Source organism: Buteo buteo, chromosome 2 (assembly GCF_964188355.1).
Source record: "Buteo buteo chromosome 2, bButBut1.hap1.1, whole genome shotgun sequence".
NCBI lineage: Eukaryota > Metazoa > Chordata > Aves > Accipitriformes > Accipitridae > Buteo > Buteo buteo.
Genome location: NC_134172.1, coordinates 10,205,470 through 10,347,735, shown reverse-complemented (window position 1 = coordinate 10,347,735; position 142,266 = coordinate 10,205,470). Strand labels below are relative to the sequence as shown.

At 38.0% G+C, this 142,266-nt stretch overlaps 2 protein-coding genes across 4 annotated transcripts; one reads left to right on the top strand and one right to left on the bottom strand.

Moving 5' to 3' along the window:
- Positions 1-21,956: 21,956 nt before the first annotated feature.
- LMBR1 (limb development membrane protein 1) lies at positions 21,957-100,101 on the top strand. 3 transcript variants are annotated; one of them, XM_075045405.1, is made up of 17 exons: positions 21,957-22,209; positions 37,221-37,293; positions 39,788-39,827; positions 42,287-42,426; positions 48,690-48,793; positions 69,728-69,854; positions 70,290-70,358; positions 72,796-72,860; positions 74,000-74,072; positions 80,115-80,180; positions 81,207-81,283; positions 81,524-81,601; positions 82,503-82,576; positions 82,810-82,900; positions 84,409-84,475; positions 88,863-89,024; positions 92,315-100,101. In XM_075045405.1, the coding sequence occupies exons 1-17, from the start codon at positions 22,147-22,149 to the stop codon at positions 92,395-92,397; spliced, it is 1,452 nt and encodes a 483-aa protein (XP_074901506.1). In that variant the 5' UTR covers positions 21,957-22,146; the 3' UTR covers positions 92,398-100,101. The 3 variants fall into 3 exon arrangements, with proteins under 3 accessions (XP_074901506.1, XP_074901495.1, XP_074901514.1); XM_075045394.1 differs by having other exon boundaries at positions 80,100-80,180; XM_075045413.1 differs by lacking the exons at positions 21,957-22,209; positions 37,221-37,293; positions 42,287-42,426 and having other exon boundaries at positions 39,817-39,827; positions 80,100-80,180.
- A 3,561-nt stretch (positions 100,102-103,662) lies between these two features.
- On the bottom strand, positions 103,663-118,851 carry RNF32 (ring finger protein 32). Its single transcript, XM_075022445.1, has 8 exons — positions 118,828-118,851; positions 118,029-118,299; positions 113,185-113,327; positions 111,434-111,466; positions 110,860-110,984; positions 110,528-110,636; positions 104,287-104,451; positions 103,663-103,902 (listed from the first exon to the last, which is right to left on the bottom strand). Exons 1-8 carry the CDS (start codon positions 118,849-118,851, stop codon positions 103,663-103,665), a joined length of 1,110 nt encoding a protein of 369 aa, XP_074878546.1.
- Between the last annotated feature and the right edge of the window lie 23,415 nt (positions 118,852-142,266).

The window sequence follows — 142,266 nt, the reverse complement described above, 5'->3', positions numbered from 1 at the left end:
ATACGTCCTAGATGACCCATGTTTCAGAAATCCAGCTTTCTCAAGGCTGATGTGTAATGAATCTTTCACCCTCAGTGACAAAATATGTTGCATTGATTTGTCAAGGCATTCCTTTTGCTTCATTTTAAACTATATATTATGCTCTAATTTATTGCTGGGCTGCTCTTTATTCATGCACAGACAGCTCACATGCCTTTTGCATTCTGTTTGTAGATTTATTGATAACAGTAATCCAGCAGCGTGCCAGAATGCTAGATAAATACAGCTGAATATAATTTGAGAAAATATTAGATGCTTTTAAAACTCGAAGATTTGCATCTTCCTTCTGTCTCATCGTGTAATTTGTCATTCAGGGCAACAGAGCTTTCCAATCTCACATTTCTTCAAAGAGAGAAAATGTCAATATTTGCCTTCTTCAATATTTCATGTCACAAAGCAAAATGGGGAGCGCATGTATTTTGCTGAACTCTATAATCCCAAATTTGGGTGAAAACCAGTATGCTACTTTTGCAAAAAATACACGAATAGAATTATCATGTATCTGTGAAGTAAAAATACTTTCTAAGAATTAAAGCAATATTTCAGTCAAAATATAATCATCAAGAAAATGTAATATTGAAATAAATACGAATCTGCTTAATAGACTAATTCAGCATTCAAATCTAGTGATGCCATAGCCAAATAAATACATTACAACAAATATTTCAGATAGTATCCTAGAATATTGTGGTTTATTATTTTACATGCACCAGTTTGGCTTCAAGTACCTGGTAAATACAGTCTTCTTAAAATCTGAATAATTAGAAACCCCTGTCAACTCCTCTTCCAACTTTCCTGTGTTGTCTAAATAGCAGAAAAGGGGAGAAATCCAGTTTCCATTTTACAAATTTCACATTTAGATCTCTGCGTCATATGGGTGTCACTTACCAAATAGGAATTCTGAATTGAGGGAACATTTTGTAATTGTTCTTTGTTTTGACAGTGGTCCTGCAGCAGAGAACAAGCTGCAAGGGCAGGTTTCGTGTTTAGAATGAAATTGAACATACTGGCATGATTCACTGGAAATGAAAGTTCATATAGAATTGTTGCTTCAGTAAATTTTTGCTTCCTGCTGAGATAATCTTTGTTAACAGATTTCCTTTCCTATTAAATTATGTTCATGGATTATTCTTCCCCCCCAGCAGAATGAGCGGAATACAATTCCTTTAGCTGTCTGTCTGCTATTGTCTTCTGGTCACCTCCCACATGCCATGAAAATGTGATTTAGTGACTACATAATACACATAGGTAGATTCTGGCTCTTTTGTAATTTGCAGCTATTAAGAATATTGTGCTATTTATCACCACAGGAAATACCAAAGCAGCACCAGAAAGACTTTTAGACTGAGCTCATAGGGTCATTCTTTGTTCTTATCAATGGAGAAAATAGCCTGATTGATGTAAGAATATCGCTTTACATCCAAAGCCTTTTTTGACTATGCAGACTGAAAGCTTTGTGCCAGAATGAATTTATTCTAAGCAGTGAGAGCCTCAGAACAGTGCAAGTTACTTGAAGACTCTGCTGTAAGTCTCTAGCACGGCATCCATCTACTTGAGGTGTTGTTTCCCCCCCATGTCATACTGTCACTGCTGGGATCAGCAGAATTGAAGTTTGGTCTGCTGGGAGAGATCATCTGTGGAAGGATACGTTTCCTCTGGAAAACATTTTCCAAAGTCTCAAGGCAGTACAAAGTTGTTGGCTCTTCAAATGTGCTTCAGTTCCATCTATTTGAGAAGGTATTGGTAGGTAAAGCAAGTGATTTCCTTAGTATTTTAAAGATACATCCCTGTTGCTCAGAAACTTGTAGGTATGGGGTTTTTTTGTTTTGGTTTGGGGTTTTTTTTTTCCCAGAGGGTATGTGCTAAGCGATTTCTGAAAGCTTCGTCCTTATACAGCTTAAGTCAAGCATGATGAAAACAGAACTACACAAATACTCTAGAAAAATCTTTGTCCTGGCACTCACTCCCACAATTTCCACAATCTTCGTACCTGACCTTGGGCTGGCCATTTATCTTCTCCATGCTGCTGTTGTACAAAATGAGTTATCTTCCATCATCCTGAGACAAAGGCCATGCAAATATATCCTCCTGTATCTCCAGGTTTGCCTGCTGAAGAAGCTACCATCCACAGCACCTTTCCTTGAGGGGGCTTATTACTGCCTTTTTTCTGGGGATGTCCCAACAGATTTGCTGACTGAAAGCTGTTTACTGAGTTTTTCATATAATTGCTTTCTTTTAGCTGCTGAGATCAATGTCCTTTCAGTCTGACTGGTGATACTTATTAAAAGAGATCTACAGTTAGTTTAAGCTAACTTAGGCTGTTTTGGTTGAGACAAATTAGGAAGTAACCATATGAGTAGTTCTGCAAGGGGATGTCTGTAGCTCCCCACTCCCCCCAAAAAGCAGCTGCTGAAAGTGGTAACCTCAACTGGCAAAACAAGAGTAGGGAGAAGATATGTATTCACTGACTTTAATATCTTTTAGTTCATTGGAAGGAAGGAGTGGGTACTAAAGGTTATTATTTAGATAAATGATTCAAAAGACAAGCATAAAAAAGACAGATATGCTGGGTGAAAGCAGAAACCCATTTCCCCAATCCATTAGCATTTTTAGTTTTAAACTATAAGGAGATTATCTAATACGTGACACAAGGATGACTGAAAAAATGTAGTCAGATTACTTTCTTGTTATTAAAAGGAAGAGGTAGGTTGCAACTAAAATGAGCTTTTAAATTAGTGCTTTGTGCACATCACAGTTAAAAAAAAAACCCAATTATAAATCAGGATAGCATCATTGATCAAAGTCCCACATTATGGCACTTTGCATTTCCTATATGAAATTTATATAATCAAAGTTTCTGTGCCAAGAAATATAAGTCTCTATGGGAGACTTTATGCAGAACACTGACCTTATATAAGGAACACTAGTATTATATTGTCATTTATAAGGCAGTTTTCACCAAAAAAAGTAAGCATTTAACAAGGGACATTTCCTTTTCCCTCTGTTCTTTCTCCTTTGTTGTTAACTGCTTAGCTTTAACATACCAATTGTAATTCTATTCCCTGAAGATCAGTCTTTATTTTTATTAGCTATTTCTTTAATTCTGACAAGGCAACTTCAAAAAAAGAATACTTGGATGTAGGAGTGACACTCCAGAATAAATATCTACGAATGCTTGAATTCAACAAACAAATCCCCTAAAATTAACAGTTACTGTTACTTTGTTAAAATCACCTTTTACCTGTTTATTTATAGAAAGTGAAAACACTGGCAAGAATGAGTATTGTGCCATTGTTTGCCAAACACAAGCAATTGCGCAGGTAGTAGTGTGCAGCGCTCCTGTTTGTCCCACTGCTAACACTGTCTTTTTTATATACAGTGTAAGGTAATTGTTTTCAGGGACAATTAATTTCCAGCAGCTTTTTCTAGCTCAGTGGGGTGCTCCTAGCTATTAACAAAAGTCTTACTGCAAGTTTCCTGAGGCTTTGTTAAACATGCAAAATATGATACGTATCTGAGCCAAATACAATGAAGTATTTGGAGGTCTTCTGGGATGACAGCAATCTTTGGATCTGGTAACTTGCACTGTAAGAATGATACCAATTTATACCTGTTGGTTGCCATTCTACATCTTGATCTCAGTTCCTGTAATGCATTATGTTATTGCTTGTAATATAGTATTAATTTAATATACAGTTCCTGTTCAGGAACTCTACTTACCCGACCATAGCGAGAACCAGACTGCAGCAGCGGACTGTGCATACCACACCTCTAGTTAAAGACCATTCTCTCAAAGTACTTTGAAATAGCAACACTGATTTAACCCTGACAGACAAGATAGAGTTCTTCTCCCTCAGTTTAGACAGACATCTACAGCAAAGCCAGTCACCCTGCTCTCTGTTTATAGTGAAATGGAGAGAAATAGTCACTTTTAGAGAAAAATCTTATCTAATCCATTTTAGGCTTCTGCTTCACGACAAGATGGACAGTGCCTTAGACTCCATTCACCCAATGGTTAGATGTCCACTGATTTAAAAGGGAGCATTGCATGACTGGCTTAGATGCAGGCAACTGCATTGTAGATACCTAGTTAGGTGTCTCATACGCAAAGGACAAGGCAGTAAAACAAAACCATACACACATGAGCTTGAATAACCTCACGTTTACACAGTTTGTGTCTGGCACATATATGACACCAGAAACCACCCTAACCTACTCCTACACCTGCTAACATCCCTTTCAAGCAATCACCATCTTTCAAGACTGCAGTTTTGCAGCTACTTCAGGACAACCTCAACCACTCATCCAGGTAATACATTTCCTTATCCTTTTTCACATTGACATTAGGACTTGTGGCATAATCCACCAAATCTAAGATTTGATCCAAATGAAACTAGTAAACTTTTCAATTGGGCTGGATTAATTTTCTGATTCAGCTTCAGAAAGAGGTAGTTAGCAAAGGGAAGAGAACTGCTCCTTCCAATAGCAGCACAGACTAAGATCACCCTAAATCAGTTATGAAACTACACCATTAGCAGATTACAAAAATTACTGCGTCAGAGTAGCCTGCTGGTAGGACAGCTATTTCCCATGCTGCTTTAAAGGAGAATTCATTACTCTAACAACTACAGCTGGTCCTTCTGTTGCCCAATCTGTAAGCATTTGCACCTGTGCCCAGTATGAAATTTGTTTTGAAACACAGGTGAAAACAAGAACAATTACAAAAGCCCTTTTTGTGTAATTACATTCTTCATCATGAAAAGGTTTGTCTTTTTTTTTCCTCTTGAATAATTCTGCAAAAAATAGCATACTAACAAGTAAGCTAGCATTAAGAACAAAGCTCTGTACAACTGGATATGTATGTGTATGCCTATAGAGCTGGCTGGTTCTGTGCAGCTTGAATTTTCTTTTTCTCAGTGGAAATCTCCTTCTTGCTTACTGGTGGCAAAGGTAAGATATCAATTTTTAGGACAATCCATGTTTTTCTGGATGTGCTTTTAGAGTGGCAGTGTTAAGCTTACTGCAGTCCATCCTGTACCTAATCATGGGAAAACACACACTTAAAATGAGGTATGTGTTAGTATAATTTAGAATATTATGATTACAGAAATCAACTGAAGAGACAGTTTTATTCTTCATCTTATAATTGTAGTTGTAAATTCTTAACTGCAGGTGTCATATTTTCAGTAAGTGTTTAAATAAATCCTCACAATATGGGGCCCTGATCCCTGATGGGGGACTCCTGCAGCGCCAAGATGAAAAAGAAAGAAGAAGAAGAATAAATAATTGCGCCCTTACTTATAAGCCATGCCAAGATGTTTGTTTTAATTTCTAGCTCTTTAATTAATCCTGAGTTCTGCATGTGAGTGGTTCCAGTTCTAAGACCTATTGCTACTGCCTGGTTTTGAGGTCTGCAGATGAAAGAGTAAGCTTGAAATGAAAAGAAGCATACTGGCAATTTGACCTTCTATATATTTTTTTTCCCATTAGAGAGGATAATTAAATGTATAGTAATACATGGCAATAATGATGATGTTACTTGTCTGCAGATGAGCTGCCTATATGCAGGACTCATTTCGTTCTTTAACATTCACAGTAGTAGAACAACACAGGCTATATGATCCTAATGCTGCTTTGTAAATCGATCGCGGCTTCTTTCCATTTCAATTTCAGTATTGAAAGAAACTTAGTTAATGTGTTTGAACACATGACCAAAGACTAGATGCAACTGAGTTCCAATCCTGATGTAGTAATGTCTTCTTTGTAGCCTTGGGCAAGTCACTTAATCTTTGAATTTTGAAGCTTTGAATTTTGTTATGCAAAATAATTATAAAGATATTATGGTGTTAACCTGAGCCACATTAGTAGTGGGAGAACTGTTTAGATGTTCTTTGGAAAGGATGGTGAAAAGGAAGGGTGCTAGGCAAGAAGTGTTGTTAGAGATACATACGAGAAGCAAAATTCAGATTCTAAACCTAACCTGGGTGTCCCTAAAGATGAAAGAGCACTGGGATTTAGGGTTCAATATGACCTCGATTATTTTTTTTTATTCACAGAAGCAAGCAGTTGACTTGTTTTGTTAGAGATTCAGAATTTCTTCTTCTTCCATAACTTTCACATGCCCAAGTTCAATTGCTTTTTCCCATCAGCAGAAAAGGTCATTCTCATTAGGAGACAAATAACGCAAATTGGATGCATCCAATTTGCACATTCAAATATGCAAATGAACACACTTCTCATTTTTCTTCCCAAGTACTGACCTCTGAGTCAAATGGAATTTATTCCACTCTAAGCTGAAAGTGAACTTCTATACAATAAAGATGATTGGGTGTCACAGGGCATCTGCCATATTTTATCTAATTGTGATTCAAGATATTTGATGGCAGACAGAAAGCCTGTGGCTGGATTTCACAAGAATGAAAAATTAGAAGTCAGCCTAGATTCCAGTTTTTGTGTAGAAACAGAGGTGATTAAGCAAAATTATTAGACCTGTTCAAGGCCAACATCAAAAATTGTTTTAAAGACCAGTGTTTAAGATTGATGTTACCAGCAGCGCCTTGATGCAGACTGGGAATGTAGCCATGGAACAATCCCAACCTCCAGCAATAAGGAAACAGAGATTCAAGGTCGCTTGCAAGCTGAGATGCTTTATATAGCACATTTCAATGCTTGCTTACAATCTGGACTGACCATAGGTTCTTATAGTACCAAGGACTGTCCTTTTATTAGGTAATAGCTATGAGTGATTATCAGATGAGAAAAATCTTGCCATCATTATTTGTGATGGAAAAGGCACTATTATTCTGAAATAGAATTTAAAAGCTTTGTTGCATTTTATTCTTTAATAACTAGGTTAACTAAGGGTGTGATCCAGTGTTACTCTCCAGTTCCTTAAAAAATAATTACACACTAAAAATTGTAATACATCAAAAATTTAATTACATTAAAAGTGCTTGCTAATGTTTTGTTATTACTGTGTTTAATCTTGGCATCTGCATGCTATCCATTAATTTATTTCATTAAAAACTGTATGTCACATTGTGAAGTTCTTATATTTCTGTGTAGTCAAAGCTCCCCCCCCCTTTTTTTTCCCAGAGTGTAGCTTCAGTGAAGACGTTGGTTTGGGGTATATGGCTTTGTGCATGCAGTGATGCATCTAAGAGAGGAAGATAACTAAGATAATGCTTTAGTTTATGTCTATTTCAGATTTATATATAATCATATTTTTCAGTTTATAATACTTAAACTTACTAGTTCTTGTCTTTAATTCAAGCAGCCATTGAAATATTTCTTCTATCTTAAAATAAAGAGTTTATTTGGGGCACAGGCTTCGATGCTCTTCTTAAGTAAATAACATATAAACTGCAGAATAAAATGATAAACTGAAGAGACGCTCCAACAGTAATTAAACTATATTTTTCTTTCTTTCATATACATACTCACACAAACTCATATGAAAGAATACTATAAGCTGCTGCTTCTTTATAAAGGCAGAACCACCATTTTCAGAAAAGTCAATAGAGAGTGATTTTGTAAAAAAAAAAAAAAAAAAAAAAAAAAAAAAGTAATACCAGTATCTTGACTCAAATTAACTCTGCATACAAATTAGTATATTCTGGCTCTTGTAAAGAAATTCTGTAGAGGACACTATGCAATGCTGTCTTCTGCACCAGCTTATTTTAATACTATGGCAGGGTAACTCTATTTCAGAGAACTTTATTTATATGTGTGTGTGCTTATTTTTATTTATATTTAGATGTATAAATACACAGACAGACGTTATGTGTAAGTATTCATACAATATATAAATTCATTTAATGATTTGAAAACGTACACTTTAAAATCTATCGTATAAGTGAATCTTTAAACAAATTCTTCCAAAAAATGCAATAAACTTGTCCTGCTGACATTGTGCATAAGTATTTTTTATTCTGTAACATAGCGCAGGAAGAACTATCTGAAAATGATGGTCTGTAGTTATTTCTTGACTCATGAATCCTTTATGAGGATCGTGCGTGTGCAGAGCAAGAGGACAATATAGTTTCTCACATTTTCTATTACTCTCAGTACTAAAAATGGCATCGGCCAGACAGAAGAACATATTTGTGATTGCTTTGAGTGTACAGTGTAGCTCACAAGCATTTCTCTCTGTAACAGTGGTGGCTGGAGTAGTTCCCTCTGCTCAGTTATATCATTCCTTCTGCTGTGTGAACACAGAATGAACTGGCTCAGAGAATTAATTCTGATCAAATTTTTTATTTTGGCTAGATTATTTTCCTCAATTCTGTCTGGCCATGTATTGCTGTGTCGATAGTGATGAAGGAGTAGTGGGAACAAACTGAACAAGAAGAAAGCTGGACAGGATGAGCGCTACAGCCCAAGAGGTACTTGTTTGGGTACTTTTACGAAGTGCTAAAATGAAATCCTCACTTGGGTTTTTCAGAAGCTCTATGGAGATTATTAGCCTGCAGTAATACAAAAATCAATTAGATGTAGGGAACTTGGATTTGTACAGTGTCTGCCACAGGATTGCTTCCTAAGTGCCAAATTATATGATAAATTTTATAACACAAACAGGCAAAATAGTTTTTGATTCAGTTATTCTGTAAGGTTCTTTAGGCCATAGAGAAGGAATTTGTGGCTTCCTTCAGAGCTATTTGACAGGAAATCTGATGTTCCCTCAAACCTGTCACGACTCAAGGTATGACCAGAAAATAGGAAGGGTAGAAGGATGTACCAGCAGATCCTGCTGTGTGGTGATGGTGCTGAAGGTGGGAGTCAGTGGTGGGGATGTAAGACAAAAGAAGGGAAGGAGTATGGCTGGCATTTTAGCCATTAAAAAAATTATATCTCACTAAGGTGCTGCTAGTGTTTTACCATGATGTGTGGGGTGAAGAGAACTTGGGAAAGTTACGAGTTCACTGCTGTGCTACCTCTACCACTATGACAGAAAATCCAAACATATGCCATAGCATATAGTGTTATTTAGGACAACAGCAATGTTCAACAATGATTTCCCTCGCAGATTTGTTTGGTAACAGAGTTGAAGTGTGACGACCTGTCTGAGAGAGGTTTGTTGTTTTCTTACTTTGTTGATGATATCCAGGTGTAAATACACAATGAGACACAAATAGTCTGAAATTATATTCCAATTATGCTAATTCTGGGAGCATGTGACTGTAAATGGACCAAAGCATGCTGCGGGCTAGGTTTTAAAACAGGCAATGGTATCAGGTCAGTGTATGCCCAGAGTAATGGCATTTGGATACCCACAATGATAACAGGACAGAGCATGGTGTAGGGAGGTGGGCTGTCAGGCTACAGAAACAGTGTTCAATGCACACATGACTACGTAAAGAGTAAAACTCTGCCAAATGCTATGCAGCGTTACTGGTACTTCAAAGAAAACTACATCCTATGCAATACTTTACCAGTGGCTATGAACTGCAGAGTTATTTCCTATGGTTTGTTGTTTTTACTCTTCAGGATGAAGCGACCCCTTTGTATCCAGGTTTCCCAGTGTGCCTTATAATGACTTTTAATGTAGACTTTTAACGTATGTTTAGCTTTTCGCAAATTAACCAACAATACAAAAAATATTGTTCTGTAAAAGCACATAAGTTTTGAGGTATCAATGCACAAGATGCAAAACAATGTGAATGTATCCTATGAAACCTTGGTAACTTTGTACTATCCCCACAATTTAAATAAGTGATTACTCACAGAATAACATGATTTAGAAACAAAAGACCATCTGTCTTGAACAGATGACATCTTTGTAACCTTAGCAGTACTGAAAATAGAGAAACTAGATTCTGCAAGTTTATCAGTAACCAGTTTGTAGGAAATATGCTTCAAAGAAGAATGAATGGTGTACCTGCTTTTACATTGAAGAAACTCCTTGTCTCTGTGCTTCTCTAAAAACTCTGCAGCCTTCTGTCCTCTCATGTACGATACAGAGGCAGCATATTGTGGTGAGCTAAGCTCATCAACAGCTCTGAACCTGTCACATGATGGGCCATACGGAGCTCTATGCTTTTTTTTCTCAATAAGGTGGGACCAGAATTTTGGGAAAGCCTGACTGCAACAGCCATATCAATGTGGAACATGTGGAAAATAGGGGGAATTGGTTAGAGGTAATAAAGCTGAAGGACACCTATAGCAAGGCCAAAGGTATGATTATCTCCTTGGGCCAGGGAGAAGATGCAGTCCTATGTCAGGTAGTAGTTATTACAGGTTGAGCCATACATGACCACATCTTTGATGAGAAATGGGGTCAGTGACCATTATCACACACCGATGGAGATGAAAGGATGAATATTGATACTTTCAACCTTGTGTGGATAAGGCTAGGAGTTGTCCCGCTCCTCTCATATCAGCCATTAGCAGCATGTAAGAGAGCAGGGCGCACCTGGTCAGGCAGAGAACACATCTTACACAGTTCAACAAGTTCAAGATGCAACTTGAAAGCCAGTAATGTAGGCAGACCTTCCCCTCTGCTGCTCTTCAGTTGAAAGACCAGAAGACAGATGCCTTTTCTATGTGTAGGATTCATCTGACAGTAAGAGGGCTTGGGATGGCTTCATCCAGGTCATGGGTGAAATTTACTGAGGCAATGGCAAACAGACAGGCCAGAGAGTAGTGGCATTGCCATGAAGAAGTTTTGATCCTGCCTGCACACCTCTGGAGCATAGGAAAACCTGAGACAGAGTAAGACGGTGGCATCGCATATCCGTGGTGGCATATGCTAAACCCATGTCACTGGGGGGAATTGACAGGGTCTGCTTCTGTAGTTGACCTGTCTTGGATTCAGGTGCCTCCATGAATTCTCCAGTCTAGGAAGCAGCCTCAGATATTAGGCTGTTAAGAGGCTTTCAGGTATCAAAGCAATTTGACTAGACAATCCAGGCAGAAGATGGGGCAGAGAGAGCATCTGCAATGTTTCTAACATAGTTGGTGGCATTCCCAGCTTTATGAGATCAGGGGAAAGAGATATGCTAGGACATCATAGCAACTTACTGATGCCCATACTCCACCACTCTTAAACCGTTATATTGGACTTTTTTTTTAAATGAGAATGTAGACTGGTATGTCCCTCATTTAGAATTACAGTTCCTATAGAGCTCTATGCACAGGAACTTTCCCACAGGGTTGCCCATAGCTCCAGGTGAAATTTAGAATCCTGGTGGATACTAAGCCCTGCCACAGAGGCAGATCACAGCCCTGAAGGCTTCTGCAACACCCCCATACGCAGAGTAATTCCTGTTCCCCAGCACCTTCAGTGGGGACCAGGCAGGGTGAGGGTTTTTTTCAGTTGGATGTGGTTAATGTCTGCCACTTAACCAGAGGTCAGTGCGTAGATGTGGCATAGGTGGAGGTTCCCAGTGGAGCTGGTCAGGGACCTATTGGGACATTCAGGGCCCTGACAGCCTGCCCCAGGGAACAGGCTAAGTATGGTCTCTGCTTGTACTTAGTCTGAATGTACTTTGAGAGATTCCAGGTGTCACAAGGAACACAAGAGGATAGAACTATGTCTTTCAGTGTCTGATAAGTGTCTGCCTAGTTTGAGCTGGCTTCAGGAAGAAGGCCTGACCTTTATGAGATATTTTCTCTTGTGGTTTTTTTCAGGCTTCTTTTTAAGTGTGGCCTGGCATTCGAGGCACACTCCTTGGCAACAACCTCTATGCGAGTCAGAATAGGTAGGAGTGAAGAAAGCAGTTGACAGATGAGAAGTGTGTGGACAGTAGTCTCTAGACAAACCTTGGATTTGGAGGGTTTGTAGGACAGCTGCATGCTTTACTGTATGTTGTGTAGATTGACCTTTCCCAGGCCAAGGGCTACAGCTCAATAAAATGGAAAAAATCCTAAGCAGGCGCAGTGTGATAGTGACTTTCAAAGGGGTGCTTTATGGAATGGTATGAAGCTGTGTCACGGGGAAGTTCAGACTGGACATTAGGAAAAGGTTCTTCACTGAGAGGGTGGGCGGTCACTGGAACAGGCTGCCCAGGGAACTGGTCACAGCACCAAGCCTGTCAGAGTTCAAGGAGCATCTGGACAATGCTCTTAGTCATCTGATTTGGTGTTAGGTAGTCCTGCGAGGAGCAGGGAGTTGGACTCGATGATCCTCTTGGGTCCTTTCCAACCTGAGATATTCTGTGATTTTATGTGACATACGACATGTAAAATATGGTCAAATATCATATGTGTGCCTTGTGGCATATACATATATGGAACATTCAGCATGGGGTATCTCTGCAGTTGCAATCACTGGCAGGGTGGGTACAATTTGAATCAAATGTATGGCTTACAGGACCTAAAATTAGGAAGATGAAAATATTTTAAAGAGTTGGATGAATCATGACTTACTCCTTGTTCTATCCTCCCACCTTCAAGACAGTATGAAATCTCTGGAGTCCTCCATTCAAATACTTAAGACATACCCAAATGTTTAAAGTCACCTGAGATGGCTTTTGCTTTTATATGAGGGCCAGAGGACTATATATCATGTCAGGGGTTGAGGATACTGCCATATTTTTGTTACTTGGAGGTGTAATTACTGTAATGTAATATCTACTTGAGATAGGAAGTTAAACTCAGGAAGTAAAACTCTCAAGAACAAATTAGCTAATTTCACATTACTGGCATGATTTTTGTTGAAAGGCTTGCTAGATCTGAGTCCAGCTTCTGAAAATAAGTATTGTCTTATGTTATACAATAATCTGTTCTCATGATGTCAGCATTTTCTGATAGACCACTGGTAGAATGGATAAGCGCTATATGTTCTGTGGGTCAAATAATGATCATTGGAGCTCTACTTAGAGTGTAGTCTTCGATGTAGTCTTCCAAGTGGAGACCAGTGATGAGTGGCATTCCTCAGGAGTTGGTATTGGGACTGGTGCTGTTTACCATCTGTGTCGGCAACATGGACAGCGGGACCCTCAGCAAGTTTGCCAGTGACACCAAGCTGTGTGGTGTGGTCGACATACTGGAGGGAAGGGATGCCATCCAGAGGGACCTGGACAGGCTTGAGAGGTGGGCCAGTGCGAACCTCCTGAAGTTCAACAGGGCCAAGTACAAGGTCCTGCACATGGGTCAGGGCAATCCCAAGCACAAATACAGGCTGGGCCATGAGTGGATTGAGAGCAGCCCTGAGGAGAAGGACTTGGGGGTGTTGGTTGGCGAGAAGCTCAACATGACCCTGCAATGTGCGTCTGCAGCCCAGAAAGCCAACCGTATCCTGGGCTGCATCAAGAGAAGCATGACTAGCAGGTCAAGGGAGGTGATTCTGTCCCTCTACCCCGCTCCCACGAGACCTCATCTGGAGTACTGCTTTCAGCTCTGGGGCCCCCAACATAAGAAGGACATGAACCTGTCAGACTGAGTCCAGAGGAAGGCCACGAAGATGATCAGAAGGCTGGAGCACCTCTCCTATGAAGACAGGCTGAGAGAGTTGGGGTTGTTCAGCCTGAAGACGAGAAGGCTCTGGGGTGACCTTATAGCAGCCTTCCAGTACCTAAAGGGGGCCTACAAGAAAGCTGGGGAGGGACTTTTTCCAAGGGCATGTAGTGATAGGACAAGGGGTAATGGCTTTAAACTGAAAGAGGGTAGATTTAGGTTAGCTATAAGGAAGAAGTTCTTCACTGTGAGGGTAGTGAGGCACTGGAAGAGGTTGCCCAGAGAGGTTGTGGATGCCCCATCCCTGGCAGTGTTCAAGGTCAGGTTGGATGGGGCTTTGAGCAACCTGGTCTAGTGGAAGGTGTCCCTGCCCATGGCAGGGGGGTTGGAACTAGATGATCTTTAAGGTCCCTTCCAACCCAAACCATTCTATGATTCTATCGTTCTATGATTCTATGATGGGATAACTGCATAAAGTTCTTCTGGTCAAGAGATCAGAGTTGACAGTTGTAGTGGCCCCTTTTGGCCTTCCAGCCTTTGATGCTAATAATAAGCTTATACAGCAAAGAGAAACTTTAGCATGGCAACTGGCAGATATTATAAAAGTGCATTTTATATATGACTGTCGCATGAAGGAATACCTGCTGAAATTTATTTGCAGTGTCCTTGAACAACATTGAATTCTCCAGATTAGGTGGTGCCTGTGGAGCAAACCTATTCATTTTGCTAATGAGACAGAGGAGGAAGATAAAGATTTAAAAAAATGCCTGGCATCATATTTTATTAGTCACCCAATATAATTATTGACAGGGATCGAGGATGTTATATTCCAGAAAAGGACTACTTATTATCTTAACACTCTTGAGATGCATTAAACACATTTGAATTTAATTAGAAAGGAGTACCCATGATTTAAGAATAAATCTTGCACCTATTAATTTTAGAAATTAAGATGATTTATTTCCTTTAAAATTTCTAGCATTTTGGATAAAAGTCCTTCATAAAAGGTGCATGGCTTACTTTCAAAGACTAAATTTATACAATGTGATTTTGTCAAGCAGAGGAAAACGGTTATAGTTTAATACTGGATAGATTTTTGAAATGTCTTCCGTGTGGTATTTAACAGCACAGTCATCTTAGTCATGATGAGTCAGATACTGAATTTAAGAGAGAAAAATAAAATTAATTAATACCAAAAGTGGTTTTTTTATTGTTTAAGGATTTGGCAGTGCAGCCTATCTTCTCCAAAAATTGTAAAATTTCATTTCTCAAAACTGCGTAACTAACAAAAAATAACTTGAGGATAGTTCAGAATGAGCACAGATGGTCCAGCAGATTAATGATTATTTTATTTATTTATTTATTTATTTTAAAAGGACAATGAGTACAGCCATGTTAAGTAGTCAGGAACTGATATGGGTGGATATTTGCACTTTCATCATTTTAATACAGTTAATGCATGGTCACATGTTTTAGAATCAATAGTAAATTAGCAGACTAAGATGTCTAATGAAAGATGTTGAATGGCCCACAAATCAAAGGAGAACACTCAAAAAGGACAGAGAAGCAGTGAAAGGTAAACAATCTGCAAAACTTGCAGAGAAAGCACAGACGTAGTGATGGGTGAGACTTTACAGCCTGTGCAGCACATTGTGTAGATGTAATGCTATCATGCTATGTATGCAACACACTAAAGTGGAGCAGGGGCTGGAGTAATTTTAAATGGTACTGTGTAAGCACTTCAGGAATGGGAACTAGACATAGACTGAAGAGAAAGCACAGGAGTGAAGAAAGCATCTGTTCTCTAAGAACAGAAAAATTATTCATGACGCTTTGGTTTCAGAGACATGCTGGTGCTTTTATTCAACCAGTGGTAAAACAACATTAAAGCTTCTAATGATTATTTGCTAACACAAAAAATATTGGCTTCACTCTCAAATAACTCCTTTGGATTCCATTATGATGTTGCCATGGAACCAACCCATGATATTGGCAAGCTCATATTCCATATGGGCAAACATAACACTCGCAACCAGTATAATATGTACTTAGTATGTCAGGAAGTTTCCAAAGATGAGGAAAATTATAAGAAAAATTGATTTGAGGGATGGAAATGATTTTTTTTTTTTTTTTTAAAGGATGTATGCTGGTCAACAAATCACTGCTAATACTAGTGGTACATGACACAAAAAAGTTGGCAAATACTGGAAATGACAGAGTGGTGAATTACAAAGATGAGCTAATCATACAGAACAATCTGAAATGTTTGGGAAGCAGAAAACAAGAGGCTTGAATTCAGTCAAGTGTCCGTGGATGCACCAGGAACAAGGAATTGAGGTCCTATCTACAGAACCAGGGCTGTATCTGGAGAACAATGATTTAGAATAGAAATTATGGATTCCTGCTGGTTGATATGAGCAAAGTTCAGAGCTAGCCACTATTTTCTACCTCAGGGAAATGATTGCTATAGCATTTGGATTAAAATGTCCCTAAAACTAGTTTTACTCTGTATAAGCAAATAAGTGGACATGGCAACCCAAAACAAAGATAAAGAGCCGTTAATCTTACTTTAGGTCTGCCACAAGGAAGCCTGTTACTTACAGCCAGACTTCTGATAGCGGGAAGACAGGAATAAATACAAGTTTCTTCAATTGGACATCCCATTTACCTCTGGGAATTAATCATGTTTTTCACCTCTGCAGCTGTGTGCTGTTTTCCTCTGTAATGATTAAAGTGGTCTGTAACAGAAAGTATAACATAAGGAGGTGATTTTACACCTGTTCATAGAATTGCTGAAACCATGCCTAGATTACTGCTTTCAGTTCTTTTGCCTGCATTGTAATAAGTATGTTAAGAGTTTGGAGAGAATTCAGGGAAGAAAGAAAAAAATTGAGTTCATGGTTGATAAAAATCTTTAAAGAGTAAATTTACTTGGAGTAAATCTTCTTAACTGACTGAAAAGGAGATTTTGAGGTGAATTGTTGTTAGCAGGAAATACAAAGTATTAAAGTTCTTAGCTGTAGCTGGGAAGGACAGAATAAGAACCACAGTTAAAAGCTGAAGGCACTAAAATTCAAATCAGAAATAAGGCATGATTTTTAATACAGATGGTAATTAAATATTGAACACACCATAAAGAGAAGTAGAGAGTTTTCACTCTTGATCCATCCACTCTAGTGGAACACTTTTCAGAGACTGATTGAATAAAACACTAATCTCTGGGCTCAAAACAGACATAGACTGGTGAAAGTGAAGGGCTTTTTTTGTTTGTTTGTTTGTTTTTTCTTTGTTTGGTTTGTTTTTTGATTCTTCAACTCTGTAACAAAGTTGACCTGGTAGGAGTTTAGGAGTTCTACCAATAAAATACGTACTTGAAGATTCAGCCAAATCAGCCATGGACAGACAGCATGGAGCAGATGTCCCTGGGCTTGTTCATATCTGTATAGCAGGTGAACTTTGACTTTTATATGCAGCCACATATCCTTGAATATCTCCTTTTATCTCATTCCTAACCAAGTTTAAGCTGCAATGTGGTGGGGATTTTTTGTTGTTGTTTTATTTTGTTGTTTTTTTTTGTTTTACTTTGAGGAGGGTTTGGAGTCCTCACAGTGAGACGTGAAAGACACAGTAAAGGTCAATGGAAGCAAAATGAGCTTTCAGTCACTTCATGTGGCCTAGATATGGAACTGAAACTGTTCTAGCTTCATGACAGGACTTATGCTTCCTTAACTGAAGAAAACAAAACTGCTGCAGAGTTTATGCCTCTGACTATAAAGTCTGCAGAGGTCTTCTGACTCTAGACTCCAATGAGTGAAGCAAACCTAAGGACTAGAAGGGGGTTTATTCATCACTGAATCCAGTTCCTTGGTTATTGAAAACAATCTCACTCTCTCCTTATAAATGGACCAAACTCCAAGTTAAAAGTAGTGGAGATATTTTAGTCAAATGTTCATTTCAAAAGCTTGTTCAAAACTGTATTACTTTGATGCATTTTTTTTCTTCTATTTTTGGGGGTGAATATATATATAAAATCCAGCACATACCTATGCAAGTCTATACTGAACTAGTTTATATCCATTTTTGTGTGCCAGCATTCTCATTTTTAATTTATATGTCTTTCCCTTGGCTATTAAAAAAATATATATATATATAATGCCATAATGTAGCATTTAGCTGGTGAGTTAGTGTTACTGTGTTGACACAACGAAGATAAAGGCTGGAAGTATTTGGAACAAAAAAATCATGCTTTTATATTTAAAAAAGCAAACAAATACAAAATAGAAAGAAGGTATGAATAGAAATGAAATGCCAGTCAGCAATATTTCAAGTTGAATCCAGATCCAAGACCGAATTATCTGGCTTTCTCAAGTTACAATGCAATTCTTGCTATGCTTAAGCTTCCCAAACAATCACCCATGAAATGATCACCCAATAAATAATCTTAATGTGTGTAATTATGATAGCATAATATTTCTTTATACCATGATCAAGTTATTTTAAATTTTCAATCTTTCTTTTTGTCTTCCATAACTGGCTTTTGAATATGTGAAGTGCTGGGTATCGTCTGTGGCGTGTTTACCCTAAATTCTCTTTAAAAACAATGGTAACTCCCAGCAACATACTAAATTGGGTTTCAATCTGGCTAATTCTTAGGCAATATCTTGAATGTAATCATGTAAGTAGTCATATTAACTGAGAGAACAACTTCCTATTTTCTGTTTAGTCCAAGCTGCATTTGGCTGAATGATGACTTGAAAAGAAGGCATCACCTATTCAAATGCTGCTAGATAAATTTAGATTTAAAGGCATGGTGCCATTTTTCACATTTACAGTTAAAGAGAGTGATCTAAAATCCATTGACAAATTCTGTGGGAACTGTTCCAGTGAAACAGTTCCTATTTTAGCAACTTCGATTTTAGCCAATTCAACTAATTTTATTAGCCTGAATATCCCAACGTTTTTTCTGGAGAATCTCAGAGTTAACCCAGCGCACATAAAACCCTCCTCGGGGATTCAGGATACCAAACACTTACTGGGTTAACCTGAAGCTGAAAAACTGTTCTTTTAAAACTCTGCTGAAAAGGAATAAATTGAGCAAAATCTATTAAATCCTCTCAACTTTTATGCTGAGGGGTTAGGCACCACTAAATTTAAGTGTAATAGAAGTCTGTTTTTCATTACTCTTTTTGTGTGTGTATATCTGTATGTTACCAGCTTAAGAAAATGTTTTATTTACACCTAAATCATGTATAGCTTATACATAGACCAAGCTCCTTGGGGTTACCGAGGCAGTCCTAAGAATTGCTGAGGACAGTCCCTCCAGCACTGTCTTTGTTTTGTCTGAGGTATGGATGAAAACCATCTAGAGGTCTTTTAACCACCCTCTGGTGCAAGGTACCTCAGGCTTAATTTTGGGGTTTAGTATTTTGAAGCATACCAAAAGAAACTTTTGTACTCCCATCAAAAATCAATGGATTCATCAGTCAGCCTTCTCATCAGTTTGCAAGAACTGCCTACTCTAGACTGCATTTCCTTCGATATAAATAGATTTTGCTGTGGTGGCTACCATGACCTTCCTTTGTGATGTACACACCTTGGAACTGAGCAATAACTTCTGCCCAAGAAAGGATCAAAGCTATTCCCGCCCCCCATCTTTTTAGCAAATATAAATGTGTATCATGTTTCTGATGATTCATCTGCTAGAAATGGAAGAAAGATCTTCTCCTCAGATATATTTCAAATTCAATAGATTAAAAGAAAACATACAGCCCAAGTGGCAGCGGAAGGTTCAGTTCTGCTAAATCTTAAACTTAATTTTATTTCTCTAACAGCTACAAAAGTACAGCTCGTTTTCCTTACAACCTTCTATTTCAGAGCAGTGTTTAATATGTCTGTATGTAAAGTTAAAAATGTATGAAATCCTTGGCGCCTAGATACAACTCTCAGATCTCCTTAATGAAATAAACTTAGCTTCAGATTCAATGAGCTGTTCCTTAGCAGTGGGTGAATCTTTTCTCAGATAGCTCAGGAACTAAATCTCACCTCAGGGCTAGATTCCTAACTAACTGGGAGTAGGTATTGGTATTTACTGGCAGAGATTCCCCAAGAGCCTCTAGATTGCCCGGCCTTAAGCTTAGCTCCTTCTCTTGACTCCTAACTGTGGATTTCATTATCTGTTCTTCCCCAAACTGCTTCACTCTTCCATCTTTTTGTCGGTCATTCTTGTTTCCTGGATCAACTTGCTGCTTGACTGTGGCCTGAACTCCAATGATGCTACTCCTTTGTCTTGGTATTAGTATGTATATTTTAACAACTGATTGTTGGCCTAATCTCTGATTGTTCCCGTTTTTCCCCTTTGACTGGACCTTCTGGTCTCCCCAGTTCTTAGATCTGGTTCATTCTGGCTACAACACTTCTGTCTTCATCGCAAATCTCGTGAGGGCCTAAATGCTAGGTTCCTAACACCCTGGTTATAATACCATTGCAATTTATTGTGTAGGTCTTTTATACAAGATGATGAAAGCTGGGAACCTATCTGTTCTGTACAAACATTAAGCATGACACTTTTAAGAGCAGGGTTCGTCTTTGAGTCCACTGACATAATTTCTATAGGCAGCTCTAAGAGAATTTGATTTCTCTGAGGACAGGTTATTGCACGCTGAACAGTGGTCTACTTTTTCCAGCTGTGTTTCTTGTTATAATAAAATATATTACTTCTACCTATAAACCTTGTCTTCAGTTATACTGTTCTCTCTGGACCAACTCCTGAGAGGGGAAGAGCACCAGCCGCTCTCACAAACCAAAGTCTCATATAAAGTTCCTCTTGGCAGCTACGGATGCTTTCACCACTTTCAGCATCTGAAGAAGACAAGATGATTGAAGTGGGAATAATTGAAGAAAAAAACAGATGAGTAATAATATTGTCTGTCAGACACAATCTACTGCTGCACAGGGAATAGCTGTAAAGTAGGATGGCTTTTCCCAAGAAGCATCTCAAGGACTGTGCTCTCTGCCCCTTCAGGTCTGCTTTTAATGGTCCTCTCCTGTTCCTACAGCCTCAGTGAATACCTAGAAAGTCACCCTCTGTGAGCAGAGGACTTCAGGAGGAGAGAGAGCGGGGACGTTTCTGACCTCTCACACCCATGGTATGACTCTGCCTGCAAATACCTTGTCTGTATCTTCACAAGTATCACAAGAACAAGGGTGAAACCGTGGCCATACTGAAGCTGAAGAAAGTTCTGCATCCATTCAGAAGTGTAAGAAATACATTAGACAGTCAAAGATTACTTTTGCTAACTCTAAAATTTAATAAACACCCCACCATCTGCTTTTAACCAAGAAAATGGGCCAGGGGCTGGGAAGTAAATATAATCTGAATTATAATTGGCATGGATATCATGTATAATGCATCAATAGATGTAAACAGGCAGAAAGTGATGATCCTTACTTTTGAAACTTCCTTGGCATGATGTTACGTATTTGGATAAAAATAATTCTTTGATTTGCTAGATCACCATCTATAATTTATAGTGTGCCCTAGATTAATAGTTTTCTGTGTATATTTAGACAATTGATCTGCTTGCAAACTCAGAAAGAAAATTGCCTGTGTGTATAGAGGGAATGGGACAACTGAATCCAGAACACCTGGGAGATCGTGCCTTCGTACTGCAGCCCTTGGCCAAAAACCAACACAGCAATTTGTCAACAGAAATGAAAGACAGAAAGCTGCTCCAGGCCAGCGGAAATACAAGTTTTAACTTAAGTACAGTCTTTCGAGCTATAAGTTCTGATGCGTTTACGGGGCAGACTGCGCCCCAGGAGGATCAGCTCGACCAGAACACCCTCAGACCCCCTCACGTTGTTGTCCAGTTGGGTGACTGACGCCCCTGGCCACCCTGCTCCCCGAGGGGGGAGGGCAACCCCTCTTCGCACCCATCTCCCGAGGGTCCTTCCCGGGTGGGGCCGCCTGAACCTCCCAGGCGACCCCCGGGGTCCGGACCGCTCCGGTGCCTTCTCTCAGGGGATGGGGGGCTGCCCGCCGGGCCCTGCGCCTGAAGGTCTCCCCTGCCAGCGCCTCAGGAGCCTCCTGTCCCTCTCCTCAGGGCAGCGCGGGTGCCTCCTCTTCCATCCCTCTCTGCTCCCAGTCCCGTCCCGTCCCGTCCCCACTCTCCAGACTGGCGCGAAGCCGCCCTTTCCAGGCAAAACCAGCAACCCCGCCCCTTTCGCCCCCGCCCACTTCCCCTGGCTCCGCCCCCGCCACGGCCACGCCCCTCCCCGCCTAACTCCCGCCTTCCTTTCAGCCACAGCCCCGCGCTTAAAGTTAAGCCCCGCCCTTCGTCCCTCCCCCGCCCCGGGGCGGCTTGACCACGCCTCCTACCCGTTAGCCCCGCCTCCCCCCCTCGGGGGGTTGGGGGCGGGGCCGTGGCGTGCGCGGGGACGCTGCGTGGTGACGCAGCAGGAGGAGTTGAGGCGGTGCTGCCCGCCCTTCCTCCTCCTCCTCCTCCTCCTCCTCCTCCGCGCCGCAGCCGGACGGTGACAGAGCGGCGGAGCCAGCCGCCAGCGCCGCCGCCAGGGCCCCTCATCCGCCGCCAGGGCCCGGGGGAGCAGCCGGCGCTGCCGCTGGCCATGGTGGCCCGCCTGCCGCCGGGAGGGCAGGAGCAGGCGCGGCGGCGGCGGCCGCCATTGCGCGCGGGGGCCGCGGGACTATGAAGGATGGAAGCGGACGAGGTGACGATCCGCGAGCAGAACTTCCACAGCCAAGTGCGGGAGTACACGGTAGGCGCCGCCGGCTCCCCCCCTTCCCCCCGCGGCCGCCTGCCCTGGCGGGTCCCCGGCTGCGCGGTCCCCCCCTCCCGCCTTCCTCCCTGACCTGTCATTGCGGTGCCGCGGAGGCCGCGCTGCCGTGGGACACCCCCCACCCCGCCCCCGCTCCTTGCCGTTCTCCCCCCCCCCAAAGCCCCCGTCGCCGGGCAGCCGCGGGGTTGTCCCGCTCCTTCCCTCGGCCGTTGCCTGCCCTTCGCTGCTTTGCCCCTCGCCCCAGCCCCCCCTCCCTCCGTGTCCAGGGTGACTCGGGTGGCGTGTCCCGGGTGGGCATAGCCGTGCGTGCATCCCTCCTCCCTCCGGGCTGGGTGCGAGGGGGCATGAGGGCCGGCTGGTGAGGATCCCAGCTCTTACCCGGTTGAGGGCTTCCCTCTCCCTGTGCCTTCAGCGAAAAGGCGAAGTACTGCGTGCAGGACAGAGGTGTGCTTCTGAATGCGCTCCTGTCCGCTGTGTTACGACGTGTTCAACACCCCAGCCCTCAAGTGTAGCCGTCTTACTGTAAGGCATGCATGGGATTTCACGTTATCGCTTCTGATGCTAAGATCCTCCTGTCTTTTGCTGCGCTGTTTGCAACGGATGTGTGTAACCTTCGTGTTTTCCCCAGCCCCTCGTGTCGTTCTCAGTGCTGCTGCGTGCCCCATGCTCTCCAAGTGGAGCCGTACAGAGCACATAAGCAGTGCCTGTGCTGTCCCATCTTCCTCAACCTTCTGTAGCCAAGTACAACACTATACCTTATGTGCAGATGGGGAGAGCTGTTGTGGTTTCCTCTCTGACTGCCTCATAATTGTTTTCAGGACTATTCAAAGCTGATAGAGTTGTTTTGATGGGGCTTGTTTCTCTTCTGCTTCAGTTCAAGGAAGGAAATACATGCTGCGCATAGGAGACACGCAGTGTTGTCTTCTGTGTACATGCTATCCTATCTCAGCTCGGCAATTGCATTCTCTTTTTGGTTACTGCTGTGTAAGAATGGATTTCTTGAGTTAAAATGATTTCATAATTTAGCTTTAAATATTTTTCAGCTGTGTTGGGAGACAGTATTAAATACCACTGTTAACTGATTTATGTAGGCCTATGGTTAGGTTATTTGATAACAGAGACTTGCTTGGATCCCTAGTGTGTTAATTTCTTTTCTATTTTTTTATGAATTCATATGTTAAGACCTTCTTTTTTCTGGTGAAGTGTTATATTTCTGGGATATTTTTTTCTGAAGAGTGCAGAACAAGTCTTTATGAAGAGAACTGTTACTTGAGAAGATTTTCTGGACCGTCTCTTTTCTGTGAGTGGATGTTGTGTATGCCATGAGAGCCATGACCAGTGGAGGGGCATGAAAAGAAAACTATGTTTTTGTAAAGAGGTCTCTAAGCATTACCTTAATCTCCTTTGTGCTACAAAAACACAAGTATATGCACAAACCATGCATCTCTCCTGGATGCTAGCATCCATCTTTTCCTCAGTAATCCTTTTTCCATTTGTATGTCATTGTTTGCTAATCATCTTCTACTTATATCCACCGGAGTCTTGTTCTGATACATCGTGTGCTACATATTGTGCTTTTGAACTTAGTAGGATGCACAAATTTTGAGTCCGAAGGAATGGCTGTGTGCAGCCTCTCCAGGAACTGTTGCAAATAGTGAAGGTCTATTAAATCTTAAAGAACTAACTCATCTATACTGCAGCTACCTCTCTAAAGCTTTTTCAGCCCCTCTAGAGCAATTGGTAACTCTTCTATTGGTGTAGTCACATACGAAATCACATAAGACAATAACTCATATTTTAGAGGTGCAGCATTACTTTATTTGGACAGTGGAGGCAGAATATTCTTGCTCTTGAAACTGTACTTTCATATTCAATATTGATGACAGGCTGTCTATGTTATGGTTTAATCAGTAGGGATAATAATAACAATTTTGCCTTTTAAATCATGCATTGGTACAGTTGTGATCTTGTCTTTAATTTCTGTTTTAAGACCACAGGGCTTCTTGAGTGCATAAACTGCTGCCATCCACAGCTGAGTCTACAACCTTCTTGTGGCTCTTGCATAGCTGTAGCAGCGTATTGCAAGTATGTTTACGCTTGTGGTTAGTTTAAGCATAACAAAGTATACAGAGTATGTGGCTTACATGTACCATTATGTTCACATCCCCTCCTAATCATTCCTGCCCTTGCTGGTCATGAAGTTACATGGTGAATACAATTTCTTAAATATGCAAATAGTTGTTGTGTGGGTAGTGGGTATAATCATCAGCCCCTCAGCTGGAGGAGGGAACATATTCCACTTTTTGACACATGCATGAGACTTTCATTCCAGCTGCAGGTGGGCTGGGGGTAGTGGAGCAGTTAACAGAAGGATTTGATGTTTGTTGCGTAATGTTACAGTGGAGGAGACCTCTATATGCCTGTAAGAACTAAGTAAAATTTATGGAATCTGGTAGTATTGTCTTTGGAGACCTACTTGTGTGGCACAATCTTTACTGGAAGCTAAAATGATACATTCATGGGAGGAGAGAAGAGAAATCAAAGTAAGTTGATGTAGTTGAAAAGAAAATCCTTTTCAATTTTTTTCATTTTCTTTGAATGGATAGAGAATTTCTAGATTGTGCTTTCTGGTAGAGTCCTAAGGGCACACTAAGCTTAACTTCAGCGTAATGCTTCATTTCTGTTTCATTTATTCTCTGAACTGCCAAGCTACAAAGTTTTCCTTAAAGTTGTATTACATAACAAAAATTAAAGGCTTGTTATGGTTCTGCTGGTGGTGCCTGTCTCTTTCTGTAGGTGCCAACTTCTGCTAATTCTGCCTTGAAAAGACAAATGTTTCTGACACGTTTATAGATTGAGCAAGGGTAGTAAAAGATTATTTTTTAAAATAAATCCTTCATCTGCTTTTGAGGTGACTGTCTCTGATTTAATGCTTAATTTAACTCAGGCCCTTTCACTCTTGACCTCGTTTGGAGTGTCTGTATGGCACCTGTTTTCTTCAAGAAAATAATCTGCCTTGTATTTTGTTGCTTCATGAGGATAATCTTTTACTAATAGGAGGTTAGCTCCCTAGTCTAGTTTTGGCGTGGCTCTTCAAATGCGAATCTGCTGTATTGAAGTTCTGTTGTTTGGAACAGTTATTGAAAACACCCAGACTCTTTCAGACTTGTACAAACTTTAAAATTCAGATTCAGTAAAGTAAGCATGGAGATTGGGGACTGATGACCCAGTATAAGAGACATGGCACAGCCATGAGTTTGCTCTAAGTCAATGAGAGCCTTGACTTCAATAAAGCCAGAGTCATACTCGGTTCTAACTAAAAGGGGCATCTCTCTGAAAAGCAGCTGTAGTTGGTTACAAAATATAGAAGAGCATCTGTGTTCTGTAGTTGATCAGCATTTGTATGAAAGAGTTGTAAAGGCCAGACAATGTTCTGTGCTGATCTGATACTATCTGTTATTTCTGTACACTTAATTAGCTTGCCTTTCTCTATTCTTTAGATTAATTTATAGTTTGCTGAAATCTTGCATGTCCATGAAGGATATTTAAGCTTTTAAGGAACTGCTTTTCCCTTGTGTCCTGTTATTATGTCTGTTTATACAACATAATTATAAAGTGTTGGGGTTTCCGCTAGTATTGTTGTGAACTCTCTATTTCAAACACAATTGAAGCAAGTGCAATGGTTCAGTCTCTATGTTCCCCTGGGTTTACTTCTTAGAATATTCTTACACTCCTTTTTTTCCAATTTGAGTCTTCTATTCTGCAATATTAGTTTGTATTTTTAAAATTTAGATCTACTTTGATATTATTTTTCCATTTACAAAATGTATTATTTTGAGTTTGGACAATACACACATACACTAGGTTATAATGTTTCCTTGGCAAAATAAATACACTGTGCTTGCATTTGTAGCGTGGGGAAAGCTGCAGAAGAAAACAATTTGGTGACCATAGAATTATTGCTTAGAAAGCTTAAGAACAAACTTGGTATATTTGGAAATGACCTAATTATATTTAATATGTTTATGAAAAAAATCAGTTCTGGTAGAATAAGTTCAAATACAAAAGTGCTATTATAATTCTAATTGCTTCATGCAAGTCCAGGCAGACACTGAAACTGGTGTAATATGTAGGTTTATGATTGATGTCAGATGCTTCCATTTGAAGGACTAAATGTTTTCAGGGGTGTAGGCTTCAGGTGCTAGATATTCGTAGAAACTTAGTTTTTCTACTTCTTAATACTATTCCCTCTACAATAAGGCTTTCATACCACTTTTAAATATTAAGGTGTGGGTTTTTTTGTTACAGGTGTTATGATGGTTACTTAGAGTGTATGTGTGTGTATAAATCTGAATCTAAAAATAATTTCCAGCAGTTTAGAAAGGTCTTTTTAGGTAGTTGCAACCTTGCCATGTCTTTGATTTTTGTTTGCAACTTCACACTAATACCACTGGCTTTGTTTTCTTCTCTGGTTTCTTTTTGTACCTTTTGTCCTCTTGTCTTCTTTTCAGGCAGAGGGGTGTTCAGGATTCTTCTATATGAACTACTGCACTGTGGTTACTGCTGGTACTGCTGGCATTTGTCCCCTATAGGGCTGTAAAATGAGAAGGCTGATTTGAGCACTGTACTCCTGTTGGTAGTGTGCTCTTGTTCCTGTCATGAGTTTTTCTTCCTTAAATTTATGCCCCAGACAAAAATTGTAATCTTCACAGACCCTATTTTATGCCAGAAGTGATGATATTCTGATAGTGGGCCAGGAAGAAAATGCTGAATAGAAGCGTGGGTGATCTTTAAGAACAAACTTACTACAAATACTGAAATGTTTTTGTTTGAATGTTTATGCAAGTTCATCTTTTATTGAGTAAAATTGGTGCCTTTCAATTTTTTTATCCATATTCTGAAAACTTGAGGAGTAACTTATATCTTAAATGGCTTCTTGTATGTCAAAAATAGCTTTGTCTAGGCTTCTCTATATTGCTGCTTTTTATTTTTTTAATGTTTTGGAAAAGAATTTTAACTGAATAAAGGAGTATTTGTGGTAGTGGCATGAGATATAAGGCTGAAAGTTTGGTGCACATTTACCATCATTACATATACAAAATGTTGGCATCTTCCTGTCACCTTAAAAATAAACCTTTACTTGTAAACATGGGTGCTCTACAGAACTTTAAGAAGTGATGAATCATCTTCTGGCTGCTGGTCCTGAGGATCAGCACTGGTGGATCCATCTGGAATGAATAGGCATCTCTAAACACTTGGCATGGACAAGTGAATAGAGAGATGCTTATTCCCAAAACAGGAACAGCTTTTGCAGAGTTCCACTCTCTCTGTTTACGTAAAATAAGCATGAAAGGCTGAAGTGTAAAAGGTTGCTATTAGTTACAGTTCAAAATAATTCATTTTGAATACCAGTGTGTTTCTTTGTGGTAGCAGTTGACCAGAAGGGCAACACACTTCATGGAAGGTACAGACACCTGTTTAAGAAAATTTAGATTAAGGTGTAAATTAGATTTGAGAAAGTCTAATGAAAAGAGAAAGAACTGACAGCAAACAAAACCAGCTGTTGATTACAAGACCACAGACAAGCACATCCATCTTGGGTTTTGTTTGGATAGCTGGTCATGTAGTAGAGGGACTGGATAAGGTGTCAGGATGTAACAGGGAGATCGTAGGGTTGTAATGAATGTCTCAGTCTTTGCTGTGATGTAGGGTTGCTGGGTGTGATTGAATTTATAAGCATAAGAGCCTCCAGAAAGAAGTGTTTTCAGATATGTTGAGGGGTGGGTGAAGTGGAGAGCAGAGCAGCAGAGGGGATGGTGTTAATGTCAGAGCAAAGAGAGAATCTGAAGCATGTTGCCAGTGAAGTTATAAGAAAGTGAGACTTCAGTTCTGGTGACACAGATGGAAATTTGGGTTAAGGAAGACTATCCAAAGAAAACATTTCATTCAGTATAAGCTTACTGCTTTTATTTGAAGGTTAAGTAAGTGATTTTGTTGTTGTTGTTTTTTAAACTGCAGTGCTTTCTCCTTTACTGTCTTTCACCCTCTCCTATTTAATTTGGTATTTATCCTTATTTAGGAGAGCAGTGATAACTCTTGCTGAGGAAGTCTTAACTTCTGTGATACTCTACTCTTTTCATGCCCTCCCCCTTACCTTGAAAACCGCTGAAGCTTTCCTGCAAACACGTACTGTCAAATGATTAGGGACGCTGACTTCTTGGTAACATGAACGTGCAAGAACTTACATAACTTATGATGCAAGAACAGGAGAGACTTTGAAAGTCATGATTGTAGTTTAAGTTTTTATGCATATAATAATTAACAGCCTGGGTTGTTGCATCACTTGAAAAGGTAAGTATACAACTAGGTAGAGATGACCTGGAATAAGTTACTGCTGTAAGCTCCTTATTAGTCATTCATGTGACAAGTGAAACTGCTTCATACAGCTTTCATCTGTTGCTCTTTGAGGCTCAATTTACTCTCATGAAGATGGTGACAAAACTCATGTTGACGTTTCATCAGCTTGGTGTTGAATATGTATTGTAGTGTTGCTGAGCTGCTTCCCACACAGAGGTTTCTAGTTTCTTGATTAACTGAATATATTAAAAGTTGTTTCTAACTACCATCAACATGGTTCCAAGAAAGAGCCCAGTGCTTTGTACTGTTTGAATATTTGAGCACTTTGATAATAACTTGGCTTTTAAAATTTTGATTAACTGGAAAATACTCTACAGAACTTTGTTTCAGTTCCTCTTTCCATACCATGTGTACTCTACACAGCACAGTATAGATGGCATTGCAGTCCGTGTGTGGCCGAGTTTAATATACAGAGGCTAGAAGCAGTACATGTGTGTGATTACCTCCCCCCCCCCCCCCCTTACCTTCTTGGCTTACAGTGGTGTGGTTTCCAGTGTTAGGCTTCACAATTGGCAGCAAAATGTGGTGCTTCACAGTTTTACTGTTGATTTTAGGTGCCTGTTTATGCCTTGAGTATCCCATTTTTTCCCATTACCTAACTATACTTTCTATTTTTAACATATTTAGCTGATGGTAAGAATTGATGCTGATGAGTTTGTGTTGAATGTGACAATAGCAACATGTCTAAAATATTTGCTGAGTTTAAGACTGTGATAACTTATGTCCAGTAGAGAGCCTGCATAATAGGTGAGAATTATGAAAGCATCCAAGTATTGCAGTTAAATATGTTTGTGTTTTGGGAGTGGGGGTGAAAAAAAAGATGTGCTACTTAAAAATTCTACAGTAAGTATGTGTGAGAAGACAAGGAGGAGGATTTTTATGGTCTAGGAGGAGAAAATTCATTAGCTCTGTCATCTTAGTTAAGCATCTTGCCCTGGAAATTAGTATTAGCCAAAGAAGCTGTCTTAAATTGTTTACTGAGTTTGTATTAATGAGACTTTTGAGGTATTTTTCAGAAAGGAATTTTTAATGGAATAACTCTGTGAAGTTTTAATATAACAGATTATTAATAGCTTGGCTGTAAAATGTTGAATAATACCTTTATTCAGTGGCAGATTGTTAGCATGATCTAGGTTGGTGCTATTGGTGTTAATTCTAGAGGGCATTTTTAAATATTGCACTAATGGTGAAAAATATTCTTGAATCTGGTTTTAATGGCATTGCTGTAGCCCATACAGGTCAAAGAAAAATGACTTGTAGTCATTTTTTGAGGGGTTTTGAGTGTATTACTGGGTACAGAATACAGTACCCTGAACAAAGGTATCTTGAGCCTATTACTAAGGGTCATGGAGGTATCACTTTTTTTTCCCTTTACCCAGCAACATAACTACATTCCCATTAAGTATATAAAAGGGAATGTAAAAGCTAACAAATTCATATATTGAATTCCTTCATTATTTTGAAGTGGGGCTCTGCTGCTGGTGAAGTTAATGTGAAGATAGTTTTAAATGAATGACATGAGGAAGCTGCCTTCTAAAGGGCTATAGAGGCTGTTTTTCATCTTCAGCTGAGCAGTATTTCTAGCACACAGAATATGTTTTTGGATGTTTCGTACTTTGTTAGATCCTGGAATTCTTTCCTAGATGAGCAAGTCTGGGTTCAGACTCTGAACCACTTATGATTTCTTTGTGATGTAGGAACCAACAAAAGAAAGTGGGTCAACTTCTTGCACATGTGTTAAGCCAGGGAGGAGTCCTGAGAGGAGACCATGCATGTGGGAGAAATCATAGGTGTGGAGGGCTGTGTTAATGAGTACAATTAATCTGTAGTCATAAGACGCATTTGACATTTTCTCATAAGCTTGAATTTAATGTGTCATGCTAAGTGTATAAGGCTGGCTGGATTAGAGTGAACTTAATGTAACCACAGAGCACAGAGTTTTTAAGAATAAATAGTTAATACCTCATTTTGAGAAAAATGAGATGTCCAAAGCAGATGATATTATGAATGCCAAGGTCAAAGTGAGACCATAGCTAAAATTTTCTTTAGTGTGCATAGTTTGCTATGGGTAACTTACTGTTGACACATCCAAAACAGGTGGAACACCTTGTTTGCCTTTTAGATGTCAATGGCATAATGGAGTTATTAGAAGTAGACTGAGCAGAACTGCTTGTCTCCACCTGTGTTTTCTTGCTGTTTATTCCTGCCATCCTTTCCAGGAGTAAACAAAAGTAGTTGCCAAGTGGGACAGTAGGAGGAAGCTTTTTAGTTGCCATGTGGCATTTTAATGCACATTAAAATACTTCAGCAGCATGAGAGCACTAAGAGGTAGGTGTACAATGCTATGCTTAGTTGTTTTCTGTTATAGAAATTAAAACCCAGAAGTGCAACACTAGTACTTTTCTGTAGGTAGTAATCAGTCAAGCAAAACACTGACAGTTCTGTTTTCAACTCTTAAACATGTTCTTATACATATTCTACAGGGTGGTGTCTCCCAGAGTGATCTCTGCCTCCTCTTTTCTCTATGCTGTTTTTTCTATTTAGGGGAAAGGACACGTTCTGTAAAGAAAGAGCAAGAAGGGGAGATACTCTTCATTATGTCTGTAGCTGCTCTTTTTTTGCATAGAAATGCTGGTAGATGTAATAGCAGTAACTTTTTTTGTTTTAATACTGATGCAGCCACTTTAAAATGAAGTTATTTCCTTCCTTCCCTTATTCCTTAGGTTTTTGGGGCTTCTTCATCTTTCATTTCATACATAGCATAGCAAAATGCTATTTACTTCTTGTCTGTTTTAGTCTCCCTATTCTAAAAGATAGTATGCAGTCAAGTGGGAGGAAATGATCACTTGTCTGCTTTGATGCTTTTAAGTGGAAATCTTGAAGCTTTGTTTCATGCTTGGAAGTGTGTTAAATCAAAGAACATTACTAAGGTCTCTGACTTCTTTTTGCAAAGGAGTTCTGTGGTGGTTCCTTACTGCTAAAAGTTGTTCTGCAATATGTCCAGCTTTTTCACAGTGGGAGGACATCCCTGACACAGCCCTACAGGGGCCTGTGCTTACACTAATGCTTTCAAATGTATTCCTAAGTGACCTGGAGAAGGGTGTAACTTACGACATGATGAAGTTTCTAATGGTGCTAATTTATTCAGGATGGTAGAAAAGAAGGCTGACTGGTCCCCAGCCTCCTGCTTAAAGGAGGGTCAGCTATGATGTCAGACTAGGTTACTTTGGGCTTCGAAACCTCCAGGGATGGAGACTGTACATACAACCTTGCTGGGCAACTGGTTCCACTGCTTGGCTCTCCTCGTGGAGGGGATTTCTCCTTACCTCCAGTCTCATCCTCCCACCGTGCACCACTGTCAGGAGCCCAGCTCTGCCTTCTTAATGACTTCCTCATAGGCACTGGCAAGCTGCTATCCGGTCCTCCTGAAGCCTTGTTGTCCTCAGGCTGAACAAGCTGAGGACCTTCAGCCTGTCTGCACCAGGCAAGTGTTCCACCCTCTTGACCATCTTGGTGGTCTTGCTGCGATTACTGATGTCTTTCCTATATTGGAGGCTCAAAACTGGATGCACTAGCTACATGTTTCCTGATGAATGCTGACTGGAGAAGGATAATTACTTCCCATGATTATTGGCTTTGCTTCTGGTAATATAGCCCAGGATGCTCTTTAGAGTGTTTACTGCCAGGGCACACTGATTGTCAGGTATTGAACAATTACTGGACAACACAACTCTATGCTTTTTTCCTAGTATAAACTATAGCTGTATTTCCTGCACAACAGTTGGAAGAATACCATGCTATGTAAATAGAAGCTGTCCATCTTTCTGTACACAAAAATGCAGCTTTTAATGCACATGCACACCCACATGAGTTACAATTGTGACAGGTGGTTGTACCTTGTGCATTTTGAGCATGTTCTTTCATAGCATGAAAGTGTAGCTCTAGTACTTGCAACTGAAGATGATGCTTTGCCAATCTGAGGCATGAATTTCAATGCCAAAGTTTTAAGGACCATCCACACAGACAAGTCAGTGTCAGCTGATCTTTAGTAACTGTCAGTGGGATAAGTACAATGTAATTTGCATTAGTTTAGACCTTTATTGCTTGTGTTTAATGCTAGACTCTTCAGTGCTAGCCCCTTAGATGCACATAGTTATGAACTGAAATGTGTGCAGTTTATCTCCAGCTCTGTTTCTGCAGGAGCTGGGAACTGTCTGGTACAGATCCAGAAGTATGACTTGGAGCATACTTGGATGACAGATCCAAAAGTATGACTCTATGGAAGAGCTGGATACAAGATACCTAAGAATGTAGTGCAGTGCATCTCCAGAAGTAGCCTCTCTTGGCATGTCTAGTGTGTAATCTAAGCAGGAGCATAAAGCACTTCCTTTCACAAATGAAGATTAAGAACTCCAGGAGAAGACAGGCTTCTTTTGCTTGTCCTACCAGAGGTTGTATTTAGTCCATGCAAAGCGATGTGAATGAATTATATGCTTGAGATTTGAAGACTTCTTAATGTGCCACCTATTAAAAGGGAGCCCCTAGATGTAGCATAGAATCCATGCGTTTTCAGTTACCGAGTGGTGTAGAGGGGGGAACACAAAAAAAGACATTACAAATTATTAAGAATTGCTTTGCTTGACTGTTTGGCTATAACCATATAAAATTTTCAGACTCCTATGCTTTTTAATAAGTGATTAGAAATGAAAGTTGACAGATGATTTAGGGTACTATGAACATATGAATATGTGAATTTGCCCTCTTCTAAGTTGTGGTTTGGTTTTGTTTTGTTTTTAAGAAAGTCAAATTAGGAGTTGTCAAGAACTGTATTTTCTGAAGCCACATGACTATTGGTAGAGCATTCCTTTTGCATTTGCCAAGGGCTGTATTCAGTAAATGCATTGGAAGGTATTTCTTAAACTAGGGTCAGTGCGTCTTAGTAGTGTAAAGTGAATAAGAATGGCTGTAATGTACATGACAGTAGGTGTTGCATTTGGGGGGGAAACTGCTACTCAGTTTCCTCAGCTATCAGTATTAAGAGTAGTCTTGCTCAACTTAGATGAAAATGAAGTAAAACGTTATGTTGTTAGCACAAAACCAATTCTTTAGGAGATGTAGTCAATACAAAGGAGGGTTAGAACTTGGTGCAGAAAGGACTCGATTATCCCAAAATAATAGCTGTAGTATGAAATTAAGGTGTGGTTTTAAAAGGAAAAAAAAAAAAGACAAGGTGATGAACTTGAACCCTGAAAACAAGTTTCTACTGTAACTTGAGAGCTGCTCTGCTGGAAGCAATTGAGGAGGACGGTGTGGATGGATTCAGCAATTGGAGGATAATGATAAGTTACTAGTGTGATTCTCAGGTGAAGATGTTGAAGTCTTTTCAGTACAGAAAGAAAGGCTTAATGCTGTTAGTACCTGGAGTACTGCATACAAGCCCAGTCATTCCTAATTGAGAAGCATGAACCAAAGCTAGAACAAGTACAAACAAGGACTGTATTTTTTTTCAGTACAAAAATATCCTCAAACAAAGAGCAGTATGAGGAGTAAGAACCCAGGACTGCAGTGTGACAGGACGGTGGAATCTATTCTTCGCTATCATGGGCAACACATTCCTTTTCCCCAACTTAATTGAGTTCCACTCTAAAAATAGTTAGGATGCTGGCTTTTGCTACTCCCTTTGGAAAGCTATTCAGAATGCATGGTTAGAAACACTTCAGGATCATAGGTTTCACTAAGTATAAATTGAGACTGAAGTAATATTTCTGAGTTTGCTTATTGAGTTGTTTTGGTCACTATGAAGGACTTAATTTGTGAACTCTCTTCTGTTAAGATGCTAAAGCTTTCACTGATTAGAATTTACTTATTTCTTTTCTTGCTGATCATTTTAAGATTATGTGCTTTTTCAGTAATAAACAACTTTGTAAATATTTGTTGTTCTCAATTCTGAGAGAAGTAGACGGGCAATTACACCAAGATATATAGTTACACCTTATTGCTGAGTTGCAAAGTAGCTGTCATCTAAAACTAGAAATACAACATTTGACAGTTCGTGTTACTGGACAGCTTTAATCTGCTGTGCCCTCAGAATACCTCAGTTATCTCAGGGGGACCTTATAAGTACAGACCTACATTTTCATTGTAACCTTGCTATCACAGATAGAATAAAGGTCATCTATTTTATTTGAAGATACAAACAAGATTGCAGTAATTTTTATTCTTCTCTTAATTAAAATTAAACCAAAACTGAGCCTAACTATATCTTTATCTTACACAGGGACAGTGTTATTTGGGTCTGACAGATTTTTGAAGAATTTTACTGACCTTGTATATGTGATACCTGATTTTCAAAAGTGGATGCCTAAAATTAGATGTCTCTAATCCGTAGCCTTGGTCTAGTTTTCAGAGGAACTGGAAACTTAGAGAAGGACTCTTTCAGCACTGGCATTGTGTTTTCCAATACTGACAAGACAAGCTGTGTCAGAGTACTCTGAAAACCCAAGGGTCATCTCAGTTTCTTTTTTTCTTCCTGATTCAAAAATATACAAGCATATTTTTTATTAAATTTTAATAAAATTATTTATTAATAGAATTATTTAAATAAATTCTTTATCAAAGCCTTTTCTTTTCTGAAGCATCCTCTGGAAAGTTGGTGAACTCATTCATGTTAGGTATTTGAATTCAGAGATCTAGTTATGAAATCTAATTTTCAGCATCTGTATTTCAGGTACCACTGCTGTGTATTGCCAGCACAGAGAATGAGCTCAGTTGCCACTTTTAGACCTATGGCACCATAATACTTCTGGGAGACCTGCAGGGCAGTTGCAGGCACCCAAATGCGAGGCTCAGATGCTTGGCTATGCTTTGTTTTTTTTTTATCTAAAATGTCTGACTACACAAAAGAAATAACTCTCCCAGTTTCTTTTTATTAGTGTTTCTTAAAAAGTCTGTCTTCCCTGATTGCGTGATACATTCTTTCCCCCTCTGATTCTGCTGATTTGGATGTAATATGCTTATTTAGATGTAAATTTTTAAGGGCTATGATTGCTATGTTCGCTTTCACTTTTTCCTTTCACTTAAGGTAGCTTTTCTGCCCCTGATTTTAAGACAGTGAGTTCTTAAAGGCAACAAATCTTTAAATGATTGATTAAAGAAATAGATCAGCTGCTGCCCAGTGAAGTAATTCTGCAATTTCAGATCACAAAGGAGATTAAAGCTCAGATTGAAGTAGAACACATTTAGGTTGTTAATATGAATTGCAGGGGCAATTAAAAAAAAAAAAAACAACAAAAAACCAACAAAACAAAACCAAAAATAACCCAACAAACAACCCTTGTACAGGTAATAGGAAGACTCACTTTAATAGTAGCAACTGCTACAACAGTTTTGCCTGATTGAGTTGGTTAACTGCTTTGCGTTAAGACTTATGAGGTGGCTATTAGTATTGTGCACAAGGAAAAGCAGCTTAACAGTTTGGGCTGCTTCAGGTAGCTTCTCAGCCTGTGGTGTGCAGGTATTCTGTTTCCTGCAAGCTGACATGAAGCAGAATACACTGCTGGTATATCGCACTGTTCACTGACTGCTCAGGCACTAGGGAAGGCTAAGGGATTCAGCATCATGGAATGGCATGCTTCGTTCTTGTTTCATTTCTGACTGAATCATGTTTTTAATGGGTATCAACAAACAAGATTAAGGAAGCAGCGTTGAGCCACTGATGCCTCATTCAGGAGCAAATAAAGTGTTGTTTTTCTCTTTTCTTTTTCTTTCCCACAAAGGCTTGGAGGGTTAAAACTGTCTTGCTGTTCGATTCCTTTCCTCCAAGATTTCCAACGTATTTGTAGGTGTTGTGGTCTTACCTTATTGTATTGATGTTCTAGTGCTAAATCTTAGAAACAACTTGATGCAAGTCATGCTGGGCTCAAGGTACCTCTGACCTAAATAAGCTACCTACCTTAGGAGGAGGGAAATTGTGCCCTTGGCTTCTGACTATAAGGGAAACATCATGTTAGACCAGCTCATGCTTGGACATCCACTGTAGGCCAATGAGTCTCTCTTATGTGTGTTGCTGCCTGGAATTTGTTTGATTCAAGACATCTTGGAAATAGTAAATGTACTGCTTGCTTCTTTCCACATATGTTGATAGCTTACTCCAAAATTGATCTTCAAGAGCCCATCGTATAAAATACAGTTACCCTTAGGTTACACGTGAAGGGGATAGGAAGTGTGATAGTTTTTACAACTCAAGTGGATTCAAACTTCAAAAAACAACCCACCCCACCCAGCCCTCCCTCAAACAAAAAATTGCACTGTACATAAGGCTTTTTTCTTAATTTTAGAGTAAAACTTGCTGGCCATAAAATTGATCCAATACCTGTTACTGTAATTAAACTGTTCTTACTGGTGTAACTTTCTATTAATAAGCTATAAACCAAAACATTGTTGACATTTACATTGAATACATTTTTGTTGACCTGAATTCAATTTTAGGTTGTTGATACTGGATTTTCTGTTTATTATTCTTATAATCCAGGCATTTCTTCACAACCTAATAAATACAATGTTTTTTCTTCCAGATCTGTTTTCTCCTGTTTGCTGTTCTCTACATAGTTTCCTACTTCATAATCACAAGATACAAAAGGAAAGCAGGTAAGCATAGACTTAATGTATTAAAAAATAATTTTGCTTTTCAAATGAATAGGTGATTCTTTTCCTCTCTGCCTTCACAAAGAAAGCAGAAGAACTAGATCTCTGACAAAAAGTGTTTCTCAGCTTCTGGTCTATGGCAGCCTGGACTGATCTAATTGTATATGCTGCTGTCTTGCCCTCTATCTGCTCCCTTTGTCCCTGAGCCACACGTTTCCATCACCTCTCTTGTGCCTGCTCTGGCACTTCTCAGACCCTTTAACATGCCTTCTAATATCACTAACCAAGGGAGAGAGTGCACTGAAGCATCTCAGAAAAGGATCAGTGAGTATTGTAGCTGGCACTGTGTAATTGAGTGAGAATGGGTGGCTGTTTTCAAGGTGGTGTGGATGGCCACAATCACTTGTTCTGTTGTGGCTCTGTGGCAGCCTAAATTTTTAACTGTTTTGAGAGGGAAGAAAGGGGAGAATGTCAAGTAGACTCTTCTGCCTCCCTTTCCTTCGGATCCTGTTGTTCTCCTTTCACGTCAGCTTTTCCAGAATAAGTATCTTCAGGCTGTGTTCTAGCACCAAAATCAAGTTCAGAGCTTTAGCTGGTAAAGTGAAAAGGTTGCTGGTAATACAGAAGGGAAGTAGCGGATTTCTTCAAAAAATCCTGCTTTGCTCAGGTAGAGTTATTTCAGTGTTCTTAACCTGTTCCTTATGACCTCACCACTGAAGTCTTATTCCTTGAGATAATTTTTTTTTTTCCCTTCAGAAACATTGTCTGTGTGAAACTAGTCTGTAGGAACCCCTGTAACTTTCTTCTATATTTCTTCTAAAGGCAGTAGCATAAAGATCTGTATAAAATGGCAGAATCTTTGACTCCTGTCAATTCATCTGGGACCTTGGTGCTTGGTAATGCTCAGTCAGTCATGCTGGAGAAGCATTCTTATGCATGATAATCTTGGCACTTCGAACTTTGATGGAAACTGTTTATTGAGCTATAGTGACCTGTGTTGTTACAGAGCTGCTTTTATAGGTGGGTTTGTGTTTAGAAAAGTAAACTCTTCAAGAAATGTAATTCCTTTAAAAAAAAAAAGTGCACCTCTGTAAACATAGGAAATAGTTTAAAAAGTAAGGTGGTTACTGTCTTCTGATCCTGATATGTATTTTGGAGACTACAAAGCTGCTACCATTTGGAGATAGGGAAGAACAGGGAAGGGAAACTGGTTTGGCAAACACTATTGGATGTAAAGACACGTTTACTACCTTTTTGGCAGCTGATCTCATCAGCTACTGAGAGGAACTGCTCTGCAGCTTTCCTGACTTTATGAAAGCTTTGTGAGCATTTAGTTAGGCAAACTTTGTAGCCTGCTAGGCTCTTCCTGATGAGACACGTTTGAAGAATTAACCCATCTGGAATTCTTTCAGGACAAATTGTTTGCTGTTTCTACAACAAGCTCTTTAGCCAAAACGATTCATAAGAGACCTTGACTTAGTCTCTCAAAACACCACGAGATTCTCATTAAAAAAAAAAAAAAGAGAGAGAAACAATAACCCAATGTACTTTCACAGAAGAATTTCAAAATAGCATGATGTTAGTGGCTACATGTTTATTTCAACTGTGTGCATAACATAAACTTGAAACACCTGGCTTTATTCTTAGATTTTAAAATAAATTTGAGTTACTTCTCACGGAAAACTTGGGAGACTTAAAAGAAGAAAGCTGACTTAAAATTATTTAAAATGTAGAAATGCATACATTTGTGTATAAATGTGTGTAGAGAAGGATGTAAAGAATAAATGGAGGATGTATTAGTGATTGACCTCTGAGTTAAATGTTGATAATATTTCAAAAAATTGGAATATTAATTGAAGAATAAGTGAACAAAAATGGTCTAAAATGTGAAATACCAGAAGGGAAGCCATGGTATCTTAAATCCAAAACAAACAACAACGACTACTCTCCTTCCCTGCCTCCCCCAAATCCCCAGGAGTAGGGAGGATGGATGAGTAAGGGGAAGCAACTGAGTGGTGGTCAGTACTGTTCTGGGTGTACTTTCTTGTTTTAAAAATACATTTATACTGAAAATGAAACATCTATTTAGCATTTTATAGTAGTAGTTAGTATGGACCCTAAGACTTCCCTGTAGCTTGCGTGCTCTCTGTGGTTTCAGAGGTCCCCAAAGGACAGTTCCTAGCAGCAGCCATGCTGGTAGTAGTCTGAAAGCTTGTTACCTGCAGAGCCTTCTGGAAGATGCTTCCAAGAAACTTTGATCTGTATATTTAAATAAAGTGGAATAACTTTGTAGTTACATTGATTGAAAAGAGTTTAAGGCAAGCAAAAAAAAAAAAAAATCATTTTTGTTACGAATGTTCTTAAAATATTGATGCTGACAAATTGTTTTAGTAATTCTAGATTTTAATTGTAAATTAATTATTCCTATGTATATACATTTTAGCCTGAGGAAAGATGACTAAGTATTGAATATAATCTGCTGTAATTTAATTTTCAGATGAGCAAGAGGATGAAGATGCCATTGTTAACAGAATATCGTATGTATAGCTCATTTTTGCAGAACTTTTGTTTCTTGGTATATTATTATGATATGAATCTTGTATGCTTCCAAATAACAGTCCATTTTAAGTATGACAGCAAATAGTTTGCTAGAGGACAGAGGAAAAAGATTTGATCAAGTGACACCTAGTATTATGAAAGGCATGACAAGAGGGAAGGCAGTTTGGTCTAGGGCTTTTTTCACCTATGGTTTTGCTGGTAGGCATAAAGTTGGCCAGAATATTGCATGAGGACCTGATGCAAGAGATGGAATTCAGTGCAAGACCTGCACCTAAATTTAGGTCTCTAAAATGTAGGTGTTTCTATGGGAGGTAGGTATTTTAAGTTCCCACTGCAGTCAATGGAAGCCCTATCAAGGGAGGCAATGGATCCTGGAAAGAAAGTTAGTTCACCCTGAAGTAGACAACTATATTTGATCATCTTAAAAAAAACTTAAAAAAGAATAACAAATGGAAGACAAGCATTTGCCAGACTTGCTGGTCTGCCAGCCACACTCTCTCCTTTTCCTGTTCCTTTGTAAAGCTAGATATTAATTTCTTCTATTTAAATATGTCTGAAGATTTGCAGAACATCTGTGAGCTGTTGCTGCCCTCAGTTACATGATTTACTAAACTGTGGGCTTGCTACTTGCTTATTACAATGTTCTTAGCTCTTCCATGGTGGTACTGTCATCCTCTTGGAAGGAGAGCTCATGAGTATTTTATTGATTTGTCTTGTACCCTCGGAAAGTGCCGAGTACATTGCAAGCTGTTCGCTTTCAGTTGTGCATTTGTGGCAAGCTTGAAAGATGTACAAAGGTGATGTAAATCTTACGCATGCTTCTCATAGTAGTGTCTGGTACCAGAATTTTTTTAATGAATTTGAACTTATTTGCCACAAGGTCTACTTCAGATCTATAGAAAAATACATACTTTTAAATGCTATGAAGCTCTTCCCTCTCAAGTAGAGAAGCATCTGCTGTGCTTTTAAGACTACAGTGAAGGCCCTTCTAGATAGAATGATTTTCATAGCAGCTGTGGTCTTAGCCTGGTTCTGAATTTTTCAATATTCAGAGAGTAAAATTTGTCTTGTTAACTGTTATCCCCCCTGCATCTATTTTCGAGTTTAACTTTAAAACACAGCAAGTATCAATTGTAAATACTGTGTTCTTCATGCAAAAACAGTGTAAGACAAGATTAGCACTTCCATCAGAGTAATAGCCTTTCATTAAAAGTAGTGTTATAAATATAAAATGCTTCTTGTTCTTTCAGCCTAAGCTTTCTTGTTCCTTAAGTGTGTATGTTATTTTCCAAAAAGCAATAACTGTCAAACATATGCAGATGGATATTTCTTTGCATAGCATAATTGTCAGGACTTAAGAGGTGGGTGGGAGGAGAAGGCAAAGCCAAACTGCTGTAGCACCTTGAAAGGCTGTAGTCTGTTAGATTTCACAATTCTGGCTTAGAATGCTTAACCTTAAATAAGAGAAAAAAATACCTCAGAAACCAACAACAAAAACACATACATATATATATATGTATATTATTTTTTTTTAAATAAGTCACCCAGACTTTCTTCTCTAAGTTAAGTATTGTGTGAATGAAAAATAGATTTGTAGACTGTTAAGGAAAAGTAAGATCTTTGTGAACAACTTACTGACATTTGTGTTGTAGGAATGACCTATTTAAGTTTATCTTTTTTGTCATGCAATTTTCAGAATTATTTCTAATTTTATTCTAGCATTGAGTTAGTTCTGTCAGAACATTTTTGTCGGTGTTATTTCTTTTTGAAGAACACAGTTGTTTTTTAGTGCCACAAGATGGCATTTGACATAAGTTGTATTTGGGATCTAAAAAGAATAAACGTAAATATTCTAAATAATTACGACAATTTCTCTGTATTGACTTTACAGCTATCAGAAAACCCCAAGCTATGAGATGATACTCGAGTAACTACATTGTGAAAGAAAAGCAATGTTGGTTTTTTTTTTTCAGTTTGGTGTTAAAATATCTGTTTATGTGTAATTGTACTCACTTTTTAGGCATTAAAAAGCTCTGCTTTTAAAAACTATAGTGAGAATATAGAAATAGAAGTTTTTTTCATTCTGAGTGTGTATGTGGGAAATGAAAACTAAAATAGGAGACTTATGAAGAGACACTCCATGAACTCCAATAATTTAACCTGTGTATGACATTGGAATTGAATGCATACAAGTCCCAAGAGAATAATTGTGGTAGATGGTAAAAATGAGCTATTTTTACTGGATTCTGTAACTTACTTGGTATTTGAAATTTGCATTTTGGAAGTGAAATATTGTGGAAATCACAGTTTCTCCTGCCCCTTTACGATCTAAGAATGTGTTGCCTTCAGACACTGATTAATAGGTAGGCTAACTACTTTTTTCCCCCCTGTTCAGAGCATGTTGGTGGTAACAGTGGTACATTTCTTTAAATTTCAGGCTGTTCTTGAGCACCTTCACTCTAGCAGTTTCAGCTGGTGCAGTCCTGCTTCTACCTTTCTCAATAATCAGCAATGAGATCCTGCTTTCTTTTCCACAAAACTACTATATTCAGTGGTTAAATGGCTCACTAATTCATGGTTAGTACTCAGCATAATGTAATTAAAATGGATGTCTTCATTATACATGCACAGATATGTTATTATTTTCAAAATAACTCCATTTTCATTTAAGATGCTAATTGATTTGTTAATATGTTATTGGTTAGTTGTTTTTGCTGTTGTGTGACATATCACAAAAGTCGGTCTTAACTGTTCTGGTGTTTGTTGTTTTGTTTTTTGTTTTTTTTTTTAAGAATTATGCAGACTTGATGGAATTAAACCAAATTTGCTTTGGTTTGAATATTAATGTAGAATAAGAGCTACTAGAAGCTAACTTGAAAACATAATGTTCAAACTTCTTCCTCATATGTTAATGCAAGATTCATAAGCCTGTCTCTTTATGATGATACAAGTAAATTTATTCTCAAAAATAAGAAATTTAAGAAACTTGCTAGCTATGAGAAGTTGGGATTAGATAGTTAAATTCAACTGTTAGTGATTGATTTGTAAACAAGGAAAATTATAGAATGTAAGTGTATCAAGTGTGGTAAAGAGGCACAATAAAAATAAGCTATTTCAAGGAAAGCAAGATGCAAGAAAAAAATATTACTTGTGCTTGCAGCGATGATGCCTTGATGTGTCTGCCAGAATGAGTTTCTTAGGCTTTCCAATATTGGTTAACATGCTTACGACTGGCATGTATAATGGATACTAATATTTGAAAATAATTTGGACACTTCTATGTGTCTAAGGGAAATAACTGGTGGAAACAGGACATTCTTTAGTAGATTTGGCTGGAGAAGGAAGATAAATTGTTTCACATAGTGAAGGTATTATTTAATCTAGAACACATAATTTACAAGTTAACTGTGCTGTCCTTTTTCTGTTCCTGTGAAGAGAGGGTAATTGGTCTTTGGAAGATTTTTCTCAGAAAAACGTACACTTTTTGCTAAATGTCTTATAAACTCACAGATAACAAATTCATTAATTTCCAGATCCCTAACTTGAAAGTTGTTTTGGCATGTGGTTGTTTTTTTTAAGATTAAAGTAGTTTACAACAAATTAAACATGAATAGGTGAAGACAGGAATTAATGTGTATTGTCTGTCATCTTTCTGAAACTAGTTGAGTATTTTTTGTGTTATCTGGACAGTAAAGGAATTTTTTTTAAACCCATGAAGGAGGAGTTGACTGTAGGTGTGGTAGTCAATGGTGACCCTGACTGTGGTGACAAAGTAGCTTAAGACCTGAGAAAAGTGAGGAGGGAAAATAGTAGAATAAAGACCTCACATTTTGAGAGAATAGACTTTGTCATCTTCAGGAAATGTGTATGTGGGACCTTACTGGAGAATGCCCTGAAGGCAAAGGAAGCCAGGAGAGATGCTTACTTTCAAGGATAACCTTTAAGCACTGTAATGTGCACCTCAGTGTGCAGGAAAATGAGCAGGTGTAATAGGAGGTTGACTTGGCTTAATGGGGAACTCCTGAGCTCAAAAGCAAAAAGGAAGCATACAGAAGGTAGAAGTAGGGATGAACTACCCAGGAGAGGTGTAGAAATATCACCTGGATTAATATCCTGGTGTGAAATTAGGAAAGCCAGGGCACAGCTGGATTTGCAACTGGTGAGGGGTTTGTGTAGGGCCAGCTTCTTCTCTGGAACGTGCAGTGAGAGGCAAGAAGCAATGTTTGCAGGATGTGAAGCAACAATTCTTCACAGTGGGGATGGTTGAACACTGGGAAAGGTTGTCCAGAGAGACTGGGAAATCTAAATCCTTGGAAGTTTTCCAAAACTCAGCTGGCTAAAGCCCTGAGCAACCTGATTGCATCTGCAGTTTAGCAGTTTTAAGCAGCAGATCAGACTACATGACTTTAGAGGTTCTTTCTAATTGAGTTCTTCTATGATATGTTTTGTCACGTCATGGGGGATTGCTAATTTGGTATGTCTCCTACATGGAAGGAAAAAAAACTCTAGCTAATTCTCATTTTTCACACAGATTTAGCTGCTCAGACAGATTTATATACTTTACTCCCAAACATGGAAAAAAAAGTATTTAGTGGAAAATAATCCTTCCTTCTGTGTCTGAATTGAATTTGGAAAAAGCTACAATAAAATATTACAGAGTGAAAATTATAATAACCAATTCAGAAATTTTCACTCTATCAGAGTTGCTACAGTACTTGAGAAAACATGAGTTAATTAGAAATCTGCTGGAGAAAGTAGTTGTCACATAGGAAGGCCTTTGAACTTTCCAGTGACCATGTTGTTTTGATTTTTAATGTGATAATCTTTTGAAATTACCACTTTATGCATGCCCAGGATAATTTATGTAAGTTCAGTAGTAATGGCTATCAAAGAAGTAAATTCAGCATCTTGGTGTTTCCAAGATGGTATATTGCAAAGCTTACGCTGGGGTAGACATGACTGAACGAACCCAAGATTTACCACAGTTGGTGTGAAGGCTTCAGAAACATCTGTAACTGCAACTTGACAAAAATCGAATGTACTTTATTTCGAAACATTACCTTGGGGAAGGGCTCCCTCTTGTGGTGTTCACTAGGTTTGCACAATAGCATTGCACTGCTCTGTAAAAACCTATTCCATGTAGTGGCAATACGTTTTTGTAGTTATGAAACTACAAGTGCAAGTTTTGAGAGCTGACAGTGCTATCACAAGCACTCGAGTTCAGAAAATGTTCATATCTCTATAATACTCTATCATAGCCTTCATGTGTGCTTTGCTAACTGCTTTGCAAATGTTACCAAATGGGAAAATTTGTATTGCTTTAAAACACTTCAGTTTTGCAGATATATCAATTACAGATATAGTCTGAGGTACTTGAAAATGACATTAAGGGTTTTTATACTGTACACTGTTGCATTAGTTGTAGCATATAGAAAAAGCGAAAATATATGCCTGGAATTTTTGACACTAGGCAGAAAGCCCCTACCTGGATCCAGTATAAACACTCTCATCTAATGCATGTTGAACTAAACCCAGAAGTACTTCTGACAGCTGGATGTTCATTTGTGCTGTTGTTGGATACAACCACCAGGTGGGGGTAAAAGTTAATGAAACTGCCATGAATAAGCAAGACAAAAAATTGCTCAGGGTCTAATATGTCTGCCAAAGACTGAGAGATTTTTAATTTTTATGTTTCATTAACTTTTTAATGGGGGATATTCTTAGGTCACTACGAATGCAAAAAAAAAAAAAATTAAAATATTCCAATAGACTGCTTAAAGTTTTTATATATGTTGATACCTGCAAGTGTGTCTCATGCAATTTTATGGTGCAGTCAACGTAATAGAAAATAATTATTTTTTTGGGTCTATTTTAAATTGATTCCTCTACTATTAAATTCAGATAAGAAATACAGTAGGGGAAGAAGAGGGCTGTGTATGTTCCTTGCTTTGAGGAAAGTGTATATGTATGTCAGCAGCAGTACAGCACTGTCTTTGCCTCTCATAACTTTACATGCATGTCATAGCTCTGTAGTTTAATATTCTTCTGTAAATGTGGTTCCTATCAGCTACTAATGTGTAAATTCAGTAACAGAATGCACTGTCTTCAGTTAGAGAAAACTGCTGAAATAAGACCCCCAGCCCCATCTGATAGTATTTCTACTCTAACACTGGTGTCTTAATTTTCTGAAAAAAAAGTGTGTGTGTGGGGAAGTACGCAGAGTGCTTGAGTTAATGTACCCCTAGTAAGGGCTGTTAATGACATTCTTGCTGATGTTGCTATGTGTGAATGTTTCTTGGATGGTAACAGGAGCTTCCTGGCTAAGCAAATTCAAAAGGAAAAATCCCCCTCTTTGTTAACTGGAGTTTAGCCACCTTTAGGCAGTTTGTTTTCTTTAGCAATTGAGTATTATATTTCACGCATCTCTTGGAATTTTCTTGTTTTGTTTTCTGTAGCTTATTTGGCTAAGTTTGGTTCCTGGTGTCCTGGTGCTATCCATTGCTGGAGAAGTAGATTTCTTGGCTCCCTGCCTCCCTCCTCCTCTGTTTTTATTTTTCCTTGAAATTTAAATAATTTCATTTAAGGAAAAAGGAAGTATATATGGTGAAAGCATTTTTTTAAAGCAGTGTAGGTGAAGATAACTGCTAACTCTTTTACATTTGGAACTAAATACAGGAATTTTTCTCAGTAGTGAATTTCCCAGACATCCAGTAAACGTCTCTTTCCTTCCCTATTCTTTCAAAATGGACAATTTCAAAGAAGAAAATGAACAAGCCTGTACATGAGAATAAAAAAATAAATAGAGCTGTTAGTTCAAATGTTCTTATCATGGGGAATGTTCTTTTTTGGATTTCAGGTGATATAATATAGTCCTGCAGAATTTTGGAATTTTGGGGAAGGTAGGGGACTAAGCTTGTTTTTCGCAACCACAAAATAAGTTGTGTTTTCAGGATGCAGAACATGTGACGCTTGTTAAACCTGTAGCTACTAAATTGTAGGTAAGCTGCTGCTTTCATAAAGAAGAAACACTGCATCCTGTACAACTTTTGATAGGATGATGATGGGTTCATGTTTAGGCACCAGAAACTGGCTGTTAAGAAAGTGTTCAGCTTAAGAAAATCTTACTAGAACAGATACCCTTAATGGAGATCAGTTATCACTTCAGGTTGTTTTCTAAACCTTTTCCCTTCCTGCAGATGTCACATGTGTCTTACAGATGTTCTAGTTTTAGTCAGTTGTTGATTTTTCACCTAGATCACAGAATGGTTGAGGTTGGAAGGGACCTCTGTAAATAGTCTAGTCTGACCCCCTGCTCAAAGCAGACTGCTGAAGGCAGTGCCCGCTCATGTTTTGAATATGTTGAAGGATGGAGATTACAAAACCTCTGTGGGCAACCTGTTGCAGTGTTTTATTACACTCACAGTGGAAAAAGTGTTGTGTGTTTGGTCCCCCCATGTTCAAATAGGTTTTCCAGTTTTTCAATTCATGCTCATTGCCTATTCTCCATTCACTGGATACCACTGCGAAGAGTCCGACTGTTTTCTTTTCCCCCTCCCTCATCAGATATTTGTATACAATGATAATATCTCCCCAAGTCCTCTCTTCTCAAGGCTAAACAATTCCAGCTTTCATAGCCTCTCTTTGTATGACGGATGCTCCAATCCTTTAATGATCTTTGTAGTCCTTTGCTGGACTCGCTCCAGTATGGCTGTGTCCGTCTTGTATGGAGGAGCCCACAACTGGATGTGGTGCTCCAAATGTGTGCTGCCAGTGCTGAGGAGAGAGGAAGGATCATCTCCGTTGACCTGCTGGCAACACTTCTAATGCAGCCCAGGATGCTGTTGGCTGCCTTTGCTGCAAGGGCACATTGCTGGCTCATGTTCAGCTTGGTGTGTAACAGAACCTCTAAGGCCTTTTCTCCAAAGCTGCTTTTGGGATGATTGGTCCCCAGTGTGTGCTCTGCCCATTTGTCCAGCCTTGTGAGGTTCATCTGAGTGGTAAGCCACTGTTCCTCCCCACCTCGTACCTTCAGCAAACCTGTTGAGGTTGCGCTCTCTCCCATTGTCCACATCATTAATGAAGATGTTAAAACCAATATCGACCTGCAGGGCTCTACCACTGGTGACTGGCTTCCAGCCTGACTTTGTAGTGCTGGTCACAACCTTTTGAGCCCAGAAGCTTAGCCAATTTTCAGTCCACCTCAGAGTCTACTTACCGAGCTCATACTTCATTAATTAGACTATGAGGAGATTTATGGGAGATTATGTTGAAAGCCTTACTAAAGTTGAGATAAACAATATCCAGTGCTCTCCTCTTGCCCACTGAGCCAGTCATCTCATCATGGAAGGCTGCTGTTGCTGTTACCATGATACCTTCTTCTAATTTGGAGGTGATGATGGCAGTTGTGTATTGTTCATGTTAAAATCCATGATTTGTGTAAGTTTCTCTTGAAGAAAAAATATGGGAGGAAGTGAGTACACAGAACTTAATTTTGTGAGATTCACTGATAGTGGTAAAATACTCTTGTCCTGAAAACTTTTAAGGTGGTTTTCTGAAGAGCCTTCAGTGGGGTATTGTAGAAGTAGTCCATCTGAGTTTGCAGTCTGTCTCCCAAGACTTCAGACATTTGTTGCTCTTTAAGTTGGTATCCAGTTTTTGTTTGAACATGATTCTGCAGAGAAAAGGGTATTTTTCAGCCTGTAAATAACTATATCCGTAAAAACCTGGCTTCTGTTAGCACTTGTATGTGTATTATTGTTATATATAAGGGAGGAAAATGTAGTGTCTTTAACTTTTACTGCTGAGAAACTCATAATGTAAACTTTTCTTGTTTGTTGCAGGTTTATGGAATCTTGCTTCTCTTTTTTCGAATTTATGTTTGTTTGTGTTGATGCCCTTTGCCTTTTTCTTCCTGGAATCGGAAGGATTTGCTGGCTTAAAAAAGGTAGGAAAATACCGCTAAATACAGAGTCTTTACAGCATATATTCCGTTTTCAGCCCTTGTTTCTGATGAAACTGAAATTAGAAATTTGGGAGGATTTGGTGCTGGCACGTGTATGCTTATGTGAACGTGTATATACAGATGCGCACTCTTGCACAAGCAGGTGAAGCTATACAGTGTGTGGCTGTGAGTAAGCTTAAGGAGGGGAAAAAACCAAGTCCTTGAAAAGCTATGTATACTGAAATGAAGAGAATTACTTAACTTGTCTTTTTTTTTAATAACAATGTTTTAATCAATATTTTATTTTTGGAAAATGACTTTGTTGGATTGCTAAAAGGAGAGAAGGTTCAATAAATACACTAGAAATGAAGTAACAAGGGAAAGAAGTACAGGCTGCTTACTAATGGGAAGGTTGATTAAGTAATGGATGACCCAGAGAAAACAAGCTTGATTTGTGAATTTTAAAGATTACAAACATCCCCAAAAAGTTTCAAGTGCGGTCAGTATTAATGATAATATGTTAAGAAAAGTGTCTTAAATGGGTGGAGAATAACTAAAAATATTCAACTTAGTGGAATATGCTCAAGTTGAGAGGGCTGAGTATTTCAGTGAAGCATGGAATTTGGCAAAGCAATTTCTGAATGATAAGATGATAGCAATTATATTAATATGTGAACTAAAGAAATATAATGAAAAATTGCTTTAATGGGAGGCACAGCAAAATGAATTTCAAATCATAAATATCAAATAAATGAAACTGGAATGACTGTCTGGGGACCAACTGTAGCACATTTTCATTAATCTTTGTCATCTGAATGGTTACACTTTTGTTTTTAATGATACTACACTTGGGGGAATTCTGTGCCCTTTGGATGACAATTATTAGAAAGCAAAGGATCTTGAAAAGTGGTCTGACATCAGGAAAATGAAACGGATTAAAGATGGATGCAAAAGACTGTGAGTCATTGGTGGATCGCACGTAATGTAAATCTATGAGGGGATGATTGTGGTGGGAAGGGAAAATGTAATTCCTGGTTGCATCAACAGGAATTGGCATAGAGGCAATGAAGTTGCCATTTTTATTCTTGGTGGAATTGGGGAAAACTCAGCTGAAGTACTGCATTCAATTTGGAATTTTAGGATTCATGTAGATGCTTAAGAGAGAAAACAGGACAGCAAAAAAAAAAGATACTTAAAAGTACAGCTTGAAGGGAAATTTTAATTGAGAGACTAAACTGAAGATTTTATTCAAAAGCTGAAGCTACTGGGAGATTACATCAACTTGAGCAATATAGCTATGTCAGGACCTGCAGGACCCAATCCAGATGGTGTGTAAATGCTTGTTTGGTATAGCTTGTTCTGTGCTACTTGATGCTACTGCAGTGTTAGTTTGTATTGACTGAACTGTAGATGTATCCAAGTTACTTAAAAGTTTGGGTGACCAAGCTAATGAGTTCAACTTCAAAGGAGTTTGGTGATGGGCTATTATGTTTAACTCTATATATCTAACTTGGCTGGAAAACACTCTCCTCTCTTCTTCCTTCACTTCGGATATCCAGAAGGCTAAGAAAACTTTTAGCAACTCCTTTTGTCCTTCCAGGTTTCAGGTGGAGGCTACTCCTTTTTCCTTTTGGCTCTAAATATCTAGCCACAGCTAATGTATATATTTCCTTCTAAAAATGAAATGAGTTAACTGATTTTGGTGGGGTTTGCGTCTCCTGCAGTCCAACCAAAACCAAGAATTCTCTCCCATCAGCATACCGTGTGTGGTACTGCTGGTGTGTCCCCTTGACTTGTAGATTTCTGTTGGCTCCAACAGATGCATTATGTATCACAGCTGTGTAAAACTTGCATTTCACATAAAACTTTAATAGTTATAGTGTAACTTTTAAACTTATGATACTGGCTATCAATAAATCCCATTCAAGATAAATAGGATCACCATACATGTTTACACTTGTAAGCATTTGTAACTCCAGGTGAGATAGAACCATAATCTGTATGCAGATGTAAGGAAAAAGACAATTGTTGGTGCTTTAGAGTAGTTTTGCTTCTTCATGGGGTAAATGAGATCAGATTTTAATATCAAAACCCACCTATTGGGGGGGGAAACCCAATTTGGGGATTTTTTTTGTTACTTTGACTCCTTCTGAATGTTTTTGGTACATCCCAAAAGCCAAGTATGATTCTAGTACAGGTACTCAAGGCCTTTGTCCAATGTCTGTTCTACCTGGCTGCTCTATTTAAAAGTATCCAAAACGGATGCAGACATACTGAATTGTTTTACCAGCTTTGAGTGAGCCCTGAAGCTGCTGGTGAATATGTGGGAATTGTAGTCCATTTTAATATGAACATACCTTGTCTTTGATCACTTTTCTTAAAGTAAGTGGCAAATGTCAGTTCTCAACTAAGCAGATAGTTAAAATTGAGTGTGCTGTTCTGTTCAAATTGTCAGGCAGATACATAGTTTTCCTTGATATAAGTACTGTATATACTTTTTTACAGAATTATATCACATAATAGAGTGATTAAAATCTGGGAAAAATTATAATTAATTGAGCTCAAGATTACATGTAAGCTTTTCAGTTCTAGAATCTGTAAAGGGTACTTCCCATCTCTTTTACTTTCCCTAGATTTTTGCATATTGCTTATCTCGCCTCTTCTCAGAGAAGATTTTGAGACCTTGATTACTTTGTTGAATTCTGGTACTTTAACAAATTTTGGTTTTGATTATACTTGTGCAAGTTTGTTTTTTTTTTTTAAAAAAGTCATATTTTGTCATTCATCACATCAGACTAATGGGCCAGAGCTAAAACATCATTCAAATGCTATTACTGTTAACTGGCAAAATCAGATTTTAGTGATTTCAATTTAAATGAACATTTCATACATCTGGCAAAACTTGTAGCATTTAAGAGAAGAGCGATCTACTGTAAATGTGAAGGCATTCAATAAGGAGGTTTGGCACAGGATATGTAATCTTTAATCTTTCAGCTGGGAGTTGGATACGAGGAGTAGGGAAAGTAGTTGTTTCTAGATCTCCAGCTCAGCTCAAAATTTGGATAAAAAGACTGTTTCCACTGGAAGCTTTCATGCAGGTCAACTTGAATTTGTCATAGAATTACCTTCATTATAATGAATAAACAGGTCACTTGAGATTAGATGTGCACAGTCAAGATGTCTGTTTGAAGGTGTTCATGTAAGAATTATTTGCTGGATTTTAATAGAAGTTCTGAAAATGAATGATTAAAAGAGGTTCAGTTCTGAAATTGAATGGATTTTTTTCATTTTTAATGGATTTCTTTGTTCAGCTTAAATTGCAACCGTAATGTTAGTCATTATCACATATGGGCCTAACCCCTGAAGTTTTTAGCCATCTGTTTGAGTGTTTATCATAGATTATGCTATACAAGTTGATTTTATGTATTCACGGTAGTGTGAACTTTTTGCAAGCTATGGTATTTCAGATAGCTCATAGGTTACTATTACGAGCTTTGTATAGCTTTTCTTTCTATGTTCTTGTAAAGAAGTATTGCCCCCTTAACTGTTAAAGTTTCATGAATCAGAATGGATTTGATTAACCATCTTCCAATTCACTATTGCTTTTTTTTCTTCGTTGCTAGTATACTTTCTAAATGGCACATGGCCCCTCTTATAGACTCTTTTCGATTCCCCAGGGCAACAGTTTAAAACAACCAAGGACTTGCATATTATGCAGAGGATAGAGATACGGAAATTAGGCACTCACCATGGACGGATGCAGTGTTGTACTGAAAATCAAACTGATTCTCTGCCTAGTTTTTAATTAAAGCCACTATGTTAATTCAGAAAGGGCATTTTGGGCCTAAGGGGGTTGGCCGTACCCTTTTAAAGAGCTTAAGTGCTCTTCCTTGCTATAGTTTATTTCCATTTAGTGGCAGACTTCTGTTATCAGGAAAATAATTATGAAAGCAATATTGGAGGTGTATAATATATGTGTATCTTTGTGTATATATGTGTACATGCCATGTGTGCGTTTATGCACACATATGTATTTTCATGCACATGTGCGAATTAAGTTTTTCAAGACTATTGAAGTAGTTGGAGGTCATTGTGATATATTATACCTTAGCCAGTGCTATTAACTGAGCTATTGGAGTACCTGAAGTAACCTTAATCTTCTGCATAGGTATTAAACTTTTTCATATCTTTCTATATTCTTCTTGTCTTCCTTTATAGAGTCTGTGCATAAAGTTATATTTCTTGTTTAGATGCTCTTTCAGTTTTTTGTTACTGGCCTTCCCAAATTCTGTAGTACAGTTATGAAACAAAGGTGTCAACCATGTTTCTTAATGTCAGAATTAACCTAATTCTTTATCATTCTTGCCAAAAAAGGAAAATTGTGGTATTTGCAGTTGTGCATCTGTAGTTCACAGTGCTGATGTTTCCATGTGTGATAACAGACTGCACAGAAAATTACATGTGTGCTGCTGTGTCAAGGAGGCAAGCATTTTTGAGGAGATAATTGCTATACCTTTTCTTGACCTTTAAAATATGCTTTCTCTTGATGTAACTTCAACTGAAATTTGTATTTGTTTGAAGTTGACAAAGATAGAGATGTTTAGGAGTAATTTCCTTGTAAGAAAATACAAATAGTGCAATTTACCGCCGTGAGAAACTGGAATAACTAGGTATTGCATAATCACGAGTAGAGTTTTAAAAAGGCTTTATGAAGTATTTTGCCTTAATACTGATCTTTGAACTTGAAGTCATGGCATAAAGTTTAACATGAGCGACAGCAACATCCTGACCAATTATCCAAATTATCCAGACATCCCAAAATGTTCGGAACACAACACACAGAGTCTGTGGATTAAGAGGTTAACTCCTGGAACATCAAAAGAAGTGCATGATAATAAAAACAAATAGTACAAAAATTTGAGGTAACTTCCTTGCTTAATTAATTAGGTAGACCAGGTGGAAGCGAAGAGGCCAGAGCTGGTGCTCAGAATGTCTATAAAGCTGAGCAACATGACAGCACAATGGAGGAGGAACAAAGATTTTTTTAATATACTTCTATCCTGTGTCACAGTTTGAAATTGTCCTGGTTTATGTCCCTTTTGGCAAACTTACATAAAAGTGACCCTGTACTGTATTTTATGACCAGATGACTTTTTTCCCAGTGGCTAATTTGTATCAGACCCCCATCTTAAAGAGACACAGAAATGAGTAGGAAGTCCAAGCCGGTTTGTCTCAATGAGCTTTCATTGCACGCTTTCATTATTTTTGCTCGTTTTTGCCACTGATCATCCATAAATTGTTGGAAATGAGTGATTAAGGAAGTGCTGCTTAGTGTTAGTGGCACATGCACATTCTTGGTATGTTTTTTGTGGGTGAGAGGAAATCGCGTACTGCACAAACAAAAAGGAAAACTCCTGCTGGGAACCTTTCAAGGAAATTTAACTTGCATAATGTTTTGATCTTGGTGTTTATTACAGAAAATAAGAGTAATATTTCACCAGCTATTGTTATGTGTCAGCTAGTCTCTCCATCTGCTTGCCTTTCCTTGATATCTCTTCCCAAATTCTCATTGAGTTTTTTTTAATAAAAACACCACTTAAAAATGTAGCAGTTTATTCATACACTTAAGGCAGGTGAGATGGGCCAGTGTTCAGAACAGTTTATTGCATAGCGCTTGCTACTGTATAAAGATTTCATTTGGCTGGTGTGACTGCAAAGTCCTGCTTGTGTTAGCAGCTGCAGCTTAGCCCATGCAAGTAAAATGTGGTGTGTAGGTTCCCTTCCAAATAGTGAAATACAGTGGTTTCTGCTGTTTAGGGCAGATTTCTTCCCTTCCCCTCTTTCATTGGAGCATGGCTTTTTAAAATGTTTTCTAAATAAAATTACTGATTTGGGGAGGGAGTGAAACGTTGAAGCTTTGCAAAAATGCAGTTTACTAGCATTTTTTGAAACTGCTTTTTTTTGCTGTAAAGATAAGCTATTGTTAACTTGCTGAGCAGCTACAGTGTGTCTTCCATCTCCTCAATATTTGAGTTGATTTGATACACTCTTTATTTATCAACAGCAATAACTTTTCCTAGTCTTGTTACTGTATAATAAAACTGAACTAAGCTTAAGTTTCTAATGTGTTATCTTGCAGTGTGCTGTATTTGTGAACTCTAGGTAACTAAATGTAGTAATAAACATAAGTGAAAAGTAAACCTGCTGCTTTTTCCTTTCTTGGTGGGTATGGAAATTCAGTTTTTCTACATGCAAAAATACAGAAACTAGTACTCCCCAGTTTTGCTGTGGGTACCATTAAAACTCTGGTACAAATATAGGTGTAGAGCACTATAAAATATATTTTCAGTATGTGATGAAGCTAATCTAGGAAGTATGTTCGAAGTTAGTTTTGAAGTGTTTACTTTTATAAACTTTTTTCTAATCTCAAGCAGTATTGTGTGCAAAGCAATTGTTCCTATAATAAAAAATACTAGGGGAAGCGGCTTGGAAATCCTTTTCAATATGAGATTATCTCTAATTAAAACCAGTCAATTTTCTAAATTTGTCTTTATTTTTCTGGGAAAGTGATTTAGAGAGTGCAAGAGCCTTGAACCTTGTTTGGAAACAGCATTTGACTTCGTGTTTTATGCTTGCGTGTACCTCTGACTGTAATACCCACGGGCCACTGTGTGTAATGGCTCACCAAATAGTCTTGAGGTACCCTCTTAACAGTGTATGTTTATTTGGCATTTAAGCTCATATTTATTTGTCTATAAAATCATTCAGCATGAACTGAGACTTTAGTGCTCTGATCTCCATGAAATGTTTACTAGTATGTAACTGGATTATTCTACATTATATTACAACCCATTTACTCATTCCATTAGTAATACCAGAGACAAAAGTTGTTTAATCAGTCACATCAAAGGCAGCTGTTTGGTTTTGTATTTTTGACATAAGCTAACATCTTAAGTTCAGATATGAAGTCCAATTCTTTAAACTGGAGTAATTTAAAATGACACTACTTAAAATTTATTAGACTTTTGTTGTTGTTTAGAAACAGATCTTGATTATTCTGGGATTCTGATTTGGCAAGCAGCTTGACCAGGGTTTTTCCACCTCCCTGTTAAAATAAAAGCATGCTTAACTGACAGTTATACAAACCCATAACATAATCTGTAAGATGTAGGGTGGATAGTTAAGGACTATATTTAACGGTAAATCTTGCATTAAGAATGGTGCATATTGTAACTTCACGTGCTTCCACTGAAGTCTCAGAAATGGTGTGTACACAGCTAAATGTACAGTGTGCTTGTAATTTGTAGTGTAGAGGACAGGCACATCTACTATTAATTTGAGAAGAGCTTATAAAATGGCAGGAAATGGAAGATGACAACATTTAGCATACTTGTTAGCATGTCACGTTGACAAGTGTATACACTAAACTCTGAAAACATGTTAAAATTATAGCTTTACACTACCAGGTCCTTTATTTGCAGTTCTGCAGAGGGGAAAAAAAATGTTATTTTACCGGTATATTTCAGCAAATTAGTCTGAAAAGAGTTATGTGAGTGTATGGCCTGCTTTTGAGGACCTGTGACTTGAATATGTAACTAGACTGTAGATTAGTATGAGATGAAAATACCTTTGTCTGTAAAAGTATTGCAGGGATGTCTGTGTTTCTGTCCTTTCAAAATGACTGTAAGAGAAAGTGAAGTTAAAGACAGTAAGAACATGAAAATTACTACAGGTAGGTCAAGAAGAGGTTGGAAATGTTGCTTGTATTAATTTTTGTATTACAAAGCCTAGATTTCAGTGTGCTTTTTTCTTTTTTTTGCTGTCTGTATTTAGACATTTAGGATCAAAGGCTGTGCAGGACAGGTAAATAACATGCATGCATTCTTCAACTTAGGGCCACGTCATGTTTCAATGAGAGCAAGATAAAAAGAAATTGAAGAATCAGTGGCTAGGAGAGAGAAACTTGTGACTGTTGAGGAATAATGGCTTAATGTTAATTTGTTTTTGTAGATATATAAAACATTTTGTAAGGTTTTGTAAGATGTCTTAAGTCAGTTGGGGACTTTATATGCAAAATCTGTCCTTTTTATTTTACCATAAGGAGATCTATGGTTTGTTGAATATATGTAACAGTTTTGTATCTGGGGACAGCTGAGGGGTAACTAAGTGGATGTTGGTTGTTGCACACATTGGATCAAGATGTGATGAGATGTGATCTGTGCTCCGTTTCATTGAAGTAGTTAAATGTCAGTTGGTTGCTTCCATAAATTAGAATGTACTTCTTTTAAAGAGGCCTCAGTGTAAGTTACAAAAAAAATAGGTTAACAGGAGATAAGCTAATGGTATAGTTTATTTGGCATAGCTTTTCTGCACTACCTGCCTCACTGCGACTTCATTAGCTGAGCAATGATTGAGCTTTTCTGCAGTAGTTTATGGGATTGATATTATAATTACTTTTTTGACCAATTCTTTAACATAGATAGAAAAGCAAAATGTGTCAGGTTAGTCTGTGTTCTTGCAATATTTTCATGTCTTTGAGCTATGGGAATTAGAGTAACAAGATGAAACAAGGATTGTTAGTAATATTGGGGTAAAAATACTGTGCAAAGAAAATCCCAAACAGGCATAGTGTTATTTCAAACTGTGGTTTTCTGACCATTACTTCTCTAGCATACTGTGAGAAACTGTATTAGATGACTGATGCATTATGAGTAGGTGGTCATCTGTAAAACTAATTTGTTTTAGAAGCTAGCACTGGAGCATTAGTTATTCCACCTCATCTGAGCCTGGAGCAAAACACATTGCTGAACTTTTGTGCTTTCCCCACTCCTACGTTCATGAAATTATACATTTCTGCTGTATTTAGCGTGCTTATGTTTTGTGGAATTTCCATAGTTCTTTGCTAAAAGCTTTAATATGTAGCTGGAAGCCTCAAATGGAATAAGATGTGAATATTTTTCTCTGCTGCTCTCTTAGTGAATAAATTGAGTGGTTTATTTTATGTTACCGTTTTTATTTGTTTTTAGGATAACTTACGGAGTTCTGCATGAGTAAAAATAGACATGCTAAATACTTCTACTTCTTGTAAAGTGTACAGATGGTACAGCTACCAATACTAAGCTTGAATCTCTTCATTTATCATTGATGTAAACTGAAGCACTGGGTTCTAAAATACTTTTTTTTTTTCCCCCCTAAACCCCTTTTTTTTTAGGCAGAAATGAGTACTTTTCAAATTTTGTTTGGATGGAACATTCTTAATGCCCTCTATAGACCCTTCTGTTTGTGGTAGATGATAGCTGTATATCTAAAAACCCTGAGATGTATTTATTTGGTTTTTTTTTATTGTCAGTTTGTAATAAAATTCATATAACTATTTCATTTAAACTAGAAAATTTTGCCATCCTTTGGGAAGGAAATGAGTATTCATACATGCAGGATCCCCACAATGGCTGTGATTCAGGGGATCTAGAAGCCCCCTCTTTTAGTCAATGGAAAAATGCAGATGCCTCTAAGAATTTGTCATGTCTGAGTTAGAGACTTCAAGAAGGCAATGTGAACACCTCTCCATCTCAGTATTTGGTTTTCTTTTATTAAATGGTAAGAAACATTAATCTGCTGCTGTTTTTATTTGAGCATGGTGATTTATTTTATAAAAATGGCTGGTTTATGCATGAGGAATATTTTATTAATATTTGAATACTTTCGCATTAGTGTGTGTTTTCATTTGAGTCTTCATTGACATCAAATTAGTGACCTTTCAGGACAAGCAAATACATTGTATCTATTTTAAGTCTCTTTGTGGACTTTTGTTGCTTTATATAAAAATTTAAAAAAGACTTTACAGATTTAATAGAAATGTCCTTTCAATTCACAGAGAGGAAAATTGCCAGATAATTTTATATTGATAGTGGCAAGTTTTAATATAAATATCTTAATCATAAAAAGGCATGAAACAATTTTCTAATAGGCTTCCTTTTATTAAATGAGGCTTTACTAGGCAAATACCACTTCTGATTCCCTCTCTAAAAACAATGGGTTTTTTTTGTTAATACTGATAACTAGCAATGTGATATTTAGACCTTTAGTCTATATTACTTATTTAGTATTACTAGAAATACTCCACATGAAGGATTGCTCTATATTAAGAATTACTTACTCTAAATGGACAATGTAAGGCAGGAGCTAATGCATCTGTAGTTAGGTTTTATAAGGCAGTCAACAACTTTATTTACAATGAGGGGGAGGAAGGAGCACCAGTGAGTTTGTCTCCTATCCCTGGCCATTTTCCTTCTTTCTTTTTTTTATAATTTTTTTTTTTTACTTTTTTGGTGTAGCTTTTTGAAGGATATCCCAGCTTATTAAAAGGAACTTCCAGCAGTCTGGTGCTTTGGCCAGTTCCTAGAAGTGTGCTTTCTTCTTGATCTTATTCACCCTTGCAGGGGGTTAGTAATAGACCTTGATACAGAAAAAACTTCAGGTTTCTCTTTATTTTAGAACTTCAGTAGTGACCTGTGTGCTTCTACGTGTCATTTGCTTTTGGGAACTATCTTCGTTGTTTCTTTCTGCCAGAAACACAATCACAAATTCCAACTATTTCTTTATACTTTTGCATTACATATCTTAATCCTCTGCCAAGCTAAAAAGAAGTTGGAAAATATCTATGTATCTTCCTATCACTCCAGTCTAGCAGGAAAGTTTCTTTCTGATCCAAAAGTAGATGATTAGATGGAGACTCGTAGTGTCAGAAATCCCACAGCTCCCATGTTGTTGTTGCAGGTGGCTTTGGAAAGTCTGGGAAACTTGGTAGGTGGAGGGAGTGGAGCATCTAAGAGCTAATTAGTGAGGGCTGGCCTAGTGAATGGAACAACAGAGGAAACTTATGGAGGAAAGGGGTAGTATTGGGACAGTCATCAATTTACTATGAGTATCCTTTCATTTCTTATTACTTTCCCCCCCAAAAGGTTTGGGTTGTATGCTTTTGCTATAGTGTCAATAGATCTGCATTTGTCCTTTCTAGTAAGAGATTAGACATAAGCCTGGGTTTTTGGTGTGTGAGGGTTTTTTTTGTTGTTTGGGTTTGGTTGGGGTTTTTTGTTGTTTTTTTTTTCAATAGTTTCTTTCTGCAAAGGAGGGAAAGGCAGGCTGTAGCAGGGTAGTCACATACATCTGAAAGCTGTAGGCTGTAATTATTTTATTCTAGCTAGTAGGTGTTTGCATTTTCTCTGATACTCTGTCTAGCTTTTCCTCATTTTAGGAAATCGATACACATCTTTAGCCAATACCCAAAGAATTCATCATGTTTTTTTTCCATCCAAGTTCCTTTAACTTTCATTTTGTTTTTCTCTCTTCAGTTCCTAGTTTCTCTCTGAAATTTCTGGATTTTGTTACTTATACTGTATAACTATTAAATTCTATACAGTTAAATGATTTCAGCTGCCTCCTCTTGCTCCATTGACTGAATGGTAACCAGCATGAAATCATTTGGAGAAAGGTACTAACACAAAAATCAGCTGAAAGTTGCTGGGAACATTTTGTGACTATGAATTTTTAAGATTGATATTGCGTGGAAAATAAATATAAACTTTAAAATACATTCATTAATGTTGTGATGAAAAGTGTTCATTTTAATCTTAAAATCCCCACAGGCTGGAAAGATTCTGTGAGGGAAGAGGTGGTGTGAGAGAAGACACAGTCAGCACTGATTACAGTCTGAAGTCTTTGGTTCTTGCATGGGCAAGGAAACTTTTCTTCTGATTGCTTGAATCTGATGCCTGTATATATTATTTCTTTATTAAATTTTTTTAGCTCACTCTGTGAGGGTTCTGAGTCATTGGCTTCTACATTTTTTAAATGAACTGAGTTTTCCTAAAACTACAGCTTCTGTTTTTTGACACAGTAAGTTGTGGTAGCCTCATAAGGTGATGACCCTTTGACTAAATATCAGTGTGCTAAATGTAGTACATGTTTCCATTTTACCTGATGGAAAATGGGTCTCCTTTTACTTATTAAAAAAATTGTTTCTGCACTACCTTTAATAGGTCAGAAGAAAGATTGCTCAAAGTGTGGTTTCTAACCATAGAAATGGTTAGAATGCTTAAAGCTGATCTCTTAACTGGTGCTCACAAATTGAGGAAGAGGGGATATCGCATGCTAAAAATGTAATTGATGTTAATATATAACATTCCCAACCTCATACCTGCTGTAGTTCTCGTTCTTTTTTGGTGCCTACATTTATTTTCTGCAGATGTTAGCGTGCATGTTTGTTGCAGTCAGCCTCTCACTGAACAAATCTTAAGGTTACTAAGACTCCTTTTTGTCACATGAAAACAATGGGCTTCATGTGTACTTTAAATGTGCCATGATTGCAGAAATGTTTCCCAGGCTTTCCCCATGGGTCAGGGCATGGTGTAAAAAGTAATGTTTACCTACCTTGCAAGAGGTCAAGATGTCCAAGCAGAACCGTGTTCAAATACTCAGCACCATAGAAACTTTGTTAGGACTCTCTGGTTTTGTGTGTAACATGCTGTAATTTTTACTTCATTGATAATAGTTTTTGATTTATTCTTTTTTCTGCACAATTTGCAACCAAATTAAAATGTAGAATTAATTAGAATCAACAAAAGCCATACCATGTTGTACATTGGTGCTATAGTTCCCAAAATGTCCATCTTATAGGCACTAATAATGTGTTCATCAAAATCACTATAGCCAGGTAATGTTCCAGCAAAGAAATGCTTTTTCTTGAAGTAAGGATGGGGCTGTAGTTCTTTGGTTTTACCATCAGTTTTGCTTCTTATGGAAAGGGGAAAAAAACACGTTGCAAGTTTTCCTACTCCATCTGTGTTAAAACACAAGAACTCTTGGTAAATACTATCTGTATATATATGTTGAAATCCTTATAGCATTAGAAAGCATTAAAAATTATGCCTGAATTGCTGGAAAAAAATACTTGTGTTCCTAATCACAACTGGTAGAACAAAAATTGGCAAAAAATGGCTCAATTGCTTTCATTTATGTAATCATTCTTTCCCAAAAAGTAACAACTTTTGAGTTTCTGCCACGGGTGTGTCACTGCTTGGAAGATAACCGTATCTCCCACGGTGTGTTTCATGGATAAAAGGTGCATGTTTTACCCTAGCTTTGCAAGAATGGCAGCTTTGCAAGAATGGCAAAAGCCTTTCCAGATTTTGCAGGTGACTCTTAATGGAGAGAGGAGCAGTCAGCAGGTTTCTTGCCTATGCACTGTCCTTGTGAGTCACTGGAGTTAGGAAAGATCCGTGTGCTAAGTGCTAGTTACGCAAGATACCCGAAACCTTGTGGACAACCAGTGTGCAGAGTAAGGTCTCCACTTGTTATCTATGCTAGCTTAACAACAAAGCATTTTGTATTGTTACATCTGTATAATTCACAATGGTTATAGAATTTCAAATGGGGAAAAAACCCCAACACCTCTTACTGTCTCCGCTATCAGGAAATCTCCCTTTTCCTTACTGAAAAGCTGTAAGAAATGTATTGCCAAACATATGTTTTCTTAGAAAGTAGCAACCAGCCTCTAGGTGTTACGTGTGAACACACATAGTGGGAAAAGTCTTAATGTCTTGCAATTGGCGTAATAGTCATCCTGCTTAACACAAATGTACTGGGGAGGAGAAATGGTTTCCGTAGTAATTATACTTTTTGACTTTCTTGTATGACATCCGTCATCCCTTCGGGACTGTTGCCATTTGTACTTCACTGGGCTTTTCAGCTAAGAATTACATTTTTTTGGCCATGTGCTGGTTTGTAATACATTTTGGATATTTATCATCCAGGATGACTTATCTGTCTTAATCATAATAGGAAAGAAACATGTTAAGATTTTGATGATATCTTCCAGAGTAGCAACTAAAAGTTTGTCAGAACACTTTTAGAATAATGAAAACCTTTCTTGCTAAAATTAGGCTTTTCTGGAAACATGAACCCTTAGGCTTGATGCTCCAGGCAACATAAGTAGCTCAGGATTAAACAATATAAAAACTTCTGAATGTCTCAGCAGTTGAATTTTACAGAAAGAGGTATCTGACTCTCAGACTTCTACAAGGCTGTACAAACCACAAGATCCATAGAATGTGTTTGTAGGACAGCTTTTATTTGTAAGCATGCCTTGAGAGCTTCAAATGCTCTTTTTGTTCCTCTTCTATTTTTGTTGTCCCCCCCCCGCCTTATTAGTGTACAGAGAAGATGACAGTTATTACTAGACTTCTGGCAAGTTCCAGGCTGCTGGGATTGGTGTGTTAAACATCTTTCCTTCAAAAAAATATTTTACTTGCTTAAGTGCTCATGTTAAAGAACTAGGTGGATTTTGAAAATGTACTGTGAGTAAAAATGTAGGTGAGCTGTTGAGTCTAAACTGTGAAACTTGGAAGTTTTTAGTTTTTTTGTTTTGTTTTTTAAAATGGGGAAGGGGGGTGGTTAGAGAGTATAATCTGCCACTCTTTTTTCCCCGATATTCTTGATAAACAGGTTAATTGTAATTTCTAGCAAATTATAGTAATTAGCTTCCAAAAGTTTTTGTTGACCATACTTTTTTTTTTCATCTGCCACAAGAGACTCCTTTTATGTGTCAAGTTGGTCTGTAGGATGCCAAGCTTCTGCTTCCCTGACAATAGGGAACCATGCAGGTAATTCACTTTCAGAAGTCCATTTTGCCTTATGGATAATCTGAAACTCACTTCAAGGCATTGCAAGCTGTTGGATGTGTTTTTGTTTTCCTGTTTAGTAGTTACCAGAGGTCATATTATGTGCTTGTAGTGCTGGAAGCAATGACAGTTGATGATTTGTTCTAGATGCCTTCATGGAAGAAGACTTTAAAATTGGGCTACTAAAACTAAAATCACTGTCCAGCAAGAGAAGTGCCACCTTCCTTCAAATTGTGGTTCATGCTTCCCAAAGGGTGGCCCTAACTGAGTCCATCCTGGGAACAACATTCCTCCCATTTTCGGACCTACAGAGAAATTTGTGTACAAACTGAAGATCAGAGATCAGGTCCTTCTTCTCAAGATTTACCTTTCTTTTAGCTCACGTTATTGCTGTCCCACCTTTTTGCTCTTTCTGTTTCATTTCCAGTTCATCTCTTTCTCCTTCTTAGTGTTTTATAGCCTTCTCTCTTTTCTGCATATCCCTGGGTAGTAGGAGCAACATCAACACCTGCAAAAGTGAGGATGCTTTCGGAGCCCCTTCTCTATAATAAAAAAAATCTGTTCATGTCTTGCTTGTGTTTTGAGATCTTCAGGGAGCGTCTGAAGAAGTAACTATGGTCTACATTGCTTCATCCATTTCCTTTGAGGACTATGTCCTGGTTACAGATTCAGATTTTTCTATTCTTCCTGACTGGCAAATAATTTTTCTAATCCCAGGCTTTATTCTAGACAAGTTTTTTTAAAAGGAATATATTTTTTTCTAGGTCCTCCTACTTCCCTTATTTCTTTCCCACTTCTCTCTCCTCGTGCACACAAATGTAAGCTGAAGTGACTGCCAATGTTCTTAGTATATAGCAGTGAAAGTATGAAAACCTACCACCTTAACATCTATTTCCATTCACCATTTAATTTTATAACTTCAAGCTCAATTACATTTTGTGTAGTTTGTGATTTTTTTTTTCCCTTTTTGATACCTGGTATTTGTAGCACTGTGAAAAAGCTTTTTAAAATCTTGTTGTGGTTTGTGTGTGTGTTTTTTTTTTTTGTTGTTGTTGTGGTTTTTTTTGTTTTTTTTTTTACCTCTGCAACTTCACCAGTTGGCCAAGAGAAAGTAAGGGATATGACCTCCTTAAAATTGACATGGTAATAGAAGTACTGCAGGGGTCAGCTTGTCTTGCTGAAAATAAGGCAAGTATATTGCCTGAGCTCAGTCTTCTCATTTAGAATTTTCTTATTACTGTATTTATAAAACAACACAATTTAGCCTGAGGTGGAGGGGAACGCTTTTAATTATTTCTAAAGGCTATGGTTGTGTTCATCTTGTAGCTCTACAGCATGGGACTGTTATTTAGGGCTGTGTAGTTAATAGTGTACTGAAATCTGAGCTTGATATTTTAATTGATAGTGGTGTCAAGGTTGTTCTCCTTATACCCCCACTTAATAAGCTGTATAGGCATTTATAATTTGTTTCAGTCTGCATCTTACATTTGAATTCTTCTGTAAATACTAGAACACAGGATAGATGCAAACCAGTCTTTTTTCCTTAACTGTGTCAATATCCTGGAGATATCCTTCTGGTGCTTTACTGTGCAATCCAAGCTTGGTTTGGAAATAAATAAATCCCTCTTCCTTTAAAACAGGTTAAACTGCAAGTAGAATTGCATTAAAATAATTCATAAGACAGTGAGTTAGTTGAGGTATATGCTTTATGTTTGTAATGAAGGACACCTTAAGCATGAAGTAGTAGTTGTGTTATCAAATTGTTGTGGTTTAAGCCCAGCTGGCAGCTAGGCACCATGCAGCTGCTTGCTCCACTCCCCCCCGAGTGGGATGGGGAGGAGTAATCGGGGGGGGAGGAGTAGAACTCATGGATTGAGGTAAGAACAATTTAATAACTAAAGTAAAATAAAATATAATACTAACAATAAAAATATAATAATAGTAATGAAAAGGAATATAATAATAATAAAAAAAAAACCAAGCCCAAGAAAAGGCCAGTGATGCACAATGCAGTTACTCACCACCTGCTGACTGATGCCCGAGCAGTGATCCACCCTTCCTGGCCCACTCCCCCCCAGTTTATCTACTGAGCCTGACATTATCCGGTATGGAATATCCCTTTGGCTAGTCGGGGTCAGCTGTCCTGGCCATGTTCCCTTCCAGCTTCTCGTGCACCTGCTTGCCGGCAGAATATGGGAAACTGAAAAATCCTTGACTCAGGATAAGTGCTACTTAGCAACAACTACAACATCAGTGTGTTATCAACATTATTCTCATACTATATCCAAAACACTATACCAGCTACTAAGAAGAAAACTAACCCTATCCCAGCTGAAACCAGGACACAAATGCAGGTTTGAAAGTTGAGATCCAGAACAACTTTCTGAAAAACCTGATGTGACCTGGTTGGTGGTATAGTGCTTACTTTCCTTGTTCTTACCTGTCAGAACCAGTAGGAAAAGAAGACTAGATGAAGACTTGGACAACTTATTTTTCCTTCTCAAATACAATAAAGCAAGCTAAAAATACAAAGTATTTTCCCATTCCTCTTATAGTCGGTTTAATTTCTGTGAGACTGTTAAGCAGTGATCATAGGAGCTCATGAGGCAATTTCTCCTAGTTAAACACTTCAATTGGAAAACTCTGATTTAAAAGGTGACTATTCCCCCCTTCTTCCCTTACCTGCACTTGTACATGGACATACATATGCATGTGCACGCACACAGTTAACTTGACATTTAGTGCTGTACGACTGTTTTTCCTTGCTTTGTTAGAATGCTAATTTGAAGTAGTCCTACATACCTACATGACATGTTTTTTCATATTGTGCTCATTTGTTAACTCTGTATTCAAGACAGATATGATGGTGTAGACTGAACATGAACAATAAATGTACTCTTACAAGCTGATTGGAAATCTCCAGTTTTAATGGGATTGTTGCTATTTTTGAAGATGGCAGACTCTGATGCTCCCTTTCACACAAAAAATTGTGAGGAGCAAATGGATTAAAAAAAGTGCAACAAGTATTATGTGAAATGGAAGTGGCAATATCTTCTGTGCCATGAAGGTATGCTGTGACATTTGGTTCATCTAAAAATCTGAGTAATATAATGGGGCTGTGGGAGAGAAGTGAAATGACTCAAATATTAAGCCAAAACCAAAATGTCAGTGAAGATGTTTTTGCTCAGAAAAAAAAATATTCAGCATTGAATTTCAAGGTTTATTTGCATAGTTTTGCTTTCACTCAAAACTAAATGTTGCTTGTATTTACCTGTCTTTTCTCTCTGTTCTCAAAGTCAGGAGTATAGATTTTTGCACAGCTCTAAAATTAGTGGTGTTATAGTGATAATGTTCAAGCTTATTTTTCACCTGAACAAACAAAACTACCTTCAGCAAAGATAAGAAGTGGTAAGGGTGTCTAAGGCTCATGTCTCACTTCTTTTTCTTACTGTGGGGGTCCCTTGAGCACTGGCACACGTTGCCCAGGCAGGTTGTGGAATCTCCATCCTTGGAGATGCTCAAAAGCTGCCTGGACAGTCCTGCTTGAGGAGGGGGTTGGACCAGATGACCTCCAGAAGTCCCTGCCAACCTCAGCCATTCTGTGGTTCTCCAGAAGTTTTCCCTCTGTGTGCGCACATGGGAGGAAGTTCTGTACTTTTCATTTCTTGCAAATCGCAGCTATTTGACAGGTTCATTAATGTGTGTAAATATGAACTAATGTGTCTGGAACATTAATGTTTTAATGGGGCACAGTCTTATGAGTGCCTAATTGAGATTAAGTATTTACCTATATGCTTTAAGCATCTTAATCTTAATCTTTTTTTTCCCCCCTAAATCCTGGACTGTTACCAGGTATTCATTAGTGCCTATGCTTTTCAATACATACATGAGACTGCAGTATTGTTGATATATCACATAGGTGCGGAGACAGGTGTCACTAGTGAGAACAGAAGGAGATTGATCCAATTTTCTGACAATCAAAGATTATTCAAACTAGCATGGAAACCAAAAAATGGGGAAGGTTCATTAGGCAGCTCACTGGCTTTTTCTAGAGTTTGTGCCAACGGTACTTTTGGCTAAAAGCAGTGGTTACCTCCGAGTACTTGCTGTGGTCATCTATCTTTTTTTGAGAGTGTTACATGTATTATCCTAATCTTACCTGTCTTCAGGGAACACTTGTAGTAAATATGAAAAAACATTATTTACAGTTGACTATCTCAATCACAGTGTATTTCTTGTTTATCTGTATTGATAATTGTGCTACTCTATCCAAGGGAGGAGTATTTGGTGTTTGGGTTGCCATGTAAAATTTGTCCAGGTATGTCCAGAAGAATCTGTTGCTGTGAAACTTGAAGTCAGAGAGGCTGAGATTTGTGCATGTGTCTCATAGTGGGGGAGTAAGGAATCCACTTTCTGTGGCTAAGGCTTTCAGAAGCCCAGGAGGTAGCTTTATATTTTCCTATGCCTAGGAGAGGAAAGGAGTCTGCAAGGTTTTTGGAAAGCTTGAAGCAGATCTCTGTGTATGCATCCTTGAATGTTTTGGGTCTTCTTCTAGTCCTGTAACTTTCTTCTGTTAAGTGAAGGCTCTGTATCAGTGCTTGGTACTTAAACCTTAATCTGTTTGTTTCCTTGTAACTTATTGCTTAAGTTCAAAACTTGACTATTAAACATATGGTTATTTAATCTTCAAATACATGTATTTGGCTTAGATGCTCACCTTTGAAATAACTTCTGGAAGACTGAAAGCTTGTTTCTGAACACTACAAAAATAACATTTTGATAGCTTTTAACAACCTCAAATCCACTTTTATTGTACACAGACTACATTCTAGGAGTAAATCCATATCCTACCTCTACTACCTTTAATTTGAAATTTGGCGTTTGATGTCCTTTATGGAGTTGGACTTAATCTGCCCCCTTAAGCCTTAAGGGGAATTTTGTGAAGGTCTCTTTTTGTCTGTTTTTCCTTTGTGCCTGCCGTAGCTTTTTGCAGAGGACTGATGGCAGAGAGGAACTGGTGTGCTAGAAGAGATCAATGCTCATGGTTAGGATGTCTGAGGTTCTCATTCATGGTTGGATGCAGTGGTTATGTAGAGAGCATAATTTTCAGGGTAAATGTCATGTACAGATAACCCTCTTGTCTTAAGCAGTGAGGGAAGAGGTGATAAAAGTAGATAAACAATAAAGTAAACCAAACTTTCTGCTTTTAACTATAAAGTAGGCTTTTCAGTGGAATATGCCCAAGCTGGAGTGAACCTGTGTGAGAAGCAAGAGATTGGGTTTGTTTGTGGAGGTGTATACTGGCAAATGGAGAAAAATAAAATTGTTATGTGAGCAGCAATCTGACAGTCACTTAATGGCAAGGATGCCTGAAGAAAGTGTCCCAATAGCTCTGTTGCTTGAAATTAGTAAAATTAGTGTTAAAGACACCAGTAAAAAAAAAAGTAAATATGATTTTACGTATTATTTTTTATATTTACATTTGCAAATCTAACGATTATTAGAGCGTTGTTACACTTTTAGACTCAAGAGCGAATGCTATGATATATAACCTTGTAGACCTGTGATTTGTGTGTGTTGGGAGGGAGAAGCACACGTTCCATTCAGCGCAGAGCATGCGAAGATGGGAGGGGATGGATGCGGCTGCAGCAGCAGCAGCGGTGTGTGGGCAGCCGAGGAGTGAGCAGTACTCCGACTGTACACTTGAGGGCTCCGAAGACTGTGAGGAATGGTGCGGAAGCAATTGCAGTTGAAGAATGTATTTTAACTAAATTGGCGCATTGTACCTGCGCAGTGTTTAATGCTTGCTGGGCCATTTGGCTACTTGCCATAATTGGCTTTCCATTCCCTTGATTGGAATCATAGATAAAAATTTGCTAATCCACTTTCTTTGCTGAAAGTATTAGAAAAGTAATCCATCTTTTAAAAATGCTCGAGCAAAATCATATGGTATAAAAAATACTTTACAGAATAATGAGATTAATGAGAACTGTAAGGCATATGCAATTTAAAACATTTTTCTACGGTTTTAAGGGGAAAAATGCAATCTGGGCACTATAAAGCCGTAAGTACTTCCTTCTTTTATGCACTGCCTTTTAAATGTGCATTACATGCTATGCTTTTGTCTACCTGATAAAATGTGAGTATATATTTAGGAAGAAGGAACTGCTATTTATTTGTATTTTTCTTATGTTTGAAAATATCTGATTCAAAGTTCTTGGCTGTGTTCTTTCCTCCCTTTCCCCTCTTCTGCCCACAGGGCATCAGAGCACGCATTTTGGAAACCCTTGTCATGCTTATTCTTCTTGCACTGCTTATCCTTGGAATTGTATGGGTGGCTTCAGCACTCATAGACAATGATGCTGCCAGTATGGAGTCTTTATATGGTATGGAATTCAAAAAAACACCACACTAGTTTGATTTTAATTATGGAGATGGATGTTCTCAATTAAATGTATTTCTAGTAAATGCCATGTGAGTATTGCACAGGTTGTGAAGAAGCTGTATTAATTTAGTCAATACCATTTTTTTTCTGTTAAATCTGTTTTTAGCATGCTGAGAAGTTCCATGCTCATGTGGACATGATGTATGCTAAAAACAAGTGACTTAAGTGGAATGGAAGTAAAAGCTGAAGATATTTTTCAAGCTAAAGTACTTGGGAATTTAGTTGCCTGCAGGATTATTAACTGAGTAATTCTTAACTTATTCTTGAAAATACAATTGTTCAATCCTGAATGCTTAAGAAGTTAATTCAGTTGTGTTTGTGACATAAGTAGTGGATTTGTAATAAGCTAAGGCTGTGTTCCATATTTTCTTTACAGACCTCTGGGAATTCTACCTCCCGTATTTATATTCCTGTATATCACTGATGGGATGCTTGTTACTTCTGTGTAAGTATTTTCCTGATTATTCTAAAAGATTAATGACTTTTTTTTTTTAAAGATTAAAGGAAACTTTTTCATTGTGAAAATGAAGATTGTGAAATTTAAGAGTGTGAATTCTTTTTTTTTTTTCATTATTAAGTTTAAATTTACACGTAAATTTGTTAGGTTTGGGTTCTGAAGTTTGAACAAATGCTACGTTGCATTTTCAGGTTTTGAGGAACTTCACACCTCACCCCAAATCATTTAAACTTTTAACTTTTTAAAGCAGGTATTTGAAAAATAGGGACTCCATTCTGCAGAGAAAAGCACAGCTTTTAAATGAAATGTCTGCAGGAGGTCAGTAGTATGAAGAGAAAGTTATGTTGGAACACTTAGTTTGTCCTATATTCAGTAAGCTATCCTTCTTCCTTTTTTAATTGAAAATGTTTCTGTATAGACAGAAGTTGGAACACAGAGCAATTTGCCTTCATAATCACAAAACTGGTATCTGGCCAGTCTGGAGGTCTGTTATATGATTGCATATAAAACAAATGCAGTAAAAAACTCCAATCTTATACCAACTGGTCCTAGTCAGAGTTCAGTCATCCATGTTAAGGGGAATAAGAAAGATGATGGAAGGCTCCAAATCCCACTTACAATTTCAGCGCCGCCCCCCCTGAATAATTTCTAGAAAATTGCTGAGAGGGAGACAGAACATCTCTCTTTCTAGATGATCATGGTTTCACCTCTTCTCCAGGCTTTATACGTTTATAGCTAACACTTACAGGGCTGTTACTGTGGAGAAAGGGTGGGGAAGGATAGTTTGAAATATTCTTAAAACTAAGCAAATCTACCTATGAAAGGTATTTCTCACTGAGACCTTGGTGAGTCTCCTTAGGTTCTCTGTATGTGGAGATTCTTAAGTTCACTTTAATGGAGGGAGGGGGGCAAGTGAAAAAAAAAAGTGGTTCTGAATGTCTCATGTAGGCTGTTCAAGAGTCTGATTCACAACAGTTGCTGAATGTTTTAATGGGGAAGTTGGCTTACAAAATTCCTGCATCTGTCTTGCACTTTGTTTCAGCAGAGCTGAAAAAACAGTGTGTGTTCTGGGTAAACTAGTTCGCCAAAATAATTGGAATTAAATGCCAGTTTTTGGAAGTTATTTGTAACTTACACAAAAAATCACTGAAGTGAGTTAAGGCCCTCCAAGCTGTTATATCTGCGTAGCTGAAAGGGCAGCATACAGCAATGGGAAAGTGGTAGATGCTGGGGTAGAGCTTCATTAGAGCTTCAGCTGGTGTAATTGCTGAGGCAATGTATAAGGCTCACTGTGGTGGCGATTTGGAGCATTGCTTCCTTTCCCTGTTCTCCTTTTCCTGCAGGCTTCCTCTGTAGTAAAGGAAGACTAACTTAAGTTAGCTTTTTTGAATACTCTTGTATTTTTCCTGTAATGCATAGTAGTCATAGTGAAACACTAGTTAATAAAAATAAATGTAATCCTTACTATAAAATCTTGTGTGCTTCTCCTTTTTTTGGCAACACTTTTTTATTGTAATGGAAACTATAAATATATATCCTCATACATGCTGTTACAAATCCCTTCCATTTCCTACGCAATTCAGTACTTGAAGGCTGTTCTCCCTAAACTGTTGATTTTTACTAATAATTTTCTATTATCATGGTTTGAGCCTTTCTCCCAACAAGCGTATATGTACCATACCTGGAAACCATAACAGGCTATGATCAAAAAGGGCCAATTATTATTTCATAGAAAAGTAGCTTAAAATCTGGTAGCTGAGCCTACTATCAACTGAAGTTGCAGCATAACTTTCAGAGCAAAGCATTTGATTTCTTGACCTTACAGCTACACCTGTGCTAATAGATAAAATGTGCCTGAGATGTTCTCCAGTGCTATGGTGAACTAGTGTCGTTCGATCCATGATATTGCAGTTTGCAGAAGGTAGCTGTGTACGTATTGCCCCATGATAATGGTTCCTGGACTGTATAACTCCAGAACTGCACCTGAGGATTGTTTGGGAAAGTGCTAACTGGCCCAGGGCAAATCATGCCAGGGATAGTTCTAGCAATTTACTGGTGTAGGCAATGAAGTCTTAATGCTCAGGAATGTATCCTGGCACTGCTGAATTTGCTAGTGTAGACATAGCCTCTGGTGCCACATGCTTTGAATAAATAATTACTTGAGCAAGTTTAAGGTATCTGATTATATGGTGTTACTTGTTGACAAAAAATTCACAGTTGTGCTCTTGGAGGGGGGAGGTGCTTGTCATCTTCAAAATTCATATGATAGCAATGTGTTTTAAAATTCATATCGGAGTGTGAAGCTCTTTGCAGTTCTCTTCAAAACCATGCTTGGTTATATGTGGAATAGCACATTGCACATCCAAATAAAAATTGGTCTTTGACTTACAAATCACTGTTTTGCATAATCTTTCTTCCTCTGCAGTATGCACACCAGTGGGACTTTCACGGATGTTTACAGTAATGGGTCAGCTGCTCGTGAAGCCAACAGTAAGTGTTACACAAATCTGTCCTCATGTGCTGTCTATTATAAGGTAGAATCACATTAGGGTACTTTCTTTTAGAATGCTTGCACTTCTACATAATTCTCTCTTCAGTTCATGAGAGTTTCTATAGTCAATATTTGTGTACTTGTTTAAACTTTTTCATATAGCACAAAAGCCTGTTTTTTTTCCACAGAAAAAGAATTTTTTTTAACTGTGTAGACTTCCTCTGATTTTCCAATTTATATAACAGCTACTAGCATTAATATTTATTACCAGTATTGCCTACTATGTCTGTTTTGCAAATGCCTGAAAGGTGTGGGCCTGTTCTGAGTTCAGGAGCAAAGGATACAAGACCAAATTAAGGCTGGTTAACAAGAAGGGTACCTGGGGTTATACTTAGATGGGTGAAATAAATGTAGGTAGTTGGCATCTCTAAGAACTTCTTATACATAAATACTGTTCTTGTACTTAGTGCTGCGAGGGAAGGGAGAAGTTTGTTCCATGTACAAGTGCTCTAGTGACTTTGCTGTCATGTCTCCTAGTTTGTATTTACTAAAATTTGGGTGTACTTAGGTCTTGCGTTCCTTTTCATTAGTCAGTTCAACCTTGAAAATACAAAGAAAATATATACTGTTTTGCTATCTGTAAGCTTTAAACTCAAGGCACCTGATGGTAAGGTAGGCAGGCTTCATTTATGTGGTTTTAGCTTCCAACAGCAATGTATATTTGCTTGAAATACTTATGTGAAAAGTCACTTTTTAATATACTTTTGCAAAATTGGCAGTTACTTTTGTTTAAATCAAGTAGAGTGTGAAGGTTGATAGGCTGATATGATTTGAATGTAGGTCAGATGTACTGTCCCTTCCCCTGTTCCCTAAGTCTCTTTAGATTGAAACTGAACATAAGAGCTTTAACCTGAAATGAAAACTTAACAGAAAGTTTGCTTACAGTAAAGAAATAAATCTGTAACAGATTAGAATAATCTTCTGTGGAGTTATTATTTGTATCAGTATTGTAAAGTAGTAGACTATATATTTAAAATATAGGTTACTAGAGCAAAATGAACCTGACTAGATTAGTGCAGTCAGAAAAACAAGTGACTCTGATACTCAGTCAGTTCATGTTTCTGTTTTCCAAATACAGATCCTTGAAGACCTAGATGAGCAGATGTATATCATCACTTTAGAGGAAGAAGCAATTCAGAGGAGGCTTAATGGTATGCTTGTTCTGGTACTGCTTCAAATTCAGTATTTAGAGTAGAGTGGTTCTGGTCAGGAGTATTGATCTCACTGTTGCATAGCTGCTTCTCTCAAAATAGAAAATTTCAGCATCTTAGTATGTAACAAGCACTATAGGCTTACATTTCATTGCTCACTGTGTTGTTCAAGATTGGCTCGTGTGTGTGTGTGTGGTTTGCTTTGTTTTTAACATGTTGTTCAGCTCTAATATGTGATTATTCTGAGACTGAGAGCTCAAATTGAGTAGTTGGCCAGACCCACCACCCTTACTGCAAAATAGTTTGGATTGGTAAATGACTATTTTAGCCTTGTCTGAAGAACAATGAATTTATATTAGCAAGAGGGTCAACTTCCTGCGTTACAAGTTTTGGTTTTTTTGTTTTGAGGATTTTTTCTGTTTCAGTTCATTATTATTTAGAATCTTAGGTAATAATTCATTAAACATCAGAGCAGTCCTTTATATTCTAGGAGCTCTTTGATGAATTTAATAATTTTAATACTTCTATTAATGAATAATTAAAAAGAATAATTATAAAAATGTTTTAGACTTCTTGTATTTAGTATTACAATTTTGCACTTCTTGATAAGGTGTTTCTGTTTTGAAGTATGTCAAAAACAGTATGAAGCTTTGGCTTCTAAGAGAAGGAGTATTGCAACATGGCAGGCACCAATTACAGAAAATGTATTGATTCTATAAACCTGGAAATCATGTTGTACAAATTCTCTTCTGAATTGCTTTTAACTGCATGAATAAGGCATCCATCCACAATTTATACAATTGCTTCAGGTTGGAAAACCAGAGAATATTCATGTCATGACACATCCATTGTTGTGTTGTCTTATGACTTATTGTAGCCTTAATTTTCTTAATTTCCTGCCTTTCTCTCTTATTCTTCAGTCTTCTGTCATATATCTCAATCTTTTCTTCTTTCAAGTCTCAGTAAGTCTCCTTTCGAAGTTGCTTGGTCAGGGAAAGTACCTTTGATAACAGTAGATCATGGTGGTCGTCTTTTTTCCAGTGTTTAACATTTGTGGAGGAGTAGTGACTTATTTGTGCTAAAATCAGCCATTGTTTCAGTATAAAAGTAATGTTCACCTTTGCTGTTTCGGAAGCTTAGGTTTTTATACTGATGTGCATATATATGTACATATTTACATACAGACACGCAAAAAGGTGCATGCAGTGAATGTCTTTGAAGCTGTTATGGGGTAATTATAATTGTTCTGTGTGTTTGATGTTAGCTAGCAACTGTAAAATATTTGTTACTGAATATTTGATGTTGTCATGGTGATTGTGCTTATGTACAAGAAAAGCGATACAGAAAAATGACCCAGTAGTTATTCAGTTATCTATTAGAAGTAGTGCAGAGTGGTTGGTTTCCACTATTCAAGTGGAGAATGAGATTATTTAGGTGAGGATTGTCTGCTGTTTTTCTGCATAGAAGTCTATGCAACATTGTTAATATTGCAATTTAGTAATGTCAGTCCTGAGGTGGACCTAGTTTGTTTGTAGGCATCTACTAATGGGATCTGGATTTGGGACATGTGCAGGTGGCTCCCCTAAGCAGTAGCTGAAAGACTGGATTCTCTTTCAGTGAATCGGTTAGTATTCAATGTAAAGTGGAACTGCAAACCACCCATGTTCCACAGAGCTCTCACCGGCCTACTCGTGAGAGGTGAAAGACGTGGGGCTTAAATGTCCTTTGACAGGAGAGGGAACTGAACTCTCCTGTTTCACATGCTGAGGGAATGGTATTGACACCACCGTCTGAAGGAATGCTTGAAACCCCATAGTTTGGTGTACAGAGGAAAATTAATGGGCTTAAGCTGAAAAGTAAATAAAAATCTAAGCTGAGATATAGCATGTGGGTGGGGGGCAGTGTAGTATATGCACAAGAAGACACTCTGCAAGATTTTTGTGAGTAATTATTGAGGTAATTTTAAGTATGGTTCTCATTTATGTGGCCAGCATGGAAAGCTTCATCTTCTCTGCCAGAAGTCTTTCTAATACATATGAATTATGCCAGAAAAATAGATATCTTTTTTGCCAGAACTATGAAGACTCGTGCTTATTGTGTCTATTGCATGTTTAAAAAATGTGTACAAAAGGAGGTGTGGTGCTAATTACATCAGTAAATGTAGTGCTGTGATGTTAGACGCCATAATCTGTGACTTAACACACAGATTGTGCAAGTGTTTTTGTTGTTGTATTGGAGCAGATATATCAGGCTGCACACTTCCCGTGCCATGGCTGTTGCAGCTCTTCCACAGTTGTGGTAATGGAAATACATACATGTGCTTAAGTAACCCTGCTGGACAGTTTTGCAGTGAAGTGTTCTAAAATATATACTCCATTTATATGTATAACCAAAGAGTTGAATTTTTATTAAAACTGGACAGGACAAGAGCACAGGCCTAAGTGATACTTGATGATTGTCAGTGCTGATTTTTTTTGTTTTTCTTGATAGAATAATTGCTATCACACTCCTAGCACTACTTTGCCCTGTCCTAATTAATGTTTCCTTAGACAATGTCTGGACATAGGAAGGGGGTAACATGAATCACTGTTCCCGTTGAATAGGCTGGGTAAAGACTGTGTTTTCAGAGAAGGAAAAAAAGTTCAGCTGTGCGAGCTGGTGCCATTCTTGATTCATATAGATGTAACTATCTTGGTGGTGATGCAATTGATAGTGTATTCTGTAAAGCTCTTTATATTTGAAAACAAATCTAACTGTGAAACTGCATATCTTCTTTGCGGAAACTAATTTTCTTCCTTCTCAGATGTCTACAGTGTATAACTGAAAATCGGAGGAGGAGGGAGGGGAAAGTTTGATTGTGTTATCTACCCTAGTATTTTTATCTATTGAAGAGATACTGGGCTTTGGGAAAATGTTTGTTTCCAGTGTATTATATTTCAGTACCCACATCACTCCTACAGTCGAAGAATAAAGCTGGGACTTTTTTATATTAAAAGAAAAAAGTTGCCTTCAGCTATTAGTTTTCCTGAATCCAAAGAGACGGGTGGGGTAGGATCAAAAATACTTACTTGATCAAAGTTATTGGCTCTGAAGGTATCCTTACCTATGTAAGAAAGATGAAAGGTGTTGTTTTTATTGCACGCTAGTAACAGTGTAATTTTGAACTAATTGGTGTTGAACTGCCAATCACCTAGGGGGAATGCAAATAGATACTCTTACAATTTCCTTTGAGGTACTGAAATCTTATGTCGGGGCTGGAAGAAAAACAGAATAATACCGTTAAATTGACCTTAAATGAGCTGCTTTGTGGCTTTCTTGGAGAATCCCTTCTAACTTTTCATTGCTAGTCCAAACAAGTCTTGTCTACCAATTTGATTTATTGGCTAGACAGCGCTGACATTGAACTTTGTGCATGTTTGAAATAAAGCTAATGTTATAGAGCTTTTAAGAATTTAGCTGCATCCTTTTCAAATACTCTTTTGACTGATCTGAAACTTTGCCTTCCCCTCTCATAAAATATCCTTTTGTATAGCAACCTGTTGTTTGCTACTATTTTTAAGGAGGAACTACAACAGCACTTAAATATGATTCAGAATTTCTACTGAAGCGTCTCTTAGGGACCTAATGCGATCACGCTGACTTTGTTGGAAAGAGTCCTGTGAATATCAGTATTTTGAGCTCTGGATTTTTATATTGAAGCAGGGAACAACATATATCTTGAATAAAGCTATTCCTCGGAGACCCCTAAATCAATTATGGAGAAGAAGAAAGTGTCAGATGCTAACTTGAGTTTTCTTACTTTTTCAACTGCATCCATTAAAGTTCTTGAGACTTTTTCCACTGAGCTCTATAGCTATCCTTTTTCTTAACTCATAGTGATAAGTCATTCCATAAAACAGATGTTTTAGAGGTTTTTTTTTGAGAGAACGCATCACCACAAAAGCTTATTTTTATAATGATAATGAGGTTTTTATTTAAAAAAAAACCAACCAACTTTTTCTAAACCCCTCCATATTATGATTACTTATTTAAAAAACACTGAGAAATTAAACTGACATTCATACTGCAGGTACTTCAAGTGAGTAGAAGTTGTTACAAAACAGCATTTGTCGGTCTTGCTGGTTAGTCCTGGGATTTGAGCTATGTATATATTTGAAGCCCTGTAAGTATTACCACATATGGATTATGTCACTGATATCAAAGAGAAATGTTTAGGCATAGCCCAGAGGTTATGTGTTATATGCAAAAATGTGTGTGAAAGAAGCATGCGATTAAACATGTAAAAATTAATTTTTGAAACAGTTGGATGCCTCATTGATAATTTGACTGCATTGAAAAAATCAGTATTTATATTCTGAAATAAAAAATAGTAAAAGTTAAAAAAAAAAGCCCAAGAATACTCTTATATATCTTGGTTTTCAGGTAGGACCTCACTGTGCTGGAATGTGGGGGCTGATGGGATGACAAATTCACCTTCTCATCTTGTACTGAGATTTCTGGATGGATGAGCAGACAACAGAAAATAAGGAAATAATGAGACTGGACTATAAAGTAGTGTTAGTGTGCCAGCAACCTAAGTGCTATTTAGTTTTTGTAGGCAAATGATCAAGATATGAGATAAAAGCCTGGACAAGACTATTAATCTCATAGAAATTTATTGGAGAGTGTTTTAAAAAAAGTATCTGGAGCATGGTGCTATTACAGGTTAGCCTGCAATCAAAGGTGAGGCTGAGGGTAAGGAATGACCAACAGGTAAAGGGTGTCAATGTAAATCAAGAAAGCAGATACTGGAGAGGATTTAGGGTTTATTAAGACCTTGAATGGTCACTGCCACAGAGTGTTTTCACAGAGTGAGATTGGCCTGGAATAGACAGGGAAAATATAAGCCCTCTTAACTTATTTTCAAATGCAACCATTCAGAAATAAAAGGGATGAAAGTGGGGCAAAGAGGAGTGGAGAGTGTCTCTAACTTAACCTGGGAAGAATATTTCCAGTTTGTTATTGCAAAGAATAAAAGCTAAAGTAGAAATTATGAGACTGGGACTGAAACAGCAGATCTCTAGTCAGCATTTCAGAGCTGTGTCATTGCTTGAACATGGTGCAGTTGTTTGTAGAGGAACTGGAATCAAGGAGAGAAACCACAGTGTGCTTGCACTGGAAAAGATGGATGACTGGAAGAGAATGGGAGGTTGAAGGGAAAAAGGGTGGAGAGGGAAAATGGGCTGGGTTTCCTAGAGCCCCTGTAGGGATAGGAGGAAGACTTGCTGAGCAACTTTTAGGCAAAATTAGGAAGGGAGAGAGGAATTAATAATACAGTTGTCAGTTTTCAGCTGGTGTAGAGGAGGGAGTTTGAGGAGTTGCACAAATGACATGCATATGCTGTAAACTGTAAAAAGGAAAGTGAAAGAATATGGTCTCATGGGTGGTTGTGAGGAAGATCTGATTGTGGTTGTCAGAGGGAGCTTTGCGGCAAAAGACTGACCAAATCAGGCAAACTGATAAGAGCAGAAGATACGTCAACAAGCAGGTCAGCAGTATGGAAACTGAGTTTGCTGAGTAGGAAGGACTGGGGAAAGGGAGAGAGGGGCAGAAGCTGAAGCTGGAGGCCCAGCCAACAGCTTACTTAGTTTGGAGGCAAAGGTCCACTTTGTCTTCAAGTTGCTAAATAATCATGCCCTTGAAGGGCATCCAGAGATTCTTTACATCTTGATATATGAATCATATAGAGATACAAGAATGAGGCATTTGAGCCATCCTGCATCAGGCTGCTGCACCATAACTGGTTTGTGACAGAAGGTCGCACTGTGAAACCTCTGATGTGTTGAACTCTTCTGGTTAGACAGAATTAGAGGGTTCTTGACTAAGCCTCTGTTTTTTGAAAAGTAGTTGAAGAGTCTCAAAGAAACACCTGCAATTTAAAGCCACAAGTGTTAATGTGATGCTTCCTAAATCTGAATTGTCACAGTGTGTCTTACAGTACTATAGTTAGTCTCATCCAAAAGAAAATACTTTCTTCTGTTTTAAAAGGTATATCTTCCACAGTGGAATACCAGACAGTAGAGTTGGAACGGGAGCTTGAAAAAGTAAAAAGCAAGAAAACGAATCTAGGTAATAAACTTTTTTTCTACCGTTTCATGTGGATTGCAGTTCAATAAATGACCTTAAGATGCTGTGTTTAGCTTGTAGCAGTTGCTTGATTGATTCCAGTTTGTTCTTACCCAAATTTGTGCATTTGCAGTCCTTTCAAATTGTCATAGTTTCTACAAATACATTATATGGAATTACTGCACCCCTCTAACAACCAAATTTAAGTAGGAAGTCTAATTTGGATATTATTTTTAATGTAATTTTAGAGAAATTATAACGCTCTTGACTTCCTTGCATGGAGTTCATAAAATGATATGCTGATGATTATTTGGGATAATCTAAGACAATACTTTCCTCTCTGTTTTTGAATTATTTCTATAGAAGTCAAATTGTGTTTAAGAACAGTAAAATAATTCTTAGCGGGTTTGTGTCTTTTAAAACTGAAAAGTGATACTTCTGGTAATGGCAGCCATGCAACAGGAATCTCCTTACTTATTCAAAGGCTTGCAGGATTTTGCATTTATCGGTGTGTTATGTGCAAAACAAAGACTGTGGTAAGAAAAAGTTGTTGGGTTTTCTTTACAGACGTACTAGTGATGTCCAGTGAGTTAGTCTTGCCTTTCTTGCCTTATGTTATAAGAGGAAAATACTGTTTAAATATTTGAAATTCCTTTCTGTCCCTTTAGTTCATACTAAAATACACATGTAAACGGCATATTTTTAAATTCAGTATATTTTAAACTTTGCAGAACTGCTGTGTGCCAGGGGAAAAAAATGTTATGGTGAAATATGTCTGTAGACAAGAAAGAAAAATCTGCTTCTCTCTGTCTTCCCAGCTTTTCTTTAAAGAGGCTTCATATTTTTGGCATCGCTTTGTACAGCTCTTCAGGGTGGATATTTTTATGAACTGGTTGGTGTTGGTTCAAGATAAGATTACTTTTGTTACCGATAGTTATAACAAGAGCTTATAGATAGCTGAATGATTTTTACTTGTTTTATTCTAAGGTGATCTACGGTATTAAGGTTCTGTTTTTCTGTTCTGAACAGAACGGCGGAAAAAAGCTTCTGCTTGGGAAAGGAATTTAGTCTATCCAGCTGTTATGATATTACTGTTAATTGAGACGGTAAGAATTTTTGCTCATTCCCCCCACCCCACCCCATCCCCAACAAGAAGTATGAAGAATCTTCGGTCATTTGGGGGAATAGTTTTAAAATTTTTGAGTGATGTGTGTTTAAGCAACAAACTTGATATTCTTTTCTTGACCATTTTAAAAGAACATTATGAAATCTGGTGAGGATGAAGGTATACATTTTAAAAATGTGTAATACTTCTAAATAACAAGACTGTTTCTACTTCTTTATAGTCCATCTCAGTCCTCTTAGTTGCTCTCAACATTCTTTACCTGTTGGTTGATGAGACTGCAATGCCAAAGGGATCAGGGGTAAAGTAAACTTCTCTTACATTTTTTATAACTTTAGTAAAGCTTTGGAGCCCTCACAAAAGTGCAAGTGAGAATTTCTGCTTTAATAACATTGAAGCTAATGAGCCTCAACCTTGACTTTGCTTCTAGGTTTTGGTCCTGTGCACACATAAACATTTATTACATGTCATGTTTTATAGTGAGTTCTTAGTAAAACTAGTCCAGAATCTTTATGAAGATACAGTGATTCACTGAAGTCGGTCAGTAATCTGGAGTTTGCATTTTGCTCATGTCTCCTACTTTTATACAGACTAGGAATGTTCAATTTAAGAAACTATGTTAAAAACCAATATGAAAAGCCTGTCTTGGTTTGTATTCCTCTTAGAAAACATGACATTTTTTCCTCCTTTATTATAAAAATACTTCAAGGAGGTAAAGAACAGCACATTGAGTAGTAGTATCTTTAATCATGAGGGTTTTTTTATTAACTTGGGAATGCTTTCCCCTGTGTAGAGCTGTATATGAGCTTGCAGAGCGATATAAGGTGTTTAGTGGTGATGGCTGCTCTGTGGTATTACGAACAACTAGAAGTGTCTTCTTTTGAGACCTCTTATTTTAATTTCTAAAGTAATGGAGTATGGATAAAAATGCAGAATGGTGGGTAGATGTAGCATGCATAAAATGTGAATTATTACACCTTCTGTCTTAGAAATACATTTCACTCTAGTTTGAAAGCTAGCTGATGCAGTTACATAGGATGGGACACTTGCAGGTTAGAACATCGGAATGCCCCTTAAATACTGAATTGAGAAAAGGCTGTATTTCATGTAAGATGTTAGGTTTTTTGGTCCTGGTAGAAGTTAACTTTATGAACAGTTGTGTGTATCTTATTAAATTATGCAAAGTATTTTTCTCCTTGTAGGGGCCTGGAATAGGAAATGCCTCCCTGTCCACCTTTGGTTTTGTGGGAGCAGCACTTGAGATCATTTTGATTTTGTATCCTTTCTTTAAGAATTCTGTCTGTTAACAAGTATTCTGTCTAGTTTTCTGGGACACTGGTAATTTACTAAGACACTTGCCTGGAAAGAAGAAAGAGATAGGTCAGTCCTTCTCAAGCACTCGAAGTGTTTTTGTTTTTTTTCTTTGGTTCTTAAGACTTTTAGGAGACTGCTGAGAACTTGAGTGAAACTTGCATTCCTTGGAGGTTCCTTTTTCCTTGATTCTCACAGCTATCTTATGGTATCCTCTGTTGTCGGCTTCTACAGTCTTCGTTTTTTTGAAAATTTCACTCCCAGGAAGGATGACACAACTATGACAAAGGTAAGGTAAAGTCTGTCATGGTGATGGTCCCCTCCTCTTTTTCTTGCCACCCAAGACAAACTGACTCTTTTAGTTAGTAATTGCCCTGAATGGCTCATTTGCAGTGATCAGTATTTGTTTGTAAGCTGCGTAAACACAAACTGGAAGATTTTCAAAATGCTGAATGAGTGGGAAAAAGGATGTGCTCTGTTTAGTTTGGATGGCATCCATTCACTTGTAAAAAGCTGGGAATAGCAGAGCTTGTTAACTAGCTATAGAAAAGCTAGTGAAAGAACTTTTTTCAAAGGAAACGTATTGCTAATGAGTAACTTTGATTGTGCTAACTGTACTTCAGGGAGCTTGTTTGAAATCTGAAGAACTTGGTTGCTAGAAGTAATAGACAAAGTAATTCAAATTTGAATAATTAAACTAAGACTGAGGAGGTCTATTCAGCAATATTTTGCAGTCTGAGGCTAATTTGACTTTCTACAATTTAGCACTGGCTTCAGAATAACAAATGCTGTTACCTAATGCGGAGGAACATGCTTAGGTTTTTTGGCAAAATATTCCCACAGCTGACAAGGGGAGGTGATCAGTAACCAAGGAACAGATGTTGAATTTAATTATTTTTTTCAATGTGCTTCATTGTTTGCTGTTTGTTTGGTTGGGGTTTTTGGTTTTTTTTGTTTGTTTGTTTGTTTTTTTTAAGTAATAGATAAAGACATTTTTACCATAAATTGTTGGAAGTGAGAAAGTAGGTAATAACACAGAATGTTTATAGTAGATAGGTAGTAGGGAGTTGGAATGTTCTTTATGTTTTCTATTGATTATTTACAGTACACCAGGAATAGTGTAGAAATAAATAGTGAATGCACAAATGTCTACCTACTTTCAAGAAGTTTTCTGGTGTTTTCTTTTGGATTCTGATAGAATTAGAGCTGAAGAAAGTGATTCCTTGTGAGAGAAAGTTTCAATTACTCTTTATAAAGGCTTCACAAAAACTAGAGTAAAATCTAACAGCTGTGAATTTTTTCGTACTATTTAAAGTAGTCAACAGGCATTCAATTGAAAGGAAGCTCTTTGTTGTAATTTTTTAAATAATGCTAATCCTGCAAGCAGTTACATACAAAGCCTAAGCTGATATATCAGTCATCTATTCTAAGCCCATGGAATGGTTCTTTTTATAAAAAGTTTGCAGGAATTAAGTAAACAGTTGACGCTTTGCAACATGGTAGTTTTGAATTATTTTGAATCTAAGCGTACGTAACACTGATTAAAAGCAAATGATTACTTTTTTTTTTTTAACTTGTCTCTTGGATCATCATCATCTTGTGTAACACCATATGGAGGAGTGTGACAGAAGTAAGCAAGACTAACAATATGATATTGTAAATTGCTTTAGGTTCAGTTTGAAGAATGTAACTTTCAGGAATTCTTTTTCATCTTGACCACTGTTTGTATTTATTTATTTGTTTATTTGTTTAGCAATCCCATTTATAATTTAAATGCTGTTTGTCATTTTCAAACAGATCATTGGAAACTGTGTCTCAATCTTGGTGCTGAGCTCTGCTTTGCCAGTGATGTCAAGGACACTGGGTAAGTGAAATAGAAGTATAAAACATTGTAATACAGGATGTTTAATTGAGTTTAAAAAAAAATCACAAAAAAAGAACAGCCTGTAGCTGTACCTTTCATAGTATGTATTTAGTTTGCCACCACTTTCGATAGAAAGAGCATGTATGTGTGGCCTTCTTTTCTACATCAACATGAGCTGTTGAACATACATTCTACATACAGGAACTGCTGAACATACGTTCTAAAAAAAAGATGCTAAGCATTTTCTAGAGAATATATTCTTTTAAAAAGGTAGGTCAAATTTTAAACTTCTTAAAACAGGAGATAGTGAGAAGAATAGATACAGAGACTACTTGTTCAGGGCAATATAAGATAGTTTCATGTTCACTGTGAAATTACAGTGCTCAGTTTTTGTGAAAAAATACATTTGGGGATTTCAGGTGTAACCTTCTAGATAACATTGAGTACAAATGTCATTTAAAAACAGTTAATGACTCTTCATTTGTTAAGTTTTTTATCAGCAGTGATACTAGATTACTTTCATTTTCCCCTAAAATAATCTGCTTGCATTCTTTGTTACTTCAGTTTTCAAATATAAAAATTTGGAGTCTAGCATGGTAGAACTGAAGAAGAACTGATTTTATTGTTAAGAAACGGCAGTAGCATTTAAAGTGGAAAAACTATTTTAACCAGTTCGAAAGACAAGGTGTTTTGTATCTTCATTTTGTTTAATTACATAATCTTCAACTTCAATTCTTGAAGTTAGATTGCAAGGCTATTATATGTTTAAGTAGCGCAGAATACTTGCAGCTAATGTGAATTTCATTGGGAACATTAAACGGAAGAAAACAAAAAAAATCTTCACCTCGGGCTGTACGAGTCTTAAGTACAAGTTCAGGAGTTTAAGCTCAGGCCCACAGACCAGTAATGTGTACCCAATAGTTCTGTAGCTGTTTTTCTTTCCAACCAGAATACTGTTGAATCAAGAGTAGTTAATATTTTCTGCTAAACTATACTGTATATTTTTATGCTGTATATATCTACAGATGATGAGTTTTTTTAGATTTACTAGATGATTTGTGTAACAAAAAAACCCAACCTGTAATGTATTTTGGAGGGTTGAATCTTAAAATACATGTTCTAGAGCTCATGTTTTAAAAATCTGTAGTAAAACTTCACAAAAGTGCAAAAGAATAATTCAAGTATCTAAAGTATAAAATTTTTAAAATATAAAAGTTTTAAAATATAGCCAGTATGATAATGATCTAAGTAAAACAGTTCCAGTACTTAGAGCAAGATGTTTTGTTGAAAAATCAGTGTTTTAGAATAGAATTTTAACATTAGTATTGTATCCACTAAGTTACTGCATTCATCACTTGTTTAAAAAATAATAAAAAATCATTGTTAATGATCTATGAGATTAACAGCTGATAATAAATGGATTCTGTGGAAGTAAGTATACATGCTGGGTGCATTGTTGTCTCATAGGAAACAGATTAATGGTAAAACTCACTTGGAAAAAAAAAAAGGACTAACAAATGAAATTCCTGAATAGTTTGCCATAGAGATAAATAAAAGAAGAAAAAAGATGGAACAATTAACACACAGCTAACAAATGCACAGTCACAGCTGTCCAAACAGGATTAATAGAGTGTATTAGAGTACAGTGAGTCATGTGGTGCTTTGCAGAAATATCAACATGTGTTGCACTACATGCTACTGCCCTGTGGCACTGAATAGATAAAAAGAAATAAATATGTTAAGCAGATTCATAGTCTTTTTCACTTTATTAAAAAAGCGAGTTTCTAGACTATACAGAAAAGACTAGACTTTATCATTATGGGAAAGGTAAAAAAAGCAAAAGTTATCTAATACGTGTACTGATCTTTTGAAATTTTAAAGATGGAAATAAGAGAATTTTTTACATGTTTCATAGCATTCTCATTAGATATGTAGGTGGTGGATGTCTCTAATCTGTCATTCTTTTAGAACTCCAGGAAAGTTTTTACGAAAATAAGTTATTTTACTAAAATAAGTTAACTCATTTTTTCCAGAACTTTTCAGCCTTTTAGTAGTCCTTCTTCAAAAATGTTTCCCACCAGCACCATATTGCTAACCAGTGAGAAACAAATTGGGAACAGGGCAGTTAATAGTCAAGAATACAGAAACTAAGAATTGCAAACAAAATTGAATTTTCTAATATACAAAAGTTTTTCTAGAACTCTCCTCTTGAGCATTATGGTTTAAGTAAATAATGTTTTGAAACTCACTGGTATGTACAGTCTAAAACCATAGCATTTTATTTTTTTTTTAACCTGAATAAATCTTTAATAGTTTATTCGGTAAATTGTCACCAACTCTCTTGGATATATATTTATGTCCCCTAGAGATGTAGCTTTCTGTTCAGTTACTGAGTAGTTTTTCAAATTGCAGTCTTGGGAGGTTTTTTTTCTCTGTGGGCTCAGTAGATACTTCTGTAAGAAGGTAATCAAAAGCTTTTTAACCCCTGCTCCCACAAATTTACGAAATGATACTGTGTCAGATCTTTTCTGATGAGCAGTGACTTTTTTTTTTTAATTTGTAAGAGGAAAATGAATGTAATTTATGGACAATATTTTTCCCACCTGCTCTAACAGAAGTGTCAGGCTTCATTTTTGTTTGTCCTTGTAACGCCTGCTCTATTGCTAGCTGTTCTTCTGAACCTCTTTATGTCAAGGAGTATTATTTCTTTTCCTGAGAACTCTATGCAGTGCTCTACCTGTTTTGTTTCTTTTCCTTTAAAGGTCTGGAAGCCTATGCGTTCAAACCTGACTTTCTCAATTTTCTTGTAGCTCTACGTTCTGGCTAAAACACTCTGCTGCTTTGAAAATGTTAAGGACATTGTTTGCCTTCAAGTGTGAAAGCAACTATGTGTTTATTGTCCTTCATCTGTTTAGCAGTTAATTCAGTCAGCCAGTCTTCTTTTTGTGCTTAGACTTTCTGTGCTTTTTTGATATTTCTCCCTGCTTCTCTTGTTATTTTGGTCAGCTTCGGTGATTTCTTTGCTTTATCCTTTGAAACTTCTCCTTTTAATTTTCTTCATTTTGGCATGTTTTCCTTAGATACCAAATTTGATTCCCGTATTTTTTATTTAAGTGACTGATGCAGACTACAAGAAGTGTGTGTATCTCTTAACATTGTGATAGCTGGCTGTTAAGTCTTGGGTATTAAGGTATGATGAGATTTGGTAAGTGCTAGGTTTACCCCTTAGAGGAAGGTAACCGACCCTTAATTCTGTCTCTCTTCATTTATTATCACTGCTGAAGTCACAGTTCTTAAGACCCCCAAACCCTTTCAAAATAAGACGATAGAGAACTCGCTTCCAGGAACTTCAGAGCCGGGGCTATTTTCTGATTGCCTAGTTTTCTGCTGCCATTTTAGTTCTGGGGCGAGGTAAGCTTCCTTCCTTCACGCTGTTGGTTTCAACTGTGAGACCGCACATCACAGTGACAACATCCGTGCCAAAAGTTTTTTGGGAATATAATGGCTCAGCAATCCTAGACAACTGTTACTTGGGTTTCATCTCAGTATTCCGCCCTTTATTCAGTGCAGTCCTTGATGTAGACCTGGCAATGGAACAATCTATGGTTCTTCCTCTTCTGCCTTCTGGGATGGACCCTATAGCTTGTAGACACTTCCATGTTTTGGAAAAAATTTGCTTACTTAGCTTTAGCGATCGACTAGCCTTTCATCAGCACAAAGCCCAAGTGTCAGTGTTACGAGGTGAAGAACAACAGTCAGCCCTATCTTTCAGCCAAACTCTTTTCCTTCTGTGCAAATGCTCTATGGCTATAGTGGTGGGTAGACCTAGGAGAAAAACTGCAGTTGGAGAGATGTCTTTAAACTTTGGTTTCAAAAGCAGTGGCTCTGAAAAAACATTTACAAAGGCTTAGTGTTTACTGTAAGATGTTGTGGCTCTCGTGAAAAGGCTTTTTGCTACCTATATTTTTTAATAAGAAAGCCCATGGTGCATTTCATCTTTTTCTGGAATAGATAAGGATTTCATGCAATCTGAGATTTCAAGCAGTTTTCATAGTAATACTGACTTTTTTCCTGGTTATATTTTACTGAAATTATAAAAGCAGGATTCCTATCTAGAATAGATAATTTACTTCAACTCACATTATTCAAGCATTTTAGCAGGACACTTAAGAAGTATTTTGATAAGTGTGTCTTACAGTTTTACAGTGGTCAATGAAGTTGAAAATGACCTTGAAAACATTGTCTTGTGTGTTTAACCATGTGTCTTATAGCGTGTTGTCTGAAAGAATTTTGCTTCCATATGTAAAAAGTAATAGAGTGAAATTTTTGTGTTTCTTAAAAAATGTAATCAAGATTTTGATGTAAATCTTAAATGCAATTTTAACAGGAATCACCAGATTTGATCTGCTTGGAGACTTTGGAAGGTTTAACTGGCTGGGGAACTTCTATATTGTATTATCTTACAACTTGCTCTTTGCTATCATGACAACATTATGTCTGGTCAGAAAGTTCACTTCTGCTGTGCGAGAAGAGCTCCTGAAGGCATTAGGTAATACAGCACTGAAAATTGAGTTTGTACTTGAATGTTTCCTTTCTCCAGCATTGATAGTTTGATGTGCTACTGTTAAAGTTCTGTTGCAGCTCAGAGAAGACTATTTTTTTCAGTGGAAGTTTCTATGAGTTAAGATGAGAATGCATAGCTTTGTGTTATTTTTTGAAAAGCTGAGAGCTAAGGTACGATGTTGATCTTAATGATATGTCTGTGTAGTTATTGATCTGCAGTTAGATTTTCAGCCTTTGGAGAGCACAGAAAAATTCTCATTGCTACTGAGCAATTATTCCAAAATAAAACTTCAACTTGTCTGTGGGTTGGCTTTTTTCTTTTTTATTTAAAGCAAGTTATTAATTCCTTAAAATAGTTTAGTGGAAGTCTTAGCTGCTTTGTTGTGATGCTTTTTTTTAGAGCACTGCCTGTTCAGAAAATCTTTGTACAGAATATACAGAATCTTAGTAACTGGCTGAGTGAAACCTGTGCTTGATATAATAAAAATTTTGATCAAATTGTGCATTCATGTTTCTTGGCCACAGAGGAAAGGCTTGAATCATATTTGATACTAAGAGGATAAAATGTACTTATTTAGTAATTGTGTTGTTAATACATCTTTACTAATTAATGAAGCTCCTACCTCTTTAGAACCCTAGAGTAGTATTTGCTTAAATTGAGAGGACTAATGGTGAAACTTCAGTGTATATTTATAACTGCAGATTCAGTTTGTAGTGTCTAAAAGGTAATTATGTTAGTTTTCACTGATTACTGCATTCCAGAGTTGTGACCCTGGTAAACAAAATCCAAGCACTTCCTAGGGTGCACCTGTACTGGTGACAATTAAGTTAAAATCAGACCTACTAAATAGGGAAATACAAAGTGACTGATAGTGTAGGATTAAAACAAGCCATTCTGTGGCTTTTGATGTTGAGTTTTGAAGCTCCAGGGGAACGGAATAGTGGGCCAGGGATCTGTAAATCTGTCCATTGATTTTTATGCTGAAAATATTTTCAGAGAAGTTCCATTATTGATTAAGACAGATATATGATGAGATTGTGATGTATTTGACATCATCCCCCAGCTTATAGTTAAGGTCATTTTATGAGAAGACCTTGATTCATCTCAGTTGACTTGCATAAACCTATTTTTTTTGTGCAACTGTTTTGACTGTAAAGGGATTACTTTGTATAATGTTGCAGAGCTCTGAAGGCAATAAATTAACATCAGTCAGCATGGGCTTATAGCAACAGGTCTGGTAAAACTTTAAAGTTTCTCTCTTAAAGCAAATGATGTAAAAGAGTTATCTTGATAATTCATGGCACTTTATTAAATATTTAGTGTTTAATAAAGAATTATATATGTGGAAAGCAGATTAAGAAACTCGAAAATGCAGGCGTGGCAGGATAGTGGTCACTTGATGGCATCATTCTAGTGGATTTTTTAGGGATTTTTTGGCCTCTTGCTATCACATATTGTGTGATTTTGTGTAAATATTGTGATTGAAATGGAGGAGCAAAATAACTAGTAAAAGGCTTGCATTTGACACAAGCAGGGAGTTATAAATCCTGAAAGGTGCAGGTTCCTGACACAAACTGGGTTTGGTTTCGATGCTATGCATAACAAACAGTGTCTGTTAAAAGCTATCACATGGAATTCAAAGAATGAGATCCAAAATTTGTGTCCTCACTTCTCCCCCATGCTGAAAACTGTGATGCTGAGGACTAGAGGTTGGTGGAGCATTATAGCTAATTAGTGGAAAGTAAATTCCTGCTGCAGGCCTGTGACCAAAAGAATTCATGCAATACTGGGACTTGCAAATAATACAATATTGAGTAGACTTTGTTTTTTTAGTAGTTGTCGTGGTTTAACCCCAGCCAGCAAATAAGCACTACGCAGCCACTCACTCATTCCCCCCCACCCACTGGGATGGGGAGAAAATTGGAAGGAAAAAGGTAAAATATGTGGGTTGAGATAAGAACAGTTTAATAGAACAGAAAGGAAGAAACTAATAATGATAACAACAATAATAATAAAATGACAGTAGTAACAACAACAATAATAACAATAATTAATAATAGGACTGGAATATACAAAACAAGTGATGCACAATGCAATTGCTCGCCACTCACTGACCGATGCCCAGTTAGTTCCTGAGAAGCGATTCCCCCCAGGCCAACTCCCCCCAGTTTATATACTGGGCATGACATCATATGGTCTGGAATACCCCTTTGGCCAGTTTGGGTCAGCTGTCCTGGCTGTGTCCCCTCCCAGCTTCTTGTGCCCCTCCAGCCTTCTTGCTGGCTGGGCACGAGAAGCTGAAAAATCCTTGACTTAGTCTAAACACTACTTAGCAACAACTGAAAACATCAGTGTGTTATCAACATTATTGTCCTGATAGATCCAAAACATAATGCTGTCCCAGCTACTAGAAAGAAAATTAACTGTGTCCCAGCTGAAACCAGGACATGTAGTGCAATCAATTTTGGAATTCCAATGATGCAAGAAATTTAACTTGGTACATCATGGCACTTCAGTAAAACATTCAGTATAGCCTACACTAAATGAATAAGAAGCTCTTTCCATTTTTGATCCTTAATTTTAGGGACTTGATAAGAGACTTCACAGAGAAACTGTAGCAAGCAAGGAAGGACTGACATTATGCCTCTTATGAATAAAATACAATTATGTTTACCATCTTTCCTCACCTCCCCCCAGTAAAGAGTAGTTTAACTATTTGCCTGGGGAAGGATGGGAGACTTTAATTAGCACTCATAGTAGAGAGCTATGCAGTAAGAACAAATGGCTGGAAATGGAGATAAAGAAATGAGTAATAACATAGGCCTAAAAATATTATTAGACATATAAACAGTCTAGAGAGGTGATGTGGTCATCACCCATGATCTTAAGATCAGCAATGGATGCTTTTCAGAAAGATGCTATAGTTTAAAAGAAATATTTTAGGTAATTATTTTGGTCTTCATAGGCTGACAGAGTAAAGGATTGCCAGTCTTTCTTGGTTCTGAACACCTAAGTCTGTGATTTAAACAATGTGAAGGTAGGCTTTTCTCACTTCCGTGCATGTCTATTGTAATGGACTTTTCTCGCCTAACACACAGCTGAGGTAGGTTCCCAGAAGTAATTCTTACCTGAGCTAGAATGTCAGTTCTGGACTTAAGCAAATGTGAAGTCCTTAATCACAAAATAGAATTTGGTTTGTATATATTCTATTGACTACCCGTATGCATGAAACATGGGAGATTCTCAGTTTTTCCTTATTGTGTAATGTTTTGCAGGATTAGATAAACTTCATCTGTCAAACAATCCTAGAGACTCGGAAACCAAGCCGTCTGCAAATGGGCATCAGAAAACACTGTGATTAACAATCACCTGCAATCGACAGAGCTGAAAACATCAACCTCATGGCATTCCTGTCATCTCATCAGCATTTTTATATTGATTTTATTTGTTGATAAGTTGGGTCCAACCTTGTCTCTTTTTTTGATGCTGTGTGCTTCTGAGGAAGTTAGGTATATCAGATTCTTCTCTTTCCAGTGAACTTTTGGTCTGCTTGTTTATTTCCCAGTAAGTTAATGCAGGAGGTGCCTTGAAGACTGGAAGCTGAAGAGAATAATGCATTCCTTTTTATTTGTTGATGGTCTCACATCTTTAGATATAAACCTGCTACCATTTGAATGCACAGTACCTCCTGTGTAAAACAGACACAGCTATAAAGAATAACTTTGGGATTTGGTTAAAAAGAAAAAAAAGAAGAAAAAAAGATACACTTGAAGCCCAATATGACCCTTACTGGCAATGTAAACTACCTGGAGTAGGTATCCTTGACAGTAGACAAACAGTTCCACTAAGAACGTGTTAAAAATGATAGTAACTGGTAGAGATCACAGTTCCTTTCATGCCGGATTCAGCAGGCTGCTCATAGCCTAATGTCACAAAGCTTTCTTGGAAGGCCAGCGTTTTCAGCTTTCTGTTCTTAGCTATAAATGCCAGGTTGCTTTACTGGTAGTCAGACAATGTCTTACTGAATAGAGTGAAGTACAAGATGAAGATTAACTTCAGTGTTAAATCTGAGCCTAGTATGCTTTGTAAAAAGCTGTGTAGACCCCCTGTCACAGCTCTTACAGTTCTGTAAGCTATTGTGCCATGGAGGTCACTTACCCTACCAAGTACATCCCTGTAAAATTCTTTATGAACTACTGTGTATAAGCAGTACTTGTAATCAATGCAAGTAGCACAGGCCTAGGAGGCTGCAATTGCAGTTTTTTACAATCTTCTTTAATTTGAAGTAAATTATTTCTCTGAATTTATACGATAGTTACCAGGATTTCTGTTCAGTGGCATATCTCAGTATCTTTCACTAGCCTGTTTTTTAATGTATACATGAAGATGTATATAGGCCTATATGTGTAGATATCGTAAATTAAATTCTAAGCTTATAGAGGTGACATAGGTGGCTTGGTAAGTGAAACTTGTGTGTTCAATCTTGGTAGTATGAATTTCTGCAGTGTTACAGTTTAACTGCTCAGAGGCCTTAGATTCAGGATGGCATTGGTGGGTGGTAACGTCCTTTTTCTTAGCATTACTGCAGCCTTAGGAATCCTTTAAGCAGTTTATAGTAAAGAAAAAACCCATGAACCAAACCCCAAGTAAGTATGCAAAATCTGTTGCACTTTTGTCCTGCTCTGCCATAAGTAATCTTCACATTGGAACAGGGACAACTTCAGTGTGTGCCTGTTACGTAGCGAGTCAGATAACGTTCCTGTTTATTTCCCATTTTGTAAAACAAGTTCGTCTGTCTGTAGTTTGAGGTCTTATGTGATCAGGCGGTGACAACTAGCTCTCCAGTGTGGTTCTGAAACAAGATAAACCTTGTGTCAGAAACAGTTTGGCTGTTCTCCTGAGATGACTGCTCTGGGCTGTAGACCTTAGTGCTGTGTGTGTGTGTGAATGTGAGTTGTTTTGGTGTCGTCCCGTGTCCCCCCCCGCCCCCGCCACCTCTAGAGCTTTTAAAAAATCAAGCTCCAGTATACATGAGGATTTCTCAGTTATTTTTGTAGCTGCCTTTTCTGTCTTGAACTGGGGCATAATATAAATATTGCTGTAGTAAATATGATGCTAGAGAGTTACTTTTTTTGTGTGTCATGAGTACAAATTCAAGGCTTGTTAAACTGACTATTGATGTGTTGTACTGAGTCTTGGAAGACAAAGTAAAATCGCTTGATTTCACTGAGGTTTACAAGCATCTTTTCTGTTGTTTGAGTTGAATGCTGACATTTTAGTGAGAAATCTTATCTGAGTCAAAGTTCTGCAACCAAGAACAGGGAGCTGTAATTAGAAGTTGTTTCAAAATGTGTTTACATTTAAAATATTGGGAGATTTATTATTAGGGGCATCATTCAGGTATTCTCAGAGCTTGTAGCCTTATGTATTAGCATTATAGTTAAAAATAACTGAAATGTATCCACTTGTCCATGCAAGTGAGCGTATGACCAAAATTGTTCTCATGTCTTAATGGGGCTGGTGAATTGTGGTGTGTGAGGCTAGTTAGCTTTATTAATGTATTTCTATTACAACTTTAAGACAGTTAATTTAAATACACTCTGAAACTGAAGGAATGAATTTAAGGAATAAATCTAGGGAGTGTGAACCAGCGTAGGTCTTGCTCTTCATGCTTTTGGAGAGGTGTTTGTCCTGGCATCAGTGACCCAAGAACACAGAAAAAGATGGGATTATAATGTGCGTGTGGTTTCTGAAAGTGAGTTGGGCCATTACTTAAACTGAGCAGAGCTAGTTCCTGCTGATAAGCACACAAGTTTCAGGCAAGACTTTAAAACTCTCTACAGCCTTTCCTGTTGCCACCCCTTCTGCTGGATTCTGCAGTCAGAGAGATGTACAGGTTAAGGCCATGTTAGTGAAGATTTTACACTGAAATACGGAGGATGGTTAAGATGCTGTGTGGTTGAGAAATTCAGAACTACCCTGTGCAACTACTGACACCATTTTGTTTTAAAATCAGCTGTTTATATTGTGACGCTGTACACATTAAAATACACCTTTGGCCTTGAAAATGACATGCTTATGCAAAACTTCTTTACAGATACAATGCTACAGATATACTACATGTAAGATACAGGTCACTATATACTTTTCACAGAAGCATATTGTCACTTAAATACAAGCAACTGGTAATTCATTAATGGATATTGACAATACATTCCTAGTATTTTGACTCATGTAGAGTCAGGTGGTCTATACCTTCAAGGTATATACAGCTGATCTTAGTAACATTAACATCTGCCTCACTTCTTACGAGGCAAAAAGCACATAAATGCTTCCATCTTCAACTGGATACCACACAAGACCAAAAAGTAGATGTAAACCAAGTGTTTTAAGTTAGCCGTTTCTTGGCTTTAGTCTGTGTTGGTAGCACAATATTAAATGCAGTGGCAGAACTGTAATATTGTGGGATTTCTAAGCGTAAAGCACACATACTTATTACTTTAAGCTAAAAAAATAATAGTAATGGTTACTGTACAAGTAACAGTTTTTGCATTCATAGGAAGCTTTGTTTACTGTCTGTCATGTGATGTTTATCTCTGGCCCTGTTCCTCCAGTATCTTTACCCTGTTGACTGTTTTAGCGCCATAGAAATTAAAGGATTTGACAAGTTGTTTTCCTTGTCTGGTTCCGAAGTACCACCTCGAGTACCAGAGAGGCACGGCTGTGCGCTGCAGTCGAGCCTGCCCAGCAGGAGCTGGTGCAGCCGTGTGCTTAGTGGGATGGACACGTGAGTGGGTGCTGCTGGTGCCGCTTTCTCCAGCATTTCACCGGGAGTGACGAGTGCGAAGGGGGCCGCAGCCCTCGTCTGTCCCACCAGGTCTCTCCTGCTCGCCCGTATGCCTCTGCAGCAGCTGATGCTACTTCGGGTGCTCACATGTGCCCACTGCTGTGTAGTAAAGACAAGATGGCCCTTTTCTTAAATAATTTACAATCTAAATTAGGAAGGAATAAGGTAGAAACAAAGGGCAGTTGGCTTCTTCGTGCATGTGACTTTCCTTGAATTATGTAAGAATGTTCTAGGTTATTTTCCTTTCTCTTTCTTTTCCTCCTCTTCCAGAGCGGGATGGGCTCAGGTGGTGTACGTACAGCAGCTGAGCCTTATGCTTAGTGAACTAGCATCTACGATTTTGAAATACCAAACACAGGAAGACAGCTAAATCCTGTTGTTTTACATATACTCTCATTTTTAAAATAGTAATTTTTAAAATCTACGTGGAGTTATTTAAGCACAGACAGCACACTAAGGCCCTGTTAATAACCTCTTTTTAAAGAAATGTGTTTAGTTTTGTTTAAAAAAGTGTTGATGTGAACTGTGAATCTTTAAACGCTTCAAGGAAATAAGATCCCTTACCCCCTAGCATTAATATTTTTGTTGTTATTTTAATGCTGACTTGAGACAATATCGCATACACTAACTTCCCTCCCCATCCTGTATATTTCAGGAGCTGAAATCTTGAGCTCCTGAATATTGAATTCAGTCTTGGTAAACTGGCAAGTTATTTCAGTTGCATTAACAGGATTTGAACTTTACAAAAACGCTGCTTTTGAATTCGTCCCATTTAGGGAGAGCAATCTAAGCCGCCTTTTTCTACCTTACCCAGTGCCCTTACCTCAGGCGAACGATCTCTGACACTGTCGTAAGAAGTTGTGACGATCCTTTTCTGTTCAAGGCGTGAGGAGATCAGCCTGTGGTTTGTCCATCTGCCAGACGCAGTTCTAGTTGCTGAACCGGGTTATTCTTGATTGGGATTGCAGACTCTCAGGGTTTCCAGGTGGTAGCTGTGCGTGGTCTTGTGCTTTTCACTTGCAGCTCTGTTTTGTTGGGGCTAAGAAGTCATTCAGGGTTTTCTGGTTGTACGTTTCTGCGTGGGCCGTTCCATGCTTGAACGGCTTCTTGCTGTCTCAAGAATGCTGGATGCTTCTGAATAGAACCGTGTCCTCCGCCCAGACCACAGCCAGAGAGGATGTCCTACAGGTGTCATTTAACAATTAAAGCCTGAAAATATTGGTCAGAATCTGAGGAAGGAGAACACGTCCTATGGGGAATTAACACTACATGTGACTTCCAGAATCCTCACCGTGCCCAGTAATTGGAGGTGGGTGGGAATGACATGGAGCTCACTGGTGCATGCAGTCTGTTTTCCATTCTTTTTCTAGTCAATCTTTAAAATTCCATATTACTAAAAACATATTTAAAATCCTTAAGTTCATGAAATTCAGGGGCTGATGAAACTTTATCTAAATCTGGCCTTAATTCTTGGAGACATATAACATCTTGGCTTCCTTTTCTTTTTTTTAATAAAAGTCTTTCAGTATCTTATTTGGTGGCATTGATGTTAAGAACAGCCCTTCTCCTCGATGTAGACAAAACGTGAAATAACAGAACAAGAAGAATCTACGTAGATCATATGATCTGTAAGAATACATACCAGAAGGAAACTTAAATGGGAAGGTTTTTTTGAAATGTTTCACAACTGAAGCACCTAAACCTCTTCTTTCAAAGAGAAAGAAGAAACACATGTATCGTTAGTATATGAAAGTTAATTGTATGTTCTCTAAATATGCCAGTAATTCACTAACACTGGACAGAACTTCATAAATTCTTAAAATCTGTTTTGTGATTCACAGTGCAACAGTGTCCTTGACTTTAAATTTATAGAAGCCTGTGAACTTTTGAAGATAGCTCTGTCTTGGCAACAGAAAACCTGAGGATGCTTGCTAGTTCTGTATTAATTACCATATTTTTCTAAGTAACTTTTTCAGTTTCATTTATTGTTCATAGATATTTTTTTTTAATATAGATAGCATTAAATGTTTTAACAAATATAGAAGGTTACTCCGAACAGTCAAGGGGATAGTGTCAGAAATATCCTGTAAATGTTGATAATCCTGACATATCTAATTCCAAGCTATTTAAAAGCTGTATCTGTATGAAGGCCTCACATAAACATAGAAATTAGGAAATCCCAATTCTTAAAGGCTTTAGGTATCCGACTATTCATTTGTACCTACATGAGCACTTTGGGATACTGCTTCTAAATTGCTTCTGAATATTTGTTGTATACTAACCTCAAGTGTTGCTATTGCTTACACCCTCCCACCCCCCATTACATGAAGTTTTATAGTCGGCATCACTGGGTGAAGCTCCTTTCACAAACTGCTTTATTTTGCATTCCTCATCTATTCAGTGCTTCCATAGATACCAGCTATTCAAGTATAATGGCACTTGCTTTGATTTTAATACATTTCTTTTCCCCTGTTGTCTATCCGGACACATTCCCTAGTTGGAACTGTTCTTCCATTATTGAAAATGTTAGTATTTATTCATTCATTTGTACTTGGATCTGTTTTTTACCACTAGATTCCATTAAAAGAATCCTGTCATTAGAGTGGGTCCTCTAACAAATTACCAAGAGCTCATGTGAGTTTGAATTAGGAGCGAGATGAAAATGGTTTAGTCATTGCATATGTACATACGCTTTTAGCTTCCAGTAGTGTGAGGCAACCGGCCCACTTCTCAGTGAGAGAGCAACGTGCTGGTACAGCCGATTTGAGCCCGTGCTGATGGCAGTTACGCCGGAGTAGCTGATGTTCTGTGGAACAGCTCTTCGGTTATCTTCTGGTAATTTGTAGAGTAAGACTACAGCTCTTGATGTGCCTTGCTGCCTTAATCGACTGGAGATCAAGACGCGTTGTTCCGGTGTGTCGGCAGTGTGTAACTCTTTCATGTTTTGATCAAAGTCAAACTTTGCATGGTGGCAAGGTAAGACTCCTCATGTGTTTTCTGTACCGTTTGTATTTCATCCATATGAGCATGTTTTGGACCTTCTCTCTCCATGTAAAATGATAACTCAGAAAAGCAGCGCGATGGCGGTACCTGTATTGTGAATACGATGGATGTGTTTAAATGCTTAAGGAGAAAATTAACTGGTGCATGACGTCTGTTTTCCTCTTAACCATAAGTTTTCCCAGTCAGTGTGAAAATACTTAAGATTCACAAAACCCATGTGAGTAACTTTCTCCTCCCTGGCTTTATATAACAAAACAAAGTTGAGCCACTTCTCATTTTTTTAAAGGTATGTTTCAAAGTATTTTTGTCTTATTTGGCCTGACTTCTATTGCTTTAAAAACAAACGGATAGAAAATGAAGATACATGTGGGTCATGGATTTGAAATCTTGAATTGTGTTGTACACAAAAAATATGGCTAGATTTCCTTTACTTTCTTGTGGGGTTAGGAACCCAACCCTGCGTTACCTAAATAGAAAACATGCGTTGCTCTTGTCTTCATGAAGCTCTGTCTAGAAAATTCCCGCTGAGGAGACTGAGAATATTCTCAGAGTGCTGCTGGCCATCTCGTCACATGGGATCAGCTTCATGTGGGCTTGGGTGACGCGACCATAAAAATACAGTTCTGAACTAGCGTTTCTATGGATGTTGCTACTGCTGGCGCTGTACAATGGCAGCAGGTATCATCTGTCATGCACTTTCAGGTTTTCACTGCAGTGTTACTGGTTAGGATTTCAGTTTACAAAATATATGATGCACAATCTTAACTATGTGAGGCTGAGAGATGTTGAATGGAAACAGCGGTCCCCTTGTGGTCCAGTTTGAGCTTAGGGCTTTTTAAACTCTGCAGTCTTGAGCAACTGATGTTCCTTTCACGTGGATGTATCTTGGACCAAGGTAAAATATAGCTGAAAAATTATGCTTTTAGTGTTACTTTAATCGGAAAAATTTTCTGTGTACATAACCTTCTCCCCACCAAACCCTTCCTGGATTATTTTAGGTCATCCAGAAATAGGTTTTATAATGTTCTCAGTTGTGGATACTTTGCTGTGTTACAAAACTAAATGAAAATACTTGCCGCCTTAGCCAGGTTGAATTTTTTGTGAAAAGCAGTGGTAATGTGTTTTTTCCTTTGTTTGAAATGTTACACTGAATGTTTTGTAGGATGATTTTTTTTCTTACTGTGTTTTCAATAAAGTTAAGTGTGATTCATAGTGGAGTTTTGCTTTTTTTATTTTAAGCAATGGAAAAAAAAAATCTGTGGCATTCTAAATTATCCTGTCAGTAGTTGGTGTGAATATTTGCATTCCTTTCTTTTCTTCCTTCATCCCCCTAATTTAACATGCTTTTGAGATTCTCAAGTGGTCAGGTTTTTAAAATATGTGATATGGTATGTGATGGGGATTCCTGTACATTCAGAGGCATTACAGCCCTGTGTTTGACAGGTACACAATTAATTTGCACCCTCTACTTTAGGCAAGTGGGGTTTGTTTATGGAAGAGTATGCTGATTTTGTCATGCATAAGTCATTTTCAGTAGCTTAATTGTTTGACTGAAGGGAAATTTTTATATATAAAAAACCTGACCACCATGTTTCCTAAACTATTGTAAAGAGCTTCAGGTGGTCCTTTCCGTTTCACAGGAGATTTTAGGCTGTTTTTAAAGTTCAGGAATCACGTGGCTGGAGGGGACCTGGAGATGTCTGATCCGTTCAGGTGCACAGGATCGAACATACCTACGTTATTCCTGGTATTTAACCAGCCTGGCAGGGACTATCTGCGATGTGATTTCTGTGCTGTCTCTAGGCAGTATATTCCAGTGTTTAATTGTCCAAGGTTTCCTAAATGTCAAATGTGAACGGCCCTTGCCACCCTTTAAGGTTTAATTTGGTTCTCAAACATCCATAGTAAGACAGGTCTTCCTGCTTGCACCAGCTTTTTCCACACCTGGAAGGTTACATTTCGCTTTATCTTCTGTATAAGAAGTTGTGCTGGTTTTGGCTGGGGTAGAATTAACTTTCTCCATAGCAGCTAGTATGGGACTGTGTTTTGGATCTGTGGTGAAAACAGCGTTGATAACGCAGAGATGTTTTCATCACTGCTGAGCAGTGCTTACCCAGAGCCAAGGCCTTCTCTGCTTCTCACCCCACCCCACCAGCGAGCAGGCTGGGGGGGGCACAAGGAGTTGGGAGGGGACACAGCCGGGACAGCTGACCCCCACTGACCCAAGGGATATCCCAGACCATATGGCGTCATGCTCAGTATATAAAGCTGGGGGAAGAAGGAGGAAGGGGGGGACATTCGGAGTGATGGCGTTTGTCTTCCCAAGTCCCCGTTAGGCGTGATGGAGCCCTGCTGTCCTGGAGATGGCTGAACACCTGCCTGCCCATGGGAAGTGGGGAATGAATTCCTTGGTTTGCTTTGCTTGTGTGCGCAGCTTTTGCTTTACCTGTTAAACTGCCTTTATCTCAGCCCACAAGTTTTCTCACTTTTACCCTGCTGATTGTCTCCCGCACTGCGGGGGAGTGAGCGAGCGGCTGTGTGAGGCTGAGCTGCCGCCTGGGGTTAAACCACGACAGAAGTGACCCCTGATTCCCTCAGCTGTTCTACCTGGGCCTCTCCTCATCTTTTTTGCTGCCAGTGGGGACCCTTGTGTGTTTCTAGAAATGCAGAGCTCAGAACTGGACAGAGAAACCTCCAAGCTTGAGCCCTTACACTACATCATGTCTTCGGTACTTTTTTGTTTGGGTTTTGGGTTTTTTTTTGGTGGTCTTTTTTTGCAACATCATTCATTCGTAGTGAACTTGTGTCCTCAATTGCATTTCTGGATGTCTTTCTACAGAAAGTCTCTATGTTGCTACATATATAAAAGATGCGAGTCACCTCATACATGGGGTTGTTCCTACATAAGTGTATATTTTGCACTCTAATGTTTTATGACACTATGTTTTCTGCTTCATCTGCAGGACTGTATCCTGTTACAGAAGTAAACTGAACTGCCTTGATATGATTCTCTTCTTGGCAAATCCCATGTCAAATACTAGTTCTTTTTAAGTAGTATATACCAGTGTTTTTCTGGGAAATGAAGTGAAAGTAATATCTGCATTTCCCCAGGATTTCTTCCCTCCTCCCCAGTTTCAATATAGGTTTATCAATTCCTAGTCCTTTGGAGTGTCACACATTCTCCACGAGTTCTTAGAGACAACGGTCTCTGACAGCCCTGTAGACAGCTTTCTGGCTGCCCAAAAGCAGAGTCAATCAGCAACCAACCCGTAAAACACTTGTTATCGAATGATGCTTTAATACAGCTTTCCCCACTCCCAGCTTCAGACTGTAAACCCCTACACCTGGTATGGTGGTGACCACCTCACTTAATGCATTTGATCATGACAAGTTGATCTTGTCAGTTTTATCTGGAAGTTGTCTGTCATTTCTGTAGCTGATCAGTTATTGCCTTTTTATGAAAATGAATTTTCTTGTTACCTTGATATGTTGCTATTTCATTTTGGTTTAGCTTCTGACTTTTGTCTTTATGTGCTCATACTTTTCTTATAAATTATCTGTGATGACTTGACTTTAGTTTCAGCAATGCGTAGCTGTGTTGTGGTTTAACCCTGGCTGGCAATTAAGCACCACGCAGCCACTTGCTCACTCCCCCCCACCCTGCAGTGGGATGGGGGAGAGAATCTGGGGGGGGGGGCGGGGAGTAAAACTCATAGGTTGAGATAAAGACAGTTTAATAGGACAGAAAAGGAAGGGAAAATAATAATGAGAGAATACACAAAACAAGTGATGCACAATACAATCACTCACCACCTGCTGACTGATACCCAGCCAATCCCCGAGCCGCAGTGCCCTCCGGCCAACTCCTCCCAGTTTATATACTGGGCATGACATCATATGGTATGGAATACCCCTTTAGCTCGTTCGGGTCAGCTGTCCTGGCTGTGTCCCCTCCCAGTTTCTTGTGCACCCCCAGCCTCTGCTGGCAGGGCAGTATGAAAAGCTGGAAAGTCCTTTACTTGTTGCTAAGCAGTGTTTATACCAACTATGACATCAGTGTGTTATCAACACTCTTCTCATCCTAAATCCAAAACACAGCACTATAACAGCTACTAAGAAGAAAATTAACTTTATTCCAGCTGAAACCAGGACAAGCTGAAAAGTCATGATCATGTTTTTATTTCTCTTGAAAGTGGTCAGTACTTACTGTGGTTCCAGGCTCTCCGAATTTCTGAAATGATCCTGCATCTTTGAGGGCCACTTTTATCTGCCTGAAGCTCTTCGGAGTTGGTCAGAGTCATTCAAGCAGAAGCAGCAGCCAGGGTTCTAGTTAGTAAATGTGGCTGAAGGAAAAGGAAAAAAGCCTGTTTCTTGCTACAACTACCAGTTGCAGTAGTGGCAGTCCATGTGAGTAGGAACCTGTGCTGCAACAAATCAGGTGTAAAACAAACCAGGTGAGGGTAATAGCAGGGTATTGCTGAATGAACACAATGCCTGAAGCAACTGTGGCTTGTCTTTGGGGAAGGGAAATGAAAATGGAGGAAGGTGGGAGTGACAGAGGAAGAACAAAAATGCTGGAAGACCAAAGGTGAAACTAAGTATAAGAAGGAAGCAAGAGCACCCTTCTAACTTTTATTTCTCTAAATACAAGGCAAGTACCATTGTCCATACAAAATCATTTGTTCTTAGAAGATCTGGCTCTGAAAAGGCTCCAAAGTTAGAAGTACATGTGTTGTCAGCTGTGATCTACGAGGTAGTTCATTATGAGCTGTATCAACATCTGAGGATTTTCTTTTGATAACATGAGCGACATAAAGGACAAATATATCGCTCTCCCAAGGAAAACTCTTCAAATGCTTTAAGACAGGTATGATGAAACACATGTGAACAAGAAAGCAGAACAGTCTGTTGTGAAAACTGATTGCTGTTATCAGAGAAGAGACGGGCAGGATGAACGGTAGGACTGAGTGGCATGATACAGATAGGACAGTCAGATATCTCTTGCCGAAATGCCTGAGTAAAAACAAACAAACAAACCTGTAGTGAAACAATGGAAGGTAACTATATCAGCAATACGCTAATTCAAATGTTCAAATTTTATGACTGTAATGTAGTCTGAGAAACTATTAACATTTTGATTCTCAATTTTGTCTACAGACTCTTTGGGCTTTTTAACTGAGAAGAAGAGAGATGCTGCTGAGGTAAATGTCTTAACAGTAAAAACTTTTTAATATTTTTGATTTGGAACAGATGGACCAAAATTTAAGAAAACAGAAAACACTCAATTGTGCTGAAAAGACTGCCATGCAAAAGAGCATAAAAGAGCTTATAAATGGAAAACTACTTTAAAAACAAAAAAAAAAAAAGGAAAAAAAAAGGAAAAAAGAACCAATCAACCTGCATCTGGATCTTCTCCCAGTCAGTTTCACTTATTAATATTTCTTTTCCTTCCAACTGCTGAAACACATCTCGACTTGCCGCTATAGAAGAATCTATCTCAGAAAAAAATTCATCTAGGTTGATGTTATAAGAACTCAACAGTTGATTGCTGATCTGTTGAACCTGAAAAGAAAATGGGCTGCTGTTAGATTTCGAGTTACTTATAGGTAGTTCATATGTGGATGAATTGTGAGTGATTGGACAAGTGGCCTGATTAGCTGCATGATCTACGGAATTTTGTTCCAGTTTGCAGCTGGTGTCCAGTGCTGATTTAGAGGTTAAAAGCATCAGGTCCCCAGACTCCACTGATGGACCATTATCCTTCAGAGAAAACACAGGCTTTTCATCACTGAACTTTCCCAAGATAGATGTACTATTCTTAACCCATATGGGTGCAGCACAGAGGGTACAGCTGTGTTAGGGAAAGGAAGTATAGAACTTAGCTGAGCATTGGTTATTTGATGGGAAACCAGCGCATCTGCTGTGGGGTTAGTAAAAGGCATGATAACCAATGAGAGAAGAGGCATTTAGGTGGTGTCCTTGGTATAGACTTTTATGACCTACTGCCTTAAATATGTTTCTGCATATTGCACATAGGCCTAAGCAATCTAGTTATCATATCTGAAGATGCTCCCATCAGTGCTCAGCAAAATAAATGCCGAAAAGCAATGAATGCTTTTCTTAAACTTCATCTCCTTTAGCGCAGTCCCAATTCACTGTGGCCACTTTCTCTCATTGCTACCACAATATCTGAAAGTTCTGTAGGGAGTCACACAAGTCTTAGATTTGTCTTTTGTGACTCTGCTTGTAAATGCTTTGAGCAGTGTTAAGGAACATTTCAACACCTGTACCATGACCATGCAATGTGAGCCCTTCTCTCCATGCATTTCCTGCAAGTGAAAACTTGACATGAAAACAGGGAGCCATCTTTTCAGGGAGGATGGGATGGGAAATGGGAGAAGGGTTGTTGTCAAGGTCAGACAGTCTGATGGTACCTGAAACTTTCCTATTGTTTCACTTCACTTTTTGGTGGCTTTTCTCTACCAGGACATGTACTCCCTTACAACTGCTAAAGTGACCCTTCATAGCGTGTATCAAAATACTCAACGTGAACTTTTCTAGACCCAAAGGAATCAAGAGCCCAAATCCCACAAAACCCCAGAAAAACTATCTGAAAAGCCACTTAACATTCTAAGATTTCACTTAAACTTTGAATTTCCTAAATTTCCTCCTAAAACTATGAAAAAAACCTCATTGGTTAATTTTTTTTAAATTATGTCCATATAATGTGCAAGTATGAAAGTGTCCTCTGGTAAAACCCATAATGTTTCTCAATAAAGACTTGAGACAAACATTAGAAGCATCCAGGTAAGGGAAATGGTGAAATCCATCATGTAAGGCAAGTTGTTTGCTTCTTGACATTAGATTTGATCCTGTGTATTCTTTTTATTTTATGGTCTGATTCACTACTAACTGAGACCTATTCTGACTTACTGTATTTCCAAATGATCCCTACCGTAACAGTATATTCAAAGGATGTATCCATTTGTCAGTACAAATTGGATTTAGTTACCTTGTTAGTTAATACTGATGCATCAACATAACTTAAAAAAAAAAAAGAAGAAAAATAATCCCGAGACACCTTGTATAGTGTATGTATTTACATCACACTGTGATAGGAGAAGCAGCATCCCCTTCTGTACTCTGTGAGAGAATTCTAGGTCTAGCAAAGAGCTGATGGGTAATCTTGTGCTTCCCTCATGACTGTTCACTGACAAGAAAGAAAAAAATCTGATTCTATCCCATGCAAACATGCACACTGACCTTCAGCGGTATGTGTAAAACAAAAACCAAAAATCCAAGAATCCCACCACAGGCCTCCTTCAATATTTCCACTTTGTGGTCTCCAAACAATCCCAAATGATGACACTGTGAGCTTTGTGAATGAGACATGAAATACTAATGCATAACACTTTAATCAGGTTATGTCTTTAATATTTTAATGTGATTATGTATTTAATTAAGCAGTAACAGTCCTAGCGACCTTTATCTGAACTGTTGTGACCTAGGTTCTAGACCTGAATCTACTCCACACTGCAATTTTAACTGCTTTTATTAATTTCGTTTCAAAATCTGACTTCAGGATGAACAGGGTAAGATTACACCTGAACCTTATATAATTCATGGCTTCTGTTCAACATCAAGTAGAGGTTGATCCATCTGAAAACACTTTTGGTCCTGATTTATGCTTGGTCTTCATTTATATTGGTATCAAACTTGAACAGACCTGAACTGTTTTCGTAAGAAAGCTAGGGGGATGTAATAGACAGCTAGAGCAGCTATGATGATGCTTTCTAATAGCTTCTCAGGACCCAGAATTTGAGAAAAAGCAACGACGTTTTTAACTCTGCCCTTACCCAGCATCTATTTCTGTGAATGTGAGAGCAACACAGACAATATGGGGTCAGCTGCAGGACTTGGCCCGCCTTTGTGAGCTGTACTATGACTAGACAGGCTGCTGACGCAAACTAACCAAGGAGGAGAGCTGCAAGGAGCGGTCAGAGAGGGGTGGGGGCTGCATTAAGCAAGCAGTGCCCCCTCTCTGTCTGTGCTTGTGTTGCTTGTTCCTTTTCTCCTCCGCAGGGAGAAGCCCTCCATTTCTTCCCTGAGCTTGCACTTGTGTTTCTCTTCACCATTTCAGTAAGTGATCCTGAAAGTCCTCTCATGAGCCTCTTTGAGCAGAAACTGTAAAAATAAAGAGAGGAAAACTCTTCTCCTGGCTGAGACAGTGATCTATTATCTTCCCCTGCTGCTAAGATACTATCTGCTTTGAGCTACTCCTGTATTTTCTGCAGTATGACCTGACCCAACCCATATCCATCAATCAGCAAATAAAGTCTAAGGTTGGGAAGAAAAAAAAAGCTGAAATTTAACCCAAAATTTTTGCTCACTGGCAAATCAGCACGAACTATCAATGTGAACAGAAAGGAAATAATAGGCATTTTGTATAATTTGTTACTGTTAATGTGTTCTAGGATTTAAATATTAAATCCTGCTGTGTTTTAGTGCATAATACTGAATAACCTTTTTTCCCTAGAACAACTGAAACTGATTAATTTATTTCTGAAAAACCATACCTCTAGATTTTATGTCTGTGACTTCTTAAAACTTGAATAGAATGGCATAAACTGAATATCTGAAATATTCTATTGGTATGCAAAACTACATCAGTCATCTGTACAGCAGCAGAAGACTATGATAAAATAAAACGATGAAACAAAGCACTGAGGTGAACTTTGTCCACAGGGAAGCCTTTTTAAGTGATCCAATGTCAGCAAATTGCTTACTAATGTGTTGACTTATGGCAACCCTCAAAAGTAAAATGAAAAGGCTGGAATTTACAGCATATCAATGAATCAGTTGATAAGCTTTTACTGGTTTAATATCCTCCTAGTTTTGCTGCTTGGAGCCACTTCAAGTTAGCAACAGAATGTTTACCATCTCCGTGTGATAAAGGAAGTCAAACGACTAAACAAATTCCAGGACCATTATACTGTTTGGTGAGATTTAAATTAAAATCGTTGGGAGAAATCATGTGGAAGGGGTAGGGAGAAACTAAAGTCAACTACATCATTTCACAATGACTTACCTTGCTTCTTAAACAATGGCAAGATTTTTAGCAAAGCTGGAGATAATGTAATGCATTTGAAAAGATTTAATTGCACCAATAAAAGACTATACCACAATTAAATGACATACAGAAGTGACATTTATAGGTAGGATCAAAGAAATTCACTACCTAACATGCTGAAGCAACACCCTGCTTTCTGTGTATAGTAGTGCTAAAAAGTAGCCTACTTTGGTTTTGGTAACCTTTCTTATCTCCTTTGATCTAGATTATAAAAAATTTTAATAATAGATGTAATAAGGGCTACTGTAGCACCCTGAAACAAGTAATATGTGTCCTTCCTAGTACTAATATTTCAGACCTTGGTTTTTATTCTGTGATATTTATTTAAGTGTATGAAACTTGATGTTTAACCTTTGTGATCCTTCCAGAGGAGGTAGGGTTATTAAAAATTAGATTTTTTTTTTCCCAGTTGTGATGCCACTTGATTATGCTAAAGTTTAGGGAGTGACATTTTAAAAGCACAGCACAAGTTTGAGAGGCAAAATTTATTTTAGAAAGGCTTTTTAGCATCTGGAAATGGATAGGTCCTTGTGAAAAATTTTAGTGTTTTCATTAACCAACACTTAAAAGTATAAGAACGAACAGCAGGAAAAATCATTTACAATTCCCACTTGAAAGCCGCTAAGAAAAATAAGTATATATCCTTTAATCACAATTGGTACCAAATTCATTTAAACCTGGCTAATGCATATGAGAAGACTTCAGAAATTTATTCTTAATAGAAGGTGAAAAAGTAGTGCCCATTTTGTTCCCTGCAAAATCCTGCAGTGTTACACATGAGAATGATTTCCTAATGCTGTGCGCTATATATAGAAACTATGTTAAATGAAGACCTTCCCATAGCTTATAATCATGTGATGAAATGCGTGCAGTCTATCAGGCTGTTTCTCCCTAAAACAGGTATTTAAGATAGGGGCCCTAAAAGCTAACCCATTATAGGTAGCTTGGTAGACTGCCATCTGAAGTTCGGTGAGAGAAATTTTAACAAATGACACTCAGCTGCAACTTTCAGCATATTCAGAAGCTTTCTTCAACTTTCCTTTACTGAGACCCTGTTTATAGCTAAGCATGGTGTCTTGAGCCCACAGAAAATTGACAGCCTTATCGGCAAAGAAGCATACAACTGTTTCCCCAGTGTTCCATGCAGAAAAATCTGTGTTTCTGTTGTCTGTTCTCATCGTTCTACTTGAGGACAGTCACAATCCACTGAAGGGTTCACTTCTTCCAAACTTAAGTGTTCAAGCACTTTCAAGTGTAACATTAGCTTTCTTCAGTTATCTCCGTATTCATTTTCTCCGTTTCAGGGAAGGACTTTGCATTGATTACAAAGGTAGCATAGCAACCAGCAAGCTGTCTGGGTGTTAAGGCTGAGAACAGTATTTCCTTTCTCCCCTGCCACTGTTACCACACAAGCAAAACAGCGGTACCAGTTTTGTTGCAACAGTCTGCCAGATCACCTCCAAGGTACCAATCTCACTATCATACATAAATGCGTAATATAGCAAGGGAGGGTCTTTGCCTCCAAAGCTGTCCTTGAACTGGATACAACCAACTAAGCATGAGAAATAGTGACAGTAACAAGCCTTTTTCTGCAAGCACTCTTCTGTTTAACTAAAGCAGTGATTTAAAAAAACCACCCAAACCACCAATTTAAGTATTGGTTTAAACCTGCCACTGATTTAGCTTGCAACTTGGGTAAGAGTATTTTCCTAGCTGCACGCACTAGCTACATTTAAACGGCTGTCTTGTGTGGCTTTGTTAATCTCTATTAACCAGGCTGTTTGGTAATCTGGAGCGGAAGATGGCTTCTCTCACTCCCTGAGGGATGGTTTGGTAATTGCTGAGGATGTGCCGGAGCAGTTTTTGTTCCTGAAAAGCTGAGCTGGGCTGGCTGTTACTAAACTGGGGGGAGACTGGAAGTTGGCAAAAGAGGACTTGAGGATTGCACAGGGCCTCGGCAGCAGCTGTGTGCTTAAAGGCAAGCAGGGTCATTGCAAAATGCTTGCACCTGATTTGGCCTCATTTGTATGGGGTCAGGACCCTAATTTATTACAGTCTGACTTGCATCTGAGCAGAAGGTAGAGAAGGGCAAAGCTATGAAATGGAACTACCTACTTCAGTGTCCAGTGAGAGAACAAAGTGAAAAGAAGTTATGATTCTTTATGGATTTATTTGTTTCTCCCCTTCATATAATTCTACAGGAAAACAGATTACTGTGATTTATCAAAAAGAGAAGTGAAGTACAGAGCCTCAAAAAAAGCCCGCTATTGTTGGCCTAGGCAAAAGGCAGGCCTTAAAATTAAGTATTTAAATAATTTTCCTTACTTCTACATTGTAAAGAGGATGGAATGAACAGACTAACAGAACAACCAAGCGCCTCCAGTGCTGCCTGTTTGATATGAATAAGAAAGAATAAATGAAAAGGTAGAGATCTGATATTCAGGAGTTTTGATTTAAGGGAGCTGAATCAGACCAAAGAAACAGACCAAAGACGCAAATGCAACGTACCTTTTTCTCAAAGAATTGCTTTCTTAATTTGCTATCTTTAGGAGGCACTGTTTTTCTCAAGTTTTTATACCATTTTCTAACAATATATCCCCTCCAGGAAGCCTGAATTCTGTAAGACACAATTTTGCTCAAGAAGAGGAAACTTGAATTTATATAATTTTACTATTTACATGAAACAATCATTTTATGCATTTTTTAAAAACTTTAACTTTTGTAGTGCATTCACTAGTTCTGTCTAGTTTCTTCTTATATTAAAGTTTTAACACATTTGGAGCATTATTTAGAGATAAATATTGTCCAGTGACAACACCTGTAGCAGAAGTAAGGCTTACCTAATAGCGCACTTTAACTTAAACAAGCGTGCCCCATCATGTATTACTCTGGTCTGATACTGCTCTTTTCTACACATAGGACAAGACTTTTTACCTGTAAATTTTTCAAAGGCTTTCAGGCATGCCTGAAAAAATAATTGCAATTACTTACAATGTATTTCATATCATTGAAACAGATGAAACAGGATAGATTACAGAATGTAAAAACAGTTTATTCATCAATCCATGAATACTCTACAGGAAGCACATTTTTATAATTAAAATGTTAAGACAATTTTGTAGATCTCCATATATTCACATGAAATTTCATGAATTAAACTATTCCTGCTTAGTATACAAATGTATAGCTCAGTTACAAACTATGTCTTCCCATAGGGTTTTAAAAAAGGTAATAAAATGAAATAAAGTGCTTCATCATAAAATAGTCTTAAATTATATTTCTTATCATAAAAATCTGGAATCAAAATTACTTCTCAAGATGATTACATTTAATTCATTAAGATATTCACTTAAGTAGTTGAATTAAAATACTCATGTATTATGTGCCTGAATAGTTATATAAAAATGTACTCACTTTATGGAATACATGGGAACATGAAAGCAGCACCTGTTTGTCAAAGGAAAAAAACCCCATCAACCAAACCTGACTTTAAACCATTCTAAAAGCTGAAAAGTAAAAAATGTTGACAAGAAAAATTCTGACTGCCTGAAAGGTCATCAGTTTCTTTCTGTTACTACTGCAGTCTTTCCGGTGAAAATAAAATTAGTCTTCTATACAAATTACTTAATATATTACATCTTAAGCCAATGTGTGAACTTTGTGTTAACAACACATGGAGTGGCAGAAAGCAAGAAATGCCAACTGCTGCTGACTGGAGGAAAGATTATAAAACAAGTACTTAAAATGAAAGCTGATTAATTTTTTTCCCTTTTCCCCACAGAGACGTTAAATTTCAAGAAGTGATATACATCAAATGCATTTCACACATACAAAAAAAAACAAAAGAGAAAGCATGTTCACAGGCTACAAGAAAACTTCACCTTTATCTGACCTAAATTCCCACCAAATGCTGTGATCTTCATCCTGACAAAAGATACAGAGTTGGACAAAAAAAGCAGTTGGCTCTTAGGGAAGGAAAAACTGGGAAAGGAGTGAAAACCAGAACAAGTAGTGTGCACTATTGAGCTGGCAAACACAAAAGGATTAATGGCTAGCAGCCAGCTGAAGGGAAAGCTTTCAGATACAGTGGCTTTTTTTCCCTTGAGGGAGGAAAGCTAACGAAACACTGAGGACAAAAAGAATTCCAGAGGCATTTCCCTTTTTGTGCCAAATCTAAAGTAACCTTTTTAATGAGTGCTGTCTTTTGCTCTCTCTTGTCAAGCTTTAGACTTTCAGAGTAGCCAGAAATTGGCAGAATGGTCTTTTGCCAGATCCATCCCACCTGCCTGTGGACAATTGTACACCTCCAGTTAATGTTGATGTAAAAGGAAGCAAAAGCTCTGTATCTAAGGTTATCAAAAGACCTTGATTCACATCACAGACTTGGCTGTAAAAAGTCTTCAAGAAAAATTAAAAGGGAAAACAGGCAGGAAAAAAACATCTTAAAATGCACTGTGGAAAGAAACTTGAAAGTAGTTGGAATAATTCTTCCAATTACCATCATCACCTCTCTGAAGCAGCACTCCTCTTCAATCAGTCACTTGTCCCTTTTGCTTAATATTTTCAAGATGATAGATGACAGAATCTAATAAAGCATGATGTATTTATGCTTATGCTACACACATGCATTGAATAAAGCCATCAAGGTAAAATGCAAGCATTTCTTCAGATAACCTAAGGAAGCGGCTGACTGGTATTAAGAGTACACCTACTTCCATTTTCCAAATAGAAATAACAATTGAAGTAAACTGCAATTAACAAAACTTGTGAGAAAACAAAATATATCTTAAATTGTATACTTTGGTAAATATTTACCATTCTGATGAATAAAGGCTAGGATCATATCTAACAGGAGTTTAAATGAAGCAGAAAATAGCCGATACCTGCTTTGCAGGAACAGATACAAAGGCCGATTACCTTCTCTTCTACTGTCATAACTTCAGAACTGAACAAACACTACAAACCTTTCTCTACCACATCATGTCCAAAATGCTTTCAGAGTTGGCCACTGACAGCTGGGTCCAGCTATTAAATGCTAAATGGTGTCTTACAGTAGAATCTTTCTTCCCTTTCTTCCTCCAGCTAATGATTTTTAGCAGTAACTCCGGAAAAATTTTTTTAAATGCAGTTGCGTAGTCCACACAATTATACAGTTACACATGTACCTGAGGTTGAAGTGCAAATTCTTCCCTGCATATTGCACAAGGCTGTACGGAGTCTCCATGCTGTATGGATCTCTGCTTTATTTTTACCCATTCTTCAGCAGTTAGTGGCAAGGAAGGAGGCTCAACTAGGCCTAATTTCTGAGCTGTAGACAATAACAACAACAAATCACTGAATAAAACCCACTGGCAGATGCAGACAATGGATTTTCTTCATATGAAATTCATCGATAATAAGCTTACTTAAAAATTCTTTATACAGATACTTCATATAAATCTATCATCAGACAAACCACTGGCAGGCAGCATACTTCTTACTATTAATTAGTTATTCAGTAATTGTCAGAACCTCTTTTGCATACAGAATTTATACAGGAAATTTTTTTAAATGTAAACTTTTATTTGCCAAGTAATTTGTATTTATTTTGATACCTTTTCACAGCCGGTAACATGGGGATTATTGACTAGACAATGTAACAATGCACAACAGTGTCATTTCAAATCATCAGCGTAAAGACAATCTCTGCTAAGAATTCATTTGTGAAGGTTTCTTTAACATTGCATTTTTGTATTCTTAAAGTAAAAATAAAAATTAATGAGGTCGTATAATGAAAAACTGTTGCTAGTGCAAAATACTAAAGTGTAATGAGACTGTGACAGATGCAAGAGAAATAAAGAGCATAAAGAAACAAAGAGATGGTCACAAGTTACCAGTGATAGTGTCACTGTGATACCTGAGCTTCTTGATCTCAAATGATAGCTGTGAGGTGCCTTGCTGGTATGTCCATGTGAAATCTCTGTCTTCTCAAACAAGGAATCAGTGAAAATACTTATAATATGCCCCCACAAATGGCAGATAAAAGTCCAGTGTCAGTATCTCAGTAGTAAAGAAAGATGCTAGTAGGTATGGCAAAGAATAGATCTTTGTCATCTTTGAAGACCAGAGGAAGCAGCTTGTGGGGACTGACTGACGTCAATGCAGGAATGTCCAAGGTATGTTTAATAAGCCAGTAACACGAGTCCACGATGAGGCCTCAATGGTATTTGCTAAAACAGTAACGGAAGAGGGAAATGCAATAGAACGCAAGCTGATGACACCTAGATGATAGTTTTAGTTCTAAATGGGAAGGAAAAGGTCAACTCTTTCATTCATACCAAAATCTCTGCATAAACCAGACAATAATAAGCAGCCCTTACTTGTTCTGTATAAGCTTTCAAAACCCCATCAGACAGCCTGTGTATCCAAACCCATCATCAGTTAGTCATGAAGAGAAAAGGAATCCTAACAAACCAAAGAATAGGGTTTTGGTGATCCACTTGCTTGAGTATCTCCTTATTCTAGGATAGGATTTGTTAATTTTTGAGACAAAAATTCTGCTCCTGAGCTCATCCATCTACAGATGTATATCATTAATCATTTAAAATTTGCACAAAACTGTCTTTGATCTTTTTAAAGAACTTTTGTGAGGTACTAAAAGAATTATAAGGAATACTTTCTTCCCTTTAGTTGAACTATCTGCCTAACCTACTTCCTTGTGAGGTCATGACATCCTTCAAACATAAATCAGTTTGATTCCATACCTTGGATGGCTTTGAGATTAAGTGGGGTCAGTTTTTGCTTTTGGAACAACATGGAGAGTGCTTTCTCTACATATGGTTTGGTTCACAGAGAACCCACCTTGTTACTTTTGTTACCCTAGTAAAGGTATCAAGTCAAAGGTAAGCAATGCATGTAAACCTAAGTATCAAAATATAATTTGAATCAATTAATGCCATAGATTACATCAGTGGTCATGTATGAATTGTCTTAGAGGCACGCTGTTTCAGTTCCCGGACAACTCGATACCCAGACACAAATACAGCACCTCCATGCGTGCAGGAGCTCACAGCTCTGCCTGCAGGCTATGGGCTAGAATTCAAAACACTCCGTGTCAAGCAGCAAAGTGCATACGTATGTATTTACAGCATCGTAATTTCAGAATGTAAAATATACACTGTATTAACATAAAATAGCGTTGTCTATCAATTTTGGTGCAGCAAAATGCTTTTATCTGGTGCTCCTGATAGTGAAAAATAGTATGAGCTTTAAGAGAAATATGAAGGATCCTGCAAACTTTTTAGAGTCTAAAAACTAGTTCAGAACGTGTATTTTGCTTAAAGCTTACGCATGATTTGCTGAAATTGGCAGCTGAGTGACAAGGAGGTTTTCCTAACCAGGAGTGCTTTCCCTCTTGACCATTCAACTCTTGAAGAGCATATATTGCACAGATCAGTGTTTCTACTACAAAAGAAGAATCAAATTATAAAATACACGATAAAAGTTTCAGCAAAAACATATATAAAGTTTCATCTGACAGTAATATGTAAGAGTATCAGTGAATGAGTAAGGAAACAAGATCCCATTTTGATAGTCCAATATACACAAGTGATGGTCTTTATGATGAGAAAATCAGGATACGCAGGCAGTGAACAAGATAGCAAACCAGTTGCAGCATGAAAGACAGTATCACAACATAAAAAATGCCTACCCTTGATTTTCTTCCAAGCATTGCGGTCAGAGACTGTTTTAAGAAAGACAATGAGATGACTTTGTGGAAAGCCTTTTATATACCCCCGGGGTAAGAAAAAATGCTTATTTAAAACTTTCACAAATGGATGATTAAAGCTGCCAAATAGGAAGAGATTGGCGGCAAAACCTAACTTCTAAATAATATAAACCAGATGGGGTATTTGTGAGGGACAGGTTATACAGGTGTTTAGAAGGAAAGCTTTCCTACAACATAGTTGATGAAGGAAAACTGGCAGCAGGACACACAAGAAGGGATATGTGGTTGAAGCAAAAAGCTCTATGAAGAGATTCTCAAAGCAGCACTTTGAATAAATACAAGCAATGAAAGCCTACATTTATCACAGCTCAAGACATCCAAGAGTTTTCATCCTGATGCATCAAGTTTACAAGCCCAACCCATTTAGTGACACACCCACTTACAACCGAGTTATTTATCCTAAAATGCACGTTAGCGAAGTGATTACATACATTAACATTTAAACTATTATTATTTGATTTTAGGAGTCAAGTCCCTACAGAGAAAAATTTAATGACAGAGGCCTGTGAGATTTTGTTTGATTACCCACAAACTCAAGAAGAAAAAGTTGCGTTAAATTACATTTTCAAACTTGTTTCACAGCTGTAAGGTTTAAACCACACAATTCTTGTTAAGAAGAGAAAGCTTGACACAAGCATTTTAAAATAATGTGAGTCTACAGGTGAAAATACTAATAAGCAAAACCCAGAAACAATTGCAATTTTTAAAAATCTTTCAGCACATTCTTTCAAATCATTTGCACATGCATTCATATGGGACATTTCAGTCAATGCTGTGATTTAAAGAGAAAATACTTCGCCTTTCTTATAATTGCAGAGAACATGCTCACACTTGGGCTGCATTTTTTCACCACAAACTTTAGCTTCCATAATCATTCATTATTTATATTTGCGTTAACCCCCGTACCCCTCTGCTGTTTCTTCCCCCCACTATCCTCTCTTCTTTCAAATTCCTCTTCAAAATGAACCAAAGAAAAAACCCTCCCATCTTTAGAACTATAACCATGTAAACATAGTAATAATCACCATGTCTTACTACCTTTGTCCTATCACTTGTTACACACACTTGTTGTGTACTATCTTAAGTTACCCTCTTAACCTTCAGCTGATTCCAAAAGGCAGATGCCTGTGCTTGTACAGAGCCTCATTGATTTACATGGTTCTCTTTAGAGCTGGGACTACTGTGACAGTTACTATAGCAAAGGCAACATGATCTTCAGAGAGGCCTAAGGGCATTTTTATGAAAAAGAATAAATAAAACAATTATTAATGAAGATGAAAGTTTATTATGCTTAAAACTGCAAATTGTGGAGCCAGAAGATCCTTTAAGAAATACCTAATCAAGACAACCGAAAGGATGGAGATAAGAAGATGTTCATGGCAAGAATACCGTAGAAATCTTTAGAAAAGGGAAATACAAGACTGAAACTGAGAGGTGGGAAGCACATTTGGACTCCTGGTCTGTTAAGATGCTCCCTGGCTTTGTTTTTTTAAGCAATATTGTCTGTCACTGCTGTACAACTGTATTATTATAATACTATTTAAAAGTGAGTTTTCTCACCAGGCATCATTCCAAGCCCTCACATCTGTGACTTTTATCTTGTTGCATGTTTGCTTCTAAATTTGAAAAAGGTATTTAACTACAGGTGTTAATTCTTCCCGGGTTTAGCCCCAGGACCATTGTAAAAATAAACCTTTTTAACTTTGAGTAAACGTGGGTATATATTATCAAAGAATACATTTTATGCAGCACTAGTAAATGTCTTTTTACTGAATATGGAATAAAACAAACCATTTCAAACAGAGTTAAAAAAAATAATCTTAATACTAAAACATTTCCCCAAATAAACACAATATCAAAATCACTGATGTTTGCTTGAGAATATAAGGTAAAGAAGGGTGACAGTCAATATACAAAACATATTAAAAAAAAAAGTGTAAAAGACTTCCCACCTCTTAATGAAAAATTGTTCTTCATCAAGATGCACTAGCTTCTTCATTTTTTACCTTCATTGTCAAAAGAATAGTATTTTTTAATACATTTCAGATATGAAAAGACACATTCAAGCCACTGATGGCAATTCCATTGTTTACCTGATGGCCCAAATTGCTGAATTCTGTCAATTGTTAAAACAAGATTTTATGCTGTTTAGAATTAAATTATCTCACAACTGGAAGCTTAGCTTCCTCAGTTTATTTTAAATAAAAACAAAAATTCACAAATCATAATATAATGGTTTACCTAACGTTAGCTGTGGAGGACTGGGATCAAGAACATACTCCTTTTCTGCATCTTCCTTGTTTTTGTGGTGAGTGCTCTTTTTTCTTAGTCCAGTATCTACTACTGCTCTGACCATTTCTTTGTTCACGGGTTTGTAAATGTTCTTGGTATTCCTTGTCCTTGACTTAAAAGGATCTGCTAATGAAAGATCCTGGAGCTGATGACTGTGTATTATATGATCCTGTAAAGCAACTGCAGAAACTGCTATGGTCTCTCGTTTGGAGGAGCGGCCCTAAAAAGAAAAAAAACCCACCCTTGAATAATTACTGTTATAAATGATTTAAAAACATATATATATTATACTAAATTAAAAGAAATTCTGCTCTTAGCCAATGTTTTTGACTTGTCAAAGGCTTTTATACACATACAACTCCCGTACGTGAAACCTAACATACAATTACCATAATATGAAATTTAAGATTGATGTTTCTGACACATCCGGGTTTTAACTTATAAAAAGTCAAATGAAATCTTTGATTTATCATTTATATTAAATAAAATAGCAGTAATTTTAAAGTTTTAATTACTGAGCCCATAATTATTATATGCAATAAACTCATTATGGAGTATAAAAGTTTGGCATGCCCAAACACATTTTTACTTCAATATCATTAAAAACAATCCCAAAGGCTAACCTTGCCTTCCAGAACACTGAATATAAACAAGAACATATTATTTTTATACAGGGAATGGGCTTATCTACCTATTCCTCCATTTCTCCCCACCCTTCTGCCTTATTTTAAAAGATGTGAAATCGTACCTTGTGAAAATCACGATGCTCCATTGATAATCTTTAGCTGATTTTACAACAGTCACGTGGCTCTACAAACAGACACATACAAGAACTTGAATAATATTTCTAAGCAGAAACAGCCTCATCGATAGCAGAAGAGAAACCTAGTTTCACTTGTTTTCTCCCAGGCCTACCACAGGAGACAGCTTAACATGTATTCCAGGCACAGAAGTTAACTCCGGATCCATAAACCATCAACTGTGCCCCTCTCCTGTCAGCCTCATCTCAAGCCCGATGGACTGCCCATAATGTACAAAGAATAGCTTCAAAATGAATGGCAGTAATCACAGATTTCAAGCTGAACTGGGGAAAAAATATAGCCGTAGCAATAAACCCCATTGAACTGTTCTGCCAGATTAGTTTATTGCCGACAAGGAAGCCCGTGATACATAGAGCAAGGATGACGTTAGCAGCTCCTCTGGGGCTGAAGCTGCTCCGCTGCCATCTCGACACCCTCACCGCTACAGCGGCAACACCTGCAGCGTGAGGCGGCGAGGTGGCTGGCAGAGGGTGAGGTGACACCCTTTAACGCTGGCTGTGGCAAGCGGGAGCCACCGCTCACAACACAACGCCCTTCTCTTTCAGCGTGTTCCTCCCGCTACCGCAGCCAACCGTGTGCTCCCCGAGCTACGGCTGGAGACTGCCTTCCACCTCTGGGTGCCCGGAGCGGCACCGCTGTCGCCACCACCGCCCCTCACACGGAGCACCGCCATCCCCGGGCAGGATGAGGGCGTCGCGCCCAGCCAGCCAGGCCACGCGGCCGGGCCACCTCACCGACCTCACCGGGCACCGCCGACCCTGCTCCTGGCCTTCCTTCGGCCCCCTGCCCGTGGCCTTGTTGCTCTTTTCTACCTCTCGCACTTTTTTTACCTCACAGACCTCTGACCACCGGCTCGGCCGCGGGCGCCGCCACCGCCGCGCCTCCCGCGGCGAGGGCCGCGTTGCCAGGCAACGCCGCTCCCCGGCGTGGCGACGGCGGCCGGGGCTGCTGCGCAGGCGCGGTGGGCGCGCGGGAAGGCGCTGTGTGGAAGGCGGCCGTCTCCTCTCCTCTTCCTCGCCTCAGGGGGCTGTCGCCTCTCCTGGCCCCGCCTCGATGGCCGCAAGTCAGGACCCCCTTGCGGGTGGCTCGTTGCTGATTTTACCCCGACGCCGAAGCCGCGTGTTTTCCTGTATCTTGTCCTCGCTGGTTAGTGTTTTCCCCTTCAGCTCCTGCGTCTGTGTTGTAACGCGGGGGTTGGTAGTGCGCATTAAGGGAAGCCCCCCCCCCCCCCCGTGCGTTTTGACCCGAAGACTCTTTTTAACTTTGCATTTTTCAGTTTTTAATATGTATTTTTAACTTGAGGGCTGTTTTTAACCTGGCAGGTAGTAAGATGAGAGGGAGGCCCTGCGATTATCATATGTGGAAGGACTTCCTTCAGTAGTGGCCTTTTAGCAGAGCTCTCCAGCTTCTCAGACTTACCAGCGATGGTGGTGGCAAGGGTGCACAGTCTTTGGCCATTTCCTCCAGTAGCCCCCCTGGTTAGTGGTGAACACTGAGTCACTATATGTGCTGCATTAGTGCCAGTTGGCTGTTGATCTATGATCCAGTGGGGATCAGTTCAGTCATAGGTGGCTCTGGTGTGAAAAACACCTTTAAGGTGATTATTTTGGTAGTCATGACTGCACCTTTTCCTAAGCATGGCTGGGTGGGGTGGGAGTTTACATTTTCCCCTCCATTTAGCAAAGTCAGGGTGGCCCATTTTAAGTTACACACTAGTGACCTTAAATTTTAAGGGAAGCTACATCACTGCCATTCTGGGTGACCTGTGTTTTTGGCAACTCTGTAGAGTCACCATTTAAAAAAATAGTTCTATATGAAGAGAACAGATGAGCAGTATCCATATGGATCAAACCAAAGATCTGTCACGTAGTGTCCCATCTTTGTCCATGGCAAAAAGCAGATGGCTTGGGGAGACTGTAAGGGGTTAGTGTACAGCAGCAGCTCCTTCAGGGAATTCCCAGGCTTCAGAGCATGGCTTCCTGAGACATAAGCACTGCCCTTGTTTTTAATAAGCACTGATGTGCTTCTTTCAGATCCAGAACTGTGCAAAGGTGCTTCTAGCCCCTAGTAGGAGTGTAGGCTTTCTCTGGCCATTTTACTGGTTATTCTCACTTGGAGACCCTTTATTTCCCAAGAGGAGGACAGGTACAGATGCTGCCTCAAGTCCAGGTGTGCCATTTCTTTAATCTTTTGGGTTTAAATAGTTGTCAGAGTCCTTCTCAGCTGCTGCTGACTTGAGAGATTTGTTTTCTTGTGGAACTGACATTTTCCAAGCAAAAGCAGTGAGGCTGTCCTGAGAGTAATCCTTCGAGCAGCGTATAAATGGAATGATTAATCCACTGGATGCACTTCTCTGTAATTATAAGTAATTACTTTAAAGTCAAATCTACAAATGAGAATACCTCTGTGTACTGTAGGGGAAGATGTAAAAAGCAACTGAAGTGGCTATCTTTAAAATTACATTAAATCACTGATTGTTTCTAAAGACAGGAATAAAAAGATAAAATAATTGTTTTTAAAGTGAACTTGCAAGTTAACCTGACACCAGACCTGACTCAGTTATACCATAAAGTGATATTTTACAATATAAACTTTTAAAGATTTTTAATCTGCAAATAAAGTAGAAAACTTGTTTTTCTGCTGTCTAAAATTTAAATGGAAGTGTAAATGCTGTAATATTTGCAAAAATAAACCCATTATGTATCAAAAAATCACTAGTATGTATTAATTTGAATACAAAGATACTGAAAAATACCTCTCGTATCTATTTTGGTTTCACTGTTTTATGCTTGAACTTGGTCCAGCTTTCTTGTGTCTTTTCAGTATTGCATTACTTTTTTTTTTTTTTTTAGGAATCCTTGACTGAGTTTCTTAATGTTGCTAATAAGCTTCTTTTAAAATAATGTTTGCTGTCTCGTCTATTTCTGTCATACCTCATTAAGGTGATCCTATACACATGTATGCTTAATTAAGGCGTTTCATTAAAATAAGCCTTTAATCCAGAGGTGCTGGGCCTTAATTGAAACTCAGAGATTAGTGTTGTCTCTTATTTTGGTTTTCACTTTTACTGTACTTCCTACTGCTTCTAAACTAAAATGGCTGTATTAGCCTTAGCTGATACATGGTCAGGAAGAAATTAAAATTCATACTGCAGTCTTCTGGAGAGTAACATGCGTCAGTAATTGCCATTTCTTATTAAGTGCCACCTTTTACCAAGAGCCTCCACTTCAAATGCAAAAGGTTGCTTTAAACACTCCAATGACATTAACATAATGAACATGCTGCCTGTTTTGAAGGTGACTAATAAGTGACTAATGATACCTGTTTTTATCTATGTGTATAATTTTAAAATGTTAATTGTGTGTTTAAATAGTGCTGAAATCATGGATCTGTCTAGAATAGTTGAGGTTTACAGAATTCTTTTTAAGAAGATTTAGGAAAAATGAGAGTTTTAGCCACAGGTTAGCAGTACTCATCTGAGGTACCATGCAGTGTAGTAAGTTTTAAAACCTTTTTGAAGGAGTAAGACGCAGATTCAACAGCTTCTGGTCTTCTAGAACAAAATGCGCTAGCTGAAGAGCCAATCCATTTTCTTCTTGTAGAGCTGCAACTGAGCATGGCGCTGCTAATTAGCAGAGGCAGGTGGCCTGCTGCTATCAATGGCAGGAGAGTAACTTTTCAGGAAGAGCTAATAAATTGTGTGGGCTGAATAGATTTGATAGAGAAACAGCAATGCTAGGGCAAAGGTTTGAAGTAAACTTTCTAGTATAGCAACTGCAATGAGTTTCACTGAAACTGGGTCTTTATACCATGATATTGTCTGTAATATGTTTTTACACTTTGCCATGTTAGAGGAGTGTAATACAAATATTAATATATTTGAAAGGAATGTAGTACTTTTACGGAGGTTACTTCAAATTGATTAACATTTGAATGGCGGCTTTAAAAGAACATGTTTTAAAAATGTATATTGACACAGTAAGTGCAGCCTGTGTTGTAAATGGCAAGAATGGCGAGTGCTATACCTTTTGTAAGCTTATCTCTGGAACGTTGTTATGTAATATTGTTACAGTGATGTTGGGCTGTTATTGCCTCCAAACCAAGCTCCAGGGTGTGGACAGTGAACAGGATGGGTAATGACCTTTGCATGTGTAAAGATACAGTTTTTCCCTCCACCCCCCCTTCCCCACCCTGCCACTGGAAATAAAGACATTTATGCTGCTGAAAGTGTATAAGCCACTGCTTCTTCTAAGAATCAAATGCACTGCTGTCATAAATGATGAGAGCTGAGTCTGAATGCATTAACAAGGAATTCCACCTTGAAATACTTCTGCTGGCTGAGGAAGGCAGGTTTTGGCAAATCTGCACATGTGAGCCATGCCTTTGACTCAGCAAGGAACACTGTCGCAGAGCTTTGTAGTTGCCCAGTTAAAGGGTTTTTTTAAGAGAACTGAGTCAGACATCCTTAATTATAAAAATACAGTGTCTGCTCTTTCTTCTCAGAAGTTTGAAAGTGTTTTACCTCGTTTACTATTTGTTCACGTATATCTTAAATATATGTATTTGTTTATACCTATGTGCATGCACACATACTATGTATTTTTTATTGTTGTGCTATTTGTTTACTGTTTGCATTATCTGTCAGTTTCTGCTAACTTTCAGGCATGTACCTCCAACTTGGTAGGAAAGCTGCATAGTTTTAGTTTGTAAGAGTAGTAGAGGTGTTATTAGGTCCCGTTTAAAGCCCCTTCAAATCAGTGAAAAAACTGTCACTGGTTTATAGTTTGATTCAAAATCTGTTCTGTTAAGTAAATATTATTTCCTTCTCGGGGAGAAAAAGCTTAATTTAGGGGGAAATTTGTGTGTGTACATTTTTAGAACAAATTAGATTCCAAGCCAATGTGATTTCATGCATGGCCATTAATTTTTATTGAGCATATGTAAGTGAAAATTTTTTTACTTCAATAACACACATACTAGTAAGGATTTCTATATCTGAAGTGCTTTATGTTTGTAAAAATTTTCAAATATTTTATAAGAATGCATTGGAAATTACTTAGGTAGTGTTACTGTAAAAAAGAACAAAACATCTGGTTTTCAATATTTCTGATGCCTGTGTATTAAGTGTGTATGGTACTAGGTTGTGTAATGCTGTAGAGGTATGAATGTTTAGTTTTGGATGTATTTGTGAAGTGCTGTGTATGTTCTGATCTGTAATTTCCGGTTAGATGAATATTTGCTTAATAGAGACATTTTCCACTTTGTGGGGAATCCGTTTAATTATGTAAAGGGTGAATTTTCTACAAATGTGTACTGTAGAGTACAAGCCTCAAATTCATACCATTGTCAGCATTTAATGCACTGATATTGTTTCTTCCTCTCTGTTTGTCTTTGGAGAGGTCTTCATTCCTTGAAGATGAAGTAAAGCTCTGGTTCCATCACTGTGGTCTTCAGAATTAGCACTGAAAACACAGGATTCTTTTCCTGGGTTGATGAAAGTAATTTCTTGTTTGCTGTGTCAAACAAAGCATGCTATTTGTCACATTGTGGTTTGTGTATCTTTTAAGAAGCTTTCAGCTTTGATCTGAGTCAAGGTACACTCAGTAGCACAGATGACAGAAGTAACAAACCAGTGATGTGCATTGTCATTCATACAAACTCTTTAAGTCAACAAATACTGAGACTTAGATGTAGAAAACCATATTGCTTTTGAGGGGGCTTGTGCATTCTTGTGAGAAAATGCAGACCTTTGCTTTTCTTATTTCAGACAAAGGTGTGGAACAATTTATTAGTTAAGGATTCAGTTCAGTGTCTGCAATCAAAAGGTGCCTCTTCTAGTCCAGATTCTGGCCCTTGCTTATATTTTCTAGGTAAACAGTTGTGTTTAAAAGACATTGTAGAGGTGGGCTCAGTAGCATATAAAAGCTGCTTTCTTCAAACTGTCATCACAGAGGTTTTCAGAGCATGCTTTTAATACTTCCAGTGCTGGCATTTTTGTGTCTTTCTCCCTCTCTCTCTTTTTATGTTAAATGCTATTTGAAACAGCGATGTTTTTTTAAAATGCAACGTTTACCTGCTTTTTACCTGATCTGTCTGTAGGGAACTTAACCTTTTGTGTAACAAGACAGAGGGTTAGAAAACCCTTTCACAAAATTACTGTTTTAAGAGAATGCAAAAAAGACAATTATAAGAAACAAGCAGTTGTTCTGAATGGTTGTGTGATTCTGAAAGTTATGTCTTGCCACATATTAAAACTTTCAGGTTTGAGGCACAATTTGATCATCCAGTCTGACCTTCTAAGATTGTGCAAGGAATTTTATGCAGTTAGCAAAGTTTAAAACTTAAACCATTTGTTTAAATCATATCTTTCAGAAAGCCATTCGGTTTTCATCTAAAAATCTTATTACTTAGGAAGGTTGTTTGTTCAAGTGGTTAATTATCATGACTGTTACTCTTTAGTATATCTCATTTGAATTTGTCTGGCATCAGCTTCTAGCCATTTGCTCTTTTTATGCCTTTCTCAGCTAGGCTGAAGAGCTCTTTATTAACTGGTATTTTCTCCTTGAAAAGATACATTAACAATGTCATCAAGTCATCCCTCAATTTTTGTTGCTAATCTGAATAGATTGGGTTTGTCAGACCACTCTTGAGACATTTGCCTAGGCCTAGAATATTTTCCCATCTTTTTTCCATCCTGTGCATTATACAAATTTTCAACTTTAAAAAATTAAGATACCTGAACAATATAGTATTCTGTTCTTTGTTACATCAACAACTTATACAAAGCAAAAATATCTCTTATTCTTGCTTAGTACTATACGTTTCCTTATAGAACAAAAGTGTATGCAACAAAAAACATTCTTCACAAGAAAGAGCATTTTTCCCTAATTTTGCTTTTCTCCTCTTGCTATTTTCAGATGAAAATTTCCCGTTTCTTATGTGCTGCTCAGACGTCTCATCTTTGCAAAATATACCCAGGAATAGGCGATACGGTAAGCAACTGCAGCTGTGGTGCAGCAAAGGTGAAAAGACACCTCTAAAGAGGAACATTTCAATAAAATAATAAAACTTGCAAATACTAATATAAGGAGCTTAAAGGAAACTCTAGGTAGGGCTTAATGGTTGGCATCAAGATAATATAGGTATAATTTATCACTTGTGAAATATGGTGCTTATGAAAAAAATCAATGAGGTACAATAATTCATTTCTGTATACTGTGTAGGAAAGACAGATCAGGATGTGGAAGTGGGAGGCTGTTCTATAAGGCCCATAGGTTTTTTTCAGGCAAGAAAAGTGAAGAGTGTATGGGACCATGAGAGAATATCTGGGCTAAATACTGCCTTGAATAGGTTAAGTATGACAGCAAAGAGCACAAAGCAAAGACTGTTTTCTTCTCCAATGGGATTTTAAGGAGAGTGTGAATAGAGGTAGATGACACCATTCGATGTTATGTCAAAATGTGGTATACAACACAATTTAAACTAAACACCTTATAAGCCTAAGGTTTGTAACACATCTCAAACTTGGAATGCGACTTTTGGTGTGTATTTTAAATAATAGGTTTTTGTTATTATTTCAAAGCCACATCCCTGTAATACAAGTGTGATTAATCTCAAATAAGTTAGAGGAAATCTGAAGAATGTTTAGTGTTACAGTGATAATGTGCTGGAAATGCATGAGGAGTCACCAGGGCACAAAGGGAACAAACTGAAAAGACAAAGAGCTTATGCAGAAACAAAGTTTTTTGGTTGCTTAGAACTTCAGCAGAGCAGATCATAAGAAACTGCCTGCCTTAGCATTTGCTATTTACAAACAGCAAGTGTTGCCAAAAGCAGTGATGTATATACAGGGTTTGCAACAACCCATGGAATTAAATGACAGTGAAAGTCAGAACATGTGGCATTCATCCAAGGAATCTGAAGGAGCTAACAAATTACTAACTGAATTCCTATTAAAACTTAGGTAATTAATCAGCAAAATGTGGTACAATAGAGGAAAACTGAAGGTAGCCATTTGCCTACAAAACTGTTTTGGGGGAAATGGTTCTGAGAATGATTCCAGGAATTAGAATGGTGAACCTTTCTTTGGTGTCAGGAAACTTAATTCATAAAATCGTTAAAGATAAAAAACCCAAACCTATAAAGAACCTGGATGGAGTATAATTCTAAGGAAAAGTAACGTGGCTGTTGCAACAGTGTATCTTGCTGCTCCAGCTTTATAGTATATTTTAAAGGTTAACAATTTCATGGAGAAGGTTGGCAATACAAGTACATCTATAGTTTTATCAAGAAGATGTGAGTTCCACAAAAATTACTAGACAAGGTTTTTAGACAGTACCTAGTGACACAGCTAATCATAAAAAAAGAACTTGATAGTTAAGGTGATGCAAATAAAGCCAATGTGGGGAAAAACCAGGTTGGTGATAGAAAGCAAAGTATTTCATCAGAAAAATAAATCAGTCAGTGGAATGTCCAAGGATCATTGTGGATGTGTTTAAATTGCCATCGAGACAAAGCATGTGCCACCTCTTGTTCTGACGCAGCAGGTCTTATTACCTGAGATGCTGTGCAAGCTGCACTATGTGTTCCCTTCCTGCACCATGCCAAACCATGGAGGTATAGCAGCCTGGGATAGCACTGTTGCAGAGCTTTTTGTGCTGCACCCTATTGTGAATCTGTGTTTGGAGGAGAGGCTAGAAGTGGTGACTAATGACATCCCAATTTGCTGATGAAACAAAATAAAGCATTTTATCACTACGTTTCTAAGATAAAAACCCAACGTCAAACACAGGAAGGGTCAAGGGGGAAAATAGAAATGATTAGAGGCATGTGGGGAGCTTCTTTACACGTAAATTAACAAGAATGGTCCAGATTTGCAGCTGATGAAAATTGGCATGGTTCCACTAGAATCAGTGGCAGTGTGCCAATTTACACCGGCAGAGAATCTACCCCGATGTCTTTTTAATATGAAAAACCAGGGCCATTATACCAGAGACCTACAGTAAAAGACCAACGTAATTACAAAAGGAAGGCCGCAAAGGTTAGGGAGTGCCAGAATTGACACCATGTGTGTCTTCAGAGATGTATTCTTTTTTGAGTGTTGGTTAGGATCAGTTTTTACAGTCAATGCAAAGTTGTTTACTATTTTTTGCTGTAGAATACAGATTTCTCCTGTCTTATCCCAGTCTGTTCCAGTCTAGCCCTTTCGCCTACCTTCTCCCAGTTCCTATTCTATACTCCACTGGCATCAAGGAGGTTTTTTTAAATATTCTGCCTAGGTACCAAAGAGCAAAAAGGGGAGCAGTGAGAGCGCAGGAGGCAGCTCGAATGCCCACACTGCTGTCAAGATGTGCCTGCTCGTCTGCTGTTACGCCCAAATTAGCTTTATGGTGGGGAACTCGCCTCCTTCCTCTAAGTCTCTGCAACATACAGCTTAGTAGGAGCTGTAAAATCTTTCTGGAAAACTCAGTTAACACTTACGTGGTTGGCTCACACTGAGCTTAATGCAGACTTGGCTGTGTTGTTAAACTGCCTGGGTTGTAATGCCCAGACGTGTATCCACAGATCTTAGGCTGCAGTGTAAGACTAAAAGTCATAGCTTTTCTGATCTCAGTCCCTCTGCTTCTTACGCTGGTATCCCCTGGTTGCAGAAGAAGTTCTGTGTAGACTTTTAGGACAAGAACAGAGAATGGTCAACTGCTGGGGTTAAAATATGGTTTATGTGGGTTTATTTTCAGAGCTCTGGGAGGATGGAACATGTTAGCAGTAGACAGAGGCTTTAAATCTGCCAACTCTGACAAGACTCCTTTGAGATATGTAGAAGGACATACCCAAATTTTATCTTTTCTGCAACTGTCACACCAACAGTATCAGTGAAAGGCACAGGCTTTTGAATGTAGACAAAACATTTTTTCCACTCACATAGAAGGTTTTTACAGAAACTTTCCAGAAAATTTTCTTCCTGAGACAGAAACCTGGCATGGAAAACAATTGAAGTTTGGCAAGGTTGTAAGCAACTGAAAAGATGTAATAAAGTGGTGTTAAAGCACTTAATTATAAACATAGTTACCAGCTAAATAATTTGCATAGTGAAGATGTGCTTGATGCAGCTAATTGCACTTCCTGATACTACCTGAAATAAAAGGTGAATTAATGAGAGGGAAACACAAAGTTAATGAGTTAATAAGATGCAAGAAAACATGCATATAGATACATCCACACGGGGGAGAGAGAGAGGGATTCCACATTGCTTCTGTAGGGCAAGCTACTGCACAGAGTAGTAATTCCTTCTATAATTAATTTTTTCCCTGTAAGATTTCAATTTGTTTTACCAATCACGATTACTTTATAAACTCTCATCACAGTCTTTCTTGCTCATCTTCTCGTTTGCCCTTGCCTCCTCACATTATTATTATTATTTTTTTTTTTATTTTGGCCTGAGCAGAAAGTCATTCAAGGACTCGATGTGCTCATCTCAGAGAGGAGAGAAGGAGAGGTATACCTTAAGACCCTGGCTATGCATTTGCTTGGCATTGTTTATGGCTATCATCGCCCTGTGTGCATATCCAGCTTGACAGAGTATATGCTATTTTGGGGGGACAGGTGTTGCTGGAGAACAGTTTCAGATGAGATTATTAGTATCCAAAATGATTGTTGATTGTAATAGTAACTATGGCTGCTATACAAGTTCAGATAAAACCAAGATTTTTCTCTTAGCACTGTATTGCACAATAATAGATCTTTTTAAGGGATTTTTTCTTCTTCTTCTAAACCAGAATTTACTTAATATTTTAGAGACTGGTTGCTGGGCGGTTGTTGGACTCTGATGCCCTAGTATTTCTAACTTTAAATTAATTTTTCTCCCTATTAATTTTTAATAGAAATTTTAAATTTCTATTTTAAATGCCTATTAAATGTCTATTTAATTTCTATTCTAATTTCTTATTAAAAGAGAGTTAAAAGATAGTAAAGCTGCATCTTTATCCTCCCTTTAAAATTTCCTAATGATCCTGATATTTCTAATTAGAGTTTATCTCAAAGGTGGAAGAACCAGTAAAAGATTTGTGGTATAGGAGACACAAATGCTGTTGCTAATAATGTGGTAGTGTTGTAGCTATTGTGCCTGTGTGAGGCTTATGTGCCTGAGAGAAAATAAATATTTATTCCAAGTATATCTGTTAATCTAACAAACATTATTAAGTCTCTTTACATATATCATCTCTCCTAAGTAGAGCTTTGCATATTTTTTTTTTTTTTAGGTTATACTTCAGATTTGGAAGAATGAATAAAATCAGACATTCTGTCAGAAAAATATGCTAACGTTTATGGTAGTCCATACAATTAAAAAGTAAATCACAATTTAGGTTTAGCTTTTATACTGTCAATACTGGTGGAAAGGTAGCTGAGCAGTTCTTGTTGAATGAGATTTTCCCTAATGTTTAAGCCACCAATAAAACCCCCAGTTAAGCCCTTCATAGGAAACTTAAGAATTGACTGATGGGAGTCACATGGTTAAATCAGTGCTTGTTATTCATAATTTATTCAATGGTTGATGGAAAAAAATTGTCCAATTATTTGACAAATACTGCTTGGCAAGATGATTTACAGAGAATAATGCAAGTATTTGTTGAAGAATTTAAAGTGACAAAAAATGCCAAAATTACGGCCTTTATTCTCAATGCAGTGATTAGAGCTGATTGAATGATATTCAGACAGTTTGACTAATTTTGAATAGTCCTTACACAGGCAATATTCCCATTGACTTCAGCTGGAATTTTGCCAGAGTAAGGACTACAGGATTGGGCCTTTGAGTGTAAATGTCTTGAAAGGGTCCCTTTATAAAGCAGCAGCTTAAATTCTGAACTGCAATGAAAACCCATTTTCACTTTTCTCTGTTACTTTGCCTGTTCTGTGGAATTGCTCTGTATGAATGTTAATCCCATTCCCTCTTTATCAGTAGAGGGTGCTATGGGAGTTTTGTGCTCTCCAGTAGCCTTTTGTTTATGCACAGTTCAATCTAATTTAAGTTGAACTGACCATTTCAATGGGAGTCAAGTGTGTATTTAAATGGTGTGTGGGAGAGCCATAGTTTAATGGCAAACCATTTCCTTAATTGATTCAAGTTAAAGAAGGGAGACATTTTAAAGAGGATAGTTTCAGATTCCTGGCCTCTACCCCCATACTCTCCTAAACGGGTCACTAAACATGGTCTTAGACCCTTACGTGATAAATGATAGCATTTTCATGTACTTTTGAAAGGCAGGTTCAGTATTCCAAGTTACTGGAAATGTATAATAAACTAATATTTTTGAATAAAAAGTTCAGTGACTTTTTAAAGTTCCTGGTGGGGTTTTTTTTTTTTTTTTTTTTTTTTTTTTTTAGTATTAGTAGGACTTTAATACAAAAAGATGTTTACAAATCCCTGACATGGAAATACTCAAAAGCGCAAAAATGATTTTTGGTAAGCCATGCTTTGTTACAACAGTGTTAAGGTTGTAAAGTCAAGTGTAGAGAAAACAAAATACATAGGCAATCTTAATTCTGGTAATTTTTCCAATTGTTCATCCACATCCTGACAGGGATATTAAATTACATGATTGCATAGCTACTTTTTTCTATGAGACGTCTGCGCCTTTAACATATACAATAGACACCACTGAATAGGAGCTTTATGAAATGTTTCTTTTTATCTGAATTGCTCAGTGTATGCCACTGAGTTATTTGCTGCACACCATTCTGTCCAGCATTGAATGCATGATTATTGACTTCCTCAAGTACCTTTCTATAATGCTACCATAAGACGGTAGTTTATTAATCCTTTGATTAATCACTGTTTAATGTATTTTTGCTATTTAACGTACAGGGACATAAAAAATGGTGAAATGCAAGGTAAAAGTGGTCACTAATTTTATCAATCCAATTTGAGATGCTTTAAACCTGATACATTTCAGAATACTTTGAACTTCTTGTAGTGAAAGCAGATGTGTAGCTGACTGGTCCTGCAGTTCTGAATTCTCAGCCTTTTCATAAATCAGATTCTGTGATCCCAGAAAATCTGGATTTTCAGAAAGTAAGGGCCAGACAGCCAGAGTTCAGCAGTGAAAAGTTCAGGGTGATCTTTTCAGCATCATAGAGGCTGTGGTCAAAGCTGAGCAGACTCCAGTACTTGAGGATGACATTTTTTAACCTTAAGACCATGTTTTTTCCTTTCCCCATGCACTACCTGTCTTTCAACTCCTGCTGTAAATGAGAGAGGAGCTTAAAGATGGCAGTCTCATTTCCTGCATAGCTGTGATAGGTTCCCACACTATTGGCCTCTTGGTACAGTGAATGAAATGGCTTCACGTGGATGAACATCTAATAGTTAAAAACTACCAAGGTGCTGAAGTGAAGTTATGGTGGGATTCCAGAGTGCTGGGTTTTTGGTGTTTTTTTTTTTTTTTTTTTTTTTTTTTTCCCCCAGCTTTAATATTTATAATATCATCCTTTGGAAGGGAAGAAAACTTCAAAATTGTTGGGAAGGTGGTTGTAAAGCTGCACCTAGAAACACACTGATTGCCTGAGACACTGGCAAGGCCAAAATCCTTGGATGCACTGGACAGTCTGGGGCCATTTGTTTTTCTTTGTTATGTGGCCCAGCTTCTGCTGTGCACTTTGTAATCAAGCTGCTTTATTGAATCATCCCCAAACTTTTCTGCGTGATTCTCATTCCACTGTGATAATTTGCAATATTCCTTTCTAACATGACCAAGGAGGGGAAGGATAACAGACGGAGGCAATGAAAAGTGCATGAGGGAGAAAATTTACTGAGTTCATTCCTAGGCAGTGGGCCTGGTGGCTGCACACAGGCAAACCTCTGCCAGGGGATGGACCTGCAATTTGGGAGGATGTGGCACACATGCTTCAGCTGGCCCAACAGCTTTAAGTGGGTGGAGCTTGCTTATTACCTTCTATACAATCAAAATTTCCTCTCAGTCTGTGTGGGCAGATTTGTAGAAGCTCATAACTTGGCTGAATTTGTGGACATTTTCACAGTAACAACAGAATATTGGCACCATGGCAACTGCCATGTTTCCAAATCCTGATTTGTCATGGAGGGAGCTGTAACATGTCTGTCAAACAGCTGTAAAAGGTGTTTAAAAAAAAAAAAAAAAAGCAGGAGGGGGGCCCAGGGGGAATGGGGGAAGCAATGTATTCATCTTCTAATCCCCGAGAAAGAGCAGAATTGTTTTAGGTCAACATTTCTCAAAAACTTCAGCCTTAGTCAGAGCTATTTTCAAAACTTTCAGCTCAAACCATTACAGTTTGAGGAAGCTGGGAACTCCTGGAAAGATGGTTGTCTAATGGGAAGTCTGAGGCAGCCTTGTTTAAGAGCACTGCCCTCTGCAGACAGTGCATTTTCTACTGTAAGCTGTAATCTTCTGGTGATGAGAATGTTTTGTTCATTACTTTTGTAGTGCCTCCTAACACCCTTAGGAATACATATTTTGATTTACTCCAGTCCTTGTTAGTTCTGCTCCACATGCAAATTTGGTTTCCTCTGGCATCATCAAAAGGCTTTTTATGTTTGGGGTTTTTTTAAATAGCAGTTTGAAACCCAAAGGTGACTTCTGTATTGTTTGAGGCTACTTCTAGAACAGGTGTAAGATGATGAGTTGCCCCAAAATGCTTGTAATAATATAAAAAAAAGTTGGCTTTCTAAATTGAAGACTATCCATCTTTTTTGTTTGACACTGTAATCAGTGTGCTTCACTTCCAAATGTATTTAACTGGAAATTTTGCTTATTGCTCATTTTCACAGTTGTATTCTTAGCACTTCTAATAATAGAATTTTCTTGTAGGTCAAGTTAATGTCATTCTTGCTTACTGGTCTGTAGAAGATGGTCTTCCTTTCCAGCTGCTAAGGAATAAGGATGTTATTGTTAAGGATAATATTACTGTGACATGGCTTTTAAGTATGGAAATGAAGAATTTCTGTATTTAGGTAGGTATATAGGAAAAGTGATACTCTTCTTAAAACTAGTGCTAAAGGAAAAGATTTGACTTTTTGTTTATTTGCTTATATTCAGTGAATTGGAAGAGGACTTTAAGTGATGATCTATACTAGAACAAAACAGATGCAGAAAAAGTAAGTGAAAGAATTGAACCTTAGAAGATTTCCTAGCAAATCTCTTACTTTTACCCCATTAGATCGTTCATCCTGAAGGGACTAGTAAAACACAGTCAGTGACCAAGCCCATCATTGTTTGAGTGGAAAACAAAGCAGTTCAAATCATGTCTGTATCTATACTTCAATTGTGGAAGAGAGGGTGGCCAGATTTAGTTATGCTAAAACTCTTCTTTTCTTAGGGCCTGGCCTGTGCTTTTAGTTTGCTTAAAACTGACATTTCCTACGTAATGAGTGCATTGTCACTCAGGACCTTATCTGAAAAAATGCTTGAGCACGTGCTTAACTTCCAGCCTGTGAGCCAGCCTGTTCATTTAACGTATGCTTAAACATCTGAATGTAGGCAAGATCCACTTCCAGATTTGACCCTGTGGCATCATGACAGGTTACCTGCAATGAGAGTGAGTTAGGGAGGTCAGTGTCTGAGGTATATTGCTTGCATAGTCTTTGCTAGGAGCTTTCAGTGGTGGGCTGTGACAGTTTGTTCAGTGTAGTATCTTTAGAGATGACCCAGCTGAAGCTTGTAGGCATCCCAAATGATTTTATTATTCAAATATTGTATATGTTTTTCTGTTTCCAAAGCCTCTGAATGAAACCTCAGCTTCTCAAACCATTTTTTAATTAGTAGTTCTAAGAGGAAGTGTTATCTATAGCTATATATTTTCAGGTATGTGATAACTTTTTGTTAATATGGCCCATGAAATTTTTTGCAAATAAAGGACTGGTCCCTGCACCAGCGAAGGCAATGTTATCTTGTAATTCGCTTTTGTATACCAACACCATTTTGTAGACCATTTTTCTTATACCCATTGAGAAGGTTAAGTGAAGACGAAGATTCTTCATTGCATGTAAATATCAGGATGTGTATGTGTTTTTACTACTGCTATAATTCTCCTTAAGAGTTGCTGAGCACTGAAACAGAAGCAATCAGGAGAAAATAAACTGACTCTTTGCTGGATGGACGAGCCCAGAGGGTTGTGGTGAATGGAGTTAAATCCAGTTGGTGGTGGGTCACAAGTGGTGTTCCCCAGGGCTCAGTATTGGGGCTGGTTCTGTTTAATATCTTTATCAGTGATCTAGACGAGGCGATTGAGTGCACCCTCAGCAAGTTTGCAGATGACACCAAGTTGGGAGGGAGGGTTGATCTGCTCGAGGGTAGGAAGTCTCTACAGAGGGATCTGGACAGGCTGGATTGATGGGTCGAGGCCAATTGTATGAGGTTCAACAAGGCCGAGTGCCGGGTCCTGCACTTGGGTCACAACAACCCGATGCAGCGCTACAGGCTTGGGGAAGAGTGGCTGGAAAGCTGCCTAGCAGAAAAAGACCTGGGGGTGCTGGTTGACAGCCGACTGGGTATGAGCCAGCTGTGTGCCCAGGTGGCCAAGAAGGCCAACGGTGTCCTGGCCTGCATCAGAAACAGTGTGGCCAGCAGGAGCAGGGAGGTGATTGTTCCCCTGTACTGGGCACTGGTGAGGCCACACCTCGAGTACTGTGTTCAGTTTTGGCCCCCCCACTACAGGAAAGATATCAAGGTGTTGCAGCGTGTCCAGAGAAGGGCAACTGAGTTGGTGAGGGGCCTGGAGCACAAGTTTTATGAGGAGCGGCTGAGGGAACTGGGATTATTTAGTCTGGAGGAAAGGAGGCTGAGGGGAGACCTTATTGCTCTCTACAATTACCTGAAAGGGGGTTGTAGTGAGGTGGGTGCTGGTCTCTTCTGTCAGGTGGCTGGAGATAGGACGAGAGGACATGGCCTCAAGTTGCAGCAGGGGAGGTTTAGATTGGATATTAGGAAAAATTTCTTTACTGAAAGGGTTGTGAGGCATTGGAACAGGCTGCCCAGGGAAGTGGTTGAGTCACCATCTCTGGAGGTATTCAGAAAGCACATAGACAAGGTACTCCAGAACATGGTTTAGTGGGCATGGATGATGGTTGGACTCGATGATCTTGAAGGTCTTTTCCAACCTAAATGATTTTATGATTCTATGATAAAAGTGTACTTACTCATCAGGAGGAGCTTTCTTGCAAAGTTCTGTAGCATAGAAAATTTTTTGTTTTATTAATTTTACTGTTGTAAAAGTCTCTTTAACCTGCATTTCTGCAGGTTGCAATAAGGAAGCCAACAATTTTCTCATATGCTTTCCTAGTTTGTTCAGATCACTTGCAAAATTATTGGCACCAAACTTAATACTGCTCCATCCTTTTCTTTAATTATTGCTAAGCTCTTCTGCCACTTTGTGTGTTCTTATTTTATGTTCTATCCAGTGTGAGCAGAAACTGTCCTCATATTGATCCTTGTGGTGACCTGCTAATCACTTCCCTTTGCCCTACACTTTTCCATTCACAAGCGCCTTCTTTCTTTGATATCCCCCCAGTCCAATAAACAGCTCCTTCCCAGTGCTGGGGATGTTTAACTTTTAGATTAGGGTATCAAAAGGCCTTCTTAAATCTCAGGCAAATTTTATCCAAATCTGTTTAATATCAGCGTTTATCAGATCCACACTGGCTATAGTAATCTGTTTTTCCCATTCTGTTTCTCAATTATTTCTGATAGCATCCCACTGATTTTGTTTCTTTTTCAGCCCACCAGTAAATAAGATCCCCAATTTTCAAGATTTTTGATAATTTTTATGGTGTATTCTTGTGTTGAAAGCATTTGAACATTCTTACCAGGAAGGATGGGAAAAGGAGGCGCTACAGAAGGAATAACTTACATGGATGAAGGAACTGGAAGAATGAAAGAAGAAAAGAAAAAGCAGAGAAGTCTAGTTATTGACCTCCCACACAGATATGGTTTATCTGTCAGACTTTATGAAGTCAGAGCTCCATGTGGAAAGAATCTATTTGTTCCTCATTACAGTATAAATGCAATGTAATATCCTTTTGCCAGAGCAGTGTACAATATCTAAAGTATACCTGTGAAATATTTATTAGGTATCAATGCATTTGAATTTTGGCTTGAACGCCAAAGTGACCTAGAATATTTTGTGCATGATGATCCAAAACATGCAGTGGGGAGATCTTTCCAGTCTGAGTCACTTAGATAACACAACAAAATCAAACGTCCTGGATGTTCAGAGGGCAGAACACAGCGTCATTTGGGAAAATAGAAAAGTGTGTTCTCACCATCTGATAAATCTTTATGAATAAACACTTTGCAAATGAAACAAAACAAATTGGAAAAACAAATTGGTGAAACATTTGTAAGGTTTTTCTTCATACAGTTTAGTGTGTTCACTAGTTACCTTGCCAGCTTCTGTCAGGAGGAACCAGGCAAAAACAGGACTCCTTGCATGTATATGCTAGACATATGCTAGTGTGATTCTTACTTATTTTGCAATAAAGCCTTATAAGGAACTGGGACTTAAAATTCCAAATCCCACCGATCTGCTGTTTCCTTGATGCTAAAGGCAGACTGACTGGGAACTACCAAAATATGCCCCTATTCAATAAACAGTGTAGGAAATTCCAGTTTTTCCTGCTTATGGAAGCAGGCTTAGTCTAAAGGCCACCTGAGGTCATTATGTATTGCATTATCTCCCAGTGCCTTTATCCTGGGAATTCCAGGAAGTCATTTATCTCATGATACAATAGCCTTTGGTCAACAGCTTGTACCCTTTGTACAAAAAGTAGATAATGGCCAGTACTAACAATATTGTCCTGGGAGTATGAGTTGTAAATCCCTCCCAGGAAGTCTGGCAAATACTTGGGTATTGAGCATGAGTGGTTGAGCTAACTTCATTGGGGGTAGCTTGTGTATGGCTTTGTGTGCGGCAGTGACAGTAGTGTAGATACTGTGCCAATGCACATAAAGTTTGAGTAGATGTTTGCCAGCATAAACTCTGCTCATTTAATTACTGACCACGTTTCTCCGATGTGGAAAAGTGTGGTGGAGAAAATTGTCCACAGTACACTAGCAATTCCATTACTAGTCTTGAATATTAATCAATGACAGCTGACACTTTGTCATTGTGAATAGTATTTCATAATGCTGATGTTATGAGGTTGCTGCTTAATTCCTCATCTGTCACCTTCAACCTTATCCTACTGCTGGCTGAATAAATGTACACCCTTCCTTTGTAAACATTTTTAGAACAGTCAGAGGATTTTCTTATATTTGAGTTTTTCTGTCTGTAGTTACCCACTATCATTCTTTAAAGAGCCTGTTGATGTCACATTTATATCATCCATATAACTGAAAGAACATAGCTGAGATTTGAAGTTCAGAAGCATGGAGTATCTTGATGTTCACTTTTCCTTGTTCTGCTGCATTTAAAAAAACCAAAACAATTCAGCTTCTGTTACCTTTTTATTTAGTGCTTGGAGAACCCTTGAGAATTACTTTCCTGGAGATTGATGTCTGTTATTCAGTTTCAGCTGAATGAGTAATATTGGCACAGGTAGGGGAAGCAAACTCTATGTGTTATACTGTACTATCCCTTCCCTCTTCCTCCAAGACTGTGTGTTAAAACCAGCAACTCTGGAGATCCATGATTCACACAGCCTAATCTCCACTTATTTGATGCTTTCTGTTGATTGAGAGTCCTTGAAAGCCTAAAGGCAACAAGCAGCAAGAGTTAGGATTTGGATGGAGTTTGGGCTGTAAGAATCTGGATCATGAGATATTAGGAGCTGAAGTATGACCACCAGTGTGTTTCCTATAGATATTGATGTGAGTCATCAGAGGGGAAGGGAGCTGTTTTTTGTTAATGGTGTTAGGGATGTAAAATACTAGAATAGTAAGATAGTAAGAGCACCTTGCAGCATCTTGTGACTTACTTTAGATTGGAATGGCCAGCTTAGAAGTGACAAGGTCTGTATTCCTTCAGACTTGGGGATCCTAGAGGTATGTGTTATTAACATAGTCTGTTCTTTCTCAGATCTTTGCCACTATGTTCCTGTTTATCTGCCATAATGAAACTCTTAAATGAATTAAATTCACTGGAAGCCACCTCTGAAAAACATAGCAAATTTTCTTGAGTATCCAACTCTGAGACTCCAAGAGTGGGAAGATGCTTTGTTACGTTTTCATTGGGAAGTGGGAAAATTTGTGCAGTACAAGTGAGCTAAGGAACAGTGTTTCTAGGTAGTAACATTCTTAAATAAAATACCTAAATATTTCTTGATGTCTTTGCAATCTGTTCAGTACCTTCAGATGGATTTGGCTTGGGTAATGAATGGTATCCTACGTCCAACCCTTAAGCAATGACACGATGTTACATAATGTTATATGTTATTGGCCGCCCTAAAACTTTTCTCTTCTGGGAAGAAATTTCCCAGACTATATTCCCCCAAGGAGTATGTTTTAATATGGATCTCCCTGCTGCTTTTTTTTCTTCTGTTCAAAGAAAATGTCAGCTCTCTTTACAATTGGCCAGGAAGCATTTGTAAGAGGTTAAGTGATACTGCAAATATTCCTTAATTGAGTTTAGATGCATTCCATGCATTTTTACACCAGCATCAAAGAAAACATCTTTCCAAAGATAAGCAGCAGCATCTCATATTTCAAAAAATCATCACGTATTTTCATCAAGCTTTCAGGAATGAAAGCTACTGGACTGCAGTGTTGTCATAATAAAAAAGAAAGGTGCACACAGAGGTACTGTGATCCAAAGGTGACAAGTGCTGAACAAATAGCGCGTGAAGACGTCTTCCTAGCTGACAGCATCCGTCTCCATCAGTTATTGCTCTTGTACTGGTTCAGATATGTTTGATCAACTTTCAGATGATTATCCTGGCAGGAGCAGGTGAAAGCAGTCATGATACTTTGATTCAGAGTAAAGTACAAGGAGTCTGAAGGAACCTTTCATTAGCAGTTGATACTTAGTTGACAGTGAGATTCATATGAGGAAGTCAGGATGAAAACAGTTTTCCATTTCCCTCCTTTATAAGAGAGTTTTGGTTAGGGTAGTATGACTGTAGCAGATTTCTACTTACTGACTCGTGTATTAACACATCTGGTATTCAGATTTACCACTGCAAGATATGAGTATGGAAGAGGGGCCTTCTATTCTTTTTGTACCATTTCTTTGTTTGCACCTAATATTTTCAATTAAGTGACATGTTTATTCTTTCACTTGGGTTTAGTTTTTAAAAGCAACTTTGAAACACACCTATTCTTGTGACAAAACCAATGCAATTGTCTGTGTGCAGTTTTAAAGCACTCCAGTTTCAAGCAGCTCAAACTAAAATCCAGACTAAACCTTCCTAACAAGAAGTTGATTATATTGGTAGCAATAACATTATCCAATTAAATCAATCTTTTTTTCCCTTTGTAAATCATTTGGCAGATTGATTCCAGTTTCTGTGAAAGTATTTCTTTTTCATAAGTATTCATCAAATCATTCATGGCAATTTAATTTCATTTTATGGCTTCTTCTGCACTAGTTGACTGCTGTATCTTTGTTTTTCACTGTATATTTTGGGGTTGGTTACCTAGTACGCATGATAATGGTTTTGCTTTCTGAATAGATTACATAGAGCTGTTGATGCACCCCAACACCCCAAGGTGTTCACATCAAGTATGAATCTTTGAAACATTCTGCATTCATGCAAATGGAAATGAGTTCAGGTGAATATGCATGAATGATGAATAAAGAGATTAGAAACGTAGTTAGTCTGAACAGTTTTTGCAATATGAATACTTTTTTTTTCTGTACTTAACCAGGTCTAGTGTTAAATAATTTAGTTTTATTGAAGAACAAGATTTAAATTCTTGTCAGCACTGAACCAGATGAAGTCATGCCAGTAATTCCAGTGGGGTTATGGTTTCACTGTGTTTCATTTAAAAACTCTTGGAACCTGCTTTTTTTCTTCATTCAAAGCCACTTTAAACAAACAGAAAGGAGTAAAGGCTCCATAACACAAATGAGAATCAGGCCAGTGGTGTATTTTCATATCCCTAATATCTGTGCCTCTTTTCAGCATTCATCTGATCTCTTTGTCTCATGTTAGAATTTCATGCACCTTCCATTTCTTGTACCTGACATCCTACCATTTGTGTCTTTTCATCTGTGTCCATCTCTTCATCACCTCTGATACTTTACAATATTATTTGACCCTAAACTTTGAGTGACATAACCTAGCTTAATCACATGGTTGAGTTTAGCTGGCTACTGATGTTAGCTGCTGACAGTTATCCTATACACATTTGAGAAATAAATGGCTTTTGTATTAAACCCTTCACATTTTACTTTTACATTTTATCAAATATTCATATTTTGTCACTATTATAACCTATTAAAAATTCTCTTCTCTGCTACAAGGAGAGAATTTGCTTTGTAAAATTTACTTTTTAAAATTAAATAGATGTTTATGCAGGCTTTAATGGTTTTAGTTTTTGCACTTCCTCCTCCCAGTTTCCTCAATGAGACAAACTTTTCAGTTGTTATCTTCCCTGAACCATGAATTGTCAAGAGTGAGGTAAAACTGAACCATGTTGGTGCATCATGAGAGATGAAGGCTGGTTGGAGAAGTTGAGCTGTGAAATAGAAGGTAAAAATGGCAACCAAAACCATAATTTGAGTTTTATACTGTGCCACATTTACACAGTTGCATCAAAATTGGATTAGCTCCTCACCTGTATAAAAAATAATGAGATATTAAAATAAAATTCTGCATAGCTAGATTCTACAGGACCTTTTCTGCTTTTTTATATTAAACCCAGGAACTCATACGAATAATTTACATTTTCTGGAATATCTTCTCAGTTTTTCCTGCAATTGAACAAGACCTGCCATGAAGCAGTGTGTAATTACTTATAAAATTGTGAAAGGGTTCCATGCCTTATTCTGGATGCCTTGGCATAATATTCTTCAGTAAGCATGTGAAAGTAGACTTTTCTTCCGGTACCAATAAATAGTTGCAGTGAGCACAATTAACTGAAATGTGCTCCTGCAGGCCCTCAACAAAGTATTCCTTTAGAGACAAAATCATCAGGAGCTGAAAGGCCGCAGCACCTTTGTGACTGTTGTTCTGGGCTTGTACACTCAGGTTCACAGTGAATGTCTGATTGAGAGCCCTGATATCTTCAAAGCTTATTATCCTTCTCATCCATTTTTATGGTCTTTGTTCACTGCGCTTGCAAATACACCTCCTATGTCCTGACAAACTTCTTTAGCAAAAAGAAGTGTACGAGGAAAAGCCTCAAGTAATTTGGTTTTTATTTGCTGTAATAACAAGCTGTACTGTTGACTTACCATTG

Coding starts and splice junctions, on each gene's coding strand:
- LMBR1 (XM_075045394.1), top strand. CDS start 22,147: ATGGAAGCGGACGAGGTGACGATCCGCGAGCAGAACTTCCACAGCCAA. Junction 39,828..42,286: donor GCCATTGTTAACAGAATATC/GTATGTATAGCT, acceptor TTTAAATTTCAG/GCTGTTCTTGAGCACCTTCA. Junction 70,359..72,795: donor GGGATGCTTGTTACTTCTGT/GTAAGTATTTTC, acceptor CTTCCTCTGCAG/TATGCACACCAGTGGGACTT.
- RNF32 (XM_075022445.1), bottom strand. CDS start 118,851: ATGGAGCATCGTGATTTTCACAAG. Junction 110,985..111,433: donor GTTCCCATGTATTCCATAAA/GTGAGTACATTT, acceptor TTATTTTTTCAG/GCATGCCTGAAAGCCTTTGA. Junction 103,903..104,286: donor GGGAGAAGATCCAGATGCAG/GTTGATTGGTTC, acceptor GTTTTTACTCAG/GCATTTCGGCAAGAGATATC.